Source organism: Lygodium microphyllum, chromosome 23, assembly GCF_053477565.2.
Source record: "Lygodium microphyllum isolate KBCC chromosome 23, Lygodium_microphyllum_v1.1.10, whole genome shotgun sequence".
Taxonomy (NCBI): domain Eukaryota; kingdom Viridiplantae; phylum Streptophyta; class Polypodiopsida; order Schizaeales; family Lygodiaceae; genus Lygodium; species Lygodium microphyllum.
The window spans coordinates 41,309,574-41,453,752 of NC_141157.1; the positions used below are offsets into that span (position 1 = coordinate 41,309,574).

The 144,179-nt window shown below is 40.8% G+C and overlaps 1 protein-coding gene across 2 annotated transcripts; it reads left to right on the forward strand.

Moving 5' to 3' along the window:
- The first annotated feature begins 38,423 nt into the window (after positions 1–38,423).
- LOC148016101 (Rhodanese/Cell cycle control phosphatase superfamily protein) lies at positions 38,424–89,669 on the forward strand. Of its 2 annotated transcripts, none has more exons than XM_087663606.1 (10): positions 38,424–38,728; positions 45,463–45,560; positions 45,653–45,760; positions 81,029–81,125; positions 82,647–82,686; positions 83,312–83,386; positions 86,030–86,117; positions 86,223–86,290; positions 86,364–86,436; positions 89,164–89,669. In XM_087663606.1, exons 2-10 carry the CDS (start codon positions 45,489–45,491, stop codon positions 89,224–89,226), a joined length of 684 nt encoding a protein of 227 aa, XP_087519732.1. In that variant the 5' UTR covers positions 38,424–38,728; positions 45,463–45,488; the 3' UTR covers positions 89,227–89,669. The 2 variants fall into 2 exon arrangements, with proteins under 2 accessions (XP_087519732.1, XP_087519731.1); XM_087663605.1 differs by having other exon boundaries at positions 38,425–38,728; positions 45,483–45,560.
- The last annotated feature ends 54,510 nt before the right edge of the window (positions 89,670–144,179 follow it).

Genomic DNA, 144,179 nt, shown 5'->3' on the forward strand with positions numbered 1-144,179 from the left:
ATTGCACCATGGGCATCCAAGAAATAGCACCGACATACCCATAGGTGGACTGCCTACTATCCGCATATGTTGTTTAGTCAAAGTCAATGTAACCTAGGACTATAGTATCATGACCGCCATAGCAAATACTCATATCTATAGTGCCTTTCACATACCTCACAATACCGTCATGGTGTCCCAATATCACCATAGTTAGGTATAGCCATATAGCATGCCAAAGCCCCCACTGCAAATGCTATGTCTGGACGAGTGGCTATCATGGCATACATCAAATTGCCCATTGTAGATGTATGGGGGATCTTGGCTATCATGGCCTTCTGCTCATGTAGCAATTTGTATGATTGACCTTCACATGGGAAGGTAAAGGATAGCCAATAGGTTTAACATCTTGCATATGGAAGCACTCAAGGATCGTTTGTATATAGTTTTTCTATGACAAGTAAAGGATCCCCTTAGAGAGATTACGGGTTATGCGCATGTCAATAATATGTGAGGCATGTTCCATGTCCTTCATCTCAAAGCTTTTCTTGAGATGACTTTTCAAGACATCCAATTCATCATGAGCTCTCCCAATGATCAACATATTATCCATATAAAGTACCAAGATAATAAGGCTACCATCACAAGCCTTCATGTAGAGACATGGATCCATATCACTAGATGTATATCCTTGTGAATGCATGAAAGCATCAAACTTGTGGTACTATTCCCTAGGTGCCTGCTTAAGGCTATAAAGGCTCTTTCTCAACTTGCACACTAGGTGTTTCCTATCGTTTTTCTCAAAGCCCTTAGGCTGCTGATTATAAATCTCATCATGCAAGTTCCCATGTAAGAAAGCTAGTACTAAGTATAGGGTAGTCATCTTAACCACAAGGGATAAGACCTCATCAAAGTCAACACCATGATCTTGCTTAAAAAGCTTTACAACCAATTTGACCTTATATACTGACTTGGGGTGTCCAAGGATATTCTTTAACTTGTACACCCACTTACATGGCAAGGCACGCTTTCCATTAGGCAAAGGAACCAAATGCCACATATGATTTTTCTACAATGAGTCATACTCTAATTGCATGGCCCTCTCCCAAGAGTGACTATCACATTTACACATGGGCTCGCCATAGGTAAGAGGCTCACTAGCATCTATCACTAGAACATAGTCCATGGAGGGCGCAAACCAATTAGGCCGACCTCTATCTCTAGTAGACCATCACAAAACGGGTTGTGGGGTCTATACATCATGTCCAACATCATGATCATGGGCCACTGAAACATCAGTTGGAGCTATCTAGTTGACTAATCCGTAACATGAGACTCCTTCTAAAATATCAATCTACGTATCTCAACTACTTACTCATGTTGCTTATACATATTCTCCTCATGGAAAACAACATCACGGCTATGGATGACATTTCTAGCATGCGGATCCCATAGGTAATAGTGCATCTCACTTGCATCCCCATAACTAAGAAAGATGCAGTTCATTGATTCGAGATCTATCTTATTGCATTTGTCCTTGGGAACATGGTAAAAAACCTCACATCCAAAGATACACAAATAAGAATATGATGGAGATTTTCCAGTCCATATTTTCTTTGCAATCTGACAATCAATATCAATGCATGGGATCTTTTTATCAAGTGTATGGAAGTAGTAACTGTCTTAGTCCAAAAATGTTGCATTAAGCTTACTTGGTTGAGCATACTATGGACTCTCTCTTGAATCGTCTTATTAATGCGCTTTGCAATACCATTCTATGGTGGGGTGTAAGGGGTGATCAACTTATGCTTAATACTTGATCATCGTAAAACTCCTCAAATGCTTTTGAGAAATATTTACCCCTACTATTTGACCTTAGGTCTTTTAGCCTATACCCAAACTAGTTCTTAAGACCAAGCCAACACTAAAAGGTAGCAAATACATTCAATTTCTACTTTATGGGATATCCTAGACTTATGTGGATAATCATCAATGAAAGTGACAAAGTACTTCGAGCCATGTAGTGATTGATAGGGCATGGAACTACATAGATTAGAATGAATAATAGCCAGAGACTCACCAGACTTCTTATGAGGACTACATGTTTGCTTATCATAAAGACAATGATCACATGAATCAAAACATTTGTAGTCAAGGGACAAAAGATACTGCAAACGAGAAAGCATTTTCATTTCTTTGAAGAACATATGTCCAAGGTGACAATGCCATAAAGACACATGTGGTATATCAATCATGGCCAAAACATGGTCAATAGGCCCAGATACAAGCAAGGAATAGAGGCTGGCAGCCTTGGCACCTTGAGCAAAGACCACATTTTCACAAGTAATCGTCCATGTGGAATCACCAAAAGATACATGATACCCTACATCATCCAACTATTCAGTAGAGAGTAGGCCTTTGGTCAAAGCCAAAACATGGCGTGCATCATGCAAAAAAAAAAGGGTTGTCTAAAGCAAACTACAATCTAACACCATCAATACCAATAATGTCTAATGCCAAGTCATTTCCTAGTCTCACATGACCTGTCATGCTACGATAAGAATGAAACCAATCCTTATGGGGAGTAACATGAAAGAAGCCCCCAAATCTAGTGGCCAACACTAAGAAAAAGTGGACGAGGCATCAACCAATTGACTACATCAAGAGCACAAGCTACCAAGATGTAATCATCATTAGACTCAAACCACACTCAAGCTCCAAGGTATTTATCTTCTCAATTTTCACACTGTACTTCCTATAGAAACAATGCTACAATCATTAGACTAATCCTACACTTTGCCCTTGCCTTTCTCATTTTACTTATTATCGTGCATCTTATGGCACTGTGGCCTAATATGGCCTTGCTTCCCACCATAAAGACATGTAAGAGAGACTTTATGATCACAAGACTTACTACAAGACTACCCACAAGTCTGAGACTTTGTGAGTAAGCATCGTGCTTGCCATCATGTCTACCCCTAATAGTTAATGCATGAGGAGTATAGGTTGCATCCACATTCTTTCTATTTATCTTCTCTAGCACACATGGTAGTACGAAAAGTGTCTTATGACTTAGGAAGTGTCACAAACAAGAATAAAGGAGGAAGATTATCCTTAAACTAAATGCCCTACAAAGTTAGTTGGCTAAAAATCAAATGAAACTCATTCAAATATGCATACACACTAGTCCTTTCCCTCATGTAAAGGTCCATAAGCGTTTCATAGCACTATCATTCGAAGAACCATCCATAATGATAGTATACCAATGTAAAATCCAAGAGAATGGATTGCTTGTAAACGGTTGAAAATCAAACCCCAAAACTTAGCCAAAACAAAGGCAAAATAGGAGGGAATACCAATGTATAGAGTTGTTTACCAACTACAAGCAATAGATAGCCAAAGTACCATGTTTGCTCTCTAAGACAATACTAAAAACTATACTTATACCAATGCTAAAATAAAGATAGTTGTATATGTCAATCCAAATGTGGAAAATAGCCAAGAAAGTAAACTCCCACTATTGGGGATATTCGAGAAGCAGCCAAGATACAAAGAATAAAACTACCAGGACTAAGCATAGACCAATGGTATCAAAGACTATCACAAACTCAAATTGTCAATAAGCCATACATCTCATAAGCATATTCATCACTGACAAAGTACTAATAGAGGTAAGTACTAGTGTCCAAAGCATATGAAATCAAATCAGTCCACAAGTAGAGATAACTACATCCAATAGCATACAAGAGAGCATATACATGAACTAAGAGTCCCACTATCTCAAAGAACCAAGCTCTGCCAAGTACAAGTGACTCCCACTAGAAGTGAATCTGGAATGCAAAGTGAGCAAGCAAAGCTCAAGACACATACATCAAAGCATCCGAGAAGCCCAAGCACATCACAAATACATTTAGGAGTATAAGTGTCAAATGAAGTTTCAATATCTATAAGTGAATGAGCATAAAAGCTCAGAGCAACTGATCAAAGCCCAAGTACATCAAATGTAGCTCAAATGCAAGTATCAAAGCATTTCGTAACTATATTTGAGCTCATACATCAATGCTAGACATCGTTATAGACATGTAGCATACCCGAAATACCATGTAAGTATAATAGGCTTTTAAAGTATGAAGCTCACTATTATATACTTGCTATCTAAATTGATATGGACAGCAATAAACCTATGCAAAACTGAGTTAATCAATCTCTAAAAAATCCAAATAGCATCCCAAAATCATAACCATACCATTTGGGTACCAAAATAGCATCAACCATGGATTATGAATTTTATTGTTTGCTATCCAAGCTAGAACTATTCTATTCTGTGTGGAACAAAGTACAGAAAACTGTATAGAATTAGCTTTGTGAGTGCTTAGATTTGTAAGTCTTGTTGTGCTATTCATTTCTAGCTATAGAATGCCTCAATTTGATACCTTATGCAAAAGTTATGGCCAAAATACAATAGTGTTGTAAAGATGTTAAAGATATCCATGACTTCTACAACATGCTGTATATCCACTCAAGATTGATAGAATGACTACTCCTCAGCTCAATAAGCACTCAACATGGCTCAATTAAGCCCTGGGAAGCTCCTTGATTAGCTATGTTGGAGTAAGCTATGACGAATGGAGCAAGAGAGTAAGAGACAGAGACATCGTATGTGGGAACTCCAACAGTCACAATGTATGACTAGCCTTCACTTATTCAATAGTGAGTGAAAGAATAAAGAATAAAGTGAGAGTGATGGGCATCCACCACCTACAGTGTATAGGTGTGCGGCCATGATGTGTGAAGTAAATACATGGTAGCATAGGCACATGCGCCTTATCGCCAATACTCTATCTCGCATGTGGGACTTTAAGACCTCGGGGAGTTAGGATCCATGGCCAAGAAGGCACTCAATGACATCAAGCAATCATGACCATTGATTGGTCTGTGTAGTAAATCCATCCCATATATTTAAACCAAACCCAAACTTTTAAACTTGACCATGGAATTATTGGATGATGGTCAATTTGTGGGCCTAGAAATACAAGCATTAAGGATAGCCTTAATTTCCAATAGTTAGATTTTATTCCCCCTCTTTTTTTCACCATCCTGATATGACTAACTCCCAAGTTAACTTGTTAGACAATGCTTTTTCTAGCAAACTCGACTTCTTTGTGTGTTTGTGGTTGACTAGGAGCTCATCTTCTCTCACACGCAACACACTTATCTCCATCTCTATTGATAACGCTCTATCTCCCACATGTTGGTGACCAAGTTAGCTATGTTATTGGTACCCTCTATGCTTGTCCATGACTTTCCTATGTTGCTCATCCTTGACTTCTCTGCATTATCAACCCCACTCTGTGCTTCTATGTCCTCATCCCTAGCTTCTCTATGCTACCCCACATGTTGGTAACCAAGTTAGCTATGTTATTGGTACCCTCTACGCTTGTCCCTCACTTTCCTATGTTGCTCATCCTTGACTTCTCTGCATTATCAACCCCACTCTACGCTTTTATGTCCTCATCCCTAGCTTCTCTCTGCTACTTGTCCCTAGCTTTGTAGCTTTTGTATGCTCATCTTGGCATTGTAGCCTGTCTGCACTTCTCTCCACCTCTCACTTCTCTAGGATTCATGGACGATGTCCCCCAATCTGTTCTCTATGGCATCCTTTTTTTCTCTATGCTCTACGGTGCATGCTCTATGTAGTGACCTTCTCTATATGGCATGCTCCTGTACAATGGCCTTCTTTATAGATGGCATGCTCCACAATTGATTTCTTAACCATTCCTTGTAAAGAGAATGTTTTGATTGTTCTAGATTTGTATTTAGCATGCTAAATAATCTGAGGCTATTGGGATTTATGCATGAGAGCTGAAGTCGAACTTGCATTACTAGACAAGAGTTGGAAAGAGCAAGAAAAGTGTTACATTGGTTCTCTTTATGCATTTCTGATGCGATGGCTATGCAAATTACAAGCTGACAACCCCAATCTTCCATTTAGTAGTAGCAAAAAGACGTGTCATGTTGTTTGATGTTGCCTGTAAGCTTAGCAAAACAAATTTGATTCTAGCAATCCTCTTATATTAACCTATTTATCAGTTTCCACTCTTTTCATAATTTCATAAAACAACAAAAATCTTGTGGCTTGTCAAATACATATTGATCTTTGATTTATTGAAAAGCTTCTTTTATTGCCTACACATCCTTTAGGATCTCACAAGTCATTGTTCTCGTTTAGCATGCCCGCCCTCCTAGCACTTAGCCCACCATCTTGCATCTAGCTTGCCCTCATCGACTTGGTATTCTTGGTTGATCTACCCCCTCATCTTGGTAGTAACTTCTATTTTTCTCTATATGTCCTCATGTGTGCCAACTATCAAATTTTTGCTAAAACAATGGAAGTATACAATAATTTAGAAGGTTAAGATTTGTTTTTTAAAATGCATTTGCTTCTATATGTTTTGAACATCGGCTTTAGTTGAGGTGATCGACTAATGTGATTCTTTAAGTTGCTTAAATACACATGTTTAGGGTTACATACAATCTCCTACATACCAACTATCTCAGACGTATGAGTGTCTCTATGATCATTGCCATCAAATTCAATTTCTCTTTTATGTACCTATGAGCATGTGCTAGTAAATTGGAATATTTTAATCTTGTTGTTATATCTTATCAATATTAATTTTGTTTTTCTCAAAGGGTCACCTCCATCTCTCATTACACATTGGCCCAAAATCTCCAATTGCTACATAAATTCATAAATTTGTTGTTAAGTATGTATGCCATAAGCATAATTCATTATTAAGTATGTTTGCCATATAATTAATTATATTATCATTGTGTTATAATATATGATCCTTTGTATAGTTTATAATTTCAATGAATGCATATTTACAAAGGGAACAATGATTTTAAAGAAGCACACCAATAATGAGCCATAAAAGTGAGAAAATTGTTTGTGAAAGAACTTGGGGAGACATAAAAGAAGTTGAAGCACATTAGTAGTGAGTTTAATTTTGAGATTAAGATAAGGGGTGCAACAATATTTTGCCTAACTCATTGGGCTTTCATATTTATTTCAGAGGATGCTTACAACACTAGCAAGACCATTTAAGCATTGACATGCTACAAAGTACGAGTGTTTTATGATATTCATGTGATAATGCTTATATGATCATTAGTTCCATCAAACATCAACATATGTTTATCTATGGTTTCTTTCACTACAAGATTGGATATTGCAAATACCTTTTCTATTTGATTGGTTTTATTATTAGACTTATTAGTAGATTCCTCATGAAAATGCATACATACAATACCCTATGTGGTAGGCGGGGATTTGAGGTTAATGTACTCTTCCGTCCCATTAGTAAGATAAGACTTACCTTCAAGAAAATCTTATTGCATATTACAAGGTTGCATCATTTCACATACATAATGTCATGTTTTAATAGCTTCTTTCCTTTGTTTTTGGTTCTTTCTCATTAATGTGCTAAGCATAAGATTATAGGTAAGACATGCCCTTACCACGTAGTCTATTTTTTGTCCATGGAGAAGCCATGGTTGTTTGTACTTGGCTACTAATCATATTTAGTGCTTTGAGAGAGCCCATGTGTATTTTGTTCATGTTATGGTTGGTACTTGACTTCTTATCATGCTTTGGGCTATTAGAGAGCCCATGCCTCCATTACTTTGGGGTGCCAACAATGCAATACTCTTCTATCTCGATGGTAAGATAAAAGTTACCTTCAAGGAAATCCCATCACATGGCTTTTTCATTTCACATTAATGTTGACATGCATTAATAGCATTGATTAGTTGTTATTTAGCTCATTTCTTGGGGTATCCATGGTTTACATATTTTGCTACTCATAATGCTTAGTGCTTGGAGAGAACCTATGATGTCCACCTTCATGAGCCACATGCATTTTATCAATGCTTTACAAAGGCATCATGTTAATACAATGGATAAAAGTATGCATTTGGTACACACACACACACACACACTCTCTCTCTCTCTCTCTCTCTCTCTCTCTCTCTCTCTCTCTCTCTCTCTCTCTCTCTCTCTCTCTCTCTCTCTCTCTCTCTCTCTCTCTCTCTCTCTCTCTCTCTCTCTCATTGTCACATGTAGATGTCAAAAGTAAAAATTTCAAATCTTGTACACGTATTGAGTCCTCTCAAACACAGTCTACATTGGGCACTTCGAGCATCCATACAAATATTGATGTAAAAAAAAGTAGACATTCCTTATGAGTTTTGATTCAGATACATTGTTAACCACATCACAAGAAAAAGTAGAAAAAGTCTTGACCTAAAAGAGGCGGCCCAGAAGGAAATCAGACACAACGGAAGAAGCAAGAAGGGAAACGACTAAAAGCACACAAGCAGTCTCAAAAGCTAAGGCAAAAGCAAAAGCGCACTCTTAAATGCAAGACACCCCTAACACTTTTTGTAAAAGAGTGCTAGGCTTCCTCCAGTGTAAACTGTAAAGGTACATGGGCAGTAGGAAGGAAGCTAGGAAGCTAGGAGGATAATGGGAAAAAGGGGATAAGGGGATGACCGCCCAAAAGGGATTTAGGGTTTTGTATATAAAGTTGAAAAGTGAATGAGGAGCTCATTCTTTGGTGTGTAGCAAAGTGGACTCATCTTCTTCTCTCCTTCTTGCTTGCTTGTGTGTGCTTGAGAGAGGAAGTGTGAGAGTGTGAGAGAGTGAGTGTGTGAGAGTGAGGGATCAAGGAGAAGAAGCTCTCCATCATCTCCTCTCTTCTTCTCTTCTCTTCTCTTGTCTCATTCACGGCTATGGAGGATGGAACTTGAAGGTGGAGGCTTGAGGTTGCTTGAGCTCGCATCACGAATCATGGAGCTACTGGTGTGCTTGAGGGAGGAGGCAACATGTTTGGCCCTCAAGGTAAGCTCACTACACCCCAATAGGATCGAAGGTGCGTCAACTAGGTGAGAGATAGGCATAGGTGTTTGCTTGAAATGCTTAAGCGGTCCGTGGATCTTGGCAGTTGAGCGTGAGCTCCGCCTCTACATTTTGGTTCTGTTGCTTGCCGGGACAAGGGATTCAAGCTTAAGCACTTGCACACCTCAAATCAAGCGATGTAGTAAGGGTTTCATCCCTGAACCAGAGCTTGAGATAGGTAGGAGGTTTTGGGTTTTTAATCTTTGCAACAAGTAAGTATTTTGGTTCTTTTATGACTAGGAAAATAGGAGGAATCATTTCACTATTTTGCTTTTGATTTTTGTTGCATTTAGAGTAGGTTAGGACCAAGAAATTGAAGGAAAAAACTTTAGGGTTTCTACTGTTAAACACACCAAATGGGGCACAAACATGGAGAAAAATGGGACAAAAGAGCGCTTGGAGGTGTTAGAATTGCACGGGAAGTGATTGGGTAGATAAAGGCTAAGTCCAACAAGGGTTAAAGACCCTAGGAGGTAAGGGAGACCTCATTTTTAGGTTCTGAGAGAGAGAGAGAGAGAGAGAGAGAGAGAGAGAGAGAGAGAGAGAGAGAGAGAGAGCTTGTGCAAGACTTGCTGCTTCCAACAAATCGATTGAAGAGGCCACATGAGTTTTTTGCTTGGATCAGGTGTGCAGAAACCTTTTTATGCATCTAACCTTGGATTCTAGTGAATCTCGCTAGCATGTGTGACCAAAAATCGTTGGCACGAAGCGATTTTTGTTGCCGCTAGTTACGTGTTCTTATAGCTCCCTCATCCACGTGGTTGACATCATGTTGTAGCGCATTGATAGCTCCACCCTCCACCGGTGACAAGGTCCCTTGCTATGCCTCCAACTACCATGTACATACTTCCTTGATATCAATATGACATTCTACCCTCAAGATTGGCCATTCTAAAAACTGTGAGCATTGTGCATGCCATGTCGCATTCTGTGTCATATCGGGGTGTCCTATGACGTGCTGAGTTGGTGAAATGGAAATGTTGGGGAATGGGTCGAGTGTTGGAGCCTAGGCGGGGTCAAGAGAGGGCCCTGCGCGGGGTATACGAGGGCCAAACTATCACACTTGGTATCAGTGGAATCGGACACAATATGCAAGCATCCAAGAATCGAACTTCCTACACATCTCCGATTCCAAGAATCTGATAGCCAGCACTCCAACTTCACCAAACCGATCAAACCCAGCAAATCAGACTTGGACACTTGGACACATCGTACTCAAACAACCCAATAATCAGACCACTACCATGCGTCCAATCTTGAGGATAGGACACTCGAACCTGACCTTGTCCGATCTTGAAAATCAAACTCTCTCACTACCCTGCCCAATTTAGTGAATCGAACATACTCAAATCGGACCAACTTGACCTATCCGATCGGACATGCCCTGTCCGATTTCCAAAATTGGACATCCCAGAATCAGACACCCCAAAATCGAACCAGTCAAAATTGGACACTTGTTTAATCGAACGTCCAAATTCCTGAAATCGAACACTGCAGAATCAGACCAAATTTTGACACATCAAAATTGACAAATTTAGTGCTACATCCGATACAATAGAAAGCATAACCCGCAACAAGAGAATTCACAAGCCTTATAGGCAAATCTAACCCTAGAAACCGCAGCCATACGGCCAAGCATAGTGTTGACATTCACATTAGTATATTTGACACACTTAGAGCCGTAGGCTACCTAACAGACCCCATTTAACCTTGAGCAAGCAGAACGACGTAGCATAGACCCTAGAGACCAGCGAAAGTGGCCAGGAATCGATCCTAGAGCCCCATTAGGCCAAGTATGTAGACGACAGTGCAAAAGCTGCAATTCTCACTCTATATTCGCACTCACATTGTTTTTCAACACTTAAAGTGCACTTAAGAAAAGCTGAAAGCCTAATTACACACGGTGCATGGAAGAGAGCATGCACATGCACATACCGAGTGAGTTTAAGTTAAGGACTGTTTGTAAATAATAAGAAACTCACTCAAACCTAACTATCAGAATGAACCCACAAGTAGGAGAAGACCCTGAAACGTAGTTGAGTGATTGAGAACCCCAAGCGTAGGACAAGCCGACACCATTGGAGGAGTGGATCTACTTGACTTGATCAATCTCATCGACAACCTAGTGGAGCATGAGACCATGAACATGGCAAAGTCAAGCACTAACAATGGACATGACAAAGAGCTTGACCTAGGTAGTTTCCTGACAAAAATCCAGCGGCTAGTCCCCAATTACACTCTATAGACCTGGACAGACCACCACGATAGGACGTCCAAGGATATCATAACAGACCTCGAAGAGGAGAGGAGTCTAGTGTGGGAAGCTTTGCAAGGGGCATAGTGGCCTACAATCAAGAACAACAAGCCAAAATCTTGAAACAAAACATAGAAATGCGCGAGATTTAACAAGTACTAACCTTAGTAAGCGGAAATATGACAAACCCTGATGCAGAGAGGGAAAGAGTGCTAGAAGATGATCTCATGTTGAGCAAGCTTCTTACGAAGCAACTGCTAGACAACTCATTAGTAGAGCAAAGCGCCATTGCAATGGCAACCTCATTGCTTGCAGGATTAGGAGTCAACCAAGGCTCTAAGAGCTAGTCAAGAATCCCTGTCATGTGGCTAAGCAACTAGACAAGTACCAGCCAAATGATGACCCATATAGATTCGTAGAGCAATTTGAGCAAGTCTGTGAGGCCAATCGCCTCACTGACCTTACTCCATGATCGCAAGCTTTCAGTCTATGCTTAAGAGATAAGGGTAGGACCTGGTACACAAGTTTGGACGCTACTGAGCAGACTGACTTCAACAACCTCAAGAGTCTTTTCATTACGAGATTCTCTGAGCCTAGGTACTTCAATAACCTTCTAGTGTAGTTGATGAACGTCGAGTAGAAAGACAAGGAGGACATCAAAGACTACGTCACCCACATGCGGAGTCTCTTCAAAAGAATCTTGACTGGGAGCGACCCACCGAAAGAGCAGTATTCACAATATTCATTAATGGGATACGAAGTGAAGAACTCTATAAGGCCTTGTCAAGCAATTCAAGCTTGCAGTGAGATGTGCAGCTAGGGTCTTTGACGAGGCAATCAGAGTGGACAACAAGCTCAAAGAGAGAAGCTCCAAGAGCTCAACACATGAGGAGACCAACTCTAGAAACTTTGAGAGAGTTTCACTGTCAAGAAAAAAAAAATAGGCCCAAGCACTCAAGATAAAGGGAAGGGCACGAATGCAAGTCACGGATACAAGTCACGGACGTAAGTCAGGAGCTAGTGAAGATCAAGGCAGAGCTAGCCAAACTACAAGAAATGATGAGATGGCCAACACACCCTCATGTCCAATGCATGTATTGTTGCATAAACCACTTGTCAACTGAGTGTCAGGACTCGAGGTCCCAACCTTGCGCCAATTGCGGTAGGTTCCGGCCACAATACCCTGCATTGTAGACTACCGAGGAGACTTCCATACTCGCAACCATACGGACAACCTTACCTAGTGAATAGACCGTGGAACTTTTCCGGAAGGGGAGTCCCATTGGCTCTCCTGGCACCTAATGACGCCAAACCAGTCATTCCTAGGATGGAGATAAATCCCATAGGTATACCTAGACCACCTAGACCCTATGTAACCCATCCATTGGGTGATGCTCTAGTCCACTATGTGGAGGAGCCGAACGACGAAGAGCCTTATGTGCACACCTATGTGTCGTATGACGAAGAGGGCAATGGAATCCTTATTTTTGACCTACACCAGTGATGGTGTTAGGAAGGGGTAGAGGCAAAGGCCTACGGGGACAGACCCAAGAATCGATTTCTTGTTGGAATTACGGTCACCTAGGACATATCTCCTCACGCTGCCCTAAACGGGAGCAGGCTAATCCAGTAAAGGCCGATCTTAGATGCCCAAAGTATGAAATCACTCACCTGTTTGCCGAATACCCTAGATGAAGGCCACCCTCTAGTGTGGCAAATGAGCCATTTGTACCATTGGGGCTGTTTAGAGTTGAGACATTTAACGAAGAGGACATACCCATCCTGTTGCATGTCATGACCTGCGTGCAGGCAAAGCAGGCCGGTATATCACTGCTTGGACCCAGCAACTTAGATGCAGTCTCAATCGAAAAGAGGGTCGTGGATGTGAAGGAGAAAGAAAGTTGATGCTAAGGTCATGCTAAAATTCGAGAGTGCCACGATGCTGCCTATCGAAAAAAAGATGATGGACACAAAAGTAGAAACGTCGGCTCCAAAGACGACCGAGAAGGGGAGTGTAAAGGTCGGGGTACCCAAACCCGAAGCTCCAACTAGAGGCCATTGAAAAGGTCAAGGAGTGGGCAAAAGAAGAACAGGAGCATTTAAAGGATGCTAAGCCCATATTGGAGGATGAGATCGATGATCTCTCAAGCGTAAGCACACCAACCTCTCCTCCACGACAAAAGTTAAGGGATGCAGTGATACCACAAGCAATGCTTCTTAAACATAGCCTATATGCTACAGGCCAACAAGCCAGTCGGGGCCATTGGCTAGGAAACGTGGAGTTAGGAGAGAGGCAAACATCGAATGACCTCCTCACCATGCTAGTGACTAGCTCGGTGACTCTAAGCCTAGGAGATAGCATCCGACGTTATGTCAAGAACTAAAGCAATGGGTTAAAGGACCAATGGAGCAAGGGGCAGCTGAGCTACATGATCATGATGCAGTAACTTAGATACCTAGTTTGACGATGCACTTGGTATCCAAGTCCTTACACGTCAATGATTTTTGGGAAGGCACCTAAATGTACGTAGTCTTATTGGTCCTAGTTCTAGGAGACACCATGAGAAAGGGAATCATGGATACATGAGCATGAGTTAGTGTGCTGAACCACGCAGTACTCTGGGGGGGTTGGCGTAACCCGCTTGTTGAGAATGCTAGTTTTAATGTCACCCTAGCCAATGGAATAAAAGTATGGCCATTTGGAGAATTAAAGAATTGGCTTGTGAAGATCACCGAGATCCAATTCTCTGTTGACTTCATAGTCATGAAAGGAGTGGACTATGACATCTTGTTAGGCCCGGTCTTGGATGCGCAATGCATGGGTCATAGAAGACTGGGGTAACAGTCTGATCTTCTTAGGCAATCAAACAGAGGTAGTAAAAGTAGAGATGGATACATGGAAGACCACACCAGTCGACTTGGATGCCATCTCCCCCCTGTTGAAGGGTAAGGTGCAAATTAGAAAATCATACGGGCCACTGACCAAATATATCCCCTGCCCGGAAGATGAGTGAGATTGGATCCACGTACTCGCCATGATTGATCTAGCATTCTTAGATAGTGAGGAGTATGAGCAAGCTGCTAGGATAGTTGATAAGCCCAAAGACACACCCTCATTGCCAATCTACACGATGGCCAAAAGCTTGAGCCGACAATCCAATCCCATCAAACTTCACATCCCACGTAATAAGTGAGAACTCGTGGGGATCCTAGAATATCTGACGAGCAAGCTAGCTGGCAATCTAGCCGCTAACCTTAAACCTCTCCAAGATCTCTTGGACGAACCTAAGTGGTGATGGACCAAAGTGTACGACTTAAACTTAACGTACAATTAGGCCTTAGTCACGGCCTTAGTTGTTAGACACAAGCTCATCTATCTGTCTTCAGTTATGAATGTACCCGACACTTAGGATGTCCAACTGTACTACACTATGCGGACATTGAATAAGTTGATGTTTTAGGACTTAGCAGTCTTTGGTGTGAATGGTCCTTGAGACCTTAGGTTGTACTATTCACTTTAGTTATGTGTGAGAATGGATAATGGAGGGAAGAGAGGACACACTGCTCTACATTGTTACTCCAACTCTCTGTCTCTGTCTCTGACTTTGAACATGGTATCAGAGCACCTATGACTGGGCTCTGTGGAGTGAAGCATTCGGGAGTGAAGACACATGTTCTTGAAGTGAAGAGGGCTGACTGCCATTGACTGTCATTCTTTGTGCAACAATGTATGAATTTTGGTCATATGGAGTCTATGCTTCATGTTAGTGTTTGAGGCTTCTGTGGAAGCTTTGGGGAGCACCCTTGAGCACATCCAAGTGCTCATCTTTATCATAATCATCAACATATGCTGGTACCATCAAATCTACTGCCTGCATGATTGCACCTAGTTCTACTGCTGTCATAAATGTCTGCAAACTATCACACCATTCACAGACTGATATAGAGCTTGCCTATGCTCTTTGAGAGGTTATTGAAAGCTTGGACATGTCAGTACTTGGTTAGGAACTCATCAATGAGTTGAAAGGACTATTTGCAGGCCTGGAAATATTCACTGTCTGCTGTATACAGGGTACATATAGCATGTATGCATGTCAAACATGAGGTTGGAGCCTTCAAACATGTCCAAAACAATCACCTGAGCTTCTGTACATGCAAAGAAGACATATGTATTGAATGCCATGCTTATAAATTGAAGTTTGGTGTCAAAAGAATTTAGATTTGTGAGTTCTTGACAAATCGAAAACTGTCATTGATAGTCTATAACAAGCATTCATCTACACTAGAAGATTACAGGTTTTTTTTTGTTGGTCTTGATGACATGTATGACATTGGATATGTCTACAAAATTGTTTGAGGATTGACATGAGCAACTAAAATTTGGATAAAAAATAAATGCTTTGACACTCTATTGGAAGGTCATGAAGTGTGAATGCATTGCCTGATATTGCTCTTGAAAACGGCACAACTTGGAAGCGGTCAGGCTCATGTATTGGATCCCATGATTGGTGGTACATGTCTATGATGTTTTGAAGAGTTTGGTGGAGTGAAATACACTGTCATTGACTGTTTACACTTGATTGAAATTTACAACAAGTATACCTTTCTTTTGTACTTGCAGTTCATGTTGCATTCAGTGTTAGACCGATATGTTTGGAACCCCATATGCAAAGATATAACTCTGAACTGTTGTAAGTGATCTTGGGGCACGTACCTTCTGTGTTGAGGTCAAAAAGAGATGTTGGTTACTATCATTTTTCAGCTTACAGACTGCTTGTCTGTACATGAACAGGTTGCCCAAATACATGCTGGTTTTGCATTGAATACATTCCTTATATGCAGGCTGCAATACCTAGGTAATTGCCAAGTATCATGAGGTATATGTACCACTGTTTTCAAGCTGGAATAACTGAATGTTTGAGCACATAGAGTGCTGAAAACTGTCATAAATAGTTGCAGGCTAAAACTGAACAGTTAAGAATAATTGGTTTGCAGGTAGCCAGACGAGGTCTACAACATGGCAAATGCAGAAAATACTGACAATATGGAAACTTTAGAGGCAGGGGGAGATCTAGCCCTAGAGGCAGAGGCTCCTGGCAACAACAGCGCCCATCTGACAATCCAAATAAGGATAAGGATTGTCATTACTGCAGGAAATATGGGCATATTGCCAAGGACTGCTAGAAGAAGCAGGGCAATCAGAAGGGCAAACAGCATGGACATTTTGCTACGTCTAGTCAGGCAGACGATGCTTCAGGTGATAGAATGTTTGCCATGCAGTATGTAAAAGATAGGGCTGCTGAAAAATCCACTGATGATGTAGTTTGCTATATTGATTCAGGGGCATCGAACCACATGACCCCTCACCGTGATTGGTTCACTAACATGGTGGTTGACAAACATGGCTATGTATGTACACGTGATGACATGCATCATAGCATTGAGCATAAATGCAAAGTGCCTCTTGTGGTTCATGATAGCAGAAAGAAAAATTTGCATGATGTACTGCATGTTCCATTGATTACGAAGAACTTACTGTCTGTTGGTCAGATGACAGATAAGAAATTGCAGGTTAGATTCAATAAGCATGGTTGCTTTATTGAAGAGTTTAGCAATGGATGCAAGTTAATAGCTCGCGGTCACATGAATGGCAGAATATTTACTCTTGATGCTACTTTGCTAAAGCTGAATTCAGTTATGTTTGCCCATGGTTCTGGCACTATCAGAGATTTGGAAATTTGGCACAAGAGAGTGGGGCATGTGAATTTGCAAAGGCTGCAAATTATGCAAAAAAAAAAAAGCTTATTACAGGTTTACCCAAGCTCCAATACTCAGATATTGGTCATGTATGCGATGCTTGCCTAGTGCACTCTGATTTTTGGGGGCCAGTCCATAATGCATCTATGGGAGGCTCAAAGTATTATGTGACATTTATTGATGATTACAATCACTATACTTGGGTTTATATTCTGACGACAAAGGATGAAGTGTTTGTTGTTTTTAGTAGTTTAAAAAGCAGGTTGAAAAGGAATTTGAGTGCTATATATCTTGCTTGAGATCAGATATCGATGGGGAGTATATGTCAAATGAGTTTGACAATTTTCTGGCTAAAAATGGCATACGCATGCAGCTTACATGCAGCTACACTCCTCAGCAAAATGGGGTAGTTGAAAGAAAGAACAGGGTCTTGATGGAATCTGCTTGTGCCATGATGAATGAGAAGAAGATGTTGCTCTATTATTGGGCTGAGGCCGTTATGATAGCCATGTATATCTTGAATCAGACTCCCACTGCAGGTATTCATGAGATGACACCGTTTGAGAAGCTATATGGCTATAAGCCGGATGTAAGTCACATGAAAGTCTTTGGCTATCTTGCTTATGTGCACATTCCAGATAAGAAAAGGAAGAAGCTGGATCCAAAAGCACATAAGTGTGTTTTCATTGGATATTCGCAGGAGAAGAAGGCATACAAATGCTATGATCCCTCTACCAGAAAGAATTTGGTGAGTAGGGATGTTATCTTTGATGAGATGGCTCTTGGTATGTATCACCGGCTGCAGTGCCATCAGATATGCCTTCCACTCATGTATCTACAGTTGATTCGTAGTAGAGCACTACCATGATAGGTCCTAGTGGTCAGACAATATCCCCATGGACAGGGAGATTGAGGAGCTCACCGTCAACTGACACTAGTATGTCAGTGAGGGGGAGATATGATGTCTTGGAGAGCAAAGGAAAAGAGAAGCTACTTAGAATGCATCTGGTATGATGACACCTGGTAGAATGACTTCTGGATATGAGTCTGTTGATACTTTAGACAATGAACTTGGTATTCTGACTGTTTATACACCTGGCACGAGGCAGAGCAAGTACATTCCGCCTCATGAGAGAGGGGAATCGAGGAGTGCACCACAACCTAGATGATCGCAGAGAGTCAAATATCCTGTTGACAGGTTAACGTACAGTGGCTACTCTGCAAAGCATTATGCCTACATGACAAAAGTGATGGAGATCAAAGAACCAGGTACATATGTTGAAGCAGTGAAAGATGAGTGGTAGGGCTGATCACAGCCTATTAACGAAAAAGACTAACAGTGGCTTGGTAGTGCTGGTCATATATGCTGATGATTTGATAATCACTAGTGACGATGACTTGGGCATACAACATGTAATGAACATGCTGAAATCTGAATTTGACATGAAGGACCTAGGAGAACTAAAGTATTTCTTAGGCATTGAGGTAGTTCCAGCTGAAAATGGTTTATGGCTGATGCAGAAGCACTATGCCATGGAAATGCTAAAGAAGTATGGCATGGCTGAATGCAAACCATTGGATACACCTCTTGATCAAAACATCAAGCTAGACATGAGCACTGGGGCTGAAGTAGAGGATGTGACTATGTACAGGAAGATGGTTGGCAGTCTAATTTACTTAACCATCACTAGGCCTGACTTAAGCTATGTTGTTGTAGGGATCATAAGCCAGTTTATGCAGAAGCCCAGAAAGCCGCATTTGGATGCAGTTAGATGCATTATGAGATACGTTAAGTCCACTGTAAACTATGGGATGTTCTATTCAGAGATAAGCCCTTGAAACTGATTGGATATATGGATGTAGATTGGGCAGGATGCTCATATGACCATAGATCTACTAGTAGCTATGCTTTCGGGTTTGGTAGCGGCATGATCAATTGGAGCAGCAAGAAATAGCCTATGGTTGCTTTATCGAGTACTGAGGAAGAGTACAGGGGTGCTACATTGGCAGCATGTGAGATTGCATGGCTGCTCAAGCTTATGACGTATTTGGATATACAGGTGGATGCTTCAGTAACCTTGTTATGTGTAATCTGAGTAGTGTACTCCTGGCTGTGAATCTAGTATACCATGCTAGGGCAAAACACATAGAGCTGCACTATCACTTTATCAGAGAGATGGTTCTTGTAGGGAGAGTTGATCTCATGCATGTGAAGACTGATGAGCAGGTTGCAGATATCTTTACCAAGTCTCTCGGTAAAGATAAGTTCAGTGTTTTTAGATAGCTGCTTGGTGTCCAGATGCTATCTTGAGCTTGAGGGGGAGTGTTAGACTTCAAGCTCATCTATCTGTCTTCAATTATGACTATACCCGATAGTTAGGATGTCTAGCTGTACCACACTATGTAGACATTGAATAAGTCAGTGTTTTAGGACTTAGAAATCTTTGGTGTGAATGGTCCTTGAGACCTTAGGTTGTACTATTCACTTTAGTTATGTGTGAGAATGGATCATGGAGGGGAGAGAGAGAACACACTGCTCTACACTGTTACTCCAACTCTGTGTCTCTATCTCTGACTTTGAACATTAGTCACTCGATGAGAAGGAATGGCCCTATCAAGACCCAGGAGATGACAAGCAGTCTCAGAGGAGGATGGTTTTAACAAAGAATATGAGGATTGTTGTTCCTTCAGTAATGAAAGTGAAGGAGAGATGGACACGGTAGAATATGACATTGAGGTTAGGGAGATATAGCATATTCAAGCTAACTCCAACCTGCATAGGAAGAATGCCCTTAGAATTGAGAGAGGAATTATGCACATGGATTGAGATCAAGCCTGGCTAGAATATGTAGGGGCGATTGACTACGAACAAGCAGGCATTGCCCAACCAAATGCTTATTAGAACAGAGTCACCATCCAAACTATGACCACCATGGAGACTCCCTCTTCTAACGAAGATGGAGAGTTTGATTCAGAGTCAGAGGTAACTTTGGATAGTGATCCTGAGGTGCCACAACCACCTAAGACCAGACACACCAAAGGGGACATGCCAGTCCATCTGAGGCACCGAAGGTTGAAGGAAGAATGGCACAAGCAACCTAGGGATACGCAAGCTAAAGAGCAAAGGAAGCCGCAAGACATGCCAAAGCAATTTATTGAGTATAAGAAAGGTGATAGGGTAGTGATCTTGCTAGGAGCCAAACGACAAGGGCAAGCAAGTGAACCAATAGAAGGACCACCCAAAGGCAAGGAGGTTAATCTAGCTAAGGAGGGGGAAGACATCCCGACCTGTCTTCATTGTTGCTGATGACTTGATCGAGGAAGAGGTGGCGAGTCTCATTGCTCTCTTGCAAGAGTATATGGACTTCTTTCCTTGGTCCCTCAGTGAGCTAAAAGGGGCAAATCAGAGTGTCATGACATAATATCCCCATGACCCCTGACACAACGCCAATCAAGCTTAGCAATCGTACCCTATGAATCCTAAGCATGCTCATGATGTCAACGAAGAAATTAACAAGCTACTAAGGGCATGATTCATTCATGAGATTGAGCATACAAATTGGGTCTCACCCATTGAGATCATATTGGAGAAGAATGGAAAGATCAGAGTGTGTGTCAATTTCAAGAAGGTAAACGCTGCTACCAAGAGGGACAAGTATCCATTGCTCAAGAGAGTAGCAGGCAAACACTGAACACAAGCTCGAGAGAGTAGCGGGCAAAGAGGTCTACAGTTTTCTGGATGGCTTCTCATGATACAATCAGATGCAAGTGCACCTTGACAACACCGCCTTCACCACTGAGTTTGGCATCTTCACCTAGATAGTCATGCCTTTCGGGTTGACTAATGCACCTACTACTTTTTAGAGGCTCATGTGCACAATATTCAAGGACATGCTTAGGAAAGGATTAGAGGTTTTTGTTGAGGATGACTTATGTGTTCACTCCAACTGGAAGGAAGACTTAGACAAACTCTGAGCAGTCTTTGAACGATGCAGACTATATTGTCTCTCATTGAACCCCTTAGAGTACCAGTTCTAGGTAAAGCACAGATGCATCCTAGGGCATGTGGTGTCCAAGAACAACATTGGCATTGACTTCTCAAAGGTCAAGGTTATCGTCGATATCCCACCCCCAACTGATTACAAGGGAGTTTAGTGCTTCCTTGGTCATACAGGGTACTATCGATGGTTTATGCTAAACTATGCTTTGATTGCTAGACCCCTATACAAGCTATTGATAATATTCGAATGGACTCAAGGATGCCAACACGCATATGAGGAATCGAAAAAGTCTCTAACCACCACACCAATCTTAAGGGCCCCAGACTTGAGCATAACCTTTCATGTTCATATCGATGCTTTGAAATTCGCAGTTGGAGTTGTGTTGTGCCAACTTGGTGACCACACTCTAGACTATCTAGTGAGTTTTGCTAGCACACAACTCACTAATACAAAAATGAATTACTTTACAATCGAACAAGAGGGGTTAGGCATGGTGTTTGTTGTCAAGAAATTTCGGCATTATCTTCTAGCTACACCCTTTATTTTCTTCGTTGACCATTAAGCCTTGTTGTATCTAGTGAACAAACCATGTGCCACAGGACACATAACGCGATGGTTACTTCTGCTTCTTGAATTTGACTTCTCCGTCATTGTACGCAGGGGAAAGTAACACTATATGGATGATCATATGTCTCACATACCCACGAGAGAAGCCGTTGAACAGGGCATTGGAGATGAATTACCCAACGCACATCTATTCACCCTATCCAATGAAAGAGATCTATCTAGAGCTAACTTGACGCCATACTGGGCAGATGACATAGTCCAAGTGCTGGAGCATGGACTACCTGACACTGACCCATAGAAAAGGCCCGACTAAGGCAGCTCATTCTCAAAATCCAACCCTATTAATTAATAGCAGGTCAACTCTATCAACTAGGGCAAGACGGGTTGCTACAGAGATGCATGTGTGAGCACAAAATGCATGATGTACTAGTCGAGGCACATAGAGGAATTGCAAGAGGACACTTCAATGGAGATATGATAGCCCTACAAGGTGCTGCAATCTCAACTGTGGTGGCCAATGCTTTTCCAAGATGTGGCATGATTCATGAAACACTGTGACAAGTGTCAACGAACCAAGGTGCTAGTTTGCAAGGACAAAATGGAGCTAAGTCCCATTATAGCACGACAACCATTCAAGAAAAGGGGGATCGACGTCATTGGGCCCATCAATCCCACAACTCAATATTCACAAGCCAAATACATCATCTTTGCCATCGATTATCTCACAATGTGGGCAAAAGCTCGAGCCTCTCGAAAGAATGAAGCATGAACCGCTGATATGTTCTTATGGAAGCATATAATCTATTGATTTGGCTACCCCATCGAACTTGTTAGTGATCAAGGCACACACTTCATCAACAAGGTGATTGCTCATCTCCTCTCCACCTTCCTAATCATCCACCATCAAAAATCCTCACCCTACTATCCTCAGGTGAATGGCTAAGTGGAATCAACAAATAAGATTATGGTAAACCCCCAAACCAAGGTAGTCTCTGCTTCGCGCAGTGAGTGGGATAACAAGCTAATGGCAACCTTATATAGGCCTATCGGACAATCTATAAAATGATTGTGGGATAGACTCCTTTCAAGTTGACCTGCGGAACAGAGGCAATTCAGCCCATAGAATTCTTCGTATCTAGCTTGAGAATTGCCATTCAAGAGAGATGGGAGGGGAAGAAAGCATGGATGTAATGTCTAGTTGAGCTAGAATGCTTATCAGAAACTTGGCTTCTGGCTACCCATGCGCTGATCTGTGAAAAGGCATGATGCAAGAGCTGGTTCGATAAACACATCAACAAGATTTTGAACAGGGAGACTTAGTGCTATTGTACTCGATTAAGGGACATAAGCAAAAAATGAATTTTAGGGGGTTAGGACCTTTGAGAGTCTGCACCATAAGTCGAACCGGCAACATGGAACTCGAAACCCTAGAAGGTGAGGGCATAGGCTTCTTTAATGGAAGCCACATAAAAAAGAACTACCCCCCCACGCATCCACTTCACGAACCCTCGATGCTAGAAGCCCCTGTCAACATGTGCGTAGCCACCATTATGAAGAGTGAAGTAGAGGATGAGGAGGCGTTAGGTCCAGCTTACCTGTGCATGACCATTACAGCCCAGCAGACATGTGCTATTGATGCATTGATCAATGAAGACGATGATTTTAATATCCTGACTCACGATCATTGGACTCAAATCAACAAACCACAGTTACAGCCCATGAACGCCAAACTCAACCCATTTGGCAGCCAATCGTATGTACTTTTAGGAAAGTGCAAAGTTGCAGTCTCTATCGAGTTTGAAAGCTTGCCCGTGATCTTTTATGTGTTTTTCCAAACACGAAAGACACAGGTTCGGAATCGTTGTTAGGACGAACCTTTAAGAAGCAAGCCCATTGTAATGTCGACTACCAATCACAACGCATCCACTTGGCTATTGGCAACGCACGATTTGTCATAACTTTCAGCAAGGGCTGTACAACCCCATCATAGTCCACAAAGCCACCAGTAGAGAAACTCACCATTGAGCCTAAGAAGGGGGGTTGTGATTCGTCACCACCTGCCAACCCTCAAACTAGCAAAGGGCCAACCACAAAGCTAAAACCCTTGAACACCAACTCAAATGGGTGCCAAAACATCCCAGACCATCACCTAGGAGAACCCAACCACGCACTCGCAAGGCTAAAAACCTTCCCTCAAAACCTAGGAGGCCTCAAAGCACTTACAACATTGACAAATGGTCAAGTTGCGATGGGTCCCCAAGGCCTTAGCAAGCACAAAGGCTATTACACATGTAATACCTAGATTTGGGTGCCTAAAGTCAAGATGGCCAAGGAAACTACTCAAATGCCACCCTCAAGCTTGACCACACAAAGCATCATGATGAATCAAGCATCAGGGTCACAAAAGCCTTTGACCACATGGCCCATTACCCTTCCAAAATCTAAACCCATAGAGACTCAACAAGTCCCTCAACCCAAACCACAGCTCGCTACTCATAAACCGCCTCAACCTTGCCCTACCAATGCTTCAATCGCTGCCCAAGCATCTAGTAACGTGCCACCCACCGCACCAACCACGCCTAGTACACCAAGGTCACACCCCCACTCGGAACCGCAACCAGAGCTGCACCCATTAGCTACTAAACTGTTAAGCCCAACCAAACCAATGCCACCTGCTAGCCTTAGACCCTCTTACCAGCAAAGATCCATTCTAACCTTAGTCGTCGACTTAGCTGAGAACATAGGCGACAACTTGGGTGCTTGCCTTAGACACTTGGATGCCACATTTACCATGCTGGCTACTAAGAGCTACGATCGACTAGACCTAGGTCTTTTGGAAGAGCCAATAAGGGAAGCATTGGGGAAAGGATGGCAGGAAGAAGGAGTCGGAGAAACACTAGAAAGGTCACCTCCTCACCAAGAACAGTAACCACACTCCAATGAAAGGACGGTGAGCGAGGATGAGGAAGAAGAATGAGAAATGCAAAGTAGCCAACGAAAACCCAAAAAACCAAAGAAGAAGGATTCACAAGAGAAGGCCGAGGAGGAAAGCATGAAAAAAGAAAGAGTAAACTTACAAAAAGCTAAAAGAGTCTAAGAAGGAAGAGGAAGAGAGGAAGAAGAAAGAAACAGAGTCGGAGAGATTGGATGAAGAATCAAGAGAATCTGAGGAGGAGTTGAAAAAGAAGGAAGATGAAGACGTGACTTTGGCAACACGCCTGTCTATAGATCAGCTATATGGGTAGGACAAGGACGCCATGAGCCCATCTAGAGAGGAGGACCCGAGCTCAAGCACACAAGCATTGGAAATCGTGCCAATCATAGTGAAGGAAGGCAAGGGTCAGGCCCCGAATCAATCCCACTCCTACCCTCATAGCGCCCACCACTCCCATAATCATATCCACACCAAGCTCCATGGACAAAGTGGATGCTACTAACCTCAAGGCCTAGGTACATTACTTCATTAATAAGGAAATGGCAGAACAAGAGAAGGTACTCCCATAAGGGGAACTAAAAGACTGGTGGTAGCAAACACCGAGTCTAGGCAGGATCCCAAGAAGCAGAAAAGGGAAACCTCCACAACCTCCATGCCCATGACAGAGCTGCCACCTATAGATTATGACGAATACGTTAAGCTCCTCTCACAACTAGAGGGGGCAAAGGAAGATAAGAGGATGGCAATGACTGAACTAGAGGTAGAAAAGGAGGCCATGGTTTCATCACAATTAGAGAAAACTCATCAAGTAGGCATGTGCCAAAAGGAGATAAGTGAGCTGAAGGAGCAGCTGCGAGCCAAGGACGAAGCAGAAATTGAGTGGCAAGCAAGGCTGGATGAAGAAACTCAAGCCCTAGTAAGCCTGCAATGCCATAATGATGAGCTCATAAGGCTCTATGAAGACTTGAAAGGGGAGATGGAAAAGGTCCATAAAGCCATAGAAGAGTTAGAGGTGGTGAGGGAAGAAAGGGCACGTAGATATCGAGATAAGATCGACAAATTGAAGCAAGAGGCAACCTTGGAGTAGGAGGAGCAACATAGGCTGAAAAGAGAGATCAAAGATAAAAAATAGAGGCTGATGATACTGGCTCAACAACAAGGAGAAAGCCTCAAGGAAATGGAGAAGAGAGCAAAGGACTGGGCAAACCAAAATGAGAGAAAATTCAAAGCTTTGGCGCTTCGTCTGGCTCAGGTGAAAAATGACAAAATGCTAGCCGAGAGCAAAGCGCTGAGGCCGCCCAAGTGAGTTTTGAAGCCCAGCAATGTGCCTTCTTGAGCACATTACTGGATGTCACTCAAACGAAGGAAGGGAAGGCCATTGACTCCATAAGGAAGAAGCTAGGGATTGCATGCAAGGCCCTGTAAGCAGGCCCGTAGATTCCAATGCAACCCCTGGGTGTCAGCATTGGCCTTGAAGAGCACCGAAATAATCTATTGCAAGCAAGCTTGACCCCACAAGAAGTCAATGGACTGGGGTTTGCTAAGAGGGCACAACAAGTGGGCCAATGAGGGGGAAGAGGCTAGCACAAGACATGGGACCTCACCAAGAAGAACTTGTCCCATAGCCTCCTTCCCCACGCCCTGAACAACAACATCAGTAGGTAGACACCTCCCCTGAAAGAAAAGCAGAGCTTAAAAGAAAGAGGAAATGGATGGTGGAGCAAGCAAAGTGCAGACTGAATGCCAAGCTAGTAGTGGTGCCGATCGCACCCATCCCACCAAGCTAGGACGATGGCCCAACAAGCTTCAATGCCAAACTCGTGATCCAGGAGCAACATGAGACTGCAAGAAACCCCTTCGACCTTAATTTTCGATTCCCTACAAACTTGCACAAAGTACTACCAGTAGTCAAGGTGGTGGAAGAGATCATTAATGTGGGAAGTTGGCTGGGAGACAAATGGACCTCGAAGAGAGAGTAGAATCCCATCCTATGGGGGACCAAGGCTGTAGAATTTTGGTAGGATAAAGGTTTTGAAGTGCCCATGGCTGTGAAAGGCTATGAATGCCAACCCACATGGAGGAGGCGCATTTTTTATGTGAACATGGACACCTAGATGGCTTTTTGTAACACCCTGCCCTTCGAGAGAAATAATCCAACCTTCATGCCATATTTGAGAAGAGTAGGAGTGGATTTTAACCCAAGCATCTATGGCCAGTACAACTTCCCATGGATCTACAATGCCAGCACTACTAAACCCAAAAAGACCCTCATTTTTGTGCCAGAGAACCTATATGATTCTATAGTCCACTTTATCGACGAATTCTCCTCCTATCCTGATCCTGCCTTCATTACTACCTATAATTATCTTAGGATACTACTTAGATAGGATCCTGCACCACAAGAGCATCACCTTCCACCCCTCTTTTTTGATCCCAGTGGAACAGACAATTGTACCATGGCAAGAGATTGATGATGCGAGCCGCTCTACTTCCTTCATTTGCTTAGCCCTCTTGGAGGATATGAATGATAGCCACTTCACACATTGCAATCATCCATTCCTTTCCACCACCACTCTACAAGTATGCTTGAACCTCAGAGGATGACAAGGGTACATGCAAAGCTGGCAATTCCTTAGTAAATCTTGTAAGCTCCCGACTCCACCCTCTCTCAACACGGATGACGAGGATTAGCCTTCGTCATGACTATGTAATTTCCAAAGAGAGAGAGAGAGAGAGAGAGAGAGAGAGAGAGAGAGAGAGAGATCATAAGGAAAAGCAGCTAGCTCCATATTGACCACAGTCACTGGACCTAGGGGTTCTCAAGTTAGGCGTGTCCACTAGCCTCACTTGGCCAACAGCTCCGTCCCTAGCCCCCTAGCCCATTTTTGCTTCCCCACTCCATGCTTAGGGCACTTCAAGGGCAAGATTTCCAAACTTGTCCCCCTAAGCCACATCCATCGCACCTCCCTTATGCACAAACTGGGTCCTCAAGTGTGGGACAACACCTAGGCTCGACCCAACTCCCAGTTCCACTAGCACGAGCACAATGTGCCACATAGTAAGGTAGACACACCCCTACATAGTACACCTTCTTTTCTTTTCAGGTAAATACCAATGATGCAACCCACCAACTTCGGAGGCCCCATCATCCACTCAATTCACTCTCGGGCCCCAAGACCAATCCCCATGAAACCCTATCATCATCAATTTCCACGCCCGTTGTTGCTTGATGTGTCACCATGCAGCCGAACCAAAGCAAAGGAAGCCCAAGTCAAAAAGTGAATGAAGAAGCTCATTCTGCTCAAGGTAGGAAAAGTGCAGGAGATGGCAACCTCAGAAAAAATGCGGGGGAACTCCAACTACTTTGGGGAGGTCCTCTAAAGGATGAGGACGGTCCTCTCAAGGATGAAGGATAGTCTCTCAAGGACAAGAGAAAGCGCCAAATATTTTAGCAAGGCTCGCTCAAGGATGAGGGAGAACCTCCAAAGGCTCTCACAACAAGGAAAGTGTGATGCACAATGTAACTCATTTTATGAGAAATGCCAGATTTCCTCCTATGCAAGTGGGAAAGTTTGCACAGGCATAGGTGAAGGGGTAAGGCAACTTGAAGGGAATAAGGCAAAGCCATGTTAAGATCATGTCGTAGCACACTCGGAAGGTTTGAGAGGAGGCATTTGTCCAACACCATTGTCAATTTCAAAAACAGAGCCATCCATCTGCCATTCTCCAAGACCAACCCATCCAACACAATCTTCAATTTCAAGGGACAAATCCACTCAAGGTTAGCGTTAAGGAGGGACTCGTCCCAACTTTATCTTCAATTTCAAGGGCCGATCCATCCAACATCATCCACCGCAAGGGCTTGTGTACAAACTCAAAAAAGCCATATGGCTACACCACCCCACCTCCAATTATTACCCATCAGTGCCATGAGACTAGCACTTGGCTAGGAGAGGGGTAATGTTAACCACAGCACAAGAAAAAGCCAAAAAGGTGAAAAAGCGCAAGTCGGGACCTAAAAGAGGCGGCTGGAAGAAAATCAGACACAACGGAAGAAGCAGGAAGGGAAATGGATGAAAGCACATGTGCAGTCTCAAAAGGTAAGGCAAAGGCAAAAGCACACTCTTAAATGCGAGACGCCCCTAAAACTTTTTGTAAAAGAGCACTAGGCTCCCAACTGTGCAAACTCTAAAGGTAGAAAGGAAGCTAGGAAGATAGGAGGACAATGGGAAAAAGGGCCTAGGCCATGACTGGTCATGTAAAAAAGGAGGATAAGCCCAAAAGGGATTTAGGGTTTTGTATATAAAGTTGAAAAGTAAATGAGAAGCTCATTCTTTGGTGTGTGGCAAAGTGGACTCATCCTCTTCTCTCCTTCTTGCTTGCTTGTATGTGCTTGAGATAGGGAGTGTGAGAGTGTGAGAGAGTGAGTGTGTGAGGGTGAGGGATCAAGGAGAAGAAGCTCTCCATCATCTCCTCTCTTCTTCTCTTCTCTTCTCTTCTCTTGTCTCATGTGCGGCTATGGAGGATGGAGCTTGAAGGTGGAGGCTTGAGGTTGCTTGAGCTTGCATCGCGAATCATGGAGCTACCGATGTGCTTGAGGGAGGAGACAGCTCGTTTGGGCATCAATGTAAGCTCACTACACCCGGTAGGATCAAAGGTGCATCGACTAGGTGAGAGATAGCCATAGGTGTTCGCTTGAAATGCTTGAACAATAAGCAGTTCATGGGTCTTGGTAGTTGAGTGTGAGCTCGCCTCTACATACATTTTGTTTCCTATAGGAGTTCCATTCTAGATCCTGGGCATCTATGAATGCAGGCTTCTTGATTCATGCTTCAGTAAGAGCATGTCCTTCAAATATTTTGAACTATCAATGTGAAAATAATTTAAAATTTTTCTCTATGTATGATATGAGTCCCTTTGCTAAAGCATCAATTATTACAAGAAATGCATGCATGACCTTTGTGTGCATTCTGAACATGATGAAATATTGGACGCATTTCAAATTTGCTTTTTAAGTCCACTATTACCTAGATGTTTAATATAGCAACACCCACCATACATATAGGTTACATTATTTTGTGGGTCACTCACACATTAGTGCCATGCTGATATCCTTTGCCCAAAAAGACATGTAAACATCACTAGAAGAGCAAGAATGATTTAGTATCTGAGAGTCAAGCATGGTATGCACATTGATATACCCTATAGAAAGATTGGCCACCCATAGGAATATATTATGCTCCTACTGTTGTAGATGCTTGGCATTGTCAAGCACAAAATTGTTTTGTTGATTTGAATAGAAATTTGAATCTGGCTCAAAAAAAGCACTAAAAGGCTCAACAAAAGAAGGCAAGTTCCTTATAGGACTTGTTGGAAGATTCCGAGCATACCATGCCATGGGAGGATTATACATGCATTTGTGATGAGAGAGATGGAGAAGTACGATTCAAAAAGGGAGTCCACCAAGTCCTCATGACAACATTATGTCGCCACAATAAGTTCTCAAACGTTTTTTTTGTGTGTAGATTAAAATTATTTCATTTTTTTGAAGTCTTCATTGTATTTCCAAATTATGTTATTACATAACTATTTATTCCCATTCATTGTAGGGTTAGGGGAAGCATTTCACAACCCCCCTTATTCTCTTCCGACACAAAGACTAAGTGAAACAGTTAGGAGAGTGTCTTTCATTGATTAGCATTTCATCTCCTCGTGACTACATGCCATTTACATCCCATTATGTGTTCATTCTAGGCATTAATACCATTGATGTTCTCAAGAACACTATTAGTTCCATCAAGACAAGCAGGGAAAAACATGTAATGTTAAGATACATTGCTTTTATGAATAGTACATAATCATCATAGAGTTTTTTCGTAATATGATTGATTTCCCTTTTAGATTAGAGTCAAGTGTGCACATTGAGTTTGTGGCAAGCTATTCAAAGCTTTGGGTAAACATTAACATAGCCTTGATAGATGCATTGTAGCATAGGGAAGAAACATCCATGAGAATGATGAAATTATTTTCCATGTGAGTGTCAATTTTTGCAATGGGCAGTATACATCTTTCATAATATTGTTTTGATTGCTTAGAATTTTTTGCTTTCATAGTTGGATTCTACCATTATCTCTTGATGCTTGCACTCCACAAGAGATCTATTTGACATAAGCTCCAAGATAGATGTTTTACTTTCCACCCCTTTGTTAGAAAATAGAAAAGAACCATTAGAGTGATAGGACTTTGTAGAGACCTTGCAAATACAAGAATTAATGAGCTCTTACATAAGGAACATGAATGCCATGCTTCCTCATATCAGTTGCACCACACTTGGATTTGATAGAATCAATTGTCACATTGACACCTTCATGAGAACTTGTAATGCTCTTATATGGTTTGCAAGGATGATGCTCTCCCAATCCTCCATAAATGCAATATGTTATGATGGTTCCAATTTCAAGGCCAACATTTATCGAGCATCATTTCTATCAGTGCAAAGACTTTATTTGATTCTTCGCCACTTCTTAAGTCTAGCAACTCCCTTTTTGTTGTGCTATTTGAGTACCTTCAATGTGATGGCTTATTCCCTAATCAAATCACTTAGCATTAAGCTACAACTCTCTCTATCAAAAAAGAAGTACTTTGATGCGGTAAAATTGAGTGGGCTTGGTGCAATGCCACTACTTTCTTGTGATATCATATTGTTATCTTCACCAAAGTATGCATGCATCTCAACCTCCTCACCTGGTGATTCATTTGACAATTCTTCATCTATGTTGAGGTCCTCAATCTCAAGATCGTTGTCCATAGTCCATATCCATTGACTATATAAGCATATATCACCAAAATATCATGACAACGACATTGCATATCTTGGAAACATGATACACACACACACACACACACACACACACACATACATACCTTGATGTGAAAGCCATAGATGCTGAATCGTGAAGACTTTCACCTTAATAGCTTAGGTGTGGCTCAAATAAGGATCTTAGAGCTTCATTCCAAAAATTTGCTCAACATGACTTGTGTGTAGAGATTTTGTACTGGTAATACCAAGAACATTTTTTGCAATAGCAATTTCAGGTGACCTTTGGAATTTTCATATTCAGTTTACAATTGTTAACTAGATTTACATTTTATGCTATTCACTTTTGGCCTAAGGTTGCGAATGACTATAATCTCAAGAATCCAAGCCACATCATTTAATGTGGAGGTGAATCCCACATAAAATTTGGCCATCACCTACTGAGTTTGTTGGGGCCCATGTAACACGTGGCCATAAAAAATTGATGGCCAACCAACTTTTTGACTGGTTGGGTTTGCAAGTTTGGATGGGTTTACTTTTTGTAAAACTATTGGTCATGATCACTCGATCTCATCGAGTGCATTCCTAGAGCCATGGATCCCAACTCCTCAGGGTCTATGTCCCTTCATCCCTCTCTCCCCTAAGAAGCGATACAAGTTCCCCACTACATTTGCCCACCACCTCTGCTTCTCCTATCATCTTCTTGCTTTTCTATCTCTCTCAACACTCATTGTTGTAGCACCCTTTGTTGGCTCACCCACATCTCACTACCTTTGGATGTTTCCATCACTTGCCACCAGCTATTATTGCTTGCTTGCCTCTCGCATCATGCTACCTAGTACCTTCATCAATCCTTATGTTTCCTTCACCCAACCACCGAGCTATTGCAATTCATCTTCCCATGCCCCACTTTGCTACATGTCACTATCTATGTCTAGTGTCATTGCTACATGTTGCCTATTAAGAGAAAGAGAGAGTGCAAGCTTAACTTTGCAGCACCATCTATGAACACTCGTTCTGCAACCTCACTATTCATGATCTGACCCACTACTCCATTGCACCTCCAAGCTTTGGTATAGCCTCTCTTCCACGTCCTCGGCTCCTCTATTATGTTTGTTGCTTCTTTGCTCATATTGGCATTTGTCCCTTCTCTTTTGCACTACTGGCCTACCTCCATTCCTCCATTTTAGTGCGCGCGTGTGTGCACACACACACACACACAAAATGTTCATGTGCACACATGTATGTTTATGGTTGTCAATGAAGTAGAATTTCAAATTTTGAAAATGGATAGGTTTGGCTTATGTAGGAAGTTTGAGAGAGCTTTTGGAAGTTTGGGGCCTCCCAACAAACATGTAGAGGTGCGTGCTTTCCTTGGTTTAGACCTTTTTCATATGCAAGCATTGAACCAACTCGATCAAGCTCTTGAAGAGTTGGACATGGCTTTTGCATGCATATATGAGTTGTAAACTTATATTTGAGCAATGCTTCACTTAGAGATCTTAAATTGAACCTAGATATATGCAATGTGGGAGCAAAACCTAGTAACATAACAAGAGCTCATAATTGACCATCAAAGAGGCTTCTAGAAAAGTAAATTAAGGCTCATTGTGAATATTTAATGAGGCTTTAAAATTACAAGAAAAAAGGTTTCCAATAGCTTATAATGGAGGGGGTCATATCAAGAATGTAATATGGATGGTGAAGCATGGGATTCCTCCATACCAAGGGCTAAAAAGGCTAAAGGTAAGGGCATACATTCTCCTTAGATTCTCTAGAGTTAACATAGATCACTTTTAGCTATAGTTTGAGAGAACTAATCAGATGACAAATATTTACACACTTAGGCTTCTTGAAAGATAAACAAAGGCTCATTGGTAAGTTTTGAAGAGGCTTTGAAATTCTAAACCTCACATGGATGGGGGATCATGGAACGCTTCCATGTAGAGGGCTAATGCTCTCTTTTAACTCCTTGGGCTTAAAAATAGAGCATTTGTAGGAATCATTTGGCATAGCCAATTACATATTGAAAATTTGCATACAAACTTTATAATGTGCCCAATCAATGCGTGTAAGTACATTGTCACATATTAGATCAGTTTTTTATGCTTTTGGCAAGTTTAAGTCTAATCAATGTAATATAAATGCAAATGGAAGCAAGACATTGATTATAGAAACAAGTGTTTCACTACAAATGTGATGTGTTAAAATGAGCATGTTACACCATGCTGGAAAATTGAGCATGCATGCCATATAAAAAACTTATTCTACAGAGTAGATTATTAGTAGGCACGTGCCCATTTAATATCGATTGGCCTCTAGATTGACACATAAAGTGATGGCTATGACGAGGTAGTTCTACAAAAGGGTGATGTCAAAATTTCATCTAAATTTTTGTTATTTTGATTTTAAGGGCTTGGGGAAATTTCTGAGTTTCATTAAGCATATGTGGATGATATTACATTTTTTGACCCCTCATTGTACAATGTTTATTTGCACATTTAGATTGCTCACATTATGATGTAGTCACTTGTAAACACACCTTTTCATTAGTGGCAAACCAAAATGTTCTATGGCCCTATGAAACTATGCTCAAATGCCATACATTTCTCTTCTCTTTTCTCACTCCCTAATCTTTGGCAAGGAAACATGTGAGAATACACACTAAGTGATATATAAGGTTCATCATTTTAGACACTACTTGATGGTACCTTCAACCAAGGCATGCATTAAGGTATAATATGTAGAACAACCAAAAGAGGCTACAACATAAAAAAGTTTCATATTCTAAAACCCTTAGAGCACACCTAAAGTCTCCTAGCCAATAAGTCTTCAAAATACATACACATAGTTGCCTCAAAATCAGAGACTGGGGGTGGTAACAGCACTTGAGTAGAACTAGTTTGTAACCAAAAAAAAATTGCTCCAACCTCCTTTCCCTCCCCACTCCATGCACAAACCAGCTTCCCCCTTGCCACATTGTCATGAGAGAGAGCATTTAGAAGAGAGGGGAAAGTTACTCGTCTCTCCCTCACGGGGGAGAGGAAAAGGTAAATCCACTGTTTATGATCAATGACACACCCTATGCATGAATAGTCACCTCATTTTGGATCTCTACTGACATGGATTATGGCATCCATGTGTGCCACTTTCCATCATGAAGGGCAAGTTATTATAGACTATGTTCAAGCTTCCTTCAACCCCCTATTCAACAGCTGCATATGGAACAATGCCAGTCCTCTGAAGTGAAATATTTGGCAACACCATGGTTGACAACAAGGAAGCAATGAAGACTGGGAGCAAAGTGCATGAAGATTTTGCCCCCAAGAACATTTTCATCAAAAGAGAAATTAGACTCTTGGACTAGATTATCAATCCCAAGATGGACCCTCAAAGCAACGCCAACATCTTGAAGCCTATCGACACTAGCAAACTCCTAGAGCTGAGCCAAGGAAGCCAATATGCAAATACAATTGGAACATAGCTGCACTAGATGGAGGACAAAAAGAATCATTTATAGGCCAAGAAGATAAAATATTCAATTTGATAATTGTCTCTATGAATAGTCTTTGAATGTGGAATTATGAGAATGAGAAGAAAGAAATTGTTGGCCTATCCCATGGCCACCATCTACCAACTAAATATATGAGAACATCAACTAAAAATAATTGGGAGTCATTGGGCTATAGGATTGTGGAAATGAAGTATATGCCTACTAATTTCTCTTTCTTCTTGTTTGAGAATGAAGATATGGCTTTGAAAGCACCAAGGATAGTCAATGGATGATTAATAACTCTCCCCTAACTTTGTTCAAATGGACACTAGATTTCAATCCCAAAACAGACAAACTAGCCAAGGTTCCCATATGGGTTGAACTCATTGATCTCCCTAGGAATGTGTAGTCATTTATAAGATCTCTCATTGCCCCTAGTGGGAACCTTCTAGGGGCAAAGACTTGCAAACATAGTGTGAATAACCCCTTCTCAAAGGGCAAAGAAGGTGTAAGGAAAAGTAAAAATAAGAAATGATTTCCATAATAAATTCCCTTAGAATATTGTCCCTTAGAATAGTGTGAATAACCCCTTCTCAAAGGGCAAAGAAGGTGTAAGGAAAAGTAAAAATAAGAAATGATTTCCATAATAAATTCCCTTAGAATATTGTCCCTTAGAATAGTGTGAATAACCCCTTCTCAAAGGGCAAAGAAGGTGTAAGGAAAAGTAAAAATAAGAAATGATTTCCATAATAAATTCCCTTAGAATATTGTCCCTTAGAATAGTGTGAATAACCCCTTCTCAAAGGGCAAAGAAGGTGTAAGGAAAAGTAAAAATAAGAAATGATTTCCATAATAAATTCCCTTAGAATATTGTCCCTTAGAATAGTGTGAATAACCCCTTCTCAAAGGGCAAAGAAGGTGTAAGGAAAAGTAAAAATAAGAAATGATTTCCATAATAAATTCCCTTAGAATATTGTCCTTTAATTGTAAAGGGCATACAGTCCTAAGAAGAGCAAGAACCCTTAAGAATTGGTTGAATGATCTGTAGTCTAAACCTGACCTAATTTGTCTTCAGGAAGTTAAAAATCTCAAAAAATGATCTAATCAAGAATCTAAAGCTAATTCATCAAAATTATGATTGGACCTTCACATAACACAACCACAAAAGTGGAGTTACTATTGTTGGAGTCAACAATAAACTCAAAGGGTTTCTAATTGACGCTTCGAGTAATATAGGGAATAGATGGGTTATTGGCCATTTTAAAGATCAAGAAGAATTTGCAATCATCTCCCTATATGCCCCATGCTCAGTCTAGGAGTGACCAATCATGTGGAACTCACTAATGCAAATTCAGTGCCCAATAATATTAGTGGGTGACTACAACATGGTTGAAGATATTAGTGACATGTCACCAATGAAGAGGCAAGTCATTTTAGGTAATGAGAAGAAAGCTTGGTTGAACTATGTCTCTTTTCATGGGTTGATTGATATTAGCAAGGGAACTTGATTCACTTGGTCAAATAATCAAAAGGGAGACATTTCTCTAATTTTAGTTGCAAATTGCATAAAGATCTTATTTTGTCTAGTCACTTTCCAGTCATGACTATGCTATATCTAGTAATACTATTGCAATAGGATTAAGACAATTCCACATTGATCCATCTTTATTCAAGTCCTAAGAAGTGAAAGAGGGTATTCAAAAACTGTGGAAGAATGCCTTTCTCAATACTAAACTTCCTACTCAAGCTTGGGCTTTCATAATAAAAGCAACACAAGATCTGTTGAAACAAACAAAAAGGAACAACCTCAAAAAAAGGAAAGAACTTAAAGACAACACTATGCTAGGCTTATAGAGCTTGAAGAAAGAGTAAATGCATGCAAAGAAGATATTCAAAGAGGAATCACTTGTAGTCAAGCATGGACTTAGAAGCTTGGAAGAAGGAGTAGTAGACAATAGCAAGCCATATATGAGGTCTTGGTGGGGTTGGGAAAATAGATAGACCCACAAAAGAGATGTTCAATATAATTCAAAAAAGGAAGAAAATGATATGGTGCCTATGCTACTTAAAAGGATGGCTCTGTTTTGCCACATCTAAGGAACTCTTAAGTTGGTAGATAAGCTAGCTGCCGAGTGGATAATAAGAGCATTCCAACATGAACAAGAAGATTGGGCCATCCTAATCCTCAACAAGTGTAATACATTTCCATTGGACGAATTTCTTGTATGGAAATGGCACATGTTTAGAGGAATTCCCATATGGAATGGATACAAGGCAACCATAGTGGCCTTTAGCCAAGTCAAAATTTCTATCAAAGGGTGATTAAACCTTTTAAAAAGCATTTTGATTGCCTGGCTCCCTCTTAAACAACACGCATGATTATCCATAGTTAAGAAATTACACTCCCTTGGTGTGCAAAAGACTCCATATGGTTTGGCATGTTTCAAGTCCCATAACTACTACAGACTAGTTTCCCTTGGCACACAAAATCTCTAGAAAAGGAATCAACACTTGGCTTGACATTTGGGATTTCTATAGAGGGGAATGGAAAGACCTAGATTCACTTAGGATACAATTCCAGTTGTTAGGAGAAGAGAACATGCTGATATAGTAGAGATAGAATTGTTGTGGACCCCAATTGTATAAGAGTATACAACTAAACAAAGAATTCAATCATAGAGGTATGTGTTGAATAAATGACAAACCCGTCCTCCCTTTACAGAGTTTTAAATGGGGTTCAAACAAGCTTTTTGGTAACTTGAACAAAAGATGGAATTTGAATTGAAATCAATAGAAGTGGTTTTACAGATTTCAAATGATTTGGATCAACACTATTTTGCCCAAGGCCTCTTGTCTAATGTGGTTGATATTGTTAAAAGCAGTCTGGACCAACTGTAGAGCATTGAAGGTTGGAATAGGAGATGATCTTTGCCCTAGATGCAAAAACAAAGTTGAAACAATCCCACATCTATTTTTAAATTGTAAAGCTAATTCCAACATTGTCAAATTTTTGCAAGTTATGATAGCCCCCTATCACCCTACAACTTTGACATGGAAGGAAGTCATCCTTTATGGAATCCCTCCAATCATTTGGAACTGGCCTAAAAGCATTTTCTTATGGTAGATTCGGAATTGTAGGAAGAAAGCCATGTTTGAATAGGTTATGATTGATCCATTTTATAGTTTCAATGCTGAGTTTTTGATGCAAGTCTCAGCCATTGACAAAAGAATTGAGGAAGACTACGACAAGGAGCAGCAGAAGAAGAAGAAGAAGAAAGAGGTAGATGTAGAAATCAAGAGATTCATGATTCATTAAAAGAGACACATCAAGATGGAAATGTGTGAAACTATGTTTAATGAAATATATGAGCCCCCAAAAGACGTCATAGGCATACTTTGCCAACATGTTGTCTCTGACACTGAGAAATAAGCTTAATATAACATATACATAATGAGCCTTGCAACCCGAGGGCTAGAAATTACTTAAGTTTTACAAATAGCCCTAAGTTGGACTTCTTGATAAAAAGTCCAAATTTTGTAATTTTCTTCTCTCTTGATATTTTCACGTTCTCTCTCTCTCTCTCTCTCTCTCTCTCTCCAAAAAAAAAAAGAAAACAATAAAAAACACACACGCGCACACAACCTTGTAAGTCGAACCTCTTGGTCCCATTGGCAGCTGTGGATCTTTTTGAGATTTGCTATGGATAGACCTTTCTAAAACCCAGAACAGAACACAGCGCGGAAGCAATCCACTTCTTCACGGAGGAAATGGCTATGGCGGCGGCTGCTACTACCGGCGCTCGCCATCTTCCGTCTAATAGCGCGTCGTGGACTGGCCCTCGCGCTTGCCTTCTCACTCCCTCACAGCACCACCGCGAGCTTTCGGTATGCAGATCATTGAACACATTTCCGTCCTTGGTCATGCCGTCCTCAGGCTCGAGCTGCTCTCAGCGCGCACATATTTGGGTACATATCGTTTCTCTCTTAAAGTCAAAGAAATTACGTGTCCAAATCAAAAGGATAAGAATGTAGCTTGCAATATGTTTTTTAGCGCTGGAGCATTTGAACAATGTGGATATTTGCAATTCTAGGAAGAATATGCTCGAAATGGGCATCCATAAGATGCAGTAATGCTGCTGTCGCTAACATAAAGAAGGCCATTGAAGAAAATGGAAGAAGAAGACCTGTCAAAAGTCCAACATTGCCCTTAGTGACATAAAATGCTTTTAGGCCTACTGCATTGATATTCCTTAACTCTGGCAAGATCTGCATATGATATAGCAAATGAGCTGATCTTGGACATGCAGGAGATGTGGTTGTTCAAATTGAGGAACTTGCATGCTGGCAGTGACGCAATCAATACTGGGTTCAGTCAGCGATCAACACTGCTGCAGCATTTCCTTTGGTTACTTGAGATTTAGAATTGATCTTACCACTTGCCTAAATTAATAGTACGGAAAACTAATTACTGCTTCAGCTTGTGCATTGGGTCCTGAGTCTAGTAAGGCCATAAACTAGGAAGAGTGGGAGTCCCAAGTCGGCAACATGTAGGACTTCCGAATTGGAGCTTGATAGATGGCCAAGCAATAGTGGCAAAGTGCCAACACCACTAAAAGGCACCGTTGAAATGTCACCAAGAATGGCTATGTAACACTTTTGCAAGGCCATCATCCCTTGAGGCTCTTGTAATGACTGCAAATAAATGCTTTGTGAACACTAAACAAGAGGGTCACATGGCATAGGAATGCCCCAATAGGCAGCAAACTGTAAAAGCTAAAAGCAAGGGAGATCCCAAGGGAAAAAAGCCCAAAAAACATCCATTAGTTGTGCCCGATATTAGTGACCAACCCCATGATGATGCTATTGATGGACAAAGATCTTGCAATAAATCTCCTCGAGGAGTCATATGACTCGATGCACCACTATCAATGAGCCAAGGCCGCTTATAAGATATGATAGCTGAAGAAGGTTCCTCCACTTGATGAATGTAAAGAAACATTGAGTTAGTGGTAAAAGTTGGTGTTGAAGTAGAGGTAGACAGAGGTTGTGATGTAGATCCAACCTTCGCTCTCGAACAATGACGAGGATATTTCTTCCAACACTTCTCCTCGGGTTGAGAGGCCTGCCCATGGACACGAGGGATATCCTTTGGACTTTCCCAAAAAATTTATATGAGAGTTTGAAGATAACTGTGATTTCTTCGTCTTTCCTTTCTTCTACGTGGTTTGTCCTATACTTGAAGATAAGGCTACAAAAGCATGATTTTGTGTAGGGGTCTACTAGAATTTGTCTCCTTGTGACATGCATCTTGCTCAAGCACCAATAGGACTAGCTCCTTCCAAGTGGTAGTCTCACACATATGAGAGGTGAGAAGACTGGGTGTAGAACGCACCATAGGTCAGTGAGACAGAAGATGTGAGAGAAGTGTCATAGCTAGGTCCTCTAAAGAAATGTCATAGGGATGCAAGTTTATCCCGCATCTCCTCCATCCTGAGAGAGAGATATTGTAACTTCAACTCGAGAGATGGATGATACCCAAATGTTTGGATTCGGTAGAGAGTTGCTAATCTCTTCCAAACCTTTGTGGTAGTGCGGATATGTCTTACATTCATGAGTATAATATCTGCACAACTCAATAAAAGAAAGGAGCTGGCTTTGGCATTCAACTGATTCCATGAAGCTGGCGAGTCCAAAGTCACACCATAATAGAGATCCATGGTAGTTCAGGGTATAGAGATTGCAATAAAATTCCAAAGGTCATAAGTGTCAAGTATACTCTTGACTCTGCAGGACCATAGAGGGTAGTTCATCTTGTCCAGCTGCATGTAGGTAGAGAGGGTAGGACAAGCACTTGCAAAAAGGGGGTGCTATCACTGCCAATCGGGGACTAGAAGTTGCGGAAGAATATAGAGGGAGAGAATGATAGGATGGTGGTTAGTCTACTCAATCCCAATCCACACGATCCCCTATAGTAGATGTTCTTTGAGAATACTTGCAAGAAAACAAGAAAAGATGCTGCAACTGGGATGTGCTGCTCTGCCTATTTGGGATCTGTTAGTCTGATGGTCAACAAAGGATTGAGAGGCAGCACTGTAGGCAGGGAGTATCTGAGATGGGAGTAGTGACACGATGCTGGGCAAGGAGGCTGAGCAGTAAACGTAGAAGAAAACAGGACTTCAGCCTGTAAACGCAGCTCGTTAGGGGTTGGTAGGGGACTAGGAGTGCCCGGAAGTGCTATGCCTGCTGTAAATGCAGATTTGCTTTGCTATTGTCCTGAAAAACAGGCCACCCAGCCTGGATTTGATGTTGCCCACATCTCTAGAAGCCTGCCCAGCTTGGAACACAGCAAAATAGAGGTCTGTCCAGTAAATGTGGCAAGAATATTGGGCCTGTCCACCTGAAAACAGGCCAGGCAGCCTGCCAAAGTGTGCCACATAGGTAGTAGGAAGTTGACCAGGTCCCAAACACAGCATAGAGTGGACTGTCTACAGCAAAGCACAAATGATTAGGGGCCTATTTCTGCAAAAACAGTGACATTGTCCAGCATTGAGAAGGGTCCGCTTGTAATATACACAAGTCTGCAGCACTCCCAAGATGGTGTCCAGCTGGTTGATGACTTTGGACAGGTTGTTGCTCTTCGTAGACTCTGGCTCCCATGCAAGGCTTTGATATCATGTCCAGCATTGAGAAGGGTCCGCTTGTAATATACGCAAGTCTGCAGCACTCCCAAGATGGTGTCCAGCTGGTTGATGACTTTGGACAGGTTGTTGCTCTTCGTAGACTCCAGCTCCCATGCAAGGCTTTGATATCATGTGAGAGTGCACAATGGAAAGGGAAGCGAACATGGAGAGGAGGAGAGAAGGAACAATCTGATTGGGATTGTTGAAAGGTATAAGGTGGCAATGGTCAGTCCCAATACGTGGCTTTATGCATCAATGTAGGCACCAGATGCTAGTAGGGGGATGAGAGAATGAGGAGGGTTGGCTGATCACGAAGGATCAATGATGGATAATGAAGGTGAGAGGGCAAACCACCTATAGATATGCAAATTGGGGCCACAATTGGTAATAAAGTGGCTAGGCCCATAATATGGGCGCCCATGACAGCTTATTGTACCCATTTCTTGCCCAAAAAGAAATGCATGAATGTGGCTTCCATCTAAAGTGCCTAAAGCACATAAAATGACAGACAAATACAATGTTAGAGCTCATAATGTCCTTGTTTAACTTAGACTAAGATTCAGAGGTAGGAGATGATGATACAAGACAAATGTTTGCTAACATGTACGAACTCACTTGTGAGGAATATATGCTGTTCATGAGGATCAGATATGGAAAAGTTCAAGTTGGAATGAGCTTGGATTCTCTTAATCCACCTCACACAACACCTTTGGCATACGAGTCTACTGACCAAGGCTACAACCCGAAGGATCTTGCACATCAAATGGAGATCCATGTTTGTGTGGATCACAAGTTGCAAGTTGAAAGAGGACAAACGAAGTTGGGAAACATGACCTATCCTATGTCATCCATTTCACCAAACACGGTGTATGTAAATGCAAGAGGTTATAAAAAGGGGTTAGATAATAGCTCTATGTCTCATGCTTATTCCAATGAAATTGCTTTTTGTGCTTCATCTTCACAAACTCAAAATCATACTTTACAAATTCAACACCTGTCTCATCTATTTTCAAAATCCTTCCATTGCATACACATATTCATCTATTCTACAACTCACCACACCATTAGGCGTGCATTTCATAGGTCATATTTCGACCGCTCGGGTGGTTTTGTTAAAATAGTGGTGGGAGTTTCACTTCTAATCCAAGCATCAATGAGGACCTACATGCAAGGATATCCAACTCATGTGTATCAAGCCCTGACCATCCCCCTCATCTCACAAGTACTCACACAAAGTTTGCTAACATGTCAATACCAAGTGGGCCAACCCATATCTTTTTAGCATATGCACCACATAGTAGGTAGATTTGTCATCCAAGTATTGTTGAGCATTTATTAGCCCTTGAACTTAATTAATAATTAATACCTAGTTCCTAGTTCCTAATGTCCCCATCGACATTAATGGCTAATAAAATGATCTAGGCTAAAATGTGTTACCACGTACCTGACTAATATAATTTGTTAACACTTTTGTCTTTGACACCCATTGACTTCTGGGGGTCTTGGGCCCATCATTGTGACTTAATTGACTTTCACAGCATATGCAGACGTTTCGTTTATATATAAGCCAAAATGCCAAGCATAGCATAAAGATTTCATGTCCTCATAACAAGAACATGTGCATATAGTACAATGAGTTTTCATCCTTTGATGGGTGCCCAAGTACAAAGGCTTTCTCTATCCAAAGCACTCCGTTTTACATCAACACAATGCTAATGGATGAGTGATGCAAGGGATAATGCAAAGTGGTATGCTCAAATAGAATGCAATGCACGAGCAGTGGTACCACTTGAGTGGTGCCCTCCTTCAAAGGGGAGCCCTAGCACCCTTTTACAAGCATAATCATTGAGATGCAAATGGATGATGATACAAATGAGTAAGTCAATGCAATAACCAAGATCTTGTAAGCACCAAGAAAAGGATACCTCCTCCTCTCACCACCTGATGGTGGAAGGAGAAGCATGCACTCCCTCTTACCCCAGCATGTCGATGTTGAAGGGGGGAGGAGAAGTACCCAATGAAGAAGAAATGATACATGTTTCCACTTGAAAATGTGCGAAAGGAATTGTCTCCATGTTAGCCTCAAGGAAGGTGGTAATTCAGCCTTGGGAAAAGAAGCCTCCATGCTAGGAGTGCTGAACTAATTAAGTCTCTGTTTCAATCAAATTGAAGGGTTTAGTCTCAAACTGAAAACAAAGCAATGAGAGTAAGCCACATGAGACCACTGAACAGGCATACATCTACTTTGATAAATATGCTTTAGGTGCTTTATGGTGGGGGCGTGTGCGCGCTCTTTTTTTTTTTGTTTGGGATTTAGTGTAAGAAGGTATCCCACTCCTAAAGGGGAGGCAAGCTAAGGAGGGCAAGGAATAGCATAGAAAAATTGCAGCTAGCTCCCCACTAGAATCCCAAAATCAGGAAGTGGGGAGCTGAATGCAGTCCTTAGGAGCTATATCAACCACTATATCAGCCAACCAGCAAAAGTGGCAGCAGGTCCGAGTCTCCAATATGTGAAACACAAGGTGTTGAAGGTGACTTCTGGAGAAGAAGGCTTGTAAGCTGTGTGGCTGTCTAAGACCTGCAGCAACAAGAAACACAGATATGGTAGGTCCTGTAGACGCCACCTGCTGGCTGGGAACATCATGACTGCAAAATGCAGCCTATGAAGTGGTTTCAGTGACCAATTGTAGCAAAGATGCCATTCAGACCAGCAGATGCAGCTAGAAGAATGAAAACAGGTCATCATTGTGGCTGAGATGTCGCCAGGCTTCTTCTCTATTTTGAACTGTGCATTTTTGAACCCTTGTGTTTCACAATGCAGTGCTTAGAGTTGACACATAGGCAACCTTGCAAGGTATTTCCTCTGTCACACATTGAGATGTTAGAGGTGGCTTGTAGCCATGTAACTACTCTCTTGCACGTGGTTTTGTCTACATCTATTCCATGGGTTGTGTGTGGGTTTTGGTACAAGAGTCATGAACTGAAGGGATCACTAACCCACCTCTTCTCACCACGGTCCACCATTGCGCAGAGAGTCCAGACTCCAAAGTCCTCCATTGTATATGTATCGTGGGAAATTAGGGAGACTTGCATGGTATCTAGATTTGCTGAGTGTGAAACTTTATGCAACTCAAAACCAATGGTATGTGAAAGGTAATATTTAGGACATGGTCATGATTGCTAGGTGCTTTGCATGGGAGCAATAGAATGTGTGGGTGGGGAATAAAGTTTGAGGGCAATTCTGTATGTTCACAAAGTCAATTGGGGAACCCAACAAATGGCAGGGTTATAATCAGAATCGATGGAGGTGTAGGTTTCTTTTTGTAGTTTCAGATGGCCAAAGTACGAGTTTCTAAAACAACAGAGTAGTTTTCGAAATATATCTTCTTGGTAAATTTATTTATTTATTTATTTATTTGACCATAGAAAGACACTATATGAGATATGCTAGTAACATGTTCATGGGACTCTCTCTTTTTATCATGTACGAGTCTCAAATAGGTGAGACTCTTAATGCTGAATCTCTAATTAAGCTTTCTGCTTTCTTGGACATACCAAATCTTTGCTCTTGGGGATGGAAGGGTTTGCCTGCTTAACCATATCCCATTTTGATAATTAAGTAGAGAAAAAAAGGCAAATCCCGTTATTCGATCCTGAAACAAATAGTAAAATTGCAATGTGCTCTGAAAATTCCTTGTTCTCCATTACATTAGAATCATTTGTTTGGAGGAAACTGGAACTGCCCAGTTAGCTTACTGCAGTGCACAAGTTTTATGGTACTCCCACCGTAGTTGAGTTGTAGCAACTAAGTGCCTTGCTAGCTTGTATCATAATTGAGTCATTTAAGCAGCTAAGCATTTGACTAACAAGCAAGCTCACATTATAATTAATAGCAATGATGATATGTACATTACTACAACTGAAACATCCTGAGTCTTGAATGCAATTTGTCTCTGTATGATCAATGCAAACATATTTAGCACAATAATAGCTGTTTCATGAAATCTCTGAACTTATCAGACTGTTGACTGTGTACAAAGAGTAATATGGTACGTGCTGAGGACTTAGCAGAGCAGATGAAAGAAATGGCTGCAGCTGAAAAGCGCTGGCGCTCTCAGGTATGTGGATCCCTCTTTTTTCTGGCCTTGTGACTCTCTTTTGGTGGAGTCTTTGTTTTTTTAAAACCAAAGTATCTCTCCTTGCAAACCAGGTACGAGATGGTCTCGTGAGATCCATTTCACCTAAGCAAGCTGGATATGCATTGCAACTGTCAAATCATTGCCTCCTTGATGTTCGACCATCAACTGAACAGAACAAAGTAAGCCTGCGATGCTAATACCAAGCACTGCAATGCCACTAGCAAGTCTTCCAAAGACCTCCTTATATGTTTTGAAGGACTGTTAGCAGAAAAGTTACAAACATGTACATACTGCTTACCTTTTTCATTCTGGTGTATCCTTTAGTCATTCTTGACTTCATCGTTATTTTGGAGCTGCTATCAACTGTTTTTCATACTCATCATTTTTTGCCAAAGCCAGTAGTCATCTTTGCATCATTGCGGATGTTTGAGTCAACAAGAGCGAACACTTGAGAGGAGCATGGCAAGTCCATTTATTGGCCTGTATACTAAACATCTACTTCCAGCAGAGATATGAGAACAAAGGGGGTTTTGGAAGGATAGTTGATCTGATAATATGCTAAAATGATTGAGGGTACCCATGATTGGCACAGTCCAAAAGCCATTTATCACCCAAAAATTTGGAGCTTAGATACTTCTATAGAAACGAACCCTTACATAAGTGAGCTTGCTAGAAGGGGCAGGTCCATCTGACTTACCAAATCCTCAAAGAGTGGAAACTAAGTCTTGATAATTCTTATCAACCTGGGTTTAGATTAATGTGGGCATGCTATCAAGTTACTAGCAGTTGATATAGTGGTTACAATGGCTTTTGTCCTCATGGTAGGATCGCTTGATAGTAAACCAAATATCTAAACATTCTAGGCACTCGTGTTGTGATTCTTCTGGCAACATTCTTAGGTTAGCTGGCCAGAATTTTGGGAGGATAGTATTAGTAAGTACACAATACATGCTTCTCATTAAGATTTTGATAAGGGAAATAGAAGCTGATGTTTAATGTACACAGGCTAATATGGGCACAGGGCTGTACTTTCACAGATTGATCAGCCCAGGGCTTTTAACTTGAGAGGTTGCAACTTTCTTCTTCTTTGGTCTTGGCTTATTGATATGGAATGGATGTGATGACTTGACTAGTAGGAGTGTGGGTTTGTCCATAGTTATTCTAAGACCTGAAGCAATTCATGTTTTGCAGTGTTGATGTTTCATTTTGTTTGTTTTGTTGGTGCTGGATGGGTGCTTACACTCAATGAATTGGGTCTAATTGTCACTCTCAGTTTCCTACATATGGATTCAGCCGGCAGAAGGGTTGGGTGCAACTTTCAGTTTCCTACATATGGATTCAGCCTGCAGAAGGGTTGGGTGCAACTCCTGAGTGGTACTGGAGGGTAGATGCCCCCTATAGTGTGTAACCTAGTAGCTATAACAACAAAGTGTCTTATGTGTGCTCCAGAAAATTGCAGCATATAATTGCGCTCAGTGCCTTAATTTAGTACCACATGCATTTGGAAAGTTTTTCTTATCAAACTCTTTCTTTAGTATCTCTTTCTTAGAGTGTGTTTGGGTTTTTTTGCTCTTGCTCTTTGCCAAATTTCTAGGTCAGATCTAGATTGTGGACTATCTAGACAGTTCACAATGAGAAGGTTTTGCATTAGCTGCACAATTGGTCTTGTTTTTTCTCTTTGAGGCTAATCTATATGTAAAAAGACCACGATTAGTACTCGAAGTGAATATGTTGCTAGAACCTCTTTGACCATGAAAGTCATAACTGTCACAAGACTGTGACAACTATTACCTTTTTGTTGATTTCTTTATTACATATTTTATTTGGTTTTTCTTTTTGGAAGGATCCCTCTTGAAATCTAAATGCCTGAGTTGCATGGCCAGTTTGTGAAACGGACAGGAATGTCTAGTGAGTCAAAACTGGACAGTTAAGGTCCAGTACAAGTCTGGAAGAGACTGATGGCACTGTAGATTGACAAGTCTGGAAGAGACTTGTGAAAGTGTATATGGACAAGTGTGTTGAAGAACTAGCCTGGAAGAGACTAGTTCAAAGTGAAGATGGACAAATCTTCAAGAGATTAGTCCATGTGGGGTCATCAGTGGAAATTCACTTTCAGTTGAGCTACATTGTAAATTTGGATGTAGCCATAGTCAGCAAAGATGGTCAGAAGACTAGTGGGATGCAATGGAAGCAACTCCTAAAATTTAGGGAGTTACTATTTTTGGACCCCAGAATCTGTTCGCGTCATTATCTTCGTTTTTGCACGAGGATTAATCCTCTGGTCTGTGCCGAGGTCAAATTTTGAACCGAGGATGGAGAATTTTAGACCGAAAGGTTTAAACAGGAAAATTGTTATATGTATGCCACGTGTCACAATTTGGGCATAAATTCCCAAAAGAGAGAGAGAGAGGGCAGCACAAAATTGAGTTTCAATGCATGGGGGCTCATTTTGTGAAAGGGAGATGGATTGCTGTAGATGGAGAGCTCTTGAGAGCTGGTCTACCTTGTCTATGATGCACAGAGGCTTGAGCTTGCTTCCTACTCTCTCTCTCTCTCTCTCTCTCTCCTTGACAGTACGGTTATGCTCCAGAATCAAGGGCTTTCTTCTGATTCAGGTACGGCTGTGTGGGAATATGCTGTTTTTGCATGAGGCAAGAGTCTCCTTTCTCCAGGAATAGGAGTAGTTGTTTGCAGTTCCCAACAGGGACAGGTGAGGGTGGTAACCTCACCAAGCAAGTGCCTGAAACAGCACTAAACCGGAACTGATTCTGGACTGTTCAGAGGGTATTTCAGAGCCCAACAGATGTCAGAATCAAGGGGCACTTGGCACAGATGATGCAGGACAGTGCAAGGAACAATATGAGCTGAAAACAGGTGTCAGAACAGGTCTGAACCAGTAATTACAATGGGCTGAATAGTACAGGGAACAGTAAGAGTTGTAAACAGGTTTCAGAACAGGTCTGAACTAGTAAATACAGCAGGCTGAAATGGTCAATTCTGCACTCCAACCAGAAGATTTAGACTTGGGGAGAGTTTCCCCTCCTGGTCAACTTGATTTGGGTCAGTAATTGTACTATTATGTTGCCAAATTTCACCCAGAATAGGTGAAAGACAGCCCATTGTACTCTCTCTCTTTTTAAAAATAAAGAAATACCGCAAGGGGCGCCTAATTTAGGGGCCAACAGGGTGTCTGTGTTGCAACGGGAGCATTTTATCTTCCTGTTTTTCTTCTTGATTCTGTGTCTTTAAGCTTAGGTAAAGTGGGCGACTGTTAAATTGGGTGAAAGCATTTATTTATTTTGGTTGTACACTACCGCCCTTCCCAGTGAACAGGCCGGTTTCACATAACCTTATTACTTAAGCCCTAGTTCCTTATAACACAGAGCTGGGTTTACTCATAAGTAACCTTTTGTTCAAGTGAAAACGCTTTGATGTTCCCATGCAATAAAGAATGCCGAATCTGAGTGAAATTTTGATTTGTAGAATACAAGTCCGATGATATCTGTAGTGATTGCATTACTTGAGGTCTTTCTTGACTGCCCATCTGATTTGTTTTTTAAATAACATTTAAAAATCAAGGATTCGTGAAGAATTTGATGGTCAGTCTTGATTACAAAAGTGGCACCTACCTTAGTAGTCCTTCCATCTTGTTAATTATATACTACAGCAAGCAGGTATTTTTCGAAGTTGTTGCCATTTATCTTACCAGAATGCAATGTTTGGTTTTTATAGGCAATTAACCAACCAGATTGGGTCAAAACAGCCCAATGCTTGATCTCAGGGATCACAATGAATCTCAGAGGCTGGCTGAGATCTGTTTGATGTCAAACGATCTCCTTACTCTGGTAGCTTATTGAAAGCAATTTCTGGCTTTGTAGTTAACTGGAAAGATGTTCTCAATTTGGCCAAACCATGCAAGGGATTCATAATGCTGGCCTCATGCACTCTCTAGGGGTTGGCCATTTTTCAATAGCTCTCACTTTGGCAAGATCCACCTGTCCTTACTTAATGAATGATAGATCCAAGTAATTGGTCTTCAGAAGAACTCACTTTTTTTGCATTTATGTAGAGCTTATGCCTTCTCAATTCTTCATTCATTTTGCATTTATATTAGGTTATGCTGCCCCAAATTTTCAACTACCAAATTTAATTGTTCTTCACATTCTCTGATGCATTTTGAAAATTCAAGGATGTCAACAAAGGTTTCAGAAAACTTTATGTGCTTCCCAAAATCTTGATAGTTTATGCCATTAGAGGTGGTTTGAGTATCGTTTGAGCCAAAAAGGTATAAAGAAATACTCATGTATTTCAGGATGTCTGGAATGCAGTTTTTGGAACATCCTCAATTCTCATGATAGCCAGAAAGAAGTTCCAACTTGTTTTCCATCAGGAGTATCAGTGAACGTAATGCTGAAGTATTTGGTCTAACCAATTCTCTCTCTAGCTTTTGGTGAAATTATCCCCTTTTTGTGAGTGTTACAATGCTTGTTCTTCCAAATATATAATCAATTCTATGATCTTTTGTCTCTTGGTGGAGGAAAGAGGGTTGTAGGACAATGTTGAAGCTCCTTGAAGAATTATAAAACAATCCTGAAGCTCCCTAAGAAGTTTTCATAATGATGCACTTCAAGAACTCTTTTGGAAAGAAACAAAAATTGAAAATTTTCTTGTTGCACAAATTTGTACATGGTGGAAAATTTTGCACTTATTTGGGCAAAGGTTAAAGTTGGGAGGACTTCTCCTCCACCCTTTAAACATTCCTTTGGAGAAATGGGAGATTAATTCTAGAGGGTATGCTTCAAGCATATATCACACGACGGCAAACTAATTGGGAAGAGTACTTACCTATAATAGAGTTTGCATATATAATAATGCGAAGCACTCTTTCATTGAATATAGTCCATTTATGCTTATGTACAGCTCTCAGCCTAAAGTACTTTTTGTAGTAGGATTACAAAAGGAAATTGTTCATGTAGCAAATGGTTTCTTAGAAGATATATATGAGATGTTAAAACTGGCCAAAAGTAGCATCAGGAAGGTAGATGATATGCTGATCCACATTGGAGACATCTCACTTTTGAAGGAGGAGAGTAAGTTTATTTAAAAAGAGTCTGAAAAATATGGAACCATGAAGAACAGAACTTAGTTTCTGGAAGACTTTTACCAGAAATGACCAGTGAATTGAGGATCAGAAAGAGTAACATCAATTAAAGAGTGTGAAAGATCTAAAACCATGATGGTGATACAATTTCCAAAACTTGGTTTCTGGAAGACTCTTTCTAGAAATGACTAGTGAATTGAGGATCACTTATTAATTTTTTCATTGGACAGATGATAAAACTTATAAAGATGCTTGACAAAGAGACTAGGAAGCCTGTGGCTTTTAATGGCAGTCTTCAAATTAAATCAAGCCATTTTAATGCATGAGTTCACCACAACCTAGATTACATCATGACCTAGATTTGTCTGGGCAATCACAATACAAAGTCCGTGGAGACACTACTACATTTTTTTATAAGAAATTTGTAGAGGATGTAATAGCTCTGCTTGTTTGTGGTGCTCAGCTTTCTTAAGCTCATATTATGGGGACTTGCGCACATAGGTCTCGACTTTCCACAAAGACATTCATGTGTGCAATAGAAGTGCTAGCTAACCAAGGCCAAAGTTCGGTACATGCTAGAATGTCCTATGCCAGGCACATCATGACAATTAAAGACCTGAAACCATGATGGTGAGACACTTTCCAAAACTTAGTTTCTGGAAGTCTGTTTCTAGGAATGAGTAGTGAATTGAGGATCACTTATTAATTGTTTCATCGGACAGACAATAAAACTTATAAAGATGCTTGACAAAGAGACTAGCTAGCTTGTGGCTTTTAATAGTAGTCTTTGTCAAATTAAATCAAGCCATTTTAATACATGGGCTCACCACAAACTAGATTACATCATGGCCTAGATTGATCCAGGCAATCACAACACAAAGTCCATGGAGACACTACTCCAGTTTTTTATAAAGAATTTGTAGAGGATGTAATAGCTCTGCTTGTTTGTGGTGCTCAACTTTCTTAAGCTCATATTATGGGCACTTGCACACATAGGTCTCAACTTTCCACAAAGACATTCATGTGGGAGCAATAAAAGTGCTAGCTAACCAAGGCCAAAGTTTGGTACATGCTGGGTGTCCTATGCCAGGCACATCCTGACAATTATATTAAAATTTAATGTGGATATCTCATTAATGAGCATAATATTAAACAATGATCCACCCTTGATGGAATAGTTTTCCATTATATCTATCACTATTAGATCATGTGCAGGTCACAGCAGCACCCCTGTACTCTGCCTTCTCCTGTCTGCAGGTCCCCAACCAACCCCCCCCCCCCCCCCCCCCCCCCCCCTTCTCTCTCTCTGTCTCTCATGTTTTGGTCTCATAGGCCACTTTGGCCTTTCGTAGACGCTAATATAACTTTCTCTCTCTCTCTCTCTGTGCAAGATCACGCTGTCTCAAGTGTCTGGCGTGCAGGGTCATGCCTTTTTGTGTGGCCGTGTTGGTCTGCAACCCTAGTCACCTGCATCACACACATACAGGAGCTCTCTCTTTTCTACATATCATCTTCTGGTCAGTCTGTACATCTGCTTCTGCATCGCAGCACTTTGACATGGCATTAAAGTAGTGGGCTCCTACAAAGAGTGGGCAGATCTGACAAAGAGGTTCCAACAGGTGAAAGGAGCAGTGCTTCAGTGTTGAGTGTGGTTAGAGGGGTTGTGCAATAGTTGACTGCTGGGGTGGGCTGAAAGATCACGTGTTCGGGAGAACTGCCGTGGTTTCAAATTAGGACAGCCTGGACCTACATTGTGCCAGGAGGAGGCTGGTTGACCTGTTTTCTTCAGGAAATCGACAGTAGGAGCATTGAAGAATCTGCGATTTCAGTAGATGAGGGCAGATTTGAGTTTTCTCTAGCGGTGCAGAAGACCTTGTGATTGAGCAGAGGAAGTCCTAACAGCTTGTGTTTTCATTGCCAAATGGGGTACTACCAATGAAGTGCTGCATTGTATAAGAGACGAAGGATGTCTACTGAAGTGGAAATGGATTTCCAGGTCTTGATGGACTGCAAGTGTGACCTTAATGTTACATTAAATATCACTTTTAATTAATGTCACAGCAAGGTTGCCATCCAATCTGTGCTACCCATGGATTAGAAGCTAGATGGTGACAACTTCAGCACATGGAAGGTTATGATGCAGGCCATCTTGGAGTCTTATGATTTGGTGGAGATGGTGACGGATAAGATTGACCATCTGACAATCAAGGATCTTAATTCTTTGCATTCAAGAAATTGAAGGCCCCAGGCGCATGGTGACAAGTAGTTCTCATATCCATTCTTTTCATGTTTCTCTCATGCACACTGGCAATCATTGCTCATGTGAAGCATATGACCAGTGCCAAATAGATATGGCTGCATTTGGAGCAGCTGTATAAGAGGATGATGGCCATGAAACTGGTATTGTTGGAGGTTCAAATGTGGACTTTGGACCTGACAGAAATTGCATTGATGAAAGATCATATCAACACATTGGCTAAAGTAGGAGATTCCTTATGCGGGGAAGGTGATCTCCTCCAGAGACATGGTTGTGAATCTTCTAGCACAACTACCCTCTTGCTCTGGTGGATTTTACTATTCTTTGATTACCTTCAAGAGGGTTGATACCATCTGATGGGAGGCTGTTGGTGCGTATGGTATTGGATCAGGAGGGTTGGTTCAAGCAACATCACCCCCCCCATAAGGGTATGTATTAAGTGCAGTTACTTTTCATGCCAGTCCGTAATAGATGCGGGAGACTTCTCATAAGTGCCCCCCCCTGAGTTCTGTCATAAAGCACGAGAGACTATTTTATGTTTCTCCTCCCAGCCACGTCTAGGAAGTGCTGGCTAGACTTCTCACTCCTCGTGTCTCTCCCGCTAGCCGTCTCCTTAAAGTGAGTTATACTATTTTTGCATTCACTCACTTCCTATGCTCCCCTTGACCCCATTCGGGTGCCCAAGGCCCCCAGACGGTCTTCTCTCGCACTTGTTCCCCAAAGTATTAGACCATAAATGTAACATTTCCTCCCCGTTAAGAATCGGTTTCGTCCTCGAAAACGATACTTGGAAGGTCCAACTGTAAATTGGGAAACCTTTTCCTTAAAGTACTTACTCGCTCCCATGTTGAGCTTTCTTCTGAACAATCTTTCCATTTGACCAAATATTCTTGATAAATAGTATTCCTTGTTCGTCTGTGACGAACATTTAAAATTCTTTCTGGTTTATGTGGATTAGATTGGTCATCTAATAGCTCCTCAATATTATCATTTAAGATTAGATTATCTATATCACCTAGCTTCTTTCTTAGGTTGCTTACATGAAAAACTAGATGTGTTTTACTACCAATAGGTAGTTGGAGCTTGTAAGCCTTTTCCCCCACCCTCTTAAGTATTGTGAAAGGACCACAATACCTAGGCGAAAGCTTTGGACATCGTCCCGTTTTCATGGTTTTAGTTTGTTCAGGCACCTTAAGATAGACCAATTCTCCTTCCTCAAAGGAGATGTCTCTTTGATGAGGATCTGTATAAGCTCTTGCTCGATTTTGAGCTTTCTTAATATTTTCTTGAGTAAATTTTAACATATTATTCATATCCTCCAAAAAGTTCTTGGCTGCTTGATCCTTTTCCTTATGCAGTCCTATTGCATAAGGAGCTCTGGGCTGAAACCCATACATTAGTATAAATGGACTATATTCAGTGGAAGAGTGCTTGGCACTATTATATGCAAACTCTGCCATCGGTAGATACTCTTCCCAATTAGTTTGCCTTTTACGTACATATGCTCTGAGCATATCTTCAAGGATTTGGTAACCCTTTCAGTTTGCCCATCAGTTTGCGGGTGCTCCGTTGTGCTCATGCTAAGTTTAGTATCCAACTTCCTAAATACAACACACCAAAATTGACTATCAAAATTTCTATCTTGATTAGAAACTATATTTGTTGGAAGTCCATACAATTGGTATATGTTCTCTATGAACAATCTAGCTAATTCTGGTGTTTTAACATCAGTTGAAGTTGGAATAAACCCAGCTATTTTGGTTAACCTATCCACAATCACCCACACAGAGTCGTGCCCCCTCTGTGTTGTGGGTAACGCGACAATAAAGTCCATGGAGATACTCTCCCATTTTCTCGAAGAAATCTCTAATGGGTGGAGAAGTCCTCCCATTTGCAATCTTTCAGCTTTATTAACGTGGCATTTATTACATTTGACTACATAGTCAAGGACGTCCTTATTCATTCCAGGCCAATAGAACTGCCTTTTAATAAGACTATAAGTCTTATTAACTCCTGGATGTCTCGCACTAGGGGTATCATGACACTCAAAGAGTATCTGGTGCCTTATTTCTTTATCTTTCGGGACACATATCCTACCCTTGTAGAGTGAATAACCATTATCAATGGTAAAATTCTTCCACTTGAATCCCATTTGAGCAACCCTTGATGCTCCATTTTCTTGTTAAATATCCTCAGATATTTCTTCCTCAGTGGAGGCTCTTCCATTTGGATCCCCATTTTCTATTGCCTTCCATATGTTGGAATATGCCGGATCAACCTGGCATTTTCCTTTTAAAGATTTAAGTAAATCGGAAGTGAATTGAGTAAAATTAATTCATTTATGATGGGCATTCTGCTGAGTGCATCAGCCACTATATTGTACTTTCCCTCTCTATACCTTATTTTGTAGTTGAACTCTTGGAGGAGTTCGGCCCATCTGGCTTTACGTCCTTGTAGATCCGGTTGGTTATTAAGCCACTTAATGCTTTCATGATCCAACAAGATCAAAAGTTTGGCACCGTACAGATAGTGCCTCCATTTCTTCATTGCATGTACTTCTCATAAACAGAATAATTCCGTTTTGCACGGTCTAATTTCTTGCTTTCAAAAGCAACTGGTCGACCTTCTTGTAATAAGACCGCGTCTACTTCCCTATCACTGGCATCAACTTCAACCATGAATGGTTTATTGGGATCCACAATTAATAGTACTGGGGCTATAGCAATAGCTACCTTAAGTTTTTGAAAACTTTTATTTTTGGTATGTTCCCTAATTAAAGCTCTTCCCTTTCCCTTTAAGTTGGTCCGTCATTGAAACAGCTATCTTGGCATAATCTCGAATGAATCTACGATAAAATCCAGATAAACCTAGGAAGATCTGTAGCTATTCTAGGTTCCTTGGAGATGGCCATTCAATAATAGCTCTTACTTTTTTTGGATCCATCTTGATTCCCGTTTTCGAGATAATATGCTCCAAATATTTGACCTCTTGTGCAAAGAATTCACATTTAGTTTTCTTCGCATAAAGGGAATGTGTTCTTAACAATTGGAATACTAATGGTAAGTGTTCCAAATGTTCTTCTCTTGATTGACTAAAAATCAAGATATTATCCAAGAAGACTACTACAAAGTGTTCTAGATAGGGCCGTAATATACTATTCATCAGCTTCATAATAGTAGCTGGTGCATTAGTGAGGCCAAAAGGCATCACAAAAAAATCATAATGCCCATATCTAGTACGAAATGTTGTCTTAGGAACATCACGTGCCTTAATTTTTAATTGGTGATAGCCTGATCTTAAGTCAATCTTTGTGAAGAATTTTGCCCCTTATAATTGATAAAAAAGATCTTCCATTCTAGGCAGAGGAAATTTATTCTTCACCGTTATTTTATTAAGTGCTCTATAATTTATTCTTCACCGTTATTTTATTATTCTTCGCCGTTATTGTATCCCTATCTATGTCAATTGGGTGATTTACATCACCCCTATCTGGTGGAAGGCCACTTGGTAAATCAAAAGGAAACACATCTTTAAATTCATCTAACAAACCACTTAATTCATTACTTACATTCAACTCACAAACATAAGAAAATTGTTGCTTTATATTACAAAAAGTAAAAGTGTCATGTATAGGAAGGGACCATAACATATATACCTCACAAGATTCCTTCTTTATCAGCTTCTGAACTTCAATGAAACACATCAAAGGGTTACCAGATACTTTATGTTCACCCTTGAATTGCAAAAGTCTTACCATCCCTTTTAAATTCCAGTGTATTATGATGATAACTACACTGTAAGGATGGTTCCAATTCCCATAGCCACTCCCTTCCTAAAGCAATATTAGCTCTTTCCATATTTATAATTTGGAAATCAAGTTTATCTTTATATCCTTGGATCTCAATTTCCAAATTGGATACCATTGTATCCCATATTTTATTATCTTGACCTTGCATCATACGAACAACATATTGATGCCCACTCTTTTGTTGGGGAAGTTTCAATTTTTTGACGAGTGCATAATTTATGAAGTTGTGGGTGGCAGAGTCATCAATCATGACTCTAACCATCTTTTCAGCTATCAATCCATGCACTCTAACTAAATCATGTGGCCCGAAAGTAGGCTGCCACATAGAAGTTGACATATAACACCTGTGTTGTACATCCTTGTGCAAGACCTCTAAAGATTTATACTTTTCATGCCCCTTTAATTCCAGGGTGTGCACTACATGGATTTGTTTGTCTTTTTCCTTGTCCTTGTCCTTATCCTTTCCTTTATTTTCCCCCTTTTTCCTTTGAGGGCAATCTAGGTAGCATGGTTAGGGGATAGGCAATTGAAACACAGCCTTTCTTTTTTAGCATTATCAAAGTCATCTTGACTTAACTTTGGCCTTACATATTGTTTCTTTTCAAAGGGTTGTTTCTTATCCTTAAGGAATGGCATTTTCCTTTTAAATTTGCCTACAAATTTTGAGGCTTCAAATTCCTTAGCCTTGGGCTCCATATCAGTGAGACTAGAGAGTGCACCTGGACGTGTATTATCTTCATTGATTAATGCAAATTTAATTGTCTCTTCAAGCGTCTTAGGTGAACTCCTTTCCACTTCCTTTTTACAGGCCTTATCTAGTTCCCTTATGAATCTTCTTGTCTTTTGAAATTCATCTATTCCCTCCAATTTTAGGATTATCTCACGATACTCCTCGAGATATGTTAGCAAAGGTCTTTCATTTTGTCTGACAAAATCCCAATCTTCCCAATTTCTTTCCATTTCATTTTCAGGAAGGAATTTTTTCAAAAAGACCGATTTAAATTGAGCCCAAGTTTCAGGTATTTTATTTGCCTCCTTTAAAGTTCTCCACCATTTATATGCCTTTGGCCCCAAGGTTAAACTAGCCTCCAGCGCCTGAAGATGTGGTGGAGTATTCTTTAATTTATGCAAATCTTTCCATTTTTGGAGGAAATTAAAGATAATGTCTTTATTTCTATCCATTTCCTCCCCATGAAACTGAGGAGATTTCATATCTTTTAACCCTAGGTTATCCCTCAGCTTTTGGTGGGGTTCCCTAGGGTTTCGCATTGTCACATCAAGATCTTTCGATGAAGATGGAATATCTGAGGTCTATACCTTACCTTTATCCCTTTCTAGTAATAAAGCTAATTGAGATTTTATTTCTGTAAGTGCTTGAGTTAGCAACTCCATTTGAACCCCCTGTGCTTGCACACAAGCAGTTAGATCATCAAATTGTTCTCGTGTAGCAAAAAATTCTTCCCATTGTTCTTCTTGAATTTCCGTTTCATGGGGATCCACGATAGGATGGTCCCCGGAACTAGAGTCTTCGGTTACCCCCTCTTTCTCTTTCCCCTCCATTAATACACTGGAATTTGAAAGCAAATATAAGAAATTTGTGTACAAGATGAGGTACTTCCCTGATTATAGTAACAGGGCAGATGTCGATGGCCTTTACAACTTAGTGATAGCAAAAGACGCGAGGAACAATGAAACTTTTCCTCCAATTTGTGCAGGTCGCATGGGAATAAGGCCTGTCGGCAGGAACGTAGGATAAGGAGGGGATTAAACGCCCCCCGCCAGGTCACGTGTGAACAAGCTGTGACCACAATTGTAACTTAAAACGGGACTTCGCCCCACTTGTACCATCCTGCTGTCTACACCAAGTATATGGGCTCTGCCCGCGACGCCAACACGGAAGTAATCTCTCAGGCGATGCCCGTGCAGGTTCGAATCCTGTCGCCCACGCCAGTCCTGTAGTTGTCGCCAACACGGAAGCGTCAGACGCTTCCATACACCAACACGGAAACGTCTAAGATGGGACATGTTCACGCTTTGGTTGAAGACGAGGACGAAAACCCTTTCGACAGGACGTAGCCCGACGGCTCTTTTTAAGAAGACGTAGCCTGACGGCTCTTTCCGAAAAGACGACGACTGACGTGACCCACTCTAATACCAATATTAAGTGTAGTTACTTTTCATGCCAGTCCGTAATAGATGCGGGAGACTTCTCATAACTGCCCCTCCTTGAGTTCTGTCATAAAGCATGAGAGACTGTTCTCTGTTTCTCCTCCTAGCCACGTCTAGGAAGTGCTGGCTAGACTTCTCACTCCTCGTGTCTCTCCCGCCAGCCGTCTCCTTAAAATAAGTTATACTATTTTTGCACTCACTCACTTCCTAGGCTCCCCTTGACCCCATTCGGGTGCCCAAGGCCCCCAGACGGTCTTCTCTTGCACTTGTTCCCCAAAGTATTACACCATAAATGTAATAGTATGGGCTTTGTAGCTATACCATGGCGTAGGAGCTAGAAACACCTATATAGGGAGTAGTTGTGACTCTGAGCTCAGCTTGGTTTCCACTCTACGTGTGATTCCCTATACTTAGTGGTGAACCCTCATATGTGCGGCGTCATGAGGGTGTAGTCCTGAGATATGCTTCAATGTTGTATCTTTCGATATCACGAATACAAAGATTCCTTATTGATATATCTTGTGTGCCATTCCGCTGTGCCTTTTTGTGCCTCATGACAGGTTTTACCATGAAGTGCCATGAAGATCAGTAACACTTGGTATCAAAGCAACTCTAGTGCGGATCATACTAGCTCAAAAGGGAGTAGGCTCACGGATGCGGAGGAGATTCTACCATAACACATTGGGCAACACGACGCGACAACCCCGACATGACACCACACAGCGCGATGCCCTCTCAGGCGAGTTTTCTGCTGAAAATTGAAAGAGAACCTGATGTGCTGACAAAGTTGAGAGGGAGGCGTGGCATGATGGGAACGCGCGGCATACCATTCAAAATGTCTTGGAAGAAAGAGCTAAGGCTGTGGGAGGATACTTTTTTTGAAGAGGAAGATGAGCTATGTCACTGACTCAAAATCACATACAAGAAGAAAGAGCTATGGCTCAAAATGATCGAGCAGACAAAGAAGACCATAAAGATGCTAAGAAAGACCCAACATGGAGCAGATGTGTTGGACGATCTCGAAGAGAAGGTTGAAGACATGGATGAAGACCTGGAAGAGGTTGATTACCAGTAGATCATGGTGCGAGAGAGAGCTAGACTGTGGCAAGTGAAGACGGCCCGAGACCTCGACATGGAGTTACAAGAGAAAATCATGCTGAGGTGGGATTGGGAGATTGCCTTTGGATCTGAAGAAGCCAAAGAGCGGGCCGAACTATACTTGAAGCAGATGTGGGCTGAAAGAGTCCAAGAGCTGAAGAATGGAGTTAAGCCAACCCAAGAAGAACCAAAGAGCCTAGAGAAGCAGAAACAGGTGAAAGAAGAAGAAGAAATATGGTCGGACGAAGATGAAGATGAAGACAAGGGGGAGGATAAGCTCAACACTGATCTTGGAACACCTCGCCCCTAAGTAGAAGCCGACGGCTACTACCCCTCGACTACTACCTTGAAGGCTATGCTGAAGATCAATACTTCAACCACGAATACCCTCCTGAAGGAGATGGACAAAGAAGTTCCAGAAGAGGAAGAAATGATGGAATATTATGTGAAGGTAGAAGGATGGAAAATGGATGTGAGTTCAAAGGTAGAAAATATTATGATTGAGTTAGGATACAGAAAAGAAGAGGAAGCAAGGTGGACATGTCAAAGGGATGAACCATTGCATCCACAAGTTGCAGCCCACTAGTTGGTTGAATAACCAGTGTTAGAAAAAGAGAAGGGGGAGGATGAGCTCGATCCTGATCTTGGAACACCTCTACCCATTGAGATTGAGGGTGAGGCTAGGTTGACGCCCTCTTGTGAGGCACGGGATGCCTTTGATGAAGAAGAAGTAGATGAAGAGATAGAGTTAGAAGATGAGAATGGAAGGGCAAAAGCACTTGGGGAGGGCATCTGCTACATGGAACCAACACTTCTACTTTAGATGATGATAAAGGTGAAGGAAAAGAAAAGAGAGAGGAATTAGAAGAGAAGAAAGAAGAAGAGGGGGAAAATGAACTCAGCTTGGATCTTGGAACACCTCCACCCCGACAACCCCAACAACAAGAATCAACCAAACCCTCATAGTTCAAGGATGATAGGCTAGAAAAAGAGTTGAAGGAGAGAATCATGAAAAAATGGGTTGAGATAGAGGAAGATGATAGGAAAGAAGAAGAAAGAGATTTGTTAGATGGATCCATAGAGAAGATGAAGGAAAAGATGAGACAAGAAAATAGAAGAAAAGAGATAGAAGAACAAGTAGAGTTAGCTAGGAAGAAGCTAGAAGAAGAAGAGAAGCTAGGCCATGATAGGAGAAAACAAGTAGGAGAAAACAAGAAGAAGAAAGTTAGGAAAAAGATTGAACAAGAAGAAAAAGATGAAGAAAGCAAATTGAAAGAACCAATATGGAGAGCTAGGAAGCCAAAGGAAGAAGATAGGCTAGAGCACAAAGAGCAAGGAAAGATAGATCAAGGTAGGAAGGCCAAAGAAGAAAAGATAGAAGACAAGAAGGAATACAAAGAGCAAAAGATAGAGAAGAAATAGAATGAGAATGAGACGAAGAAGGTGGCAAAACCAAACGCCAAGAAACGGAGGCAGGCCAACAGAGCGAGGATGAGAGATAAGAATGAAGATACCTCCAAAACCCCCGAAACTCAACTCGTGGCTAAAGACGAAGCAACCCTAGCCTTTGATCCAAGGCCAGATCCCATCTTACCCAAATCGGATCAAAGTAAGAACCAAGTGCACTTCAGTAATGGAGTCATTGGCTACGCCTTTGAGTGCGAAGAGGCAAACCCTTATGAGCTTGAAAGGGAGTCAGAGGACAAAGTCTCAATGAAGGGAGAGCATGAGGGAGTGCTCGCAATATGGTCCAGCCAAGATAACTTAGTGCCATGGAAGGGAACCTTGCCAGAGAACTCTCCAACTCACTCTTAAGGTGAATGTCTTTGGTCTATGGAACCTGTTGGCACCATACTCAAAGCTAACAAAGATTGAGATCTCGGCATTTAGGCCGCAAGCAGTGCACGGAATTGTCATCCCGATCCTATGGATCGGTGACATACCAAGCACCATCAATATGGGCGTCACCCCAAGAACTTCAAGGATATCTCTACTTCCGCAAACCACAATCCGGTCTAAGTGTGACGACTTAGTCCATTCCTTGCCAAGAACCTCAACTCCAAATGAGGCTAAGAAGAGCCACAGAGGTGCCATTCACCAAGACCGCACCTTCCGTGTGAGAAGGCAAGTTGAATCCACCAGCTTGTCTATGTACAAAGCAAGCAAGAAAGATCCGGCAAAGAGGACAAAGAAAACAACCCAAGTTCTTGACTTGGCGATGAGGGCGAATTGTCTTGGCAAACAAACCAAGAGACCCAAGTCCCCAAGGCCCAAGGCGATGACACGAAGAAGGGAGGTCTAGCGTAAGGAGCAACTCAATGGAGTGCCTCCCATAAGGCATAGCACAATGTGGCAACAACCACACCACCATGCCTTGACCCCAACAATGCGACAACTTGGGATTGTGCCTACAAAGCTTGGCATGCAAAGCCATAAGCACCAAGCCACCTCAAGTTAGGACTATGAAGCCTCCACTTGTCAAATGTAATTGAGTCGAGGGTGGATTGGAATGCAAAAAAAATAAAAGAACTAAGTCTAGATGGGTAGACCTCGGCTAGCTTGATAGCATAAGCTTTGTTAAGACCCCCAAGTTGAGTGCGGCAGACACTGATCAGCTTGATAGAAAAGGTTGCGTTAAGACCCCACTAAGGAGTCAGTCCTAGACTGGCAAACACTGACCAGCTTGATAGTATAAGCTGTGTTAAGACCCTAGAATGAGTCAAGAAACCACCCTTAATTGCTGAGGACAGCAATTCATTAAACGAGGATGAGTGTAAGGGTATGGGCTTTGTAGCTATACCATGGCATAGGAGCTAGAAACACCTATATAGGGAGTAGTTGTGACTCTGAGCTCAGCTTGGTTTCCACTCTATGTGTGATTCTCTATACTCAGTGGTGAACCCTCATATGTGTGACGTCACGAGCGTGTAGTCTTAAGATGTGCTTCAATGTTGTATCTTTCGATATCATGAATACAAAGATTCCTTATTGATATATCTTGTGTGCCATTCCGCTGTGCCTCATGACAGGTTTTACCGTGAAGGTCCGTAAACCACACAACCCCACCCCCCACAACAAATCCCCCCCCCCCCCCCCCCAAAAAAAAAAAAAAAAAAAAAACACACACACACAAAGAAGGGCAAGGAGGAGAAGGATGATAAATCCAAGGAGGACACTACCTACCACAAGTGGGGCAAGACAAGTCATTTCAAGAATAATTGCCTAAGCAAGGACAAGGAAGATAGGAAGGAGCCATCCAATAAGGATTCTAAGTCATTAGTAGTAGTGCTTGCACCATCATTATTTGCATGTAGCCTTTCTATATTTCGAGGTTTTGGACTCATCACCCTCCAAGGATGTGGTGTTGATGGCTTCGCTTGGAAATGGATCATGGATAGTGGCGCTTCCTGCCACATGATCTCCTCATCTTGGATGGACGGTGGTGTTTCGCACCAGAGGTGCTTTATGTGCCAGGTCTTGGCTTTTGCTTGTAGTTGGTGAGCAAGATTTGTAACTTTGGAATTGCTTGCAGAGTCTGGTACTCAAATCTTTCAAAATCCAAGATGGCCAGACTCATGCTATTGTGTGTCATGGATTTGAGGGACATGGTGTTTACAAGTTGAAGAATGCGACGGTGTTGGAGTGTTTGGGGTTGAAAGTCTACCACGAGGGTAAGAGACAGTAGGGTGAAGGGAGATTCAAGGGGAGGAGTAGATAAAAGAGAAGGGGATTAAAGAAATAGGAGATGTAGAAGAGAATGGATAGAGGTGAATTCTGTCAAATTATTTCAGCATCTTGTCATACATGGAAGACATCAACTCATAATCATAGCTCATAACCGAATACATCCAAACAAGGGAGGATTGAAGCCCAATACACACTGAGACAATAGCCTAGCTCATACTAAATACATGACATAATTCATAAACATAATCCATGATCCATGCTGCTATCGTCCATTGACTGTTATAGGTATTCACCTCAAAAGCACATGTAGCTTCAATCTAATAGAGGTAGAAGCCTTTGTAATTAGGACATATACCAATTACTTTTGACAAATCTTTGTTAATGAAGTACTTCAGCCTTGTCAATAACAGGTATTCCAGCCCTAAATTGAGGCTTCAAAATGCATACAAATCCAATCATAAACTCCTTTAATGATTGCCCAAGGTTATCTTGCTGTTTGGGGACCGTATCCAATACATACATGCATTAAGATCACTTGCAAGCTCTTCCAAATTGAGTGGACTGTGGGTTGCCCTGTTTATGACAGTTTTGAACAGTCCAAAACAGCCCATAGACAAAGAAAAATCACTCCTTTGGCTTCCCCAAATGGTACATTAGATCGCGGGGGCAAGATTCAAGCTTTTGGGCAATAAGAAAGCCCTGTGAATGGAGATGAATCAAGAAGAAACCTTGCTGGTCATGGATACCCTGTTCTTTCCTGTTCAGGACAGCACCATAGCTCCTCCCTTTCTCCCCCAAAAATGCATACAATAGACACACCTTACCTTCCCCTCATGTCAGAGCCCATTTTTCAGTGGAATTCCAGTTGCATGCCTTTGGTAACTCCATCTATGGTCCAGCTCTGCCCTTGCAGCTCACGCCTGTGATTTGCGGCGCAAATCACGCTGAGCTCCCTATTCACTGTCACACAACTCTCAAGTTTCACACACTCCTCAGTTTCCTAAGTCACTAAAAGTTCTTATTCCATGTCCCATGCTCAAATCTAGTTGACTTGTTGAATATAGTGAATTCCAAACAAAAATGAACTTAAAAGAGTCCTTGCATTCCATCATGTGACCTGTCTTGATACTCCTATAGGCCAAGTATGCAGACATACATGATTCATAGCTTCTGCATTTTTCACACTGAAAACATAAAATCTCATGACATCCACCCCTTCCTAACTTGCACATCCTCCGGCATGTGCCAAAGTCTTATGGATCTGCAATGTTAGAAGAAGTATCCTTTGCTATGTCAATGTCTTCATCTTCTACCTCTTCTTCTTTCATATTTTCATGTTCATGCTTAGTATCCAACTCCTGCAACTCATATGCTGAAGACTCTCTACGTTTAAAGAGCTTAATACGTTTGCTAGCCACTGGAATTCTTAGAGCTGTTTCATCCATCTCATTTAATGCATAAAGCATTGTCAAAAACAAATCTTACCACATATGGACCAAACCATCGTTTTGCCATCTTTCGATGGCACTATGTTGATTTTCCAAACTGCTATCATAAACCAATACCCAGTCCCCTTCCTTTATAGCTCATGGTCGAAGTCTGTGCTGCTTGTCAAACCTCTTCTTGTTCTTAATTCTTGCAGTTTTCAACTTTTCCATAGGCATGATTGGCTGCTGTCCATACGTTAATTCAACAGGCATATACCCTGCATCTGTACTATGAGAGGTCCTATCAGCCCACAAAGCAAAGGGTAACATTCTTGGCTACTCTTTCATCCTGTCCTTGCACAACTTTGCTAATGCCTTAATGATAGGTTGATGACCCCCCTTTTACTTTTGCCATTTGCTTCAGGATTATAAGTTGAAGTTAAAGCCAACTTGGTACCCAATCGTGAAAAGAAGTCATTAGCCTCATCCACATCCAATTCTCCTCTATTAGTAACCACTTTACCAACACAACCATACCTGCAAAAGACTTCTTCCAATAAGAACCTGCAAATTGCTTGAGGAGTCTTTGTACTAAGAGCTTGACCTTCCACTTGATTTGTCAAGTCTTCTCGTGCAAGCACAAGATATCTCATATTCTATAAACCTATAGGCATAGTAATCAAATCAACTACCCATTTGTAATGCATAGACAATGGATAAGCCGGTTGCAACCATCCCTATGCTTTACCATGGAATACATCTGACAGACATTGCATGATTCCACATAATGCTCCACATCTTTATACATGTTTTGCTACCGATATTTCTCTTTGATCTTGGCAAATGTGCCCCAAACTCCTCTATGTCCAACCCATAAGCTTTCATGAAACTCTTGCATCACCTGTTGTTGAGAAGCCCTATCTCCCAATACACGTATTGGAGCTCCTCTCTTTTTCTTTGCATGCTTCCATAAACATCCGTCTTTCAAGAAAAACCCATAAGCTTTTCTTTTAATCCTTTTGAATTTAGTTTCAAACCACTTAGCTTTCTTTGTCATGAGGTCGAGATATGGCTTATTTTCAGCCAATCATCCTCATACAACTTTTCCAAAAATTGTGTTCTCACTGAAGCATAACACTGTTGATGCTTTTTCTTTGTTGCCCATCTCTTCTTCAAGGCTAAAAGCTCTTTCCTTGTTGCTGAAATTCCTGTTTCAACAGTTGTACCTGCTGTATTAGCTGTTATGACAGCTGTACTTGCATTAATGACAGTTGTACTTGCATTTATGATAGCTGTACTTGCTGTTTTCAGATTTGTATCCGAAGTAACAACAGCTGTATACTCTTTCCGTACTGTCATAAAGTCATTTTCAGCACCTATCATGTCATCCTCTTCATCTTCCATCAGCCTCTCTTCATCTTCAAACCTTCCACTTGAAAGCATGTCAACCACGGGGTTTTCTCTATGTGCAATATGCTGAAAATCAGGGTTAAGGGACTTTATATATGCAATCCACCGTAACATGGCAATATCAAGAGTTGAGCAATCCACTATCATGCCCAATAGAGGTAGAGATAATCAGTCTCTACCACTACATGAGCTCCCATAAAATATTCCCTATCACACTTGAGGGCTATCACTACACCCCAAAGTTCTCTTTTGACTTGAGAATACCACCGTTGCCGTTCATTGAGGACCTTTGCTCCAAACCGAATGGCATACCTATTCCCATCTGCATCATCTTGACCCATTGCCCAACCAATGTCAATTGGACATTGTACCCACGGTGAGAATGATAGACTGCCCATTCTCATAATTTGCCCTCCTTAATGTTTAACTTGTGAACTGCCTTCGTATGTTGTTTACCCTACCAAAACTTTTATCCTTTTTTTAGGAGCTGATATAAACTCTCAGCCACATGAGCAAAATGCGGAATCCATGTCAAGTTAAAGACACATGCATCCAAAAATATTCTCACTTCGGATATATTCAAACATGTCTCCGCATCTTGCTTATGGCATCAATCTTCACTGGTGAGGGTTTTCTTCTGCATGGTCCACACATGTGCCCAACAACCAATACTTCCTCTACTCCAATAATTGACTTTTCTCATGACAGAGTCAAATGCACTTCTTCAAGACGGCTCAAAATCTTGTCACAATCAACAATATGATTAGCCACAAATCTTCTACATCCCTGCTCATTTAGCTTTTCATTATTCTCATGGATATCACACCCTTTTATCGGCATATCATTATGAAAGGGTAAGGTCAATTAAGGGATATACTTCCTCTAAACTTTATGCATAGCATTCATCATATGCACCACTGAATTGGTTGCTCCCTGTAGAAGTGTACACATCCTAACCAATCCAAGTGGTGTCTTCATGGTAGTGATATCTCGGCTCTCTAATGCAAGCTGAAATTGATCATATCTTGAATATAAATCTCCCATAGAGTAATTTGTCTTGTCTGCAAATGCTCCTGCAAATTTATCCACTATCCGGCCTGATCCAATATTCCTTATGGTGACCTCATTAGCTGGTTGTAAATATTGTATAAACCTCAAAGAACCATTCTTCTTTGGAACAGTAAACCACTGATTCAAATATGGAGCTGAAGAGGGCTCCAAAATTTGCATTCTAATCTTCTTGTTCAAAAGCTCCAGCAGCTTAGGCAAATATGCCTGAGGTACCGGAATAGGCTTTAAATTCCATGGCACATGAGGTACTATAAAGATCACCATAGGTGCAACTGTGGTTGGATCAACACATCCAATTTTATTTGGCTGAAACACAAAGGATTTCCCATGCCTTGCCAACATTTGCAAGAAACAAGCTCTTTTTGCAGGCAAAAGAAAGCTTGTATCACCAATTTTTAGCTTTTGTAAAGTTTCAATTGTAAATTTATGTCCTACTCCATGTGGATCTCGTAAACTAGGCTGTTAAGACACTTTTTCAGCCAACCCATCACTTTCAGGTGGTAAAGGCAAAGCCACAGGCTTAACCTTCTTTGCAACTGTTTTATACTTCGTATCCACCCTTGCTTCAGCCCTATTTTGTAACCCATGTCGTAGCCCATAATATTCATGCTCAACAAACTCTTGAATGACTTCATACATCTCTACAGTACCAATATAAATAACCTCTTTTTGAGCCCTGTTTTCAGCATTAATTGCTGTAGAAATTTCAGCCATAGTATCCACATCAACCAGCCCTGAAAATAACCTTGAAATGCCTTCATTTGCAGCTATCAAACCATATGTCTTCAGCTCTTTTTCTCCACAACCAACATATTTCTTTTCAGCCCTGCACATGGCTGAAATATTCTTAAAGCTGCCAAGACTACATGCTATCCATTCCTATAATCCAGACACAATTATAGTTTCCCCCTTTCTTGGACCATTGCACGTGGCAAGGTGGGAAAGTGGTCCTAGAAGGTGCAACGGAGGTCCTAGGAATGGATACGTAAAGTGCAATAGATGAGTCACTAGCAGACCAATCAACCAATCCTTTAGGAGTGGTGAAGGAGATAGGCTCCTGAGGTTGTTTGCGTGCCATATATCTAGTAGCTATTGGGGCAGACGGAGTAGATGGTGCAACCGGAGCCGTAACCCCACTAGATTGGCCAATCGGAGTGGAGGTAGTCGCAACAGTTTGCTGTGGTTTTCTAGAAGGGGGCCCTTGGGCCTTGGCACGACACTCCTCGTCCACATGGCCCGACCTCTGGCATAGTGTGCAAAACCTATTTTTCTTAGGAATTTGCTACCAAAGGGGTCGTGTTTCTTTATTTCAGTAGGAGGAAGTTGTGTCACCCTTGTTTTGGGTTGCCTTCGTATCATGCAACCTCTTGCCATTGTTGGTTTTTCCCTCTTGAAGAAGACCTCTTGAAGAAGAGGCACCAACCCTCGCCCCTCTGAATGTATATGTGTAGAGAACTTCTTGTGGACTTGATCATGCAGCCTTGTGTAATGCAAGAACCGATATACTCGAACTCATAGAAGATTGGCAATCTAGGTAGTGAGATAATGTGTTGGATAAAATGGAAGTATTTGTTGGGCAACTTGTTCAGGGAAAACGTGATCTGATTGTTGTTTGACTTTGGGGAGCTAGTAGCAGTAAACTTAGTAACCGCCAATATTTGGCCAATGTGACTTTCAAATCATCCCCTTCATTGATGGAAAACTCTTGAAGCTTAAAATCGAGATTGATACGTCGAGTGCGATCTCGAGCCGCATAGTGGTCAATGAGATGACTCCAACGCTCAGATGCGAGGGGAAAATGCTGTAATTGGGAGTGGAACTCAGGAAGTAACCCTTGCATTAACTCAATATTGGCTATGGCATTGTGGGTTCTCCATTGACGGATGTGATCAGGGTGAGCCAATCGAGAGTTTTGACATAGGCTTGGTACCAACAATGAGGTCCCAAAGTCCTTGAGATTTAAGCACTTGTTGCATAAGGTTCGACTAAGTGGAAAAATTCGACTAGTTAAAACGAGTCTTATTTGTGAAGGCATTATTGTGTGTTGCAATAAGAGTGGTAGTGCTAAGAGATGGAGAAGATGTGCAATGGGGTAAAGATGGATAGGGAGGATAGGGAGATGGAGTGGAGTACGCTTGGAAAGTAATCCTAGAGTGCCCACCATGCATATGAGAAGTGTGCATAGCGGAAAATTCGACCAGGTGGGAAAGTTTGACCTATTAAAACGAGTCTTATTTGTGAAGGCATTCTTGTGTGTTGCAATAGGAGTGGTAGTGCTAAGAGATGGAGAAGGTGTGCAATGGGGTAAAGATGGATAGGGAGGATAGGGAGATGGAGTGGAGTACACTTGGAAAGTAATCCTAGAGGGCCCACCATACATACGAGAAGTGTGCATAGTGGATCCAAATGTGGGCAAGGGTGGATTGGGTATAGGCATGGTAATCGCTTGTGGAGCCGAAGGTGGACACTGGAGGGATAGGGACACTGGAAGTAGTGGATGGAAATCCTTGTGTAGGAGTAACCCAAGGGATGTGTGACGACAGTTATCAGTCAGGGACAAAAAAAAGAAGAAGAAAGGGAAGAAAGTAAAATTGGAGGCATCATCCAACTTGAAGTGTGACAAAGAGGCTTGGCTAAGCGCTCGAGTGTTTCATGTAAGTAAGCTCAAAAGAAATTAGGGGGCACAAATGATCTTGTCCAAGAGATGAGATAGTGGGACTTTTTGAGGATCAAACTTTGTCACATGAGCGTGAGAGGATTTTAGATGTTTGTTGCATATGAAAAAGGAATACTATTTACTATGAGTATATAGTAAAGTGGAAGTCTTCGAAGTCAAAATGATTTCATAAGGGAGAGAAAATCTCATGTAAATTAAAGTGACATGACAAGGAGACACTAGAAAGGTTGACCGTTGTGTATTCAATCATGCACGTAAAGGGTTTAGGAGGCATGATTATTATGCTAATGTGAGTTATTCTTGTAAATATAGACCAATGCTATAGAATTAAAGGCTTCAAGGCAATTTATATGTGTGATCAAAGCCATAGTTGTCACATCTAATGGTGTGTGATTAGTAATGTGAAATACTAGTATAGTACGAATCAGACTAATAAATCTTGGACGTATATTCGGTGGGAAAAAAATTGCACATATAATTTTAAGGCCTATACTTATAATAATACACTTCAAACATTTAGAGTCTTCACACTAGGAGTTTACATATTGAGAGCTTGAGGATAGAGAGGATGGAGAGCTCGAGAGTAGAGGTTGGGTGAAGAAGAGCTCTAGGGATGGGAGGTAAAGAGCTTGAAATTTGAAATTAAAATTAGAGAGAGAGAGAGAGAGAGAGAGAGAGAGAGAGAGAGAGAGAGAGTATATTGCCGAGTAAGACAGATTCAATAGTTTTGAAATAGGATTTGTGGTCTTGGTTATCTACTTAGACGATGGTTACACTTTCCATTTGGCGCAACAACTGGAAATTTGGAGCTGCTTAGAGCGGCTCTACCTTATGTATGATGATTTTTTTAAACTGGATGTAGCAAATCTTTTGTATATCAATTGTTATGAAGACATATTAGCTTGATGATTCCCAATTGATTTGATGCTCATGTACTTTGAAAGGTGATCTGTATAAAGTGTTTCCAAATATGAGTAAATGTTTATCTTTCCATTTAAGGGTGGCTAATGTCAAAAGCACCTTGTAAATACTTGGGTTATCATTGACAAGATGTTGAAGAGAAATTAGAAGCTTAGTCGAGTGATCAAATTGACCAGAAAGCTCAGATGACTAAAACTTTTACACTTGAATAGGTACATTGACTAGAAGTCCATATGCTTATGATCAAAGAAACAAACCATAAACTACTAAACTTATATAATAAATCTCTCTAGAAGCTAAATTTGGCGACTTTCAAAATTTAGGAGTTACTATTTTTGAAAGTTGTTCAAATGGAAATTTTGTTTGCATCAAAGGCTTCAGAATTTCGCAAAGAATAATTTTGTCTTCAGCAACTATCTCAAATTCTTAACCATTTGAGGGATTTTTAGAGTAGAAAATTTGGAGGCTTTTTTCTCTAGAAAAGTGACATGTGACATTTAGAATAAGATATGTGTCGTTTTGAAGAGACAAGTGTCCCTACACTTATCATTTTCAGCAAACACGTCATTTGTAGCCTTTACTTTTCACTATTGAGCATCCAAGCCCCACACCTATGTATTAGAGGTCTTTCTCTTCATTTGCAATAAGCTCTCATGTTGAAATTTTCAGCCACATACTTTGTACTCTCCTATCTATCTCTAATCTAAGAAGCCCTTTCTACTTAGCTTAATCTAATCCAAGCACTAAAGAATAAAATCAACTCACTGCTCGAAGGTTGTAGAAATAGGGTTTCAAATCCCTAATTTTCAAAATTACAGCAAATCAGTCCTTTTGTATATGGTTCAGGCACTTGGTATCGATGGTTTTGTTTAAATAAAATCCTATAAAGGGGGAGGGGCCGGTTCTCCTCTTAATGTGGTGTTGACTTCTCTTTCTCTCTCTCTCTCTCTCTTTGTATCTTCCAACTTTCATGGTGATAATTGATCGAGTTTGCTTAGTTTAAAGTATTGTCATTCTCACGTTTTTCCTAGTGCTTACATTGGAAGTTTTGGAAATCAGGGTACTGTAGGGCTATGTTCTCTTTGATAATTTACCCATGGTATTTTTTGAAATGCATATGCATCTAATGGGTCATTTTCGAGCCCTTCTGAGCAAGCTCTTGTTGCGTTTTAACTCCTCATTCCTTCGCTATGAGATATTTGATGCCTATATGCAATAGTTGCTATGCCAATTTTTATTGGACCTTCATCCCAAGGGGTAGCTTTCCTCGATTAGTTGATATGCAATGTGCAAATGGTTGCCACACAATATGGAATACATCATGTCACCTTACACAAGTAAGGATTCCAAGTTGCCAAGCAACTCTTGGCTCTGACACACTGTTTTGATGGATTCACCATAAGATCTCATTTTTCTTTCCATCTCCACAAGATTGGCACAGCTTGTTGATACTTTTCAAAAGAGGTCATATTAGTAGGCTGAACTTGTTGTACTATCAGAGGGTTTGCAAGATAATAATTGTTAGTCGCATAAGTTTTATGGCGGCCTTCATGCCTCCTTTGCTAGGTAGAATGTGGTCCACTTGAGCACCTTTGATGATGAAATGATCACAGATTTGTGAGGAATTGTGCAAATGTGCAGAATCTATTTCATGGACTTGCTTGGATTGTAGTCCTTTGTTTCTCATGCTACAAGTGTTGCTTGCTCATAATTTTGTGATCTGGTTAAAGATTAAGTTACATTAGATGTTGCTAACACTTTGGATATGGACATTACACAAGATGAGGTCATGGATGTGCTCTTGCGTTTGCCTAAAGACGAGTCGAGGGTGGGATGGTATCACCAATGAGTTTTTTGAGACCTATACCACTCACTTGGCTACACCTTTGATAGTCTTATACCAGCAGATTTGGACAACTAGACACATGCCGCCCTCTTGGAAATAGGGTGTGAGTTGATCCCTAAAGTGCCGTCCCCCTCAGCCTTGAAGCATTTGCAACCAATCTCCCTGATGGGCTCTGTGTTTTAGATCTTTACCAAAGTCCTAGCTATTAGATCTTTACCAAAGTCCTAGCTAATAGACTACACGAATATCTTTTGGACATTATTCACCTTGTGGAGTATGGATTTATCGAACAGTGCAATATCGTGCACAACATCTTGAATGTCTAGATGGGAATATATTATGCTTGATACATGAAGTAGGAAATGGTGCTAGTTCAGTTGGACTTGGAAAAAGCCTTTGATCATTTGGAATGGTCTTTCTTGGGTCAGTTGATGTAAGGCATGGGTTTTGGTCCAAGAATGTCTGCACTTATCATACTATTAGCAAAGATTCTTTGTCAAGAGTTGTGCTCAATGGTGGTGACATGATACCCTTTCCCCTTCTTCGATGGGTTAGTTAGGGTTGCCCGTTGAGTACTTTGTTCATTGCCTTGGCTACTCACCCCATTTTGACGATGCTATCTTGTCTAGCAGTCAATGGTGAGGTGGTCAGACTTTCTCCCCCTTTGCAAGAATAGTTGGTGGGTTGGGACTTGGCGGATAACACCTTCATGTTTCTAAAGACTGATGCGGATAATATATAAATAGTAGGTCAAAACCTCCTGCCATTAGTTTCTTACTTGCTGGGTTGTGAGGAAGGTTTGGTCACTACTATCGGCCATTTGGTTACGAGTGGTTGGGCTACCGATGCTTCCAAAGGATTGGGTCTTTGGATATCCCAAGTTTATGGATCTCGTGGCGGATATGAAAGTGCTCTTTTCATTCTTGCTTTTGGGTGATTTTTAGTTGTTTCAATGCATGATTGATTGGTTTATGATGAGTTTAGAAGAGTTTTGGAGATTTTGGATATTAGTTAAATGATTTTGGTTAGTGGATTATGGTTTTTATTTGATTTTGATTAGCTGAGATAATGTATTAGTGTTTTGGTTGGTTCTATTATATCTGTATTGTGTCTATTTGGTTCTATTTTTGGTTTTTTTTGAGAGGTTGAGATTATGAATGATTAGGCTTGAGTATGATTGAAGGTGTGTTGAAAGGTGTTTGATGAGTTAGAATTGTTGTGATTGAAGCTGAATGTTTTGTTGAGCTCTGTTGAACTTTTGTAGTGCTCTATTAGCTTCCATATATCTTTATAAGCATCTACATGTTCTGTTGGATGTGTTTTTAGCATGCAGATATGTTCTTGTCTTTGGAAAATAAGAATACAAGTTTAAAATAGCTTGCTTTCGGGGGATTCATTTGGACCATTGGTCACCATGGACCATTGGCTCATACTGTCACATTCATGTAAAAATATTACACGGCGCAGCGAACAGAATCTGAGAAAGAGATAGAGAGTACACAACAGATAAGAGGAGAATCAGTAAAATTCTTTAACTCCAAACAACTGATACAAAGATGGCTCTGTCCACCCGTGCGCTTCCAATGAATGAAGCTTAGATGGCGATCTAGACAGAAGATAGGTGAAGAGCTTAAGGCTAGCTGGAACAACAACTCTGACTGGGTGAAAGATAAGTGTAAGATGGCTGCGAAGGGGTTTAGCTTTTATAGCCCGCGAAGGTCGTTAGGTCGGCCTGCTGACCGACCTACCATATGAGCCTCCACTAGTCGGCCAGGGAATATTCCAGGGAATATTCCCTTTACCATCGGGCCGGGGGCGCTGCCCCCGGACCCCCGCCAGGGGGGCCGCTGGCCCCCCTGGGACCCCCCAGCCAGGGGCCGCTTCCGCGGCCCCCGGACCCCACAATAGGGGCCCCTTTTAACTCCCTTACCACGCAACTCAATGCAATGTGCCTCGAGTTGCTACCAGCTTAACCACTCCGTCTAACCCAAAGATTAGACCCACAACAGTCACCTTTTTTTGCCATCCGGTCACATAGACCTCATCTGATATACAAGTCAGGACTCAACCAATGTCCGGGCTCACATTTGGCTTCTCCTCATAATGGGGGCCTTACAACTTTGAGCACCATGGATCATTGGTAGCACCTAATGAGGGTGGGGCATTGATCATATCTAACACCCCCCCTCAATGTCCACCCATAGGTGAACTATCTCCTCGGCCCAATGCCGAGTCTCTGAAGATGAACTTGAAGCAGATCCTTCGTAAGTGCTTTGGTGAAGATATCTGCTCCATTCTCCTCTGTTGGACAGTAGACCAATTCCACTATCCCATCCTCCATCAAATCACGCACATAGTGATACTGGATCTCTATATGTTTGGTGCGTGCATGAAACACTGGATTTTTGGCAATGGCGATGCAACTCTGATTGTCACATCTCAGCACAGTTGGTTCTTCATCCTGCACTCCCATATGCCATAGAATCCTTCTCAACCATACGGCCTCACATGCAGCAAAACAAGCTGCCTTGTACTCTGCTTCGGTAGAAGACAATGCCACTGTTGGTTGCTTCTTACTAATCCAAGAGAAAATTCCTGAACCCAAAGAGAAACAATAACCAGAAACTGACTTCCTGGAATCAATGTCTCCTGCCCAATCTGAGTCACAGTTCCCCACAAGAGAAGTTCCGAAACTGTATGTGATACCATAGTCAAGAGTTTTCTTCAAGTATCTGAGCACCCGCATCCCAGCTTTCCAATGACTCTCATGAGGTTTGTTTGAGAACCTGCTCAAAACACCAACAGCAAAACTGATATCTGGTCTGGTGTTACACAAGTAGATTAGACTGCCGACCAACCTCCTATACCTCCCAATGTCTGCTAGTGCTGATGTATCCTCAACGGATAACTTTACATTCACCTCCATAGGTGTAGCTATCTCCTTGCACTCGGTCATGCCAAATGCCTTCAAGATCTCCCATGCATACTTCTTCTGAGAGATGAAGATCTTTCCTGGCTCTTGCCAGACTTCAATCCCCAAACAATAGTGCAGCAAGCCCAAGTCTGTCATTTCAAACTCAAAACTCAAAGCCTTTCGAGTTTGGTTGATCATATCTTCATAGTCACCTGTAATAAGAAGGTCGTCCACATATAGGACAATCACTACAGACTTTTTACCATCCCTGTAAACATACAAGTTAGCATCTGAGGCACATCTTTTGAAGTTTAGGTTTAAAAAGAACCTATCTATCCGTTGGTACCATGCTCTGGGGGCTTGTTTCAGCCCATACAATGCCTTCTTCAGTTTACACACTTTGTTCTCAGAATGGGGGGCCTCAAACCCTGGTGGCTGAGCCACGTACACCTCCTCCTTGAGGTCACCATTTAAGAACGCTGACTTAACATCCATTTGGTACACTGGCCACTTCTTGTGGGCAGCCACTGCAAGTACCGTGCGAATAGTGGTCATTCTGGCAGTTGGGGCAAATGACTCTTGAAAATCAAACCCTTCAACTTGTGAAAATCCTTGGGCAACCAGTCTAGCTTTGTACTTTTCTAAGGTACCATCAGCCTTGTACTTTACCTTCCAGATCCACTTGGTGCCAATAATCTTCCGCTTTGCTGGCCGATCCACTAGCTCCCAAGTGTCATTCTTCATTATGCTGTCATACTCCGCCTGCATAGCAGCCTTCCATGATGGATCTGCAAGTGCTTCTTCTAAGTCAGTTGGCTCCTTTACTTCTCTCATAATCTCAACCATCAAGGCCATGTTGACTATGTGAGCAGAAGCCCTCCTTTGCTCCTCTATTCTCTGAGACCTCCTTGGTCCGTCTGCCTTCTCCTCAACAGATGCAGGCATAGGATTATTGTGGTCATAGAGCTGCTTCACCCAGCGCGGCAATGGCTTTTCCGGTGGGGTGATGTCAGGTTGGTGAACTTTTTCCTCATCATCTGAAGATGATGCTTCCTCCTCCTTAAGGATAGGGATAGCTCTCGGGACAGGTTCATAGTGGACTACTTCTTCGCTTGATGATAAAGTGGAAGACCTTGCCTTCTCCTCCTCCACTGTATGCGGCTCCTCCTTGAACACCACATCACGGCTCGCGATGATCTTCTTTGCCTCTTGGTCATATAACTTGTAAGCCTTCTGCTCATCACTATAACCCAAGAAGATACATTTTCTGCTTTTTGGTTGTAACTTGTTTCTCTTCTCATCTGGAACATGTGCATAACATTCACATCCAAAAATTCTGAAATGTGAAACAGATGGTTTCTTACCAGTGTAAGCCTCATGAGGTGTTTTTCCCTTGAGAGCCTTTGTGTAGCTCCGATTTAGAATGTAGACTGCAGTATTAACAGCTTCAGCCCAAAAATGGTTAGGCAATCCCTTGCCCTTTAGCATGCATCTTGCCATCTCCACAATGGTACGATTCCTGCGTTCCACAACACCATTCTGCTGAGGTGTGTGAGGCGTCGTCAATTGACGCTTGATCCCTTTGCTCTTGCAAAAGCCTTCAAACTCCTTTGAGTTGAACTCACCACCACCATCTGTTCTAAATTTCTTCACACTTTTCCCTGTTTCATTCTCAACAAGTATTAGCCATTCTTTAAACTTACCAAAAGCTTGAGCCTTATCACGAAGGAAGTACACCCACATCTTCCTACTGTAGTCATCGACAATCAACATAAAATAAGAAGATCCCCCCAAGGCCTGTGTAGGCATCTTACCACACAAGTCAGCATGCACCAACTCTAGAGGAGCATGTGCTCTATTCTTGCTTTCTTGTGGAAATGCCTTTCTCTGTTGCTTGCCCATCATACAAGCTTCACATGGTTCCTTCAATTCAGTTATTGTAGGTAGGTGAGCAACCATACCTTGCTTTTGCATCTCCTTCAATACTGCAAATCCGATGTGTCCAAACCTTTCATGCCAAAGCTTACTTGTGCCCACTCCAGCGGTGGCTGTAAGAGCACTTAGCTCATACAGGTTGTTCCTTCTTTCTCCTTTGCCAACAATTGTGCCAGCACTATCAATAATTTCTGCACCTGTCTTCTTGAACCTCACTTCATGACCAAGATCAGTTATGGCAGCAACTGATAAGAGATTTCTCCTGATTTCGGGAACATACAACACATTTGAAAGCTTTTTGACTTCACCATTTGCAGCAACAAAAGAAATAGTACCTGTGCCCGCAGCAGGGCATTTAGCATCATTTCCAACCGTCACAGTGATGGATTCTTGTAGAGGCTGCATAGAACTGTATAGACCTTTCTTGTTGGTCATGTGACGGGAGGCCCCACTATCCAACACCCAAGAGTCAGTGGTAGATTCTTCTTGCGCCGAGGAGCACACTTCCTCAATGGTCGCCATGAATAATTCCAACTCTGCTTCAGCCGTATTGGCTGTCTCTTTCCCTTTACTTTTAAGGGTACCATTCTTTTCATCTGCCTTCTTGACACGACAATCTGCAATTGCATGTCCTTTCTTCTTACAGTAGAAGCACTCTCCTTGAAACTTCTTCTTGCCGCCCTTCTTCTTTTTGTCACCATCATTTTTGGTGGAGGAAACACCTTTGCCTTTTGCATTGGCAGAGAATGCAGCATCTCCATTGTTGCTTCCTTCTCGGGCTTTCAGCCTCAACTCCTCCTCCATTAATAATGCACAAAACTCCTCAAAAGTCAAAGCTTGAGGTCTCACCTGAGTATTAAGGGCAGTTACTAGTCCATCAAACTTTTGTGGACAAATCCGAAGACACCTCCGAGCTAGCTCTTCGCTAGTCTTTTGTATCCCAGCGCCAGCCATCTGGTCGCGTAGATTCTTAATCCGAGTGATGAATGCTTCAACCGTCTCTCCTTCAGCAAACTTCTCCGCTGCTAGTTGATTCTCCAAGTTTTGAATCCTTGTTTGGTTTCGTGTTTCATACTGACTCCTTAGTACATTCCAAGCCTCCGACGCTTTGGTTGTATGCTGAATCAGAGTCAAAACACTGTCAGAACAGCTTGTAACTAAGGCACACAATGCATCTGCATTCCTTCGTTTCCAAGCTCGTAGAAGATCTGCATTCGGAGGAATCATCACACTAGGATTTGATGGGTCGGGGGTAGGCTGTGGTTCTGCGTCAGTCCCCAGCACAGTCTCCAGAAGCTCATAAGAATCAAGGATAGTAGTAATTTTGAACTTCCACAAGGTGTAGTTTGTACCATCTAACTTGCCTTCGCTGAAGGTTGGTGGACGAATCCTCAGTGTTTGAATAGCCGGTACAGCAGCACCACCTCCTGCACCGCTTCCGGATGCGCCAGAACTGCTTCCCGGAGTCGACATCGTTTCTCTTTGCTGTTGAAGCCTTTGCCTCTTGCACGCTCTCCGATCTCTAGAGCCCCCTGGGCTCTGATACCATGTAAAAATATTACACGGCGCAGCGAACAGAATCTGAGAAAGAGATAGAGAGTACACAACAGATAAGAGGAGAATCAGTAAAATTCTTTAACTCCAAACAACTGATACAAAGATGGCTCTGTCCACCCGTGCGCTTCCAATGAATGAAGCTTAGATGGCGATCTAGACAGAAGATAGGTGAAGAGCTTAAGGCTAGCTGGAACAACAACTCTGACTGGGTGAAAGATAAGTGTAAGATGGCTGCGAAGGGGTTTAGCTTTTATAGCCCGCGAAGGTCGTTAGGTCGGCCTGCTGACCGACCTACCATATGAGCCTCCACTAGTCGGCCAGGGAATATTCCAGGGAATATTCCCTTTACCATCGGGCCGGGGGCGCTGCCCCCGGACCCCCGCCAGGGGGGCCGCTGGCCCCCCTGGGACCCCCCAGCCAGGGGCCGCTTCCGCGGCCCCCGGACCCCACAATAGGGGCCCCTTTTAACTCCCTTACCACGCAACTCAATGCAATGTGCCTCGAGTTGCTACCAGCTTAACCACTCCGTCTAACCCAAAGATTAGACCCACAACAGTCACCTTTTTTTGCCATCCGGTCACATAGACCTCATCTGATATACAAGTCAGGACTCAACCAATGTCCGGGCTCACATTTGGCTTCTCCTCATAATGGGGGCCTTACAACTTTGAGCACCATGGATCATTGGTAGCACCTAATGAGGGTGGGGCATTGATCATATCTAACAATTCACACTTTGGTGGTGTGAAATGGTAGTGTGGAGTGCCAATCCTTGTGATGTGAGCATGGCTCATGATATTGTTGGGCCTAGGCTTAGGGTTGAGTCTGTTTGGCTTTATGTGTCTGATTGTGTGTTCCATTTATGTGAGCATGGCTTCTTTTGTATCATGAGAAAGTTGGATCTAGGTTGGTGTTTCACATCCCTCTCTCTACAAGTAAAATACTTGGCCTCTTAATATATTAATCAATTGTTTTTAGGTTCAACTACTTGAAGGATTGCTTCAGCTCCTACCCTATCTCTAGGGGATTTAAGAGGTGGGAAACCTTTCCACTTTCCCTTCCCATTGATCCTTTTTTCATTGTTGGCTTATCTAATGGGCCATTTTTCCTTTTAATACTCTTATGGCAAAGCTCTTAGCCTTCTTTTTATTGATTATCCATTTCAATTACCCCCCACCCCCCCCGCCCCCCTTCCCTTAGCTCAAACCCATTGCTTAGTGAATGATAGCTTTGGTAAAATGTTCCTCACTCATTCTGGCTGTCTGTCCATAAGGAGACTCTTTTAGCATCTTGGGCCTTGAGGCAGGCTACCATATGTTAGAGAATCTGAAAATCTAATAGCTTAGGCCAATGTGGTTCTATCAGTCTTTCTATTTTTGTTGCTTCAAGCATGCGTAAAGGATTGAATTTTTCATGGGTTTTTTAAAGAACATGCAACTAGAGAGGACCGGACCGTAGAAATTTTTTAAGTTTCTTCAAGGCATCATTGGCCTAAAAATTTTATAGCTTAGGGTGATATGGTTCTATTTTTACTATTTGAATGAGTTATTGTGTTTTGTGTTTCTTCAGGCATGGGTAAAGGATTCAATTTGGATCCCAGTGTTTGATGCAGACAAGGGACTTGACCCTGGGACATTACTCAAAAGGTTTTCAAATTTTGCAATGGGTATGTAATTGTGCAATTTTTATTTGGTTTCATACTCGTGTATCTCTCAAGTACGGCAGCATTAGCATTGCAATGGGTTTTGGAGCCTATATGTTGTGCTTTATTCTTAGAATGGAGTTTTCCAGAGAAATGTTTGAACTTTGACAGCTTGTGGAACGTTCAGTTAGTTGATAGATGGAACTTGGGGGAAAATTCATTGAAGAAGGCAAAGGCAAGAGTAGGCGTTTGCCTTGAGTAAGAGAGTCTTTTGGCCTATGGCTTTATCATTAAGTTTTATTGGGATTTTCCCTGTTGAGTAATGGATCATGTAGTGAGCTATCAAAGTTGGCATAAGTAGAGGCCAAGGTATTAAGAGATCAAAGAAAGGATTTGACAGTGCAGGATGTCTTTGGTTGGATAAGTTTGGGTCGTTTATCCATGTCGATCTCCCACATGGCTGCATCAACACATATGAACTTAAACAACTACTCATGGGATCAGCCTCAACAATTTTTTTTCAAAAATCAGAGAAAGCCATAACATATTCAATGCCAACAATAAAAAATCTAGGGCCTTAAAGTGGAAGTGAGGCACTTGGTTGCTCAAGAATTGCAAGACTGTATCCTTGCATGTCTGTCCACACAGCTATCACAGCATTGCTCACTGTACCTTTTTGATGTAACAGAAAGGTGTTTCAGTAATTTGCACTAGTGTGCTTTGCGCACTATGCCATTCTTCAGGTCTAATGGCCCCCTCACGTTGATAAGAAGCCATGAAAACTGGCAAGAATTGATCAATTTTCTTGCTACTTATTTCTGTTTCCCTTTTAAACTTATAAGAAGCCATGGAAACTGGCAAGTATTGATCACATTGCTTGCTCCTTATTTTAATTGCAGTTTCATAGTCACATTTGACATGTAGTGAATGTGGACTGTTCAGCAAATAATACTTCGAACATTAGGCTTAACTCGTTTGCTTTATTAGCATTCCTGTTTTTCACACTTTCACAATCAAACTCCATGACATTGCTAAACACAGCCCCCACCTCATTGTCTGTTGTGTCAATTTTTTAGTGTTGACTTTTCTCGTCTTGTTTCTTGAATGCCCTGGATCAAGTTCCACCACAAGTTTATCAAGTATTGTGTTCCAGATGTGCATCATTGAGCCATTCAGCATGCATCTGTGTCTTTGTTGTTGACTTAACCTCAGCACCAATTTTTGCCATGTGTTGCTGTTTTGCTTGCCTAAGGGAGTGGTTTTATTGAAATCTTATCCAGCACTAATGTCGAGAGTTGAAATGATACTTGCTGATAGTTGGCATCATATGCAAACTCGAATTGTAAGTTCGTTGATTTGAAGAGTTGACCAGCTTCAAGACTTTGTACATACATTTTGGCATTTCATTTTAACATGTGATAAAAGTAGTCTGAGACTTAATGCAGTATGAGTACTGTGCATGAATGGGGTGTTTCTTGAAATGTGTACTGATATGGGCGGGTTCTGCAGTCCAGTGATTTGATGGGATTGTTTTAAATGTCACAGGAGGTTGGTGGAGTGGGGTCCCTTTGATGAGCTACAACAAGTATGTTCATGTATACCTGCTGTTCTTTTCTCTATATACTTCCTGTAGAAAAAACATAACCATCTGTGTTTGTTAGATTCTGCAAGCCATGATCTAGAAAAAAGATAACCATCTATCTACGCTTGTCAGATTCTGCAAGCTTGGATCAGTGCCAGAAACTCTGTTTGTTTGTATCTCCCATGTGAAAAGAGAGAGGGCCTTGTGTATGGCTGGGTAAGATGGATGTGATAGTTGTGATACCCATGCATTGGGACTTCCGTGTAGAGGATCTTTCTGTTGTTGAGACATACTATATCGCATATACTGAACCAAAGCAAGCACGTAAAAGCTGACGGGCTTCAATTAATGTTGTAATGCATGGCACTACATTTGCAGAAGATCCTTAGAATGCACCCTTTTTACAACTTTGTTATGTCACATGCATGGCCAGCTTTGATTGCACATTACTTAAAAGGATGTTTTATTTATCCAAATTTGATAACTCTTTCTGTGCTCTATATGTAGCAGGTTACTGAAGTATTTTGATATAACCACTGTGCACTGGCCTTTTTGCTTTGTGAACAGTATTTTCTATAGGGTTTTTCTCTGGGAATACTGAAGTTTTTGTTTTTCTCCCAAAACACAGGGACTTTTTGGCACAAGCAACAGAAAAGATACCTTTAGACTCGAACGTCATTGTTGTCTGTCAAAAAGGTTTAAGGTGATTACTTTTCCTCTACAATGTATCTAGAAGCAGTAATTTTTTAAAATATGGCTATGCCACCACCAACATTTTGTAATCAATGATTATTGCTTTCTGAAATATACAAGATCGCTGCCTTAAAGATCATGAAAAGAGGGGCAGTTTTTAGTGATGACTACAAGATGCCATAGCTGAGGTTTTTTGCATTCCATACTTCAAAAAACTTCAGTGCTCTACATAGACCCTCTTTTGAGAGTCATTTTCTCCTCTCCCCTGCAATTTTCTCTGTTGGGACCAGCCATATGAATCTAAAGAATTTTGGCCATCTCTACCCAAGGACCAGTACCACTATTTCCATCCTAGATTGGTGCATACTTCCTTTGTATGTTATATATACACCTGCTTTTGCAGATCAGTGATCAGCTTTGTACATAATGCATGCCTTCATTTGAATTCTTTGGTGCAGTCATTTCTTGTTCTTGTGAGAGTTTATTGGCACCAGAAGTTTGTGATATGAATGTTGATTAAGCCAGAATAGCTCTATTCAGTGGCTTCATGATTATCATCATGAGATGGACTGTTCATGTGGTATCTAGAATCATTCATAGAGAAAATTTAAACAAGGCAACAGGTTCTCTGCTTCTCAAATTGGTGCTTTTCCTCGGCCTTTCCAGAACTCTGGCTCGAGTTTGGTGAGATGTATGGGACGACTTTGCCAGCAACCTTTGCTGATGTGGTAACCCCAACGGCAAGTTCCTTTGACATAGATATAAGTGGAGGTGCAACGGCTTAACATTCTCCACTTCAGCATAGAATTGAAGGATGTGGAAGGTTGGGTTTATGGAATACAGATTGGATCCAAAGCAAATCAGTGGTATTTTAGGGTTCAGGTTGCATGGAAAACGAGTATCCACTTCTCACAATGCAAGCGGTTTTGGGATCATTGATAGTCTTATAGCAAGGCCTTAGCAAATCTAGGGATCACTTCTGGGGATTGTACTTGAAAGTAGCTTTAGCACAAAGGCTGAAATGCCTATACTCTTGCCTAAAAGGAAAGGGGTATCACAATCTCGAATCGATCTTACTCAGCCCATAAATTCCATCTAATCTGGTTTTGCATTCTAGTCTGTCTAGACTACCTTTAAGGCTTTGCTTGCACAGTGACCCTGAGTTCCAAGAAGAGATTGATATATCATTTTTTACTTTTAACGAGATAAGAAGCTTAGAAAGGCAACAACTAGAAGAGATGTTGAGAGTCGTGTAAGTTTGATTAGAGGACTCACTAATTTTGGATTGTAGAAGTTTGAAAACTGGCAGTGTACCACTGGTATTTAAATGGTGGATGTTAGGAGGATTCTTTTGATGCTTCCATCCTTGATAACCACCTTGACCTCTTTCATGTCATGGCTAGTCTTCAAAGTGCCAGCTGAATAAGTCTGTTCTTGTTATGGGTTTTCTGGTCATCATTGTTGACAGCAGACAGATTGCAGTTTTGGACACAACCAGGGTACTAAGGTTCTTTTTGAGCGTTACTTGCTTGAAGCCCAAGAGATGAATCCAGCCTGGTAGCATGTGATTACGATGGTTCATTTATAGAGCCAAAATGGAGCTGGCTTTGGGAAGGATAAGCCTTGGCAGATGTTGGGTGCAATCATCTGGGATCATATCTTGGTTGAAACTGTCCTATTCCTATGATTGGTATTAGGCCATTCGAGCTCTTTGGGGATGCCTATGTAGGAATTGGCTTCCGATGTTACTTGCTTGTGGTGGTTTTTAGATGGGATTTGACTGGCTCAAACTGGAAAGATGGGCACATACCAGCGATGTGATACTACATACAGATGAAGAATTGTTGCTTCTATGGAATGAGTACTGTGGCACATTTGTTTTGCAGTCAAAATTCTTTACCATGGCTCACCTGCCTTATGTAAAATCACTTGGAGGCATTTCATTGGCTTTGAGTGAAGGTTGAGCCATCATCTATTGTACAAGGTGGAAAAGGCAGGACTGCTTACCACATATTCAAGGTCAGTTTTTAGGTTGCACTTGTGTAGCTTGTAAAGATTCAGAGATCTAGAGGCACTTTATGAGATCCAGGAGGTGATGGAAAGTATCTGGCTCATTTTGAAGGCAAGTGTTCTCATGTTTGATCATCTCTGTCATGTTGCGAGAGCCAAAGTGGGACAGTGTGCACAGCTTCTCGAAGACACGCAGCACAAGTAGAGAGGGCCAGCTTGCTTTTTTTAGATCTGAGACCAGTAAGGGACTTTCTTTTCCCTTGAGCAGGGACCCCTAATGTGTTTGCATCCTCCCTACTTGGTCATTTGGGCACCATGCTTATTGCTACATAGGTGTAGTTTCCTCAGCTGACATACTTCTTGTAGAGATCTGAAGCAATTTGGTAAGTCACTGTTTTCTTGTAAAGAAAAAACTCTGCTAAGTTGCCCCATGCGACCTGTCAAGTTCATGGTTACTTGAAACTGTGTACAGCAGTTAGACAAAAGATTGGTCTGAAGTAGTGAAAATGTGAATGTCTTCGATTGCAATCACAGTCTTATAATTGGACGGTTTTATCTGCAGAGGGAAATTTTGATTTGTGTCTTGTATGAAATTCAAAGGTGACTTTTCAAATTGTATTGAATTCTACAATTATTGCCATAGATCTTTGGCAGCATGTGAGCAACTCTATAAAGCTGGTTACAGAAACCTTTTCTGGGTAGAAGGGGGGCTGGATGCTGCACTAGAAGGGGTAATTTTCTAATGGTCTCTCTGATAGCTCTTTGTCGCTTTGGTCAATTCAAGGTGTTTGAAAACCCTGATGGAGTTTCTAAATCAACTATCTGAATGAGACTAGGATCTTGTAAGAGAAGGACCTCAACCTTTCAAGTTTGCAGGAATTGGTGGAGTCTCTGAGTTTTTAGGGTAAGTTTTCTTACCTGCTTATTCATTGACAAATCTGTTGATTTGAGATGCTAACTGCGGACTTCATTTTCAGCTGGACAGATGAGCAAAGAGCTGCTGGTGCAAAGGAGGGGTGGGGGTACAGAGCAGTGTTTTTTGGAAGGCTGGTATGTGCTTTTTCACTGAAGCAGATGGATTGTATAGGCGTTAGTGTTATTAGTTTGATTTAGATATTGCAAAGTTAGGATAAAGTTGAGAACAGGTGTTTGACTTGTCTGAAGTACACATTGCTTTTGTCATTCCTGTGTCCCTTATTTAAGCATGGAGTCCATGGCAATCAGAAAATAGAATTCAAGAGAAGGGTGAGAGAAAATGCAAAAAGAGAGTGAGCATCAATGATGAATGCACCAAGGTGAGAAACGAGCAACAAGGCGCCTATAAATAGACACAAGTGGACTGCCCTCATGCATCGTGAGGTGAGCAATGTCCTAGTCGCAGCAGAGGCAAGCTACATGGAGGGCCTTTCTGAAAAGGCTACCCTCAAGGGACTTCCCCTCTTGGCTTGTCCATACAGATTTGTATCATCTCGTGCGCACTTCGTCAGTAGGCAAAATTCTATACCTCTGCTCTTGGCTTGTCCAGACAGATTTTGTGATCCCATGTGCACATTGCGTCAGTAGGCAAAGTTTGTTACCTCATTCTGATGGTTGACGACTTTTTTAGATACACCATTGGGGCCTAGAGGATGGGGTCATTTGTGCTATAAGACTGTACATGGAACCCTTGGACAAGCACAAGATTATACTTGTTGCAAAGGGATTTGGGTAGAAGCCCAAGTTGGACTATGGAGAGATTTGCACTGGCAGCCTGGACGACTTCTTTTTGGATAGTTATTGCCTTGGATGGCATTTTAAGTGGGTAATTTTTCAGATGAATTTGTACTGGTCGTCAAGATGTGTGTGGAGCACCCAGTAGGTTTCAATGTCATACAATCAGAGCATGCCTTCCAGCAGGCAGAATATCCCAACCTCTACTACAGAGTGGCAGATGGATGGCTCACTTTCATCATCTTGTATGTTGATGACTTGATCTCATTACAGTGCTCACTCTTGAGGGAAGCTGAGCAGGGAGTTGGAGATGATAGATCTTGATTCTTTCTTGGGCTTTAGATATTTGACTTATCACAGGGCTATTTTTATCTCACAGCAGAGCCTTGAGTGGCTTTCAGCCTTTGGCATGGCTTAGTGCAGGGCTCATTTTGCATTATGGACCCACAGTCCAAGCTGTCTTAGCAGGTGCACCCATAGTGGGTGGATGAATAAATACAGGAGAGTTGCGGGTTCCCTGAGGTTGTTCATATAGTTCCCATCTTAGCTTTTTAATGTAGAGACCTCTCTTGCCACATTGGCAGGCCACATTGTGTTTTGTGGTTCTTACACTGCATGTGGACACATTAGATGACCAATTCAAGTTGGGCATGTGATATCAACACTCCAACAATGCAAGATTGTCCTTTAGTTTGGGATCAGCGGTTGAGGGGACTGATAGCAGATGTTGGCTCTCTATGCTGATGGCTGCTGACGGTTCCTTGGCAATAGTCAAGACCCGTGTTTTCGTGTCCACACAAAGCACATTGAGGTCTAGTACCATTATGTTTTGAAAGTGAATCTGGGGTAGAAACTAAAGTTTGTCTATTGCTCTATGCTGGACGATCTGGGGGGACATCTTTAGGAAGGTGGTTTCATTGCCTTGAATTCCTCATTATGCGCCTGCCAAGCATTTGGGCACTCGGGGTCATAGAGCATGTGGTAGGAGTTTGGCTATCTCCTACTGCGAGTCCTACATTGAGTCCTTGGGGGAGATGAGGAGCTCTATCTACTCATGTCAAATTCTGGTTAATGAGTTGCATTGCCAGTTTTGTGTGTCTAAAGTCATGGAGTCTTAACCCTACCACAAATAGGGTGCTTTCAAAAGACCGAGGGATTCTTGTGCTTTGATATCAATTGTTGGAGATAATAGTGTGCATGATTGAAAGTTATTGTGCATATATCTCCATGGTTGTGGCAGAGCAGGGGAGAGAAGATAACAGAGAGAAAAGAGTTGAGAAACAATGAGCACCAGTGCATAATAGGTCTTATTGATAGATCGATGTGATACCAAGGGCTTGGTACCTTAGTAGACATGAAGGAGCTAAAGCATAAACAGAACAATCAAACAATTTGACTGTCTCTACTGGACCTTCAAATGTAAATCACGATGACCAAGAGGAGTACAACCAACAATGCAAAGCACAATTTGTTGTAGAACTTGAGCAATAGCGACAATATCCCACATCCATAAGCTTGAAGCAGGATGTTGGAACGTACCATTCTCTATGTCGATGCAGTCATTTCTTGATCTAAAGCCAAATTTGATGGCTAATCTCACGAGACTTCTTTTTAAAGCTGAACAAAATGTCATCCCCTTTTCTCTACCGTTAAGAGGAACCTATTGCTTTTCCTAGCTCAAAAGTGGAAAGTTTCACTTGTGGGTACAATTAACAACTAAGCAAAGTATATGAAGTCTTATCAAAAGGGTAACGTAGAGAGAGAAAGTTTAGCAGGAAGATTATAAACAACCAGCCAAATTAAGCACAGAAAGTGTTTACTGACAAATAAAATTGATTGATATGCCAAGCGTGCTCAATCGTTGGTGGGTGGGGGGTGTTTTCACGAATGCTCATCAACCACTGAGCTGAAATTAGCAGGGCAGCCTTTGTATCGTTTTAGTTTTCCTCGAGTGTTACGACTATTTGAGGAATGCTTTCTTTTGGGGTTTGGTCGAGAGACCATTGCAGCAATAATTGGCTTGAACTTCGGGATATAAAGGTTTGATGATTCATTTTTCATTTGCAGGTGGGCATTGTTTTGCTTGTGGACGCCTTGTTCTTCGGAGCTCAGCAGCTTGTGAAGCATTGATCAGGATAGTTCTCCTCACAATATGGTGTATGACGCCTGAAGAGGATATACCCATCATCTACATCTACAAGCATTGATCAAGATAGTTCTCCTCACAACAATATGGTGTATGTCGCCTGAAGAGGGTACCCTGCCTGAAGAGGACATACCCATCATCTACATCTAGTTTTTAACCTTGGTAGAACTGATTGTGTGCTGTCAAAATTTTGTAAATCTCTTGCGAATATAGAGCTCCTTGAACATGCACCCGGCCACCAGAAAGTCTAGCTATAAACTAATGTAAGTATTTCTTGTAGCTTTTAAAAGGCAATGTCTGGCATACCCTTTTCTCTTAACAAATGGTGTGCTTAGCAGCTAATGATATGCAAAAATCTAAGAAGCTCTAGTGACAAACATCTCTATTGTTAAGAACTCAAGTCTAGAAAAGCCTTATTTTTCATGCACCGGCTGTATCACTTAGCATGGGTTCGAACATGACCACATGCATGGAAAATGCATTCTCTCACAATTTTCATATGAATGGCCCACTAACAATATTGCATGCAATGTTCCATCACTGCTAAGTATCCAATGTCAAAGACATCCACCCACCACTCTTACATGGTAGTCAAATAACTTGAGATCTCCAATTCCTTTTAAGAAAAAGGGATGCAATTGGGTTGTGGATGCTTCTATGTGCAATGAGACACTTTATATATCTCTATTTGAGACAACATACCCTAAGTATTAGAGTTTGCAAGTCATTCTAAGACATGGATAGGTGAGATACAGAGGGGCATTTTCACAACATGTTAGCACATCATATTCATGATACATACTTCTTAAAAGTCATTAATAGTAGGTCGGATATGAGAGTATGTTGCTTTTAATTTGGTTTGCATGAATGGGCATAAATATGTAATGAATTTCAAGCCCAACAACACTTTGTTGTGTTTCTTGCTAAATAAGTTGATTTCGCATTATTCATATCATATGTATTCCAAGATACTAGTCCACATCTATACATCTATACAATCTACAAAACAACTATCATAAGCACAACTCTTACATGGCAATTAAGGAAGTCAAATTTATAAATTCTTTGTAAACAGAACATAAAATCTATTTTATATTGTGAATTTCCTATATGCAAAGTGGCACTTCTCTGTTTTGAGACAACATATTGTTAGCCTTGTTGACATCAATTGCATATTTCTATGCTAGTCTACATGTGAGGTATTTTGGTAAGTACATCCATTGACTCCATGTGAAATCCATGTTATTTATACATGTACATGGGCTCTCTACTCAACATGTCAACACTTCAAATCTTGCAAGAAAAATTTGATCTTATATGTAAAATTTCTTCCTAGCCATTGAATATCTCACACTACTTATTAGGATCATTATAAAATTATCTTAAGCCAAAGAATATTAGGTTTTATCCATACAACCATAGCCTTGGGCACTCCCTATACTTAGAGTAGTGAATGGGATGCACGTGAAAAGGATTCGAACTCATAGGGGATAGAATTTCAAACATGAGAGAGAGAGAGAGAGAGAGAGAGAGAGAGAGAGAGAGAGTCCTCATAGGCCACACATGGCAAAGGGTCACTTTCCATACCTATGGTTTTCTTTTACATATACAATTAGAGCATTTTGATAATATCATGAGATGTGTTTGATTATCCCAACATTGTTTTCTTAGCCAAATTGTAAGCGTATATATTGGATGAAAGATACTCAAAGCATTCCAAAAGATGCAAGAGGTTTGGTGGAGTAAATGAATGATAGAGAGAGAGAGAGAGAGAGAGTACACAACAAAAAAATATATTTTTAAAAATATAAATTATGCTTAACATGATATAGATTAATTATATGTATGCATTTTGGACTCAAAATTAACATTCTTGATTTGAAATAACCCAATCACCTAGTTTAGAGAAGTAGCATACATAGAGATGTGTTGAACATTGATGTAAAACAAACAAAGATAAATCTATCAAAATTAGAGTTTGCATGCAAAAGAATATGACTTCTTGAATAGTACTAACTTATGTTAACCCATGTTAGCACATTAACTCATAAAGGAGATCCACTCTTCCAATCGATCACATATATGCTATATATTATGTTTCACCTACACATGATACCTTCTCTCTTATATTTTCATTCTCATATAACACATGCATATAGGGAGATCAAACCTACTTCCAAAAAAGAGTTTGGAAAACCTTGATAGAAGAACTCAAGGGATAGTGAACCCCAAGCACCTACACATGATGTGTCTTTGCTCGAAGGACTCATGAGTGTACTTGTAAAACAATCAAAATATCATAAGTTTATATCATCAGGATATGGATGACTTCAAATATGCATATGAAGCCATCCATCACAAGCATAGATGCCTGCATGTGTGCGCACACATGCAGGTAGTCTCTCTATAAGTGTTTGCACATGTGTATGTGTGTATACATATATGTTTCTATGTATGCATGTACATCTTTGCATTTGTGTGTGTGTGTGTGTGTGCCCCCTCTTTCACATAAGTGTTATCTTGAGTCAAAACTGAAATACAAGTAGAGCATGCCACCATTTGAATATGTGTGTATACAGATAGGTTTGTACGTATTCATGTAAGCATGTACATCCATGTGTATGTGTGTGTGTACACTCTCTCTCACATAAATGTTAACTTGAGTAAAAATTGAATTATAACTAGAGCGTGTCAAAATTTGAAGTGTGCTTCTCTCCACGTTTTCAATTTCACACACACGTCCCCCACCCCCCCCCCCCCCCCCCCCCCCCCACAGCCCCTAAAATATAATCTTTAACACCTTCCATCACATATGCACTCTCCTACACACGTGCAAATGTCATAATACATATATGAATCTCCATCATATGCATAGACTTCGGATTTTAACACATCACTTGCATGAGAACCAAAGTGCATTCATTTAAAGATCTTTACATGGTGAAATGAGCCCCATGCTAACCCCCCCCCCCCCCCCCCCTGCGGTACCCCCACAAAACTCGAAACCCCCAACCCCCACATGTGTTGAAGATGTGTATATTGAAAAGTCACAAATGGATTGTATAAGAGAATTATTAAAAAGTTGTAAATGCACTGCATAAGAGAGTTATTACATGTTGTGGCTTTTAATTGTGGCCTTACTTGCAAGGGAAGTTATAGACATTAACTTGCTTACTAAAGAATTACTTCTAATGCATGTGTTAACATATATACAATATTTAGTGTACAAACCACTTTTTATATATGGGATACACTTTGTTAGAATTCTAAAAACTTAGGATATATGGAAATTATCCATGCAAGCTATCTCCATGTTGTCCATGTTGCTCTGTAAAATGAGAGCTACTCTCATTTAGACTCTTGAAATGAGTAAAGAGCAAGGTGATTAGATAGAGCTTTGGTCAACAATAGGTGCCTTGGTCAATGATAGGCACGCCCCTTCCATCATTCTAGATGTAGGTTGTATAAGGTTGGTGTGGACATAATGGTGAAGGGATATGGCGAAAAGTAAGGGTATGTGATGATGGTAAGGAGAATGAGCCAAAAAACTTGTAGGAGAGCCCCAACTCTTGAAGAATGGCTTCATATTGATATAGTTGTCCTCATTCACATTAGGATTATACATGTATAGCTCTCAATGGCAATCAAGGTGTTAAGTTGACATGGACTACAACTGAAATGGTCAATCACTCTTGATCGACTCAAGGCCATCAACACCTCAATGTTTACATTGCAACCCAAAACATAACTTGGTAGCATTAGGGGAGTTTTGAGGTCTCAAAAATGCCTTTTAGGATGTAAAGAGAGAGTACTCTAGACCAATGGGAGAAAATACTTTGTAATAGAATTTCTCATTTCGTGGATGTAAAGAGAGAGTACTCTAGACCTATGGGAGAAAATACTTTGTAATAGAATTTCTCATTTTGTGAAAAAGAAAAAAATCAATTTATAAAAAGATATGAATACAATATTACTATGAATTTTTATTATGAATATCTATTTTCAACATCTCGTACTTGTGATTATGACATCCTTTACATGAATAGCATAGGGTCTTGGTCAATTTACATTAATGACATATTTGGGATTATACAATAATGACAATTGAATTTAAATTCAAAGTACCAAAAATCTTAGTGTTTATCTTTTTTCCCTTTGTTTTGTTCTTCTCGTATCTTTTCTTCCTTTGTCGTAGCCTCTCTCTCTCTCCTCTTTGGCATGGATATGAAAATTTGACCTTTAACAAGGTGTTCAAGCTCTAAAATCACATGCATATCTATGTTTAATTCATTCCAAATAGATGGAAGATGGACTCCTATTATTTAGCAAAGATAGCTGGATTACCATGCAATAAACAAAACATAGGAAAAGAGAGAGAGATGAGCTCTTTCATCTCTACTTAAATGGGAAGAATCAAATATTTTAGTAAATAAAGGATAGCATAAAAGAGGTTTAGTACAACACGTTTATATGCACAATGAGTTGCATTTGGAATCTTCCATTGTGTAGACTAAATTGTAAGTATTTAATTCTCAATGCATTTCTTTTTTTAATTTTAATATTAGGTTTTCTTATGATAAATTTCTTAAAAAATCTTGTTGATGTCTATCCTTCTAATATTGAGAATAGTTGCTAGTTGAGTCTATTATTGATGTTATTGATGTTGTACATGGTTTGATATGAGACAAAATACATAAACATAGGAGAAAAGGATAGCTCCTAGAGAATGTAATATTTTTTAATGACCATTCTTATATTGTCCCTATGTAACATGGCCAATGGGAAGAAATATTCTTTCTTTCTTTGCCTAATTTCATAAGCCTTAAGTGGCCTTTGCCAAGTCTACCAACAATCAATGAGACCTACACATGTAAAATATTTTCTGAGATACAAATAGTATTGAAATCTAATCTCTCAAATCGGCTAAGCAAGAATACTTGGCTTATGCCTATTAATGTGCTTATTGATTTCTTTTCTAATGTTGAGATAAGAATATCAAAGGCCATGCTTTTAGTCAATAGATTAGCATATGTTGATGTCTTACAATTTGTTGATGGGGATGGGATACTAGGATAGAAGAAGGCAAGATAATTTGTAAGATATATTAGGACTTTGTTGTAAATACATGGTTGCTACTCAACATTTTATCCTTGGCTTTTATTATTGTACATGACACCATGTTGGTGGCAACCTAGTTGTTTTCAACTAGAATCTTGATGATTTTAGCAAAGATCCTATAATGGATCTTGATGTTTGGTTCAATGAGGACATTATTACGATCCTAAAGGTTAGACCATCATGTATACTATATGAAGAGATGATGGATTCATAGAATGAAGAAATTGAATTGCCATGTTTATCCACATTCCATCTTAACAACAAATGGGTAAGTTTCTACATTAAATTATCTATACTAGGTGTATATTTGATTCAACTTCTTGAATGACAAATATTTATGCTAAGTTTTTTGCATATATCAAAGAGGAGAGATAAGAATATATAGTGAAAGGATATTAAAGAAAATATCTCTTTACTTTCAATATAAATACAAGTTTGGATATCACAACAAATTTCTATTTGCTCTCTTCATGATTTATATACATAAAGTCTTGTAAGACAATATATAAAAGCTATTTCCTTTTTTAAAAGGAATTTTCTTAGGAGGAGGAATATCCTTTTTAGGAGTCCTTTTGCATTCCTTTGATAGTTTGGTTGCCTTAGGTGTTGATGGTATCCCTTCATTTGCTACAATTGTAGGTATCTCTCCTTCCTTTTACAGTTCCACACTCTTTGTGGCTTGATTGTCTCCTTGATCTTCTTGTATATAATTAGTAAATATGTATTTGAAAAACTTTGCTCTTATATACAAAAAAATGCTCACTATTGCAACAAACCTTGGAAAACTTTTGAGTGAAACTCTATCTTAAGCATATTTCATATTATCCCTATATGTGTGCTATCATTAAGATACTTGACCAATCTTCTAGCATTTGTAATTACTCTCCAAATATGCAAGAATTGCTATCATCTTGATGAGGACTCTATAACCATCAGCATTACGTAGAATTATGCAACTTGTTTATGGTAGTTTATGGAATCAATTGTCATGATATATTTTGATCAAAACCTCACCACAACTTGTTTGTACTCCATTTGTGCAAGTAGATCAAGAGGCATTGGATTCACTTTTTGTAGCACTTCAATCAAATTTTTTACATGTCTATATTGAAAAATAATAAAATTAAAAGTACTTACAATATATAAAAGTTCAAATAATCAAGAAAGCCTTGGATTATGTAACTTACATTTTAGCATTTTCATGGCCTTCTTTCAAATAATTGATGAAAAAACATTGCTTGCCAATGCAATCTATTGCAGTCATGCTCCAATGAGAGAGTAGAAACTATATTTTCCAAAAATCCAAAGCTTAAGCATATGGCTAAGCTTTACATTTGGGAGATCTTCAAGAGAGAGAGAGAGAGCTATCTTGCATAAGGATAGGCTTGAGCACATGGCTAAGTTATGCACCCAAAGAGATCTCCAAAACAAGAATTGGAACTATCTTGCCCCTAGTGCCAGTCTTAAGTGCATGGCCAAGCTCTACCACAAGGTGATCTCGAAAAGAGGAAATTATCTTACCCTCAAGTCTAGGCATGAGTGCATGGCTATCCTGTACATCAGGGAGATCTTTAAGAGAAAGTCTAAGCTATCTTGATGAGAGAGTAGAATAGAGTTGGAACTACCTTGCCTTAGGGCCAACAGGCTTGAGGCATGGACTCCCAAAGAGATATCCAACACAAAGTTGAAAATATCTTACCCTCATCATGGCCAAGCATAAGCACATGACCAAGCTCTACCACAAGAGGATCTCTAAGAGAGAGTCTAAACTATTCATATTACCAAAGGAAGGTAATAGAATGAGCTATTTTAAGACCCTTTTGGAACTACAAGCCTCCTCCTACAACAAGTAGCCCTTTTTTCCAACCATTAGCTACAAGTTATGGGGAAGGGGAAAGGGAGGGTATTACAAACAACAAGCTAAATATTTTTGCATTCATATTTAAGTTCAAGATTAATGCAAGCTATGTTGTTTTACTTTTCTTGTATCATGCCACTTAGCATTATGATGGAAATCTACCAAAAAATCTAAAGGGATGGCACCTTGGCATAAGTTCACATACAACATGTAGAGTAAATTAGTCCAACATGTGACAAGTATCCTTAATATGCATAGGACATATGACTTTGTCCAACTATAAAACTATTGCAATAGCTTTTCAGTTTGAATGAAGTCTTTGCTTTTTCAAACTTTACTCTCAATTTTAGTCTAATTCTTTTTTTTTTTGGCTACTTAATTATTGTATTTGTTATGATTTCAATATGAAAAACATTTGAAAAGTTTCCATATCTTGTCACACACTTTACTCTTGATTGGCCTTGTAGAGACTACATGGTGTGAAATGTTTAAGGATTAGTAATTGCAACATTAGTTCCTTTATTATCAATCCATCCATAATTTTGAATATGATGATTTTATAAATTATTCAAAATGTGTGCATGGTAGATTACTAATGTATGCACGTTAAATTTTGTCACACTCTAATATAGTAATCTAGGATAGTACATGCTTCCCTTAGGGCATGAAGGCCTTCACAAATAAGAGAAAATGGCAACTATGTAGTGTTATTGCCCTATGTGAAATTAGGTGAGTACAATATAATCATGATGATTTTATAGATTACTAATGTATGCATGTTAAATTTCATTGCACTCTAATATAGTAATCTAGGATAGTACATGATTCCCTTAGGGCATGAAGGCCTCCACAAATAAGAGAAAATGGCAACTAGGTAGTGTTATTACCCTATGTGAAATTAGGTGAGTACAATATAATCATGAGCTTTTGATACAAAGACATCCTTCCATAAGGTGGTTTGGAAGGTATTGCAAGACTTGCAATTGACTAGCTTTTGGGGAGGTTTTGGGGCCAAGGCCCAACATTATGGAAGTGGACCATTATAGCCATGTAGGCCATACAAATTGTGGCAGAGGGGCATGCCATCAATCTCTTTGATGAGATGAAATCGGTTGCTATCTATGCAAAAGCGAATCACCGTGAGATTATCAAGGATTTGAAGATTATTATTTGGTTGCATCAGAGAAGGGGACCTTGCTTGTAGGATTCTTATATGGATGATGTAAGATTTTAATGTTTATAGGCATATATTGTAAATATCTTGAAAGCTAGTGCCTTGTAAAATTTTTTTGAGGGATGAACTATATACATACATTGTTACAAAGCGGAGCACGTGGCAAATCTCAATCATAAACAAAGAACTTACTGGAAAAATCTAACAAATCAAACATCTCAACTATTAAATACAAACAACATTATAATACATAAGAGGATTTGAATAACTGTACCAATTGAGGACGATAAGAGAAAATCGCACGATTGGGCCCAACCTCCCCCATGGCAAAAGCCATGGTTTGCCATCCTTAATTATATATTATAGTTTAACATGGATATTTGCATTCATATCTTACATAGAATTACAAAGAAAGTACAAATATCAATTGAAATATAGAGTTTTAAGAGTTAAGAGGTATCTTGTAATATGCTGCAGTTGCTCTGCAGAAAATTGTGTGCTCTAAATCTTGACGTTTTGACATCACCATCACATCTAGAGCATGCCAAAACCCTCAAGAATGGCTCTTGAAGCTTTGAATTTTGATCCGGATGAGGGAGAAACGAAAAAACTCAGTTTTCACACTCTTCTCCTGTTTTGCGAGTAATCCTGTTGCTTTTATAAAGAAAGCTAGAAAAGCCTTCTAAACTTAACCACATTAAGAAAATAGCAAGGTATTCCATAAAGAAAGCTTATTTCAATAAAAACATATCTTAAATCTTATATTCTAAAATAAATAAATTAATTAATAGTACAAAGGACAATGATCTAAGTATTACTAAAGAAGTTTAAACTTATAACTTACAAATAGACTAATAATTTTCATAATACAATATCATATAAATACATAATATTATATGTTATACTTAAGATAACTAATCATAATTATAAAATTTATGCTTGGACTTATGCTAATGCCTAGTGCTACCCAAAGCCACCGCCACTTGCTCTACACATCAACTGAAGCATTCACAATTATTTATAAATAAAATAAATAAACAATAGTGAATACCTAGTAGTCTTCAGCTACAAATCAACTTCTCGCACAAGGAATCCAGCTTGTGTACGAGACCCGAAAAATACATATAGTTTTACAGAATCCACTGAAAAACCTCACGAAATCCACCATTGAATAAAAACCTCAAGGAATCCACTGTGGAATATGCCTCCTGGCATCATACATCTCTTGGATATTTGTATAATCATTCCCTTTATTTTGAGTAATTTAATTGTTGTGTTTTTGCAAATATCACATGTAAATATGCATACATCACACATTATCGTAGGTACATGTATCACATATATTCATATATACATGGATCACATATTATCGTAGGTACATGCATCACATATATTCATATATTGGGCTAATTGTACAACAATTGAGACACTGGATGTACTTCTATTCTTTTAAAAGCTATAACTCGCTTTGGCAACAATTTCTCACCTCGTCTTCTCGACTGCATTCTTCTCTCCAACCTAAGAAAGCTGGGATACAAGACTAGCTTCGAGGTGTAGTGAACTCACCTATCTTACCTTCTCACATGTAATGTCCCCATTACTTAGTTTATTTTAATAAACAATGTGCATATACATTCCAAAGAAAATTCATTTATGTTGCACATTTAAAAAAAATATATGAAACTGGCTCTACCTATGAGGATAATTGTTATTATTAATGAGGTAATATATGGATGTTCATGGAAGAAGCCCTCCCAAGACTAGCTTATTAAAACTATGTTTGTAGTATAGAACACCAAAAAGAACTAGCCTAGCGGGTCACTTGGCAGTTAAGTGCACTTGAGTGATGACACTGCCGAGATGGGTGACCTCCTGAGAAGATTTTCCTACAAGTTAGTGGGAGCTTCTCACATGCAACCAACGGTGCCAATGAAGCCTTTGTAGCCGGGTGCCAAGTATGCTAAGGACAAGATGCCAAGGTCTATGCCTTGGTTGCCACCTTGGCGTGATGCCGCTCAACGACGAGATGTGCGGTGCTTGCCCTTATGTTTGTTAAATTGGTATCCTTGCGCTACGAAAATGGAGTCCTTCCCTGACGTCATCGACCACGTCGTCAAAAAAACGCTAAAAGAAAGCGTTCCTTCTTTATCATCGATGAGGCCATCAAAATTATTAAAAAGAAAATGTCATCTTTTTATTCCCCTTGGTTATTGTATAAAAAGGGGTAGAGTGTCATGTCAGGACCACACACAAATACACAACGATCCATGCAGAAGTCTCTCTGCTGCTATTGACGAGACGAAGCTTTACTGCAATTAGCCCCTCTCTCTCTCTCTCTCTCTCTCTCTCTTTCTCTCTCTCTCTCTCCACTCTTACGCGGAAGCACTACCCGAACCCATCAAGCTTCTTCCATGGCTCCTAAGAGATGTCAAGATGCTAAGCGAGGTCATGCTCAGAGAGCTTCCCAACACGAAGAAGTGGTCGCCATTGCTGTTGAGGGAAATCTACACGATGCTGAAGCACAAGCAGAAGTTAATCCCGAACCCGATCAAACCGAAGAACCAGCCATCCCACAACAAATTGAGGTTGCTTCTATAACCCGTAATCACGATGGATGACCAAACGGAGATAATCAGGTTAGTACATAAGAAAAGGATCACGATTAGTTAGAACTTACTTAGACTTGTAAAAGCATGTTAGTATTATCAAATGCTTTTTAGGAAGGAACACAGAAATTGATGAAGGGGATAGATTCTATGCATCTCGTTGACAACTATGTTAGATCTGCATTTGGATTTGTGAATGATGAGTTATGGCTCTTATAATTCCAGGCTTGCACAGCCAGACGCTTTGTGGATTATGGTGGTTCGGGACATTGGCGTCCCCAACCCAATGCTCCTCTACACTTTGCGCAGTGTGAAAAAACTCACTTGTGTGCGGGTGGGGGTCCTACGCTTCCGAGGGAGGTAGGTGTTTTTGGTTTTTAGATCTCTCGAGCACCTGAGAGAGAAAAGGGCCAAGTGTTAAGTGCCACTGTTATGTAGGACGGCTTCGGAGGCTCAAGGAAGCTTAGAGGGGCTCTAAGCCAGCAAATTCCTTGTTGACCGTAGATGGAGTGCGATCACATACAGCCAAATCCCGAGGGATTGCTAGGTCATATCCTAGGTGGACGTTGTCTTTCTCCAAAAAGACGGTCTTGTATCACTTTGCGGAGTGATGGTGAAATAAAGTATCTGATTTTTGAATTGTTTGTTATATGTAAAGATCGAGTTTAACGAACCTACTTTAGCAGAGTAATAAAAGGATGCTAATTTTATATGTCCAAATAGTGTGGTAGTATGCTTTGTTAATTAGAAGGCTAAGCAGACCCATCAAGGAAAGTGGGAGGCTTCGATCCCGACCATTGGATGCCTGTGGTTGGGTAGACTCGATAAGTCGGGTAGCTTTCCAACACTAGATAGAGCTGATTAAATTGTGACCCTCCCAATATCAGTAGGATTAGTTACAAGGTTTAACACCGTTTTAGGGGCATGGAGCTGAGACTTTACCTTATGGGTAGGGGGATCTAGTTAGACTCTCCCCTGTCTCTCACTCTCTTTGAACCAAGTGCGATGCTAATCTCACTCCTCCCTTTGATTGATTACAAAGTGGTCTTTCTTAGGTGGGTGTTAGATTGCTGTTAGGGGTGACTTGTCCATGCTTCCCTTGTGAAGTAGAATTGAGATTCCCATGTTCAATTAAGTCCAAGGTTTTCCCATGGGGAGACAGGATGGTGATGTGCATGGATATGAATTTCAGTCGACTTCCATGGGACTCATCCAGGTGTGTTGGAGGAGGCACCTCACACGTGGTATTAGAGCCTAGGTTTCAAAAGAGTCTGGGTTCCAAAAGAGCCTTTAGTGTAAGGTTAATTTGTCAACGTAGAAAATGAATTAATAAAATAACCACACTTGTTTGAAGAAAAGTGTTTGTTGGTTATCTTGCACTAACACTAGCATACACATTGTGCTCATCAGGAACTTAACGATGAGGAATCTCCACGTTTGCGGGATATTTTTCCCATCATGTATCAAGTAGCCTTAGGGTCAAATAATTTCTCATACCGCGAGGCTATATTTGAGTTAATGGAGATTATCTTTATTCCTCCAATTGTTTTGCAACCTTGTCCTAACTCATGGTACATGGGAGATCAATGGCCAAGGAATGGGTCACATATGGAAATATATTGTGAGCATAACATTCTTCCTCATTATGAACTATGGAGGATTCAATGGGATGAACAACTAAGGATAGTTAAGATATACCTTTTGTTCAGTGCCATTGTTGAATGGTTACTAAACATTGGGGATGAGCCTGTATCATTAGAAACCTTGTGGGTATATCGAAAAGTGTTACAAATAGTATACTCGAGAGAGTTGTTATAGTACCAAGAAGGCCTTATTTTGGTACGGGATGTTTTGGTTATCCCCAAGAGCCACCACATTATGTTGTTTGCCATGTACATGAGAATCCCCCTAGATATGAGAATATAGACCTTGATACTTTTCATGAGGAAAGGATCCATGCGATGATGTATTGGTAGAGTATAGCAATAGATCTTTGTGAATGCTTTTCATAAATATAAAGTCTTGTTATTATTGAAGAGTGTGAGTTATGAGCTTATGATGATAGTTGAGCTACTTTGACAAGTTAATGATGAAGTACGATTTATGCAAGTGATTTTTGAGATTATGTACTCCACTGATTGTGTGCCAGTCAAACATGTTGGAATTAAGAGACAACGTAATGACTATCTTAGAGAAGCCTCCTCTATGGAGTTGTTTAAGCTTATGAAGGGGCTAAAACTAGAGCCCAAACCTGGGGAAGGGATGACCCTTACTTTTACTTACACTTAACTCTATACGAAGATGTGGAAGTCAATCCCAAGTTGTTGAAATGGCTTGAAGAACTAAAACTAGTCCGATGTTCTTATACTATGACAATTAATGGGGAGACAGTGACCCTACATCATTGGGTGTATGTATCCCAATCTCCCAAAAATCTTATCGATCCTTAGAGAGAAGACCAAACGACCACATTTTGTAACAAAGAGGTTAAGGAGATAATCAAAATCGCCAACTAGTGCAAATTGATAAAACATACAAGGAACACCAATAGAAGAAGTTTCTTCTCAAGAAAACAACACCACCTAGGTTTAGCAATGAAGGACCCAGGGCAGAGCAAGATGCAGAAGTGTGGATTGAGCCTTTGGACGACTATTTCCTAGCCATTGAAACTACTAATGTAAATCAGTCCATAAGTGATCGTCTCTGTCTTACTGGCAAAGATAAGCTTTGGTAGAAACAATTTTGCCAAGATAAAAGGGTAACAAAAGCTTTCCAAACTTGGGAGCAGAGCAAAGAAGCTATGAAAGGATGTTATCTTCCCCCATCTTTTGAATCAATCAACATGAATGAATTCTACAACTTACGACAATTAAGCCTAACCTTGGAAGGATACTATTCTAAGTTTGTGAGCTTGTGCAATTATGCGCCCCCAATGACAATGTCTCAATAGATTGCAAGGTGCTACCAAGGATTAAATCCACCTTTGGACACTCACCTTGAACCAATGAGACCAACGACTCTCGAAGATACTCTTATGCAAGCAAAAATCTATGGCCAAGGAAATCACTCGAAATGGCCAAAGGAACCATCCAATAAACTATGGAAGGGGCTACCCAAACCGTGGTGTTGGCATGGCCAATGCCAGAGGGAATGGTAGAGCTAATGCAATCATCCAAGGACCAAATGGGATAGGAATTAGGCAATGCTACTAGTGCAGAAGGACTGGACACCTAAGGGAAAATTGTCATAACTGTCCTCAAAATCATAGCCCAAACCTGGTTTGGTGGAAGAGATCGAGGGAACGACAAGAACAATCTAGACTATGGACATGGAAGAATAGCTGGTGCCTGGGTAAATACCATGATTGGACTACACGTTAGGTGAAGAAATTGAAAGAGGATCCATTCATGTTTCCGTGGAAAGGAAAGGAGTGGACCACCAATGTTAAGAAATTCAATCTCGATCTAGTTACAAGGGTACGTCGTTTATAATCTTAATTGATTGAGGTAGTATGCATTCCTTTCTTGCACCCAAGACAGTTAAAAGATTGCATCTAGAATCAAGGGGAACAAGGAAAATAATAGTAGAATTGGCTAGTGGGAAGGAAATCGCCTCAATTGAAATTGTAGGGAAACTTCAATTTGAGTTAGACAGCCACATAACTAAATTTTTTTTTTGAATCCTACCATTAGGATGCTACAATTGCATTCTGGGAATGGATTGGCTCAAGAGGAGAAAAGCCCAGATTCTATGTGCTGAAGAGGAAATAATCTTTCAAGACTTGGAAGGAGGAACCCTAAAGGCATATGGGAAAGCTGGAAGAACTAGAGTCCCAGAAGCCAAGGCAAGTCGACTTAGGAAGGGATTGAAGAAAGGTCAACCAATCTCTGCCTTGGTCGTGAGACTTGGAGTGATGCCGCCCACCAACGAAAAGACCCTCTGTGACGTCATCGATGACGCTCTCAAAAAAACGCTAAAAGGAAGCGTGCCTTCTTTATCATCGATGGCATAATCAAAAACACTAAAAAGAAAATGTCCTCTTTTTATCCCCCTCGGTTACTATATAAATAGGGGTAGAGTGTCACGTTAGGACCACACACAAACACACAACGATCCATGCTGAAGTCTCTTTGCTGCTATTGATACGACGAAGCTTTGCTGCAATCAGTCGAGCCTCTCTCTCTCTCTCTCTCGATCTCTCTCTCTCTCTCCACTCTTACGCGGAAACTCTACTCGAACCCATCAAGCTTCTTCCATGGCTCCTAAGAAACGTTGAGATGTTGAGCGAGGTCACGCTCAGAGAGCTCTGTCAAGATTGTGGGAGAGAATGAAGGAGTCTCACTTGTAGCTTTCTTGCTTGCACAATGGGGGAATGCACACACGGGTGGAGGCTGAAAATAGTTTTCCTCTTCTTAGTTGTGTAAGCCAAAAAGAACTCTAGTACATAGAAATAGAAGAACCCTATATATGGGTCTCAAACCAAACTCAACTAACTAAGGTGGCATACTAACTAAGCCACCAACTAGAGTAGTTAAGGATAGCTGTCATCTAGCTATTATTCATGGGCAGTGTACCAACCGCATCTGCAGCTAACAAGTCGGTGACATAAATGCACAACGGTCACCCTGGCATATCACGAGTGGAGCTCGATATCTCAACACTCCCCCTCAAGCTCAATTCCAATTCCTGCACACCAAGCAAGTCTCTGAACTTGCGCAGCTTCTCTGCACCCAATGCCTTCGTAAATATGTTAGCTACCTAATCCTCTGTGTTGACATAAACTAGATCAATAAGACCTAGTAAAACCCTCTCCCGCACATAGTGATAGTGCACCTCAATGTGCTTTGTTCTAGCATGATAGATTGGGTTATTTGCCAAGTGTATACTACTCATGTTGTCACAATAAATGACAACTGGCCCATCTGTAAGCTGATGCATATCATAAAGTAGCTTATGCAACTAAGCTACCTCACATGCAGCCATTGCTGCGCCCCTGTACTCAGCCTCTGTGCTCGACAAGGCAACTGTAGGCTGTTTCTTGCTGCTCCAAGTGACTGCAGCACTCCCAAAAGAGAACACATATCCACTGGTAGATCGTCTATCAGAAATACTACCAGCCCAATTAGCGTCAGTGTATCCATGCAACTGTATCTGAACCCCAGTCTCATAAAGTAGTCCATACTGCAATGTGGACTTCAATACCTGAGTATGCGTCTAGCCACATCCAAATGCAGTTTCCTTGGAGCTTGCATAAACTGACTTACCAATCCAACAGCATAGTTCAAATCTGGCCTGGTAATAGTCATATAAATCAAACTTCCTACTATGCGTCTGTACATAGTAGGGTCTTCCAGAAGCTCACTTGCATCTGCGCTCAGTTTCACATTCTGCTCCAAAGGAACTGAAATAGGCTTACAGCCTGTCATCCCATATTTGGACAGCATGTCCAATCCATACTGCCTCTGCAAGAGCCATATCCCACTTGGTGATCTAATCACCTCAATGCCCAATAAATAACGCAGCTCTCCCAAATCCTTCATCTCAAACTTTTGCTTCAATAGCATTTTTACATGAAGGATATCTTTATCATTGTCACCTGTCATAATCAAATCATCAACATAAATGACAAGTAGCATAATACATTTCTCTGTTTTTCTCACATAAAGCGAAAAATCTGCCTTGGAAATCTGAAAGACAATAGTGACAAGATACCGTCCTATCTTGTCAGGCCATGCTCTAGGTGCTTGCTTCAAGCCATACAAGGCTTTCTTCAACCTGCAAACAAACTTAGGATGAACAGCATGCACATAACCTGGTGGCTGCTCCATATAGACCTCTTCTTGCAAATCACCATGCAAGAAGGCATTCTTTACATCCATCTGATGTAAAGACCATCCCTTTGATGCAGCCATAGCAATGACTGCTCTTACGGTTGCCATCCTTGCAACCAGACTGAATGTTTCTTCATAATCAATTCCATATGTTTGTGCATACCCCTTGACTACTAATCTTGCCTTGTATCTATTCACAAAACCATCTGCATTGTGTTTCACCTTATAAACCCACTTACAGCCAATTGCATTCTTATCTTTAGGCAAAGGTACCAATTCCCATGTAGCATTCGCTTCCAAGGCATCCATTTCTTCATCCATGGCTTTCTTCCATTTTTCTTTTCCCATGGCTTGCTCAAAAGAAGTGGGTTCTGATTCCTGTATCACTTTGACCATATATGCATAGTGAATGGCTGTAAATCCATCATATTTCAGCCTATCCATAGGATACCTAGCTCTGGTAGACCTGTGCAAAGTAGGTTCACTCCCAAGTGCTCTCAAAACATCCCTGGTCTTCCTTACTCCTAGTGTAACAATAGAAGGAATACCCAACTCATCATCAATGCTCTGTTCTGAGCCACTGGATTCACCATCCACACAAGAGTGACTTGCATTCACATCAAACATGGGCTGATCTACCTTCTCTTTTCCTTTTCGTGATACCTGTATACCACTATCTGCATTGCTTTGAGAAGATTCTGCTGATCTCAATCTACTTGTCCATGGCGAAGAATGTGAACCACTGATAGAGGACGCTCCAGGTCCACTAATATCTTGTGACTGCTGCTGTGAATTCTATGTAGCATTACCATTTTGTGCATTTACATTATCAATCACATTTACTGGTTTATACCAGCTACTCATCTCATCAAAGACAACATCTCTGCTCACTGTAAACTTACGAGGTAGAAGGGTTATAGCATCCATACCCTTTTTGCTGTAGAGAGTAACCAATAAAGATGCATTTCTCAGCTTTTGAATCCATCTTGGATCTCAACTCATCTGGCACATGAACATAGGCAATGCAACCAAAAATCTTCAAATGAGAAATATCTGGTTTCCTACCAGTATACTGCTCCTCTGGAGTCATCCCATGTATTGCTGCAGTGGGAGTCCTGTTCATTATGTAGACTGTTGTAGCAACTGCTTCAGCCCAGTAAAAATCTGGCAAGTCTTTTTCGTTGAGCATGGCACGAGATACCTCTCCAATATGCCTATTTTTCCTTTATGCAATTCCATTTTGTTGTGGGGTATGACTGCATGAATATTGCTGCTTTATGCCATGCTCCTACAGGAACCTTGCAAACTCATTTGAGAGGTACTCTCCCCCTCCATCTGACCTTAGGCATTTTATTTGCAGGCCTATTTCTTTTTCAACCATAGCTTTAAGAGTTTTGAAATGCCCAAAAACTTCACTTTTCTTTTTCATAAAATATATCCAAACTTTTTTGCTATAGTCATCAATAAAAGTGACAAAATAATGATAGCCTCCAAGAGATGCAGCTTTAGTAGTCCACACATCAGAGTGGATTAATTCCAATGGCTTCTTACTCTCTTGAACATGTCTAGGAAATGGTTTCCTTGCCTGTTTTCCAAACTGACAGGCTTCACATACCTTATGCATTTCTGCAACCTTGAATTTAGGCAATCCTGCAACAATATTTTGGGCTTGCATTGATTTAAGTCGCTGTACATTAACATGACCAATGCGTTTATGCCAGATATCAATATCTGCAACTACACCGGTCCCATGTGTAAACATTGTTGCACTCAATTCAGGCATGTCTGCATCCAATGTAAACATTCTGCCCTTCTTCTTTCCTTTTGCTATCAAGCGACCTTTATTTTTCATATCCTCAACAAAGCATCCATGAGAATTAAATCTGACCTGCAAGCCCTGCTCAACCATTTGACCAACAGAAACCAGGTTCTTGGTGATATTCGGGACATGAAATACATCCGACAGGTATTTCTTTTTCCCATCCTGCATAGACAAATGAATTTTTCCAATCTGCACAATAGGATGTGCATTATCATCACCAGTCTCCACAAATCCTGGTTTTTCCATTTTCCTTGCATCCTGCATCCATTCTGCATGACCTATCATGTGGTTTGATGCACCTGAGTCAACATACCACACATCGTTTCTTTCTTCTGCACTTGTCACAGAATTGGTCATGTGTTGCACCATAAACAAATGCTCATTTCTGTCATTACCCTATCTACTAGAAGATGCATAATTTTCTTGTTGTAATTTTCGATTCATGATGTCATTTTGCTTTTTATAGCAGTCTTTAGCCATATGACCCATTTTACCATAGTAGTAGCATTCAACATTACTGTTTGCATTTTGGCCTCTTTGCCATCCACCACGACCTCTTTGGCTCCCCCTGCCTCTAGAGTTACCACGTCCTCCTCCATAGGATTGGTTTTCTTGAGTTTGCTGCATATTCTGATTTCTACCACGGCCTCCAGATTGGCCTCCTCTACCTCTGCCTCTACCTCTTCCAGCATTTGAGTAGAAGATAGCTTCTTTTGAAGTTCCTCCTGAAGAAGATGCACCACCATTTCTCTGCTCCTCAGAAATTAGAAGAGCAATCAACTCCTCAAAATCAGAAAATCTTTCAGGGACGGAAATGGATGTTCGGAACTGTGCATAATCCTTTCCTAGACCATTCAAGGTCACAGAAACTAAATCATGATCTTCCACTAGCAACCCAATGGAAGCAAGTGCATCTGCAATCTTCTTCACCTTCATGTGGTAGTCATTGATACTTATACTTTCTCTTTGCACATTGTGCAACTCTTGCTTGAGCTGCATTATCTTGGCTTGCGTATTTGTGCTATACATTTTTGACAAAGTATCCCATGCCTCCTTTGGCGTACTTGCATCTTGAATATGCACAATCATAGAGTCTGAAATGCTGATAGACAGCCAATACATAACTTTCCTAGCTCTCTCATGCCATGCTTTAAATGCCTGCATTTGCTGCTAATTTGGAACATCAGGAAGAATTGGTTCTTCTTTATTTCCTGCAACGAATTTCCAATATCCTTTTCCCATAAGGAAATTCGTCATTTTGAACTTTCATGCTTGGAAGTTGTTCTTGTCAAGCTTTTCAGTGACAATCTGTGAAAGAGAATCAGACGCCATTACAGAACACTGCAAAAAATTCTGTCACTGCAAAGAACACAGCTTGAGCCTCACAAGGGCAAATCTGCAAAACTAACAAAAGTAGTATTTGACCACACAGTCACTTCCTAGTGACGATATTGCATCAACAGGCAACAAGGATGATTCTGTAACTCCCAATGTCTCTGCGCATAGGCATACGATGCAATTTCTACAGTAACTTTTCACTGACTTGTAGAACAGTGGTCGCACAGCATAAAGCAGGGCCTTTTCCTGAGTGCATACAGAAAACTTCCGCCTCCAAAACAAGCCCCAAAATGGCCTCAAATAAAAAAAACAGAGCAACCGAGGGCTAAAACCCTATCCCGCAGCATATACTGCCCTCTTGCTACACCGCGAAGGGCATCTCAATCTGAGACAATGCACTCTTGCACTTTCCGGCTGTGCTACCCGCAGAGACTTGCTCCCAAAACAGAAAAATGAAAGCAACACTAGTCTTCTTACCAGAACACCGCGAACTTGGTTTGCTTTCTTGAGCTCCTTACCATGAACAAGGCTCTGATACCATGTCAAGATTGTGGGAGAGAAGGAAGGAGTCTCACTTGTAGCTTTCTTGCTTGCACAATGGGGGAATACACACACGGGTGGAGGCTGAAAACAGTTTTCCTCTTCTTAGTTATGTAAGCCAAAAAGAACTCTAGTATATAGAAATAGAAGAACCCTATATATGGGTCTCAAACCAAACTCAACTAACTAAGGTGGCATACTAACTGAGCCACGAACTAGAGTAGATAAGAATAGTTGTCATCTAGCTATTATTCATGGGCTGAGTTCCGACCACATCTGCAGCTAACAAGTCGGTGACATAAATGCACAATGGTCATCCTGGCATATCACGAGTGGAGCTCGATATCTCAACAAGCTCCCCAACACGAAGAAGTAGTCACCGCTACTACTGAGGGAACTCAACACGATGCTGAAGCACAAGTAGAAGTTAACCCCGAACCCATTCAAACCGAAGAACTAGCCATCCCACAACAAATTGAGGTTGCAACTTTAACCCGTAATCACGATGGATGGCCAAACGGAGATAATCAGGTTAGTACATAAGAAAAGGATCATGATTAGTTAGAACTTACTTAGACTTGTAAAAGCATGTTAGTATTATCAAATGCTTTTTAGGAAGGAATACAAAAATTCATTAAGGGGATATATTCTATGCATCTCATTGACAATTGTGTTAGATCTTCTTTTGGATTTGTGAATGATGAGTTATGGCTCTTATGATTCCAGGCTTGCACAGCCAAACGAGTTGTGGATTGTGGTGGTTCGGGACATTGGGGTCCCCAACCCAATACTCCCCTACACTCTACGGAGTGTGGAAAGCCTCACTTGCGGGTGGGGATCCTACACTCCCAACGGAGGTAGGTTTTTTTGGTTTTTAGATCTCTCGAGCACCTGAGAGGGCAAAGGGCCTCTCAGGTGCTCGAGAAAATGTCCTCTTTTTATTCCCCTTGGTTATTATATAAAAAGGGGTAGACTGTCACGTCAGGACCACACACAAACACACAATGATCCATGCAGAAGTCTCTCTGCCGCTATTGATGAGACGAAGCTTTACTGTAATTAGCCTCTCTCTCTCTCTCTCTCTCCACTCTTACGTGGAAGCGCTACCCGAACCCATCAAGCTTCTTCCATGGCTTCTAAGAGATGTCGAGATGCTAAGTGAGGTCACGCTGAGAGAGCTCCCCAACACGAAGAAGTGGTCGCCATTGCTACTGAGGAAAATCTACACGATGCTGAAGTACAAGCAGAATTTAATCCCGACGAACCCGATCAAACCGAAGAACCAACCATCCCACAACAAATTGAGGTTGCGGCTATAACCCTAATCACGATGGATGACCAAACGGAGATAATCAGGTTAGTACATAAGAAAAGGATCACGATTAGTTAGAACTTACTTAGACTTATAAAAGCATGTTAGTATTATCAAATACTTTTTAGGAAGGAACATAGAAATTGATGAAGGGGATAGATTCTATGCATCTCATTGACAACTGTGTTAGATCTGCATTTGGATTTGTGAATGATGAGTTATGGCTCTTATGATTTCAGGCTTGCACAGCTAGACGGGTTGTGGATTGTGGTGGTTCGGGACATTGGGGTCCCCAATCCAATACTTCCCTACACTCTACAGAGTGTGGAAAGCCTCATTTGTGGGTGGGGATCCTACACTCCCAAGGGAGGTAGGTGTTTTTGGTTTTTAGATCTCTCGAGCACCTGAGAGGGCAAAGGACTGAGTGGTAAGTGCCGCTGCTATGTAGGACGGCTTCGGAGGCTCAAGGAAGCTTAGGGGAGCACTGAGCGAGTGAATTCCCTGTTGGCCGCGGATGGTGTGTGATCACATACAACCCATTCCCGAGGGATTGGAAGTTTCGATCCTAGGCTGTGGATGGTGTATTTATGTGAAAAAACGGTTTTTTATCACTCTACAAAGTGATGGTGAAATAAATTATATGATTTTGAAATCGTTTGTTATGTGTAAAGATCGAGTTTAATGAACCTACTTTAATGGAGTAATAAAAGGAAGCTAATTATATATGTCCAAATAGTGTGGTAGTATGCATGTGGTTGGGTGGACCTGATGAGTTGGGTTACTTTCCAACACTAGATAGAGCTGATTAAATCATGACCCTCCCAATACCGGTAGGATTAGTTACTAGGTTTAACACCGTTTTAGGGGGCCGGAGCTGAGATTTTACCTTATGGGTAGGGGATCCACTTACACTCTCCCCCATCTCTCACTCTCTTTGAACCAAGTGCAGTGTTAACGCCACTTCTACTTTTGATTGATTACAAAGTGGTCTTTCTTAGGTGGGCATTAGATTGCTGTTAGGGGTGACTTGTCCACACTTCCCTTGTGAAGTAGAACTGAGATTCAATGTTCAACTAAGTCCAAGTTTTCCCATGGAGAGACAGGATGGTGATGTGCATGGATATAAATTTCAGTTGACTTCCATGGGACTCCTCTAGGTGTGTTGGAGGAGGCACCTCACATGTGGTATTCGAGCCTAGGTTTCAAAAGAGTCTGGGTTCCAAAAGAGCCTTCAATGTAAGGTTAATTTGTCAACGTAGAAAATGAATTAATAAAATAACCACACTTGTTTGAAGAAAAGTGTTTGTTGGTTATCTTGCACTAACACTAGCATACACATTGTGCTCATCAGGAACTTAACGATGAGGAATCTACACGTTTGTGGGATATTTTTCCCATCATGTATTAAGTAGCCTTAGGGTCAAATAATTTCTCATCCCGTGAGGCTATATTTGAGTTAATGGAGATTATCTTTATTCCTCCAATTGTTTTGCAACCTCGTCCTAACTCATGGTACATGGGAGATCAATGGCCAAGGAATGGGTCACATATGGAGATATATTGTGAGCATAACATTATTATTCATTATGGACTATGGAGGATTCAATGGGTTGAACAACTAATGATAGTTAAGATATACCTTTTGTTTAGTACCATTGTTGAATGGTTACTAAACATTGGGGATGGGCCTGTATCTGAAACCTTGTGGGCATATCGGAAAGTGTTACAAATAGTACACACGAGAGAGTTGTTATAGTACCAAGAAGGCCTTATTTTGGTACGGGATGCTTTGGTTATCCCCAAGAGCCACCACATTATGTTGTTTGCCATGTACATGAGAATCCCCCTAGATATGAGAATATAGACCTCGATACTTTTCATGAGGAAACGATCCATGCGATGATGTATTGGTAGATCATAGTATGATCAATAGATCTTTGTAAATGGTTTTCATAAATATAAAGTCTCGTTATTATTGAAGAGTGTGAGTTATGAGCTTATGATGATAGTTGAGCTACTTTGACAAGTTAATGATGAAGTACGCTTTATGCAAGTGATTTTTGAGATTATGTACTCCACTGGTTGTGTGCCAGCCAAACATGTTGGAATTAAGAGAAAGTGTAATGGCTATCTTAGAGAAGACTCTATGGATTTGTTTAAGCTTATGAAGGGGCTAAAATTGGAGCCCAAACCTGGGGAAGGGATGACCCTTACTTTTACTTACATTCAACTTTGTACGAAGATGTGGAAGTCCATCCCAAGTTGTTGAAATGGCTTAAAGAAATAAAACTAGTTCGATGTTCTTATACTATGACAATTAATGGGGAGACAATGACCCTACATCGCTGGGTGTATGACCAATATACAAAGGTTAATTCTCCCGATAGGATCGCCCTTACTAGGAGTGTAAAGTCAAAAAAACTATGAGCTTCTAGAGTATCCCAATCTCCCAAAAATCTTATTGATTCCTAGAGACGAAGACCAAACCATCTCATTTTGTAAGAAAGAGGTTACGGAGATAATCAGAATCGCCAACTAGTGGAAATTGATAAACCATACAAGGAACTCCAATAGAAGAAGTTTCTTCTCAAGCAAACACCACCACCTAGGTTCAGCAATGAAGGACCCAAGGTAGAGCAAGATGCAGAAGCGTGGATGGAGCCTTTGGACGACTATTTCCTAGCCATTGAAACTACTGATGTAAATCAGTCCATAACTAATCGTCTCTATCTTACTGGCAAAGATAAGCTTTGGTAGAAATAGTTTTGCCAAGATAAAGGGGGTAACAGAAGCTTCCCAAACTTGGGAGCAGATGAAAGAAACTATGAAAGGATGTTATCTTCCCCCATCTTTTGAATCAATCAACATGAATGAATTCTACAACTTACAACAATCAAGCCTAACCTTGGAAGGATACTATTCTAAGTTTGTGAGTTTACCCCCAATGACAACGTCTCAACACATTGCAAGGTTCTACCAATAAAATCCACCTTTGGACACTCACCTTGAACTAATGAGACCAACGACTCTTGAAGATGCTCTTATGCAAGAAAAAAATCTATGGCCAAGGAAATCACTCAAAATGGCCAAAGGAACCATCCAATAAACTATGGAAGGGGATACCCAAACCGTGGTGTCGACATGGCCAATGCCAGAGGGAATGGTAGAGCTAATGCAATCACCCAATGACCAAATGGGATAGGAATTAGGCAATGCTACCAGTGTGGAAGGACTAGACACTTAAGGGAAAATTTTCCTAATTGTCCTCAAAATCCTTGCCCAAACCTGGTTGGTGGAAGAGGCCGAGGGAACGAAAACAACAACCCAGATTGTGGACGTGGACGAATAGTTGGTGCCTGGGCAAGTAACATGATTGGATAAATCGAGGAATGCACGTTAGGTGAAGAAATTGAAAGAGGATCCATTCATGTTGCCGTGGAAAGAAAAGGAGCAGACCACCAATGTTCAGAAATTCAATCTTGAGCTACTTACAAGGGTACGCCGTTTATCATTTTAATTGATTGAGGTAGCACACATTCCTTTCTTGCACGCAAGACAATTAGAAGATTGCATCTAGAATCCAGGGGGACAAGGAAAATGGTAGTAGAATTGGCTAGTGGGAAGGAAATCGCCTCAATCGAAACTGTAGGAGAACTTTATTTATAGATGAACTTTTTAGATCGCCCATACAGAGCTGAGGTTTTTTCCAAGATTGATCTAAGGACAGGATACTATCAAATTCAAATCAAGGAAGAAGACATCCCAAAGATTGCTTTCAATATTAGGTATGGTCGTTATGAATTTTTAGTCATGCAATTTGGATTGACTAATGCCCCAGCTACATTCAATCGTCTAATGCAAGACATCTTTCAACCATATCTCGATGATTTTGTGCTAGTATTCTTTGACGATGTACTAGTATAATCCAAATCAATAGAGGAACATGAAGGCCACTTAAAGATCGCCCTAATAACACTCTGTGAAAATCAGCTCTATGCCAAGATGAGTAAATGCGTATTTCTCATTGACAAGATTGAATATCTTGAATACATTGTTTCCACTAATGGAATCTCTGTAGACCCTACCAAAGTGAAAGATATCCTAGAATGGCCAATACCTAAGACAGTAAAAGAAACCTGAGGATTTTTGGGACTGATAGGATGGTATCAAATCTTCATCAAGGATTATTTCCTCATTGCTACACCCTTTGAAAAATCTTTTGAAGAAAAATACAGTAATCCTTTGGACCATTGAGCATCAAGAAAGCTTTGATAAGCTTAAAGAAGGTGTAACCATTGCACTTGTATTAAAACTCCCTAACTTCAATCAACCATTTGAAGTGATCACTGATGCAAGTTGACTTGCAATCGTTGGGGTGCTCGTACAAGAAGGAAGATCAAGTGGTCTATATTTCCAAAAAATTGAAACCCTACGAGTCCAACTATGCTACTCATGACATTGAGTTACTTGGAGTAATCCATTCCTTGAAACTCTGGATACACTATCTATTGGGAAGGGAATTCACTTTAGTAACAGATCATAAAAGTCTTAAGTGGATCTTCACCCAAGATAACCTAAACATGAGGCAAAGAAGATGGATAGAGATACTGCAAGAGTTTGATTTGAAAATCAAATATCACCCAGGGAAGGACAATGTTGTTGCAGATGCATTAAGCTGAAAAGCCTTTCTTAAGAGTAATGTAGAAGTTCAAAGCTTAAGAACCATATCCATACATGATAACCCTGTACTTGAGCTTGTACATCAAGTTATTTTCTAGGATAAGAAATATGACAGACTCATGGCTAAGGTACTTCAAGGATAAAGCTCTAACAAAGAAAGGTCTAAGATTAAGGATTATCGTGCTACCAATGGTCGTCTATATTACCATGATTGCCTTTGTGTCCCAAAAGGACCAAAAGTGAAAGCCAAGATCTTATGGGAAGCACATGGCAGCCCCATTGTAGGACATCTGGGGTATGCTAAGATGCCTCAAGAGTTCAACCCTTGGACATTCCACAGATGAAATGGGAGTTAATAAGTATGGACCTTGTTGTTGGATTATCTATTACTACTGCTGGATATGATTCCATCATAGTAGTGAATGATAGATTGACAAAAGTTACACACTTGATCCTAGTTAAAACAACGTATAAGTCATTTGACGTTGCTCAAGTCTTTATCAAAGAAGCATTTAGGTTACATGGATTTCCAAAGAGCATAATCAATGACCGAGACTCTAGGTTCACCTCTAAGTTTTGGACTTGCCTATTCCAAGAAATTGGAATGAAGCTATGCCTCAGTATTGCTTATCATCCTCAAAACTGATGGCCAAACTGAGAGGATGAACTAAACCATTGAAGATATTCTAAGGTCTTATTGTAGCAAAGAATCGAAACGGTGGATTGAACATTTACCTTTGGTGGAGTTTGCTTATAACACTGCCTTTCAATAAACAATTGAGATATTTCCATTCCAAGCTTTGTATGGGCAAGAATGTCGTACACCTCTAAACTTCTCAGATCCTACTCTCAACGTAGAGGCTTCTAAGGCTATGCTTAAAGAGATAGACCAACAAATCCAATTGATGCAACATGACATCAAGCTGCTCAAGATCCACAAAAGTCCTATGCAAATCTTAAAAGATCCATAAGAACATTCAAGGAAGGTGACATGGTTTTTCTAAGGGTAAGACTCGAAAAGAGCTCATTATCCTTGGGGAAATACAAAAAGCTTAATCCAAGGTACTATGGACCATATGACGTAATGAAAGTAATGGGAAGGCAAGCATACAAGCTTAAATTGACATCCCATCTCAAGATTCACAATGTGTTTCATGTAAGCCTATTGAAACCTTATGTACCAAATGCCAATCATGTGCTTAATGACGAAGAAATAGTTATGCTTGCCTAAGGAATTCTGGAAATGCAACCCAAGAAGATTCTAGCTACATGGAAGAAACCTCTAAGAAGACGAATCCTAAGAGAACACCTAGGAAAATGGAAGGATTATCTTGAAGAAGATGCCACTAGGGTCGATGAGGCAACCCTTATGAAAGAATACCCCCAGTTTCTCTCGAGATGAGGACATATCGATTTCTCTAAGGAGGGAAGAATGTAATGTCCCCATTACTTAGTTAATTTTGATAAACAATGTGCATATACATTCCAAAGAAAATTGATTTATGTTGCACATTTAAATTTTTTTTATGAAACTAGCTCTAGTTATTAAGATAATTGTTATTATTAATAAGGTATTATATGCTAGTTCATGGAAGAAAGACTTGGGAAACTCTCCCAAGACTAGCTTATTAAAACTATGTTTGTAGTATGGAACAATAAAAAGAACTAGCCTAGTGGATAGTCGCTTGGCAGTTAAGTGCACTTGGGTGACGACACTACTGGGATGGGTGACCTCTCGAGAAGATTTTTCTACAAGCTAGTGGGAGCTTCTCACGCATAGGCAATGGCACGAACGAAGCTTTCGTAGCCCGTTGCCAAATATGCCAAGGTCTATGCCTTGGTCTCGCCACCTTGCTCGTGAGCCTTGGAGTGATGCTGCCCAATGGCAAGACCCTCTTTAACGTCATCAATGATGTCATCAAAAAATACTAAAAGAAAGCGTTCCTTCTTTATCATCGATGATGTCATAAAAAACACTAAAAAGAAAATGCCCTCTTTTTATCCCCCCAGTTACTATATAAAGAAGGATAGAGTGTCATGTCAGTACCACACGCAAATACACAACGATCCATGCAAAAGTCTCTCTGTTGCTATTGACACAACGAAGCTTTGTTGCAATCAGTTGAGCCTCTCTTTTTTTTTCTCTCTCTCTCTCTCTCTCTCTCCATTCTTATGCGGAAGCATTGCTCGAACCCATCAAGCTTCTTTCATGGCTCCTAAGAGATGTTGAGATGTTGAGCGAGGTCATGCTCAGAGAGTTCCCAACACGAAGAAGTGGTCACCGTTGCTGCTGAGGGAACTCAACACGATACTGAAGCACAAGCAGGAGTTAACACTGAACCCATTCAAACCAAAGAACTAGCCATCCCACAACAAATTGAGGTTGCGGTTATAACCCATAATCATGATGGATGGCCAAACAGAGATAATCAGGTTAGTTTCTATGCATTGCATTGACAACTGTGTTAAAATGTCTTATGATTATTACTACTTTTGGATTTTGCACAGCCGAATGAGTTGTGGATTGTGGTGGTTTAGGACATTGGGGTCCCCAACCCAATGCTCCCCTACACTCTGCGGAGTGTGAAAAAACTCACATGCGGGTGGGGGTCCTACGCTCCTGGGGGAGGTAGGTGTTTTTGGTTTTTAGATCACTTGATCACCTAAGAGGGCAAAGGGCCGAGTGGTAAGTGCCTGGAGCCCTAAGAGAGACACCAAGGAAAAAGGGTTCCTAATGCAAGAAAATCTATCTTGTAACATCAACAAGCTTTTGTTTCATTTTTTAGAGAACCACAACAAGGAAATAAACACCACTAACAAGAAATCTTCATGTAGCATCATAGAAATAATCTCCCACGATTTTATCTTCAACAAAATTCATCATTCTCTTCATATTCTTCATAGAATTCATCAAAAAACAAAGAGAACACAAAAGAAACACCACTTTGAATGGGAAAATATCACATGGTATTCATCTTCATTGTCTTCCTAGTTTTCTCTCACAGTCTCTCATAGAAAGATACAATGTTTTGCATATAATTGGCTATCTCTGATTCTCTCTTTCTCTCTCAATCAATAGTACATCATCTCCTCACTAAAATAATCAATAATCACTCTGGCACGACATAAGACTAGGTACAATCCCCTCCCCATGCATGGATAAGCACCTCCCCCATGCATATATTTATAGATTGTATTATACTTTTGTACTCAATATATATTCAAGTCATCTTTTGTTTTTTTGGGTTTCCTTGCTTTTTCTTTTCTTACATGACACAAGATTTTGGCAAGATAAATCTACTATAACTATTCTAATAGCTTTATATACAAAAATAATATTTTAGCCTTTTTAAGCTTTTTGCAATAGATACATCCCAAAATAAATCAATAATGCATGTGTGCATGCAAATCCTTGTGCTTATGAGCGCTCGCCTACAAAAATATAATATTTCAATGCTATGAAGTATTCACTTTCCATGCAGTAAAATGAGCTTTCTCAAAATATTTTCTTTGCATTACTCTATCGAATAATTTGCTCATCACAACACAAAGCACATTAATACCCTTATGTCTATCTACAAAGCATAATGCGACTAGTGTTAAGTGCAGACCTATGCATAACAAGTCACACAAATCATACAAAAATAGACAAAATCTACAAATAAATAAATAAAGTAAAAACCTCTTATTTTCATAATGGATTTCAATAAAATACTACAAATACCATAATTTCATAACAATCTTGTCCCTTTTTAGTTGTTGCCATGTGTTTGCTTAGTTTTTGATTTGGTTGTTTCATCTAATTAGTTGGTTTATTTGGTTTCTTGGTTGAATATGTGTGTGTGCTCATGTTCACTATTATGCAACCTTTTCATGAGTGCATACCTATCGTGGAATGCATGCTTACATGGAGATAAGCTATGTGTGTTAATTTAATTACTACAAACTATGTGAATAATACATGTTTGCGGATGGTTAGTATACATATGCATGCATGCACTAGACAAATTTACACTTTGTGTGTGTGTATGTGCGCCAGATAGACCTAAGTAATTACATGCCATTGTGTCCTACGGCTTCCCTAGCTTGTTTTGGATGGTCTATAACATGTATGTGCGCTAGATGGACCTAAGTAATTAATTACATGCAATATTCTACATGCCATTGTGTCCTAAGGCTTCCCTAGTTGTTTTGGGTGGTCTATAATAGGTATGTGCACTAGATGGACCTAAGTAATTACATGCAATATTCTACATGCCATTGTGTCCTAAGGCTTCCCTAGGTTGTTTTGGGTGGTCTATAATAGGTATGTGTACTAGATGGACCTAAGTAATTACATGCAATATTCTACATGCCAATGTGTCCTAGGGCTTCCTTAGGTTGTTTTGGGTGGTCTATAATAGGTATGTGAATCTCGATGTGATGTGCTATGCATGTGCATTGTGCACCATGTGCCATGCACTATGCGCCAGCCTTCATTCACATATGCACCTGCATTGTGCATAGAGATAATGATTAGTGTACTAGAAAAAGTGTGGATGCATGGCAAAATGTGGATGCAAACTACATGAGTTTGGATATGAAATATTGTGCACCCATGTGCATGCATACAATGTGCACTGTGCACGATGCATTGATTGCACTGTGTAGGTGCAAGTGCAAAATAATCTAAGTTGGTTATACCATGCGCCATGCACTATGCACTGTGTACCATGCACTATGCACATGTACATTGGGTGTTGTGTAGGATTGTGGAAGTTTGCAATGAGGTGAGTTGCATAAGGTGTGTACTAGGTGAAGATGATGGGTATAAGTGGGAATGCCTAAAAGCATTAGGAAAAAAATGAACTCACAAATGGGCCTTTTAGCCCTCCCCTCTCTCCTCCTTAAAACAAGGAAAAGAGGAGAGAAGAATAGTAAAATTATCCTCTTCTCTCTCCACTTTTGCAATCTCATTTTACCTTTTTTATACAATCTACAAAGATACACTCAGATTCCTTCTTTCACCTCATTCAAGAAGTACTTTTCAACCAAATTTTATATTAAAAAAGGAGTTAGTTATGTTAGATTTCATGGAAGCAGGAAGGAGAGCAACACGGAGTGAAGCAACATGCTTACACTCTCTATTCTTCTTCTTATTCATTTAGCACATACATAGTGCATATACAACCTAAGGTCATAAAGACCATTCACACTAGAAGTAACATCGACTTATTTAATACACCTAACTGATCTAGCCAGACTAGCTGTGTCCAGCTCATGTCGGTCAAACACACATGTACAAGCTTGATATTCTAATACTCCCCCTCAAGCTCAAGACAGCATATGTACTCCAAGCAGCTATCTAAAACCACAAAACTTATCTTTACCCAAGGACTTGGTAAAGATATCCGCTACCTGTTCATCAGTCTTCACATGTATAAGATCAACTCGTCCTGCAAGAACCATCTCTCTGATGAAATGGTAGTGTACCTCTATGTGTTTCATCCTGGCATGATAGACTGGATTCATAGCCAGGAGTATACTACTCAGATTGTCACATAGTAACTTCACTGGAGCATCTACCTGTATGTCCAAATCAGCCATTAGCTTGAGCAGCCATGAAATCTCGCATGCTGCCAGTACAGCACCCCTGTACTCTGCCTCAGTACTCGACAAAGCAACCGTAGGCTGCTTCTTACTGCTCCAGCTAATCATGCTGCTACCAAATCCAAATGCATATCCACTCGTAGATCTACGATCATATGAGCAACCTGCCCAATCTGCATCCGTGTATCCAGTCAATATCAAGGGCTTATCTCTGACATAGAACAGCCCATACTCTATAGTGGACTTAACATATCTCATAATGCGTCTAACTGCATCCAAGTGCGGCTTTCTAGGCTTCTGCATAAACTGGCTAATGAGCCCTACAGCATAGCTCAAGTCAGGCCTAGTTATGGTCAAGTAAATCAAACTGCCAACCATCTGCCTGTACATAGTCACATCCTCTACTTCAGCCCCAATGTTCATGTCTAGCTTGACATTCTGATCAAGAGGTGTATCCAGCGGTTTGCATTCAGCCATGCCATACTTCTTTAGCATCTCTATGGCATAGTGCTTCTGCATAACCCATTGTCAGCTGGAATTACCTCAATGCCTAAGAAATATTTCAGTTCTCCCAGGTCTTTCATGTCAAATTCAGATTTCAGCATCTTCATTACATGTTGTATGCCCAAGTCATCATCATCAGTGATTATCAAATCATCAATGTATATGACCAGCACTACTAAACCACTGTCAGTCTTCTTTGTAAATAGGCTATGATCAGCCCTGCCAACAACAAAACCCAATCTCTGCAAGTAGTTACTGATCCTAGCATGCCAAGCTCTCAGAGCCTGTTTCAGCCCGTACAATGCCTTTTTCAGCCTGCATACATAATGCTGAAAATCAGGGTGAACATACCCTTCCGGCTGAACCATATAGATATCCTCTGCTAGGTCACTGTTAAGAAATGCATTCTTAACGTCCATCTGCTGCAATTTCCAGCCTTTAGCAGCAGCCAAGGCAATCACAGTGCGTATGGTTGCCATCTTGGCAACAGGGCTGAATGTTTCCTCATAATCAAGTCCATACTGTTGGGCATACCCCTTTGCAACCAGCCTGGCTTTGTATCTCTCCACACTGCCATCTGACTTGCATTTGATTTTGTAGACCCATTTGCAGCCAATGGTCTTTTTCCCTTCAGGCAGTGGTAATAAATCCCATGTTTTATTTTCAGCAAAGGCATTCATTTCTTCATCCATGGCTACACACCAATTCTCATCTTTCACTGCTTCAGCATATGTACTTGGTTCTTTGACCTCCATCACTTTTGTCATGTACGCATAATGCTTTGCAGAGTAGCCATTGTATGTCAACCTGTCAACAGGGTATCTGACCCTCTGCGAGCGTCTAAGCTATGGTGCACTACTCGATTCCCCTCTCTCATGAGGCGGAATATACCTGCTCTGCCTTGTGCTAGGCGTATAGACAGTTGGAATACCAAGTTTGCTGTCTAGAGTATCACTAGACTCATAGCCAGAAGTCATTCTGCCAGGTGTCATCATCCCAGATGCATCCTCAATAACTTTATCTTTTCCTTTGCTGTCCAAAACATCATGTCTCCCCCTCACTGACATATTGGTGTCAGTGGACGGCGAGCTCCTCAATCTCCCTGTCCATGGGGATACTGTCTGACTATGAGGTCTTGTCATAACAGTACTCTGCTGTAAATCAATTGTAGAGACATGAGTGGAAGGAGTATCCGCTGGCACTGCAACTGGTGATACATACCAAGAACCCATCTCATCAAAGATAACATCCCTGCTTACCAAAGTCTCCCTGGTAGCGCGATCATAGCATTTGTATGCCTTCTTCTCCTGTGAATATCCAATGAAAACACACTTATGTGCTTTGGGATCCAACTTCTTCCTTTTCTCATCTGGAATATGTACATAAGCAAGACAGCCAAAGACTTTCATGTGACTTACATTCGGCTTATAGCCATACAACTTCTCAAACGGTGTCATATCATGAATGCATGCAGTGGGAGTCATGTTCAAAATGTATACGGCTGTCATAACAACCTCTGCCCAATAGTAAAGTGGCATATGCTTTTCATTCATCATAGCCCTAGCAGCTTCCATCAGAATTCTATTCTTCCTTTCAGCTACTTCGTTTTGCTGCGGAGTGTAGCTGCAGGTGAGTTGCCTACGAATGCCATTTTGAGCCAAGAACCCATCAAATTCATTTGATACATACTCCCCACCACTATCAGATCTCAAGCAAGAGATGTAGCATTCAAACTCCTTCTCAACCTGTGCTTTAAATTGCTGAAAAACAGCAAAGACCTCATCTTTTGTTTTCAATATGTAAAGCCAGGTATATCGACTGTAGTCGTCAATGAAGGATACATAATATCTAGAACCTCCCATATATACATTATGAGCTGGCCACCAAACATCAGAATGCACTAACTGCAATGGACGTGTACTCTATCGTACATGCCTGATAAATGGCAATCGTGACTGCTTACCGAACTGGCAAGCCTCGCATACATGACCAATATCTGAATATTGGAACTTCTGTAACCCTGTAACTAGCCATTTCTTTTGCATAATTTGCAGCCTTTGCAAATTGACATGCCCCACTCTCTTGTGCCATATTTCTAAATCCCTAACAGTGCGAGAACCATGGGTAAACATAGCTGAATTCAGCTCTGGCAAAGAAGCATCAAGAGTAAACATTCTGCCATTCCTGTGACCACGAGCTATCAACTTGCAGCCATTTCCAAATTCTTCAATAAAGCAGCCATGCTTATTGAATCTAACCTGCAAGTTCTGCTCCGTCATTTGACCAACAGATAACAAGTTCTTCGTAATTGAAGGGACATGCAATACATCATGCAAATTTTTTTTTTTTGCCATTATGGACCACAAGAGGCACTTTGCCTTTATGCTCAATGCTATGCTGCGTGTCATCACCTGTGCATACATAGCCATGCTTTTCAGCCACCATATCCATGAACCAATCACTGTGAGGGGTCATGTGATTCGACGCCCCTGAATCAATGTACCACAAAGCATCATCAGATGATTTTTCAGCAGCCTTATCTTTGACATACTGCATGGAAAACAGTCTATCACCAGAGTCATTTGCCTGACTGGACGTAGCATAATGTCCATGCTGCTTGCCTTCTGATTTCCCTGCTTCTTCCAGCAGTCCTTTGCAATATACCCATACTTTCCGCAGTAGTGACAATCCTTATCTTTATTTGGATTGTCTGACTGACACTGCTGCTGCCATGAGCCTCTGCCACACGGGAGTTAGATCTTCCCTTGCCTCGAAAGTTTCCACCACCTCTTGCATTTGATGACTACTGATTGCTATTACTATAGGATGCATTCTGCTGGCCTCCTCTGCCACATCCATAGCCTCTACCACGGCTACCACGACCACGCTGATTCGAATAAAAAACTGCATCCTTATTCTTTGAGCTGCTTGACCCTGTAGCTAAGCCAAGCTTCACCTCTTCATGAATCAATAATGCAACTAGCTCATTAAAGTCAGGCATCTCAGCCCGCACAGATATTGAAGTGTCAAAAGACTTGTACTCCGGACCCAAGCCATTTAAGGTCACTGCAACTATATCCTCATCTTCTACCTGTGAGCCAACAAATGCCAACTGATCTGCTATGGTCTTAACCTCTGTGACATAATCTTGTATGGATCTGTTCTTCCTCTCCATGTTATTGAATTTCTGCTTCAGTTGTATCTTCCTTGCACTTGTAGTTGTGCCATAGTATTTGACCAATATATTCCATGCATCTGCTGGGGATTTACAGTTCATGATCTGCATCACCATAGCATCCGAGATACATAATGACAGCCAATGTAAAACTCTGCGAGCTCTTTCCATCCAAGCTCGATGCGCTCGTCTTTGATCAGTTGTAGGATTCCTATCTGGAACTTCAGGTTCAGCCTCAACACCTGTCACTAAGTCCTAGTATCCTTTGCCTATCAGAAAGTTCTCCATGCGGAACTTCCATATTGCATAATTGTTGCTATCAAGCTTTTCTCCCACAATCTGGGTTACATTATTAGTTCCATCAGCATTTGCCATGTTGTAAACCTTGCCTGATTACCTGCAAACCAAGATCTTCTTAACAGTTTAACTTCAGCCCGGAATTGTTTATGACAGTTTTCTGCAATTAATTGCAGTAAAAAACCAGGGTATTTCAGCCCACTTATAGTCCAAAATAGCTCACAGCCAAGTGGCTTAACCTGTGAGTAAAACAATCAGTGCAAATACTATGTATTCACTTTGGTTTGAACTCCTGCAACCTCACTGCCAGGGTACATATATGCAGTCTGAAAACTGTAATTTTGTGAGTGACTAGCAGTGATTTCAAGCCCAAAACTGAGTAGTATACATGTCATACATGTCCCAAACTTCCAGAGATTGCTGCTAGTACATGTGTCAAGCCATGCATAGGCATAGAACCTCAAAATAGTATATAACCAACATATACGAATATTGTAAATAAATTCCCAGATTTCAAATAGCCAATGCACTGGCAACATGGATTAATTTCAGTCCCAAAAACCCATAAACCATTTGCATCACTTCCGTTTCCAATGCTCAAGCATTCAACAGTCATAGACCAAGTCTTCAAGTACCTGTGGAACAAACCCAGCCAACTAGTTCTTCAGAAGTAACCAATTTGTGCTTTATGTCTGCAATTTTTTTTTTTCAGTTTTCAGCCTATCATAGGCTCTCAGATCAGGCCATTCCAAGCTCCAAATTTATGTCAAAATACCCAAGAAATATGACATGTCTTCTACCAAGCATCAAGTGCTACATTCAAGTTCAATGTACATGCCAAAGAGCATCCAAAAATGCAGACTTCCCAAGTGTATAATGTCACTGTAAGTTCAATGACAGTTCAGCCCTGTGTATTCAGATCTGTACACCTCTATTACAGCTCCCACATGAGCTCCCACAAGAGCAATAGTAAGGTATACCCTTCAAGAACCTTCCTTGATATGCATCCAAGCTCTATGCCACCTGACAAGTGCTATACTTCTTGAATCTCAGCCAATGAGAGCAGCCTGTTCATAGGCACAGTCCACACAGACTGTTCAGAGTATATTCAGATCAGATTTGCCCACTTGTTGATGCTCAATGGAGCTTTGGTGAGTCTCCAGACAAGCCACACTCTTGGTGATGCTCAATAGAGCCTTGATAAGCAGTCCATGTGTGCTGAATCTCAGCCATGGAGTTCAGCCTGAAAACAGGCGCAAACACGCTGGCTGGGCAGATCTGTGCTGCTGCACATCTTGCTCATTACTATAATAATAATGCACTCACTGGTGCTCAATCAGTCCTTGGAAGACTCCTCAGCAAGCCATAGCTCTTGCTTCAAGCAATGAGGCTCCAATGCTTCACAGTACATACCTCTGTGTGACCATTGATGGAAATGACAGTCAGTCCTCTTCCTTTTCCAACTCTTCAGTTCACTCTTCAAGTCTTCTTCTTGAGTGCATTCCACCAGTGAGCCCATTCATGGCTTTGATACCATGTTAGATTTCATGGAAGCAGGAAGGAGAGCAACACGGAGTGAAGCAACATGCTTACACTCTCTATTCTTCTTCTTATTCATTTAGCACACACATAGTGCATATACAACCTAAGGTCATAAAGACCATTCACACTAGAAGTAACACCGACTTATTTAATACATCTAACTGATCTAACCAGACTAGCTGTGTCCAGCTCATGTCGGTCAAACACACATGTACGAGCTTGATATTCTGACAAGTTACGAGAGTGTGATGCTTCATTTTCAATGCAAAATGATTAGTAGATACGAGGTAATTGATTTTTTAATCGAGAACAAGGAAAATGAAATTTTCGAAGTTCCTTTAAAGATATTTTGGGGATGTTTTACATTCTAGTTTTTGGTAAAAAAACAAAGCAACTGGTCAAATATCGTGTTTTTTGGAGATGTTTTTGGAGGTAAAATAAAAATGTCTGAAATATAAAAAGTCTTGGACATCCCTACCATTTGAGCTATTTCCCCCCATATCTATACTCTCTCATGGCTCTATTGTGACCTCTTCTCTGTATTTATGCAACCTTCATTAACATAGTGAATTACTTACACCCTCCTTTCCCTTGGCACCTTTGTGTGCCTCTCTGTGCATCTCCACTCTACCTCCTGTGATAATCAAGTATGCTCCCCGTTTCTATTAATAGTAAAACAAATACAAGAAAGAAGGAGTTGCATATTGAGGTAGAGATTGAATATGCCCCATTATTCAAAAGAACCCAACGTACCAGTGTCAACCCTCAGGTTTTGCAGAGTTACAGGAAAATGGGATTGAAATATGTGGATTTGTGGGTTGATGGGGGAATCTACCCAATTGACCTCTTAAACAATAGACCTCCAACTTTCTCAGGAATCACAAATTTGCTGAAGTATGTGTGCGAGGGTGAAAATGGATTAGTCGGTTATACTAGGCGGCTCAATGATCAGGTGTTCAAAGTATTTACAACTTGCCAAGTAACCATAAAAAATTACCATGATGTGATCATTGCACATCAACTTCATATACAACAGCTCATAGGACAAGTGGTACAACTAAATGACACTATAACTCAACAAAACAATCAAATTATTTCGATGCAGGACACTATCTATGACATTGGTATCTCATATGAGGAGGCAAAGGCACAATTGGATGATTTGAGAAAGTTCAACATCAAGCTAACACAAGAGCGCAAACAAAAGAAGAAGCCAATCAATGAGTTAATTGTGAATACTAGCCAGTGGAAGCGACATATCAAAGCATGTAAGGTAGCTCAGAAAGAGAACCTAGGTTGGATCTTTTAATGTGTACTCAATCGTAAGTTTAAGTCTGTGAAGGAAAAGGTGATTGAGTGCACATTAAAAGATGTGTCAAATGAGTTCTCAGTTGTGGATGCACAATCTATTTGTGACAAGGCCGGTATTAGCACAACGACTTAAAGATATTCAAAGGTGTGAATGCTGGGTTTGGTCGTGTGCTGAAGAGAAATAGAATCGTGCCTCTTCCTCAATCTTCAAAGTTAACAGAGGCCCGACGACAACTTAATACAAATGTTTTGGAGCTGATAAGAGATCCCATGCATGTTCAATGTGTGAAAACACTAAAGGTTGGTACCAAAAATGCATAGGAGGTGAAGTTCACCGAACTCAGTGCAAATACAAAGAATCCATGCCTATATTGCTTGAAAGATAGGGTTGAAGGAAAGGATGGAAAGAAGAACTGGCAAAGGGTGACAAGTGATGCACCGATGCGCAATAGAGAAGATCCCACTTGGAAGCCCATCTTCAACATTCCATTGGATCGTATTCACATTTGTTCATTGCATGCTTTTGTCAGAATCATGGAGAAACTTGTATATGAATACATTTTCTTTGCTTATAGGATGCAATTATAAAAAAAAGCCATTGCAACGTGTAGGAATGTGGAGCGAATGCTATCAGAAATTGGGCTACACAAGCATCGACGATTGAAAAAGATGAGAAGAGATTATGAAAATCTGGTAACTTGCCAAAAAAGCCTTGCTTTGGAGGAGCAAAGGCTAGAAAGTTTCTCTCAACTCCCATCAATGAGAAAGGAAATGTCATGGTTCATAGGCCACATGACTACGATGTGTGGAAAAAGCTACATTTTGTAGTTCCTGATTGAAGTAATGGAGGAAAAATAAGATTGGACAAAGCTAAGGTTTGGATAAGTATTAACAAATTGGCTCCCTTACTTCACAAGATGGTGTTTTACAATGAAGATAAGCAAGGCTTTATCAATGTTGTGCATAGCTTCTACGAAAACATGGTGGAAGCATGGGGCAAAAGCTTTATCACACATTACATAGTTTGTATGAATTGTATAAACTAGTGATGAGCATGGTTTTACTCATGTGTGATCTGTGTCTTTGTAGCATATCCTTGAGGCACATGGGCCATACTCCTTTGTAGAAAAGGGAAGCATTGGAATTTGGTCCACACAAGGGATGGAAAATTCACATTGGATAGCGCGTGGTGCATACCAAAGAAAAATTGATCATGGTGGAGGGGTATGGTAGCAATCCAATGATCCAATTGTTATCTTGGTGGTATAGGATTATAGTAGCGGATGAAGCTAAACTCTCGCAAAAGAGAGTAAATAAAAGTGCTGATGAATCGGCTGCAGACATGATGGAATCACGCCGTGTCACTAAAAGAGTGCATTATGAAGCCTCAAGTGCCAAAGAAAACCATGCCAAGTGGCTAGAAACAAGGCTTCGAAAAGGTAGTAAATGGGTTCGAAGAGAACTAAGATAGTAAGATGAACAATGTGTTCAATATGAATGCAATTCATAGTTTAAGAGAGAAAGAGAGAGTGTGCATCTATGTGAATGAGTCTTACCATTTAGGGTTATATAAAAGAGGGTTTCACTTTCTATCTTATTCATTGAGTTCTCACATCTCTTGTGCAAGAAAGATGGCTAGGTCTACGGTAGTTGCAAATAAGCTTTCGCTCCGAGCCTAATATCGTGTTCAACCCCTTAGAGCATCTACTAGCTCAGATGCACCCCCTTCTCAACCTAACCCACCTTCCTCAAGCCGCCCTCATAAGGGTCCTTCTCAGCATCCCCACAAGAAACGCAAGTGGAAGCCAGGTACAATGGCCTTGAGAGAAATTTAGGAGATATCAATGCTCTTTTGATCTCATCATTCCAAAGGCGAGCTTCTCGAGACTTGTTCGCGAGATTGTGCAAGACCTCTACCACACAGAAAGGACGAGGTGGTTTTTGGCACAAGGTCAGGATAGACCTAATCGCTTCACAAAAGAATGTCTTTATGCTCTACAGTGTACTGCAGAGGCCTTTTTAGTTGACTTGATGACTAATGCTCACCATTGTGCAATACATGCGAAGCGCATCACTGTAACTCCCAAGGAATTCCAACTTGTAAGAAATTTGCAAGCAGTGAAGGATGCATTCATTCCAATGGAATGACACAGTTTGTAATGTTATCTTTTTTGGCATTGTGTTATCCTCGTGCATTGGACATATGACTATGTCCCAGTGCAAAACTATTGTATACACCCTTAAAATATGAAATAAAATTTTACACTTTTCCTTCACTCTCAACTTTGACTGTGCATCTTCGCTGTATTTTCAATTCTTACTTACAGTTTTTGTTAGCACTGTCAATTTCAATAGAAAAACCATACAAAAATTTGCCATTTCTTGTTGCAGACTTTACTCTTGATGCCTCTATATAGTCTATGTGGTGCGAATGTTCTAAGGGCCGGTAGTCACGATGTTGATTTCTCAATTATCAATCCATCCATAATTTTGGCGTGGGATAATTTTTAAAATACTTAACTGTATCAGAATGCGATGAAACTTCACACGCACACTCGTTAGGTGGCCAAGAGCCCAAAATTATTTTTTTGAAAAAAAAATGCCTACAAACCCCTGGTGGCATCTGGAGCCACTTTCCTACAGTGCGTATGAGCTGTATTAACCCGGTTTTGGGGTTTAAATGGGTTAAAAGTTCATTCTTCTTCTTATTTTCACATCTTACTTTCTTTGCTTCCTCCATTTTCACATCCCCAACCTCTGTCTCTTCTCCATCTTGCCCTCCTCAAGCTTGCATGGCACGGACCAAGCAAGCATGTCGTCGTTTTGGCCCCGGAAAGACCTCACACTAAGGCCTGCCACTTGGAGCACAAGGTGGAGCCTCCTCTAGTGCAGTCAACAGGTGCTCCCCATAGAGTACAAGGACCACCATAGAAGAAGAGGAGATGGAAACCAGGCACTATCGCCCTTTGAGAGATAAGGAGAATCCAACGCGGATACGAGCTTCTCATCCCGAAAAGTTCTTTTCATAAGTTTGTTCAAGAAGTCATGCAAGACTTGGAGCTGAAAGGGATGGGAAGATTTTGGGCACGAGAGCGGGATGACCCACCAGCAGGAAGGTGGACTGCTACAGCTATGGAGGCCCTACAAACAGCTGCTGCTGCAGAGGGGTTTCTTATCGACTTGTTCGATGATACACAACTTGCGACCATCCATGCAAAGCATGCCACAATCATAGATAAAGACATGAACGTTATCATTCGGCTTTGACATGGCAAGGGGACTCCACCATAGGTTACTAGATTAATGATGCAAGGTTTTGTAATGAGTGTATAGCACCATAGCATCTTGGAAGGCTAAAAAATTTTGTATACTCTACCACATTGGAATATTTATTTATATATACATAATATATCATGCGATGTGCACTGAATTCAAATAATTGAGTAAAGTTGTTTTGTTTTGTTTCTTGAAACACACGACTCTTAATTTTTGTTTAACGTATCAATGCATCGAAAGTAGTAAAACATATGGATACGAGTTACATTATTGCTTATGCACAATCACAAGTGCGGTACTATGCGTTGAATTATGTTAATGTATGAAAATGCGTCATTCATGTACCACACATTATCGTCACACTTACACAATTGCAAGTACAATACTACGCATTGATTTGTGTTAACGTATGCGAATGCGTCATTCATGTACCACACATTATCGTCAGATGTATATGAACCACAAATTTATTTAATAAATATTTATTTATAGAAACAAGGTAAAATATCTTATATTCATCAAGAAAAATACATGCGATGGCTACTAGTGATGGTAGATACAAAAAACTGATAGCCAACAAGAACTCTCAATTGTTCCTTGGCTTTTTTATCGGTGGAGAGGAGGGGCCAACTTCCAATAAAAATATAAGTTCCTTATTTGCTTAAAAAATGATGTGCTCCCCCTTTAGCTCTTTCTCTAGGAGAAGCGGATTTGACACTTTAGGAAGGTCACCTAATGTAGCAAGCACACACATTGCTCCACCACGCATTTGGTCAAACAAGTAAAGAAGCTTTGACCACTTGATTAGCACCACCTTCTCCAAGATAGATGTCACAGGTATCGCTAAAAAAAGTCCAAACTTGGTCAAAGCTTGAATTTTCATGATTATTTCTTGCCCTCCTGGTGAGCACTTCTTATGGAGGAAGACCACCAAGTCTGCAACAAGATTGCCAATGTACTCCTTCAGAGCTAAATCCTTCCGTCGATCTGCATGTCGAGCTCCTCCTTGCCTTGATGCAACCTCATCTATATACAGTATGTCCTGAATGACAAAGTTAAACCAAAAAATATATTTAGCGACTAACCTAGAGTTATTAGAAAGCAATAAAACTTGACAGTAGGGTGTATTGGGTCCCCCAAAGTCCATCGGTGAAATTTTGGCCAAAAATGATGCCTGCAGCTTCCCTGTCCGAAGTCTAGCATCTAGGGCCACTTTTTGGGCCAAAGTCTGGCGTTTGAGGCCAGAAAGTGGCCCCAGACGCCAGAATTTGGATAGGGCAGCTACAAGCATCATTTTTTGCTAAGATTTCACTGGTGGACTTTGGGGGACCCAACGCTCCCTACCGTCAAGTTTCATCACATAAAAATAAATGGTAGTTAGAAATCTCACCTTCTCTAGATCATATTGTATCTTCATTTCCTCGTGTGTCAGCAAGGCACCTCTTTGGGCAGAGGGATCTACAAACTCCTTGGTAGGAAGCTGGGGCCTTGGTCCAAACAAATCATGCTGTAGTGCTTCAAATTAAGCATCTGACACAAGGTAATATTCTTCAACCGAGGTAATATGCTCATGTGCTACTATGATGGCACTCACTATATCTAAGCTTGTGCCATCACATCTTCCAATCTCTGCCATCGTCGGATGCACATCCATGTATTCATAATCAATTAGGTATTCCATCGAATCCTTGACTAGGATGGAAAACAACTCTTCTTCCTTCATTTCCAAGTATTGCAGCACATTTGATAGAAGAAAGTATTGTAACCATCTACTTCAATGGGCGTTAAGGAGGTAAGGTTGGGTTTTTCGACTTGTGGCTGTTTTGAAGAAGATGGCACCATGAGATCCAACCCTTGCTCTGCCACCACCCGATGTTCCTCTTCAACATTTATGAGCTCTTCAATTGGTTCTTCTCCAGTGTATGTGATAGCAACAACCTGTGGAGCTGTATCTTCATTGCTCTCCTCCTCTAGGAGTGTATCCAATGCAAGGAGGTAAATTGCCAATGCACAATCACACTCCACGAGATCCAAAGGTAATGTACCTAGTGCACTGCCCATGGGAACAATGCATACTCTATGCGAAGGATCCACATGGGCCAGACACCTATTCACCACTTTTTGGTGATTCTTCCCTACCTGAAATACCATGAGTTGTTCCAGAGGCACCCAAGTCATATGGGATTCCTTGATGGAGTATGTGCAGGTAGCATGTCAAGATTGTGGGAGAGAAGGAAGGAGTCTCACTTGAAGCTTTCTTGCTTGCACAATGGGGGAATACACACAAGGGTGGAGGCTGAAAACAGTTTTCCTCTTCTTAGTTGTGTAAGCCAAAAGAACTCAAGTACAAAGAAATAGAAGAACCCTCTATATGGGTCTCAAAACCAAACTCAACTAACTAAGGTGGCATACTAATTGAGCCACGAACTAGAGTGGATAAGGATAGCTATCATGTAGCTATTATTCATGGGCGGTGTACCAACCGCGTCTGCAATTGACAAGTCGGTGACATAAATACACAACGGTCACCCTGGCGTATCACGAGTGGAGCTCGATATCTCAACACTCCCCCTCGAGCTCAATCCCAATTCCTGCACACCAAGCAGGTCTCTGAACTTGCGCAGCTTCTCTGCGCCCAATGCCTTCGTGAATATGTCAGCTACCTAATCCTCTGTGCTGACATAAACTAGATCAATAAGACCTAGTAAAACCCTCTCTCGCACATAGTAATAATGCACCTCAATGTGATTTGTTCTAGCATGATAGACTGGGTTATTTGCCAAGTGTATACTACTCATGTTGTCACAATAAATGACAACTGGTCCATCTATAGACTGATGTATATCATAAAGTAGCTTATGCAACCAAGCTACCTCACATGCAGCCATTGCTGCACCCCTGTACTCAGCCTCTGTGCTCGACAAGGCAACTGTAGGCTGTTTCTTGCTGCTCCAAGTGACTGCAGCACTCCCAAAAGAGAACACATATCCACTGGTAGATCGTTTATCAGAAATACTACCAGCCCAATCAGCATCAGTGTATCCATGCAACTGTATTTGAACCCCAGTCTCATAAAATAGTCCATACTGCAATGTGGACTTCACATACCTGAATATGCGTCTAGCCGCATCCAAATGTGGTTTCCTTGGAGCCTACATAAACTGACTTACCAATCCAACAGCATAGCTCAAATCTGGCCTGGTAATAGCCATATAAATCAAACTTCCTACTATGCGTCTGTACATAGTAGGGTCTTCTAGAAGCTCACCTGCATCTATGCTCAGCTTCACATTCTGCTCCAAAGGAACTGAAATAGGCTTACAGCCTGTCATCCCATATTTGGACAGCATGTCCAATCCATACTGCCTCTGCAAGAGCTGTATCCCACTTGGTGATCTAATCACCTCAATGCCCAAGAAATAATGCAGCTCTCCCAAATCCTTCATCTCAAACTTCTGCTTCAATAGCATTTTCACATGAAGGATATCTTCATCACTGTCACGTGTCATAATCAAATAATCAACATAAATGACAAGTAGCATAATACCTTTCTCTGTTTTTCTCACATAAAGTGAGAAATCTGCCTTGGAAATCTGAAAGCCAATAGTGACAAGATACTGTCCTATCTTGTCAGACCATGCTCTAGGTGCTTGCTTCAAGCCATACAAGGCTTTCTTCAACCTACAAACAAACTTAGGATGAACAGCATGCACATAACCTGGTGGCTGCTCCATATAGACCTCTTCTTGCAAATCACCATGCAAGAAGGCATTCTTTACATCCATCTGATGTAAAGACCATCCCTTTGATGCAGCCATAGCAATGACCGCTCTTACGGTTGCCATCCTTGCAACCGGACTGAATGTTTCTTCATAGTCAATACCATATGTTTGTGCATACCCCTTGACTACTAATCTTGCCTTGTATCTGTTCACAGAACCATCTGCATTGTGCTTCACCTTATAAACCCACTTACAGCCAATTGCATTTTTACCTTTAGGCAAAGGTACCAATTCCCATGTAGCATTTGCTTCCAAGGCATCCATTTCTTCATCCATGGCTTTCTCCCATTTTTCTTTTCCCATGGCTTCCTCAAAAGAAGTGGGTTCTGGTTCCTGTATCACTTTGACCATATATGCATAGTGAATGGCTATAAATCCATCATATTTCAGCCTATCCACAGGATACCTAGCTCTCGTAGACCTGCGCAAAGTAGGTTCACTCCCAGGTGCTCTCAAAACATCCCTGGTCTTCCTTACTCCAGGTGTAACAATAGAAGGAATACCCAACTCATCATCAATGCTCTGTTCTGAGCCACTGGATTCACCATCCACATAAGAGTGACCTGCATTCACATCAAACATGGGCTGATCAACCTTCTCTTTTCCTTTTCGTGATACCTGCATACCACTATCTGCATTACTTTGGGAAGATTCTCCTGATCTCAATCTGCCTGTCCATGGCGAAGAATGTGAACCACTGCTAGAGGACGCTCCAGGTCCACTAATATTTTGTGACTGCTGCTGTGAATTCTATGCAGCATTACCAATTTGTGCATCTACATCATCAATCACATTTACTGGTTTATACCAGCTACTCATCTCATCAAAAACAACATCTCTGCTCACTGTGAACTTACGAGTAGAAGGGTTATAGCATCTATACCCTTTTTGCTGCAGAGAGTAACCAATAAAGATGCACTTCTCAGCTTTTGGATCCAACTTGGATCTCAAATCATCTGGCACATGTACATAGGCAATGCAACCAAAAATTTTCAAATGAAAAATATCTGGTTTCCTACCAGTATACCTCTCCTCTAGAGTCATTCCATGTATTGCTGCAGTGGGAGTCCTGTTCATTATGTAGACTGCTGTAGCAACTACTTCAACCCAATAAAAATCTGGCAAGTCTTTTTCATTGAGCATGGCACGAGATACCTCTCCAATATGCCTGTTATTCCTTTCTGCAATTCCATTTTGTTGTGGGGTATGACTGCATGAATATTGCTGCTTTATGCCATGCTCCTACAGGAACCTTGCAAACTCATTTGAGAGGTACTCTCCCCCTCCATCTGACCTTAGGCATTTTATCTGCAGGCCTGTTTCTTTTTCAACCATCGCTTTAAGAGTTTTGAAATGCCCAAAAACTTCACTTTTCTTTTTCATAAAATACACCCAAACTTTTCTGCTATAGTCATCAATAAAACTGACAAAATAATGACAGCCTCCAAGAGATGCAGCTTTAGTTGTCCACACATCAGAGTGGATTAATTCCAATGGCTTCTTACTCTCTTGAACATGTCTAGGAAATGGTTTCCTTGCCTGTTTTCCAAATTGACAGGCTTCACATACCTTATGCATTTCTGCAGCCTTGAATTTCGGCAAACCTACAACAATATTTTGGGCTTGCATTGATTTAAGTCGCTGTACATTAACATGACCAATGCGTTTATGCCAGATATCAATATCTGCAACTACACCGGTCCCATGTGCAAACATTGCTGCACTCAATTCAGACATGTCTGCATCCAACGTAAACATTTTGCCCTTCTTCTTTCCTTTTGCTATCAAGCGACCTTTATTTTTCATATCCTCAACAAAGCATCCATGAGGATTAAATCTGACCTGCAAGCCCTGTTCAACCATTTGACCAACAGAAACCAGATTCTTGGTGATATTCGGGACATGAAATACATCAGACATGTATTTCTTTTTCCCATCCTGCATAGACAAGGGAATTTTTCCAATCTGCAAATAGGATGTGCAGTATCATCACTAGTCTCCACAAATCTTGGTTTTTCCATTTTCCTTGCATCCTCCATCCATTTTGCATGACCTGTCATGTGGTTTGATGCACCTGAGTCAACATACCATACATCATTGCTTTCTTCTGCACTTGTCACAGAATTGTTCATGTGCTGCACCATAAACAGATGCTCATTTTTGTCATCACCCTGTCTACTAGAGGATGCATAATTTCCTTGTTGCAGTTTTCCATTCATGATGTCATTTTGCTTTTTATAGCAATCTTTAGCCATATGACCCATTTTACCACAATAGTAGCATTCAACATTACTGTTTGCATTTTGGCCTCTTTGCCATCCACCACGATCTCTTTGGCTCCCCCTGCCTCTAGAGTTACCACGTCCTCCTCCATAGGACTGGTTTTCTTGAGTTTGCTGCATATTCTGATTTCTACCACGGCCTCCATATTGGCCTCCTCTACCTCTGCCTCTACCTCTTCCAGCATTTGAGTAGAAGACATCTTCTTTTGAAGTTCCTCCTGAAGAAGATGCACCACCATTTCTCTGTTCCTCAGAAATTAGAAGAGCAATCAACTCCTCAAAATCAGGAAATCTTTCACGAACTGAAATGGATGTCCGAAACTGTGCATAATCCTTTCCTAGACCATTCAAGGTCACAGAAACTAAATCATCATCTTCCACTGGTGACCCAATGGAAGCAAGTGCATCTGCAATCTTCTTCACCTTCATGTGGTAGTCGTTGATGCTCATATTTTCTCTTTGCACATTGTGCAACTCTTGCTTGAGCTGCATTTTCCTGGCTTGCGTATTTGTGCTATACATTTCTGACAAAGTATCCCATGCCTCCTTTGGCGTAATTGCATCCTGAATATGCACAATCATAGAGTCTGAAATGCTGATAGACAGCCAATACATAACTTTCCTGGCTCTCTCATGCCATGCTTTAAATGCCTGCATTTGCTGTTGATTGGGAACATCAGGAAGAACTGGTTCTTCTTCATTTCCTGCAACAAATTCCCAATATCCTTTTCCCATAAGGAAATTCGTCATTCTAAACTTCCATGCTTGGAAGTTGTTCTTGTCAAGCTTTTCAGTGACAATCTGTGAAAGAGAATCAGATGCCATTACAGAAGACTGCAAAAAATTCTGTCACTGCAAAAACCATAGCTTCACCCTCACAAGGGAAAATCTGCAAAACTAGCGAAAGTGGTATTTGACCACACAGTCACTTCCTAGTGACGATTTTGCATCAACAGGCAATAGGGATGATTCTGTAACTCCCAATGTCTCTGCGCACAAGCATACAATGCAATTTTTACAGTAAATATTCACCAACCTGTAGAACAGTGGCTGCACAGTATAAAACTGGGCCTTTTCCTGAGTGCGTGCAGAAAACTTCCGCCTCCAAAACAGGCCCTGAAATGGCCTCAAATTAAAAAAAACAAGGTCGCCAAGGGCTAAAGCCCTTTCCCGCAGCATATACTGCCCTCTTGCTTCATCGCGAAGGGCGTCTCAACCTGAGACAATGCACTCCTGCACTTTCCGGCTGTGCTACCTGCAGAGATCTGCTCCCAAAATAGAAAATGAAAGCAACACTGCTCCTCTTACCAGAACACCGCGAGCTTGGCTTGCTTTCTTGAGCTCCTTACCACAAACAAGGCTCTGATACCATGTCAAGATTGTGGGAGAGAAGGAAGGAGTCTCACTTGAAGCTTTCTTGCTTGCACAATGGGGGAATACACACAAGGGTGGAGGCTGAAAACAGTTTTCATCTTCTTAGTTGTGTAAGCCAAAAGAACTCAAGTACAAAGAAATAGAAGAACCCTCTATATGGGTCTCAAAACCAAACTCAACTAACTAAGGTGGCATACTAACTGAGCCACGAACTAGAGTGGATAAGGATAGCTATCATGTAGCTATTATTCATGGGCGGTGTACCAACCGCGTCTACAACTGACAAGTCGGTGACATAAATACACAACAGTCACCCTGCGTATCACGAGTGGAGCTCGATATCTCAACATAGCAATGGTGCTCACAAAGTCTTCCAAAACCTGAAGGGGGGGATCCAACAATGAGAGTATGCTTTCAAGGTTGAAGTTCTTAGAGAAAACCTGGAATATCTCATCACCCTAGTTGGCAAAGATAGTCTCGTGGATCCACTCATCAAAGTGTGCGCGAGCATCCATCGTAGCAGGTAGGAGGGATGTGGTGGATATAAAGAGATGAAGAGAGAAAGTGTAAAACGAAACAATGAAACAAGAACTAAACTAGTTCTACCTTAAAAACCTTAAGTTTTAAACCATTAAGGGATGTTCGCATACGATATTTAGTTATGTCTTTACTTACGTCTTTGTAAAGTTTACATGCATATGTAAATGTGTTGATGTGGAAAGTGTATAACAAGTGTATGATTTTACATAAATACCATAAATTTTAAATATTGCAAGTTTGCAAGCGACACTATTCTATTAGCTAAAAAAATCTAAAAATTTATAGGTGTTGGATATTACAACTTGTGTTGTTGGGATTTTTAGGGAGACTCTACAATTTCTAAAATATGTGGAGCCACACACTTTCCACTGGTAACAATATCCTCATCTTAGCTTTGAATTTTCCTGCCATCTACTTTTAAAATAGAAGCTAATAGGTGGATTCTACATTAACATTGTAATTTCCTGGTGCATTATACTCAAGGGCCAATCATCCTCCATTTGCAACACTTGGGGCTCACGGCTTGCACAAATGATAGTAACATCCATAGCTGCACTTTCATGCATGTCTTGATTAAGGCACAACCATTTACCCTTGAGCATCCTCCATCTATGATACTTGAACACTAGGCATAAAGTTAGTACCTGTAATTGGAAAGGAAAGTTAGCCGATTCATCCCAAAGTAAGATCATAGTCAACTAAGAGAGAAAAATTTTACGTGAAATCCATGTCCCTTGTTGTGACTCAACACTCCATTGTGTCAGGATTGTGAGTTATTTTTTATGTCCAAGTTTTGCCTAGAATCCTTGTCACATAATCCTCTGATGCACTTTTTATGATGTACGTGCTTTTGGTATATCTCAAACCCTTACATTCCTTGAACATATGTGCAAAAATTGCAATCGGTATGAACCAGCTTAGATGTACATTCTTTGAGCCGGTGCTTGTCCTTATAGATTTCAATATGTTTGTTGAAATTTTTGTGTTACACTTATGCAAAATGTCGCTACTACACAATGGACATTCTATGCTATTGAGATTCAATATGTGCATAGACTCAAGGGTTCCATATTCTTGACTCCCCTTGGGCAATATGTACTTGGAGTCATAGAAAAAAACAAGGTCCTCTACGAGTTGCTTAGTTGTACGCCCCTCAAAGAGCAATCTACCAATTTTGAGGTGGTAACACTTAAAAGAACCAGTGAAACTCTCAACATATTTCCACTCACAACAATTGAAAGGGTATACTTCTGTAAATACAAGACAAGTTGTTACATAGGTATCACAAAATTTCTCATTCTCAATGAGTTGCAAATACTTACTGTTTGCAATGTTTCATAAAGGACATAGTGGGCACAATATGTATTTGTTTTTGCATGAATACATGTTGTACAAACACCTCTATTACAAGGTGAGAATCAACATTCCTTTGTTTGAGAGCTAAAATTTTACCCTTCTAGTGCTTTGATACATCTACAATTGCAGATGCTTTCACCCTGAAAGCTCCCTTCATACTTAGACGCACATGTACCCAAGACGAGAAATGATATGTATCAGTGATCCAATTCCCTTCTTCATCTTTTCTGTTATGTACTTCTATCGAGAATGCTTGTTCTTCTCTCAGGCATTATAACATATGCATTAGATGTAAAGAAGTATGTATTAATCCCTAAATAATAAGCATTTTAAGTATGTCTAGTAATCACCAATATGGCATACAAATCAATATGGCATTAAGAGATGTTTACACTTTTGCAAACAGACATAAACATCGATATCGAAACGCATGTGGATATATACACCGACACAAAGTATAGATTCAATTTCAAGGCATCACTTTAATCATACCATTTACATGAAATACAATTAAAAGAATAGCATAAGAATACTCAGAGAATTTTGCCAAAATAAATTTTAGTATAATGAAGAGAGTCTGATTTGACTCAGTACATTGTATGAAATGTGGGTATTATAGAGTAGTTGTTACAATGATAGCAGCCACATGGCATGCAAATCTTAATAGGCACAATGGATTGACACCTAATATATTCTAAGACTCAACACATTGTGTGTTATATGGATGATATGATACAAGAGTTTCATGGATCATTGCCAATTGGCATGAATATCCAAATGGACACATAGGACCAATAAAGCAAAGGATTTTTGAACCATCAACTTCCAGCAAATCCATATCATCCAGCACAAAGGAATCACTCATAACATCAAAATAGTCGATCAAGAATTATATGCTTTACCTAAACCTTCTACAATATCTACATGTACAAAAAAACACCTGCATGAATCCCTTTTAACAAAAATACTTGCATGAATCCCTTTTAGCAAAAAATATCTAGATAATCACATGAATAGAAGCAATACAAAACAGGGCCAATTTACCTATAAGCTGAGATACTGAAGATAAGATTGAATCGTTGCTAATCAAAAACCAGTGCAAATGATGGACATAAGAAAACATCAATCCCATCAAACATAAAAGTCACTAATTAAATGAATACATTTTGTGGCCACAAAATATGGAAGATTTACCTGTAAATTGAGCTACAGAATCTCTGCTCTACCTTGTGTTAAGTGCTGCAACAACAATTGATCCTTAAGTTAGAACTAGCATTAAACCCTATTGTAAAGATAGTAGAAAAGGGATAATGCAGAGAGGAAGAAAGAGAGAGTGTGTGAGTATACGGGAGAGAGAAAGAAATGAGTACCTATCCAATCTTGCCCAAATTGATCTTTGCAAAAGACAATAGCAAGAGTTAGTATTTACATGAAGGTATACTGAAAAAATAGTAGAAAAGAGGAAACATAGAGAGAGAGAGAGAGAGGGAGACAGAGAGAGAGAGATGAGCATTTATGCAATGTCACTTAAAATTATCTCTGCAATAAAACAACAACAAGAGTTAGAACTAACATTATGTTGTATTGAAAAGATATCAGCAAAAAAAAAAAACCAAACAAAGAGAGAGAGAGATTAACACCTTTGTGTCTTGCTCCAAATAAACTATGCAAGAAAACAACAATTAGAACCAACATAAAATTCTATTGAAAACACAACATAAAAGAGAAACAACACACACAGAGAGAGAGAGAGAGAGAGAGAGAGAGAGAGAGAGAGAGAGAGAGAGAGAGAGAGAGAGAGAGAGAGAGAGATGAGCACCTTTGTCTTGTGCACTAATCCATGCAGTGGTGCACTGGTGGAAAACTAAGGTGGCACAACAATGTAGTGTGAGTTAATCAATGATGGTGCTTTAAGCTATATGTGAGAAGTTACGATAGTGGACTCCCTTCATACTACAAGGGTATATGCTAGAGACTACAAGGTACCCATTCTTCCTTCCGTGTTCAATATTTATTCCCCTTGTAAACAAGTCTACAATGAGCCAAGTGAGGGAGAAAGAGAGAAGGCACTAGTGGGAGCATAATTGTACATGTGTCCTTTATGCACTAAGATGGTGTTGTACTAGTATACATGTGCGTGTGCATCATTCGCCATGTACTATGCACTGTGCGCCATGTATAGTGCACTAAGTGGGGGGCCATGCACAAGAATGTTATGCAAGAAAAATAATGTGTCCATGCACAAGGATGCTATGTGCTCAAAGGTTACTTCTACATAGGTGCATTAGTGCACATGTGCACTAGTATATGTGCATGTGTATGTGCATTGTGCACTTGCATTGTGTACTAATGGGTGCACTAATGCATTGTATAATACTCTCATGGAAGAAGGGATGGTGAATGCAACAATGGTTTGTGGTTTGGGTGTAAAGTATATAATGATAACCTACAAGCACATGAGTGTGTAAGGATGCAATGCACTAGGTGGCATGCAAGTGGCGTACATGCATGTGGTCATTGGAATGAAACTTTTGTGTAAGTGACTAATTAAGTACAAGATTCTAGGATATTATGTAAGGTAGTGCAAGGTGCCTTATTCTCTCATTCCCCTACTGTCATGGCACGAATTCCTAAAATATGTATCGAGAGCTTGATAATGAGACTTCTCCATACCTTGGATGCTCCACATTTCCAAATATCCATACTTATACAATAACCTCTTTCATATATGTGTCAGCTTTCTCATTTCAATAAAATGTTCTCTCTCCACCTCCTCGCAAATAGGGTGGGTGTTAGATGGGCCACTTTGTCAAGCAACCTCCCCCCACTCTCTTTCTCCTTAATGTATTCAAACCCCTTAGCCAGGAAAATACAACCAATTCAAATTAAAAGAATAGCATAACCATTTAATAATTTCTCACGTCCTATCATGCAATTGGTTGTAGCTTTTCCTCTAGCTCTATTTGTGGTGGTTCAGCACCTTCCCCAAGCTGCTTCCTTTCTCAATGGAATTAGCTCTTTCCCTCTTGTAGTTGTTTGTCTCTGTGTAAGACTACTGTGCTATAGGTATGGTGATTCCAAGAAGATGTTAGAGAGAAGGATGAGAAAGAAAAGAGCACAAGTGGCTTCAGTAGTAGGAGATGAAGAAGTTGAAGGTTCAACTAGAAATGAAGAATTTGAAGATGGAATTGTTGCTACAATCTCTCAAGCCCTGCAAAAAACTTGAGTTCTTGATGGTGATGATGATGCTTTTAATGACTATTATGTTAGTTCTCTTACAATTGTTACTAGTGATGAAGGGGATGATGCTTATGTTTCAGTTTTACAAGCAAGCTATTGTTGCAATCTTTAAGCACAATCTAAGGGTAGGTCTAGGTAGTCTATAGCAAGCTTCAACTCTTGATGGAGATGATGAAGACCAAAAAGATGATTATGCTGGATGAAGAGTAGGGTCTTTCTAGCTTCGAGAGTCCCCATGCTAAAATTTTGGAGTGTAGGTGCTTGTTTGTCAATGTGGACACATCTGGGCGACCATTGAAGATCAAGCAACTTCACACAATTTGTTAATGATTTTGATAAATCTTTTGATGTTGGATAGGACTTATGGCTGCTTCTTTTGATGTAGAGAAT

Excerpts from the sequence above, each read along its gene's own strand:
- LOC148016101 (XM_087663605.1), top strand. The coding sequence starts at position 38,531 with ATGGCTATGGCGGCGGCTGCTACTACCGGCGCTCGCCATCTTCCGTCT. Across the intron at positions 45,761-81,028 it reads CATCAACTGAACAGAACAAA|GCATGGGTAAAGGATTCAAT; the intron begins GTAAGCCTGCGA and ends GTGTTTCTTCAG. Across the intron at positions 82,687-83,311 it reads CCTTTGATGAGCTACAACAA|GGACTTTTTGGCACAAGCAA; the intron begins GTATGTTCATGT and ends CCCAAAACACAG.